Source organism: Eretmochelys imbricata, chromosome 5 (genome assembly GCF_965152235.1).
Source record: "Eretmochelys imbricata isolate rEreImb1 chromosome 5, rEreImb1.hap1, whole genome shotgun sequence".
Lineage (NCBI taxonomy): Eukaryota > Metazoa > Chordata > Testudines > Cheloniidae > Eretmochelys > Eretmochelys imbricata.
The window spans coordinates 122,485,260-122,629,438 of NC_135576.1; the positions used below are offsets into that span (position 1 = coordinate 122,485,260).

At 43.3% G+C, this 144,179-nt stretch overlaps 1 protein-coding gene across 1 annotated transcript; it reads right to left on the minus strand.

The window, feature by feature from the left end:
* Nucleotides 1–4,446: 4,446 nt before the first annotated feature.
* Nucleotides 4,447–97,024, minus strand: GRIN3A (glutamate ionotropic receptor NMDA type subunit 3A). The gene is made up of 10 exons (XM_077816495.1): nucleotides 96,762–97,024; nucleotides 96,260–96,671; nucleotides 66,340–66,941; nucleotides 58,712–59,759; nucleotides 33,673–33,818; nucleotides 31,880–31,995; nucleotides 25,243–25,394; nucleotides 11,105–11,269; nucleotides 9,046–9,119; nucleotides 4,447–4,783 (listed from the first exon to the last, which is right to left on the minus strand). Exons 1-10 carry the CDS (start codon nucleotides 97,022–97,024, stop codon nucleotides 4,447–4,449), a joined length of 3,315 nt encoding a protein of 1,104 aa, XP_077672621.1.
* Between the last annotated feature and the right edge of the window lie 47,155 nt (nucleotides 97,025–144,179).

Below are 144,179 nucleotides of genomic sequence, written 5' to 3' on the forward strand. Positions count from 1 at the left end.
TGTGTGTGTGTGTTTAAAGTGAATCACTTAGGTTGTAAAGACTTCCAGAGAAGTACCGTCCCCTGGGGAGGCTTGTATATACTAGTTCAAACTGGGTTTTCCAACAGACAAAAGAAAAGGCTTTTGGTATAAAAACGCTGGGTTTAAACTGAATCAGGGCATTTTTTGTGATCCAATGACATCCAGGACCTTCTGTCCAAGGGGTTGGGAGCCCAATCTTTTTAGAACGGTTGGAAAGACTTTGGCCTACTAAAACCCCGTAAGACGACTCCTGGTATCTTTTGTGTGTGTTTAAATCTGTTTTTTTGTTTGTTTGTTTTTTCCTGTAATGCTTTTGCCTTAAGAATAAACATGCTTGCTTAGAAAGAGCTGTGGTACCTTGTTACTGCTGGCAATACACTGTTCATAGGCTTCAGAGAGAAAACAAAGCACAGTGCTGGCCTTTTAGGCAGGTATGCTTCCTGGGGGTATCACAGTAGAAGACGGGGCTGTACAGCTTTTATACCCCAGTCAGGAGGGGGAGAGACAACAGCTGGGAGTCTGAAACCTAAAGTGGGTGCCCTCAAAGGAGCATGGAGGGGCAATCCAGGTTCAGTTAACCCAGAAGTTGAGACACCCTTTAATCAAAGCTTGAATTCCCTGACACTTCTACTCTACTCCCTTATTGCTCCGATGGGTTAGACTAAAATGGTTTCAGCATCTCATGTCTTTTCTCCCAAGTGCTCCTGTCTGCATTCGAAACACAGGTCTCAGCAAAGGGATTGTCATTCTGACCACGTCTTGCCTGTGCATTTAGCAAGGCTGAAATTTTCAAACCCTGGGAATGCTATGCCATATAGAGTTAGGGTGACCAGAGAGCAAGTGTGAAAAACTGGGACGGGATCATAGGAGCCTATGTAAGAAAAAGCCACAAATATTGGGACTGTCCCTATAAAATCGGGACTTCTGGTTACCCTATATAGAGTCCTGATCTGCCTTTGAACCCTAGCCATGTCTCAGGCAGCTGCGTCCATCACTGCAGAGGTGCGTGGAATAATTTTTTGGGGGAAAAAGTGCCCTGAGATGAAATCTTCAATCTTTACTGGGGAAAACACTCCTCTCCCACCTCAAGGACAACGGTCCAAGTAATCCAAGTGGGGGAGGAAGCAGTTTAATTAGACTCAGCTGCCACCATTCTTCTCCCCTTACGGTCCCCTTGTTCCAAACTCACTCTTAAAGGGATACTGGCAGTTTAGTGCTAATGTATATGTCTGCGACACAGCCTAATCTTATGAGTTACAGGTGGGATTTTTCAGATGTGCTCAGCATTGGCCTAACTGCTCTCATTCAGTTGGGGTGTTACTGTTGGCTTCAGCAGTCACAGGATCTGGGTCTTAATGATTTTGGGTAAACTGTGGCTTTGCCATAAGCCCTGAGTAAAGTGCAGTTGCACTGTCCCCGAGCAGTCCAGGAACCAGACTTCGGGCTAGAGCACCTATATGGCTCAGGTTCCTAAGTCCCACATTCAGAATTGACTTAGAAGTCTAATTCACACTGATTTTTTCATTGAGCAGTAGGTGCCTAAGTCTCTTTTGGAAATGGGACTTAGGCTCCTAAGTTACTTAGGCACTTCTGAAAATTTTGCCCTGTGACGGTACAAGTCGCTGTCTGGTCCCTGGTTCTCACCTTGCTCCGGTGGGGCAGTAACATGTGCCAGCTCTATACCTCCTGCAGAGTACTTCCTTCTGAATGCTGACACACGGGCTGGCATCTTGGAGGGGTGGGAAAAAGCCAAGGCTCCACCCACTCCCCACCCATCCCTGCGGCTGGGTAAGGAGGAGATTCACAGAAGCTGTTCCTTTCCTGCGCTTTCCCTTGCAATGTGAGCAGCTCTCATGGGAGTAAGAACTTGTGTGAGATTCTAGTCAGGATCACATGCTGGCTCTTAGCAATTTAAATAGCATTCAGGATGCAATTATTTCAAAAGCATTTCAGTTCGCCTTTGTTTTTTCCCTATTAATGTTTTTAAAAATGTCTAAATGTTTCTCTAATAGAACTGGTTGGAAAACGAGGGCCTTTTCCATAGAAAATTGTGCAAGTTTTTTTTGTTTTGTTTTTATTTTTGGTGGAAAGACTAACCCAAAAGCTTTATTTTGGAAATGCCATCATGGCCTCTCCTCTGAGGAGTTGTTTGGGGCCTCATGTTCCCATTCTCCTCTAGGGATGGGGTCCCTGGCCAGACTACATGTACCACAATGCACCATAGTGTTACCTGAGCCACTGCCGAGCATCATGGGAGATAGGATCTGTCAGGATGACCTGGCCCATAGAGGAGAATGGGCACTTGAAGCAGATGAAGTACAACTCCCAGGAGCATTTCCGAATAAAGTTTTTTCAGGTTTTGGCTGAAATTTCAGGGTGTGCATACATGTATAGGTATGTGGTGGTGTTTTCCACAAATGTGAAGTTTACAGCAGAAAGCAGACTCTCTCTTTTTTTCCCAAACAGATTTTGTTTAATTGAAAAATACAGTTTTCTGTCAAAACAGCCCTGATGGAATCTTTCAGCCAGCGCCAGCCTACGTTGCTGTAAACCCAAAGATTTTCAGCAGCATGCTAGTGTATAAGAACTAGAAAGACAAACTGACTGCTACTTGGAGCTGATGGATGTGCAAACACTAACCTACATAGTTTCAATGGTGAAAGGAAACAAGGCCCTGATCCTACACCCACTGACAGCTTCACTGTGCACCTTCAATCCAAATATTCCTAGTCACTAGCCCAGGTGGAACAAAATTCTCCTCATGTCACCGTGATGGCTTCTATCCTTCCTTTTCCAGTTGTCTCTTTTGCAAAATAAGAAAACAGTGTGGGTTGCTTAAAAGGTAAGACCATGTGACACTGAGCATGGTCATGCAGTGATGTGTGATAAATCACTTCAGTCGCTTCGCTTGCCTCCTTTCCCCTGTCCCTCATTTGTTTTTATTTATGTAAGGCCTGATTTTCAGAGACGCTGGTTACCTGTGTCTCCCACTTCCTACAATTGGAGTTATGGCTGCTAAGCAGTTCCAGAAATCACACCCTTTGAGAAGCCAGTTCTCCAGGACAGGGACTTGGTCTTCTATGGTGGGATTTTTCAAAAGCACTCAGAGTTAGCCTCACTCTGCTCACTCTGAAGTCAACGGTCAAACTCTCACTGATTTACCCCCATTGACTTGAGTGGAGACAGCTGAGCTGCCACTGAGTGCTTTTCAGAATCCCTTCTTGCACGTTTAAAGCATTCTGCCTGCACATGGAGCCCTGTGACGTTCTGGGCAGGTGAAGGGTCTTCCCATATAGAGATCATTGCAGGAGCAGGGCCAGTGGGCCTGATTCTCTGTGGCCGTGCACCCTGAGCAAAATGCATGTAAGCACTGCTACTCTGAAATAACGATGGCTGACTAAACAGCAGAAAATCAGGCCTAATATAAAGCTTAAATATAATATCAGCCCCTAGCTCGATTGACTGTAGGCACATCAACTTGAATTCAACCCACCAAAGCAGCATCTTAATCAAGGACCTCTCCACCCCCACCGCCTCCCAAAATATCGGTCATTAAAGAAGGGCTTTGAAAAAGCCTACTTAGATTAAGATCTATAATTACGGCTTACTTTGCAAAAAGATTGAAAGCTAGCCAGGTATGAGATGATTAGAATCCATCCACTTCTGGATGTGGTGTGCACTGGGAATAATCCATCGGTTCTTGGGCCTCCATGGCCTATACTAAATAAAAACATTGTCTACATCACACAGGCTGTTGTCCCAAGGGGTGTGTTGTCAAGCATTATTTAAAAGTTAATAGAAATCCTGTTTAGATAAAGATTATTTGACGGCACTATCACTTAGGCTGATGTACTATCTATTTAGCTGCTGAATGGCTTAAACTTCTTCTCCGCATCTTCAGAATCCAAGAGGCAAATCAGTTCAGAGAGATGCATTTATAATAAATTCCCTTGAAATGACAGGTCTGATTCTCTCTTTCGCTAAGGTCCCTTAACTTGTCACTTACTCTCTCTCTCTCTCTCTATATATATATATACACACACAAACACACACACCCCAACAAGGGACATGAACTGCTGACCACTCTAGAATTTTTTTTAATTAATGCACAGAAAGGGCTAAAAAGTGGAAACTTCTTGTTTTAGTGCTATGTGAAGGAAACAGGACTGGTGTGCTCTGGATGCTCGCAGCTCTGCTAGTGCGAGGCTACCCTTTAGATGGTCATGGAACGAACGAGAGATTCATTCTTATGAAAGACCCAGAACCCTTCTAGGAACCAGGAGTACGTTTCCTGCTGCTCTTGCAGCGTCCGCTTTGCGGGACAGAGCCTTTATGAAGAACATATTGCTCTTTTATTCCCAAGCCTCTTTTCTGGCTTTATAAAAGTGCATTGCAAATTATACAGGGGGCCTGAGGTGGGGTGGCCTAGGGCTCTGCAGTCCTGTTTGTCCTCTGATACTCTTCCAGCTCAGATTTTCTCTTCATGGCTAGCTGCAGCTCCTGCTTGATTGCTTGAATCTGCTCCTCTAATTCAGTGAGCTCTCGGATCACTGAGGTCCTAGCAATATTCAGGGGATCTGCTTTCCCATTCGTTGTCAAGGGTGCTGGAGCCTCTCCCCTGAGTTGGGATAGCGGTATGTTTTGGTGCTGTCTGAGGGCCACTTCGTTTTGCCCTTCCTCGCTGCATATGTATTTTCTCCGGTGACAGTTGCCTGGGTTGGCAGCGTTCCACACCACGTGCTGGCTGTTACCCACGTTGGACCTGCACAAAGAATGGCTCGTTAAAATGAAACCATAACAGTTGCAGAGAGGGCCTTTCCCTGAGTCCTGCCCAACACTCCCCGCCTGTGCAATAGCCACCATTAAACAGCTGAGCTGCATTTCAAACTCCAAAAAGCTCAGCCTACCTGCTTGAATTTTGATTAACCTTCTGGCCGGCACAAATCATTTTGGCCGAAGAGGAAAAATCAGAACATGCAGTAATTTATATAGCACTCTGCATCTTCAAAGAGCTTAAAAACAATGACTGATTCATCCTCCCCTGGCCGCAGTGAAGTAGGTAAATACCATCATGTCCCATTTACAGACACAATTTTACAGATGATGAACTGGTTCATTTGCCTAAGGCCATAGTGAATGTCAGAGCAATGACTAGATCTCAAGAAGTCCTGGTGCTTAGGCCCCTTCTCAGATTACTAAACTCTGTACCATGCCTCTTTGGTCAACTTGATTCCTAAGCTGCTAAGTAGACTGATAAGGAACTTCCATTATGTGGCTCCCACTGGCAGAGAAATTTGCAGTGACACTGCATCCTAAATGCACACAAATGGTGTCAAAAATGATCAGACAAAGCCAATCTGCCAGACTCTCTAACTGCCTGGAAACCTCTGTGGCTAAGCTACTAGAGAACTTCAGTGATTCAGTCTTGAATGTTTCCAAGCTACTAAAGATGCCTGCTTGTGAGAGAGACACTGACTTATTTAGCAAATGAAATTTACCTGAGCACCCAAATGACTTGCTATAACAGAAGTGGACGGGTGAATTATTCTTCTTAGGGACAGACCCAAACTGAAACCCAAGGTCCCCCAAATCCCCAAACACTGGGAGTTTCTTGATCCAAATCCAGTTCTGGATCTGACTTTTACAGCTGGCTCCTAATTCTGATAATGGACTGAACCAAACCCTTGCATCTGAACGCTCCTGGCCGTTGAGACATTAGAAATCTGGAGCCAGATTGCAATTTGGTGATTTGGGCTTATCTTCAATCTCAATAAAACCAGAGCCAGTGAAAATCAGGAACATGAAAAAGCGGAGTATGTCACACTGATTTCATATGGGATCAAAGCTGAGGAGGGCTGACGGGATTGTCTAGCTAGCCTGCTATTAAAAGGAAAACTGGCTATGGATCTGATACTTCATCTTGAGTGAAAAGTTAAAAGCATTTCCTAAGTTTGTTTCTTTCAGTTCATTAAAACATGCTCATCCTAATGCTCCTAGGTGTACATACAAACATTTTACCAACTGCAATGTGACAGAGTCTGCAAGCAAAAACCTTCGCAAATCCCCTTAAACTTAAACCCTTCTGCCACCGTCAGCCATCCCTCCCTCTGCCAGAAAAAGCCAAGAAGAACAGAGTGAGCTGCACGTGGTGTGACGGGAAGGTGACCAATCTCAGTCTGTGAGGAATAAATGGAAGATGGGCCTATTGTGGCGGACATCTCACTGATGCCATTCCTCCTCCAGGGCATTCACCATCCAATCAGGAACTGTTCTCTGGGAGCTTCACTTTCCCTCCACTGGCGCAGTATTGGATGGGGAAAGAAGTAGCCCCAATCCATTTCAGGCTTTAAACCACAGCATGACTCCATCACTTCAGATTACACCCAGAAATCAATGGGCAGCTGGTTGGCGCAGGCTATGGAGCGCTCCTCCTCAGGAACAGCCCAGAGGAAGCAGGTAGCCTTGTCCTGCATTCTGCGTGTGTTTAGGAAGAGCACTCATGAGTGACTGCCTCTGTCTTTCCCGCCTCTTACAACCCAACACAAGAAGAGCCTTCCCAGGGCTTGACTACTGCTGCTTGTGGCGGTGGGGAGTGTGAAGAGGGGATGGAGGCAGTCGCTTGTCATGGGCTCACCCATTCAGAGTTGGAGGTAAGCGGGTATTGTGCTCGAGGCCAGGGTAAATGGAACCCCTTACAGTTCAGAGAGTGAGAATGTGCAGGCCTGCGGGCAGTGTGTTAAAAGAGCCTTTCTGATAGTGATGACTGAAGAAGATATCAGGGGACCCGTCTCGAGGGAAATAACACAACACGAGTTAATTCCATCTCTTTTCCTTTTCTGACCATTTGAAAGAGGACAGCCACCTGGAGGAATAAGAGAGTGTTCTTGTCTAATTAATTGGGGAGCACAGCACTGTCCCTTCCAATATTAGGACTCATTACAGCTGCGTTCCAGGTTATTGGGAGCCTTGAATTTAATTCACCAGGGTCTCGTCCACAGTGCAGTTAAAGGCATGATAAGCACAAGTGTTTTTGAACAGGCTTGTTGCTAGCAGGGTTCTAATTAGAGATGGCGAAAGTGCCTTTATATAAAAAAGCAACTTTTGTGACTCCCCTCCACCCCCCCCACCTTAATCATTCTGTATGGGAGTCAGGGCCTTGGCAGTGTGAGAAGCACGGTGTTTATTTTGCACCATTCGGCTTCTGAAAGCAGATTTTGCCTCAGAATGTTGTGCTTTTGAATGTATGAAGCTGCCATGGAGTCAAACTGGGTTTGTTATGGGGAGAAGACAGAGGAAGGGTGTGGCCAGTAGAGAGAGATACTGGCTGGCTCTTCCAGGGGAGTCAGGCAACCTTGCCTGGGGTGGATCAGGTAGCCCTGCAGCTAATCCTGATCAGATGGCTGGAGTCAATTATCAGACACCCCCTAAGAAGGAGTTGGGTGATTTTCATATAGGACTGGGAGAGTTCTGCTGGGAAGGAAAGTACAGCAGGAGAGGAGGCAGCTCCTGTAGTAGACCCTGGAGAGAGTCAAACCCCAGGTAGAAAGTCTGGAGGTACACTGGGAATACGGATCCAGCCCGTGGAGTCCCAGAATGGGGGAAGGACTCCAGGGAGGAAGCCCTGAAGCCCAGCTGCTTGGGCAGGAGCTGGGCCTCCAAGGAGAAAGTCTGGAGGGTCATTGCTGTACGAGAGGCAAGGGGAGCCCAGGAGGAGCAAAGGACCTTTTTGTTCTGTGTTTCCTTGGGGATTATTGTCAGTTTCTTACTAGTGGCCTGCCCGCCTGGGGGTGCGGGGGAGGCCAGATGTGGGGCGTTGTAGAGGCTGACCCTCCGTCATCTGTCAATCAACTAATTATTTTTTCCTGGTGTCATTTCAGTGGCGCCAAACTTTAACAAAACCCATGCGTAAGTGCTTGGCTCATGACCACAGAGCGGATCTTTCCCCGGACACGACTCATGGGAGATTTTCACTGTAAGTGGCAAGGGTGCTGTCTTGGCCGCTCCCTGCAGCTGGACTCCTCTGTACGAAGCAGTGCTGCCATCTAGAGATCATTTCTTAGCAGTACCACTTCAAAAAGATGGTATTGTTATAACCAGGGTCACTAGGTGGTGCTGTTGCACTAAGGATATGTCTATAGCACAAATGAAGGTGTGAATGTAACAGGTAGCCATATCCTTGCTAGTTTTAACCTAGCTAGGGTGGGTTTAAAAAAAAAAACAGTAGCGAAGAAATCGTGGCATGGGATAGTCCTATCAGTATGAGCCCACTGAGGACTTTAGGCTGCTGCCCATGGCAGGGTATGTGTGCTAAATCTTCACTACTCTTGTTACCTGTGCTAGATTAAAGCCAGCACACGTATGCCTGCCCACACTACAATCACACCTTCATTTGTGGTGTAGATGTACCCTAGTCTTTCAAATTCTTTTTCTTAGTGTGTGAGCAAGTGTTTAGTCTTAGGAAGATGTGCTGTCATATTGTCTTTGGTTATGCAAGGTTCTGTGTAGACACAGCTTCTGGAGACATGCAGCTGTGCAAACAGGAGGGGAGTTTGCTCTCTGAGTTGGTCTCTAATTAGAGTCAATGCCCAAGGTAGAGTTGCTCTATGTGACCTGGGCTGAGCTGAGATTCCTGGGAGAAGGGATTGCCCTGCATGCTATTTGACCATGTTAGGGCTGGTGTATATCTGTGACTAGAACAAGTTACACTTAAGGTATACCTAGATTCACAACTGGTAATGAGCATGGGGGCTGGTACTAGGTTTTGATTTATGATTGCAGTGTGGCTAAAGAATATTAGGGAATCTATGTATCTCTGTATTAAACTAATATCCATTTTCTGCTTCTCTTCGGGGATCTAAAGAACTGCAGCCTGCAACAATATTATTAGCTAATAGTCAAAGTACCATTTTTCTCTCTTGATTTATCTTTATCTCTGGGAGATGTTTAAGTTCATGGTCATATATCCAGTTCCAACAGATCTAGTTCCAAAATAAGCCTTTTTTTAAAAAGGCACACACAACTTACCTCTTTTCTACTCGTTTTGTCTTGGGTTGGTGTTTGTCCTCAGTGAATGAACTGTTTAACGCGCGATGCAGTCTCTAGAAGAAGTGAAACAGGAGTAATTAAACACAAGAAAAAAGAGCCCCCACCTCTGAGGGTAGGCAGACAACTATCTTTGTGTGGGATCCACCTGAATGTAGCTTCTTATTTTGCACATTCAGGGATACAGACACGATGCCCAGCTCATATTCATTGTCTGAAAGGTCTCCTATTTCTGGAGCAAGAGTGGTTGATTTCCTAATGTACACTTCGTTAAAGACCTTGTATCAGAAAGTAATGTATCCATTAGATAAGAGACCCCAAGGCAGAAAGATAAATATATTTTCCCCACTTTATTACAAGCACAGTGCCAAAGGAGGTGAACCCACATTTTTATAGATGCATAGAAAGCTTGGGAACCAATGTACTGATAAACATGATATTACTTAGAATTCATGCTAGTTTGTAGCATATTAAAGTTCAAACTGTCCCAAAGCTCAAGGGGTTTTGGTTCAGGCTTTTTACACAAACTAGTTGTGTGTCTTTAAGAAAACAAACGCACTGAAGAACAACAACCCTCCCCCCTCTTTTTTCATATTCTAGTTTTTATAGATAAACGGTTGTCTTTGCTTAATTTGGACCTTCCAACAATGACTCAGTCCTCAGACAATCAAATGAGGTCTTCCTCAAAATGCTTTCACCTGACTAGTGATGTATAAGATACAGAGATCCACAGCCATTCTCCTTTATAACTTGCTCTGTGCTACTGACAAAATACAACTTGTTGCTGGAGTCGGTCGCTCACTGGACTTCTAGCAGTTCACTCTAGGCAAGATCTTCAGTTGGTGTAAGGTGACTTAGCTCAGTTAAGGTCAATGATACTGCATGGTGATACACCAGCTGAGGACCTGATAGAATTGAGAGAGGCAATCTCTATGTTCCAGCAAACGCTGCCTTCGCTCAATTGTATACAGAAATACAGCCCAGGAGTTTCCATGATGTCTCCGATGATCACCTCTAGAATGTGGTAGGGCTAGAGATGGGGGGGTGGGGGGGTAATACCACAGGACTGACACTGCTCAACTTGGGAAAGGCAGTCTCACAATGCAGCTAGCACAGAAAGCCAACTGCGCAGTGTTTGGGTTATAAAACAGCAGCGATTGAGAAGCAAAAAGAAGTGTGTGTTGGGGGGGGGAGGGTTCATTTTACGCTATGTACTTCATAATTGCAAATACTTCAAGTCCCCTCTGATGCTTCTCTTTTCAATGTTAAATAATCTTCATCTCAAACTCTCATATGTAGTCCCTAGCATCCTCCTAACTCTAACATCATTGACCTTCTCTGGACCTTTTCTGTAACTTCCTGACAGTGGCAGGACCAAATTAAACACGAACACCAGATAACATTGTAGCATTATTCAATATCTACTGGTAGTGTTATTGTATAATTTCCTACATTGTTTTCTTTCCCATTTTTAGTCCAACATGTTGGCCTAGATTCTTATATATACTAGGTCTCTTTACACTACTAAGGGGCCTTAATGTAAATGAAAATAAGGCCCCTCATTTTCAGTGCTGCTGTATATTGAGCAGCGTATGTGGAAGTCTGGACTTCTCTTGCTAATGTGCATCGCCATCATCACACCTCTGAGCCACCTAGCCCGCTTGGAGGCTACTTTGAAAACTTCACCTGCAGTGCCATGAGTAAATGTTCCCATCCCAGTGTCTACTTCCTCCCCCTCATCATTAAAGAGCGATTGACTGGTCTGAGAAATGACACTGATATATCTTTGATTGGTTACCTTTGATAATAACAGAAGGGGCGCTAGAGATAGTGTACCTGCTCCGACCAAAGTCATTGGTAAAATTTGCAACATCAACTGCAACAGGTTCTGTTAGAACAGCAAAGCTACTAATAATAGAGACAATGCCCATTGAAACCAATGGTAGTCTGTCCATTGACTTCAGTGGCTTTGGATCAGGCTTTTACTGAACAGCTCTGGAAACATTTGATGGAATTACCAGCGAACTTCTCGAATACGTACCTGGCTGGTATGGAGCCAGTATTTCAGCTTGGATTTCTTTTTGATTCGTGGTAGGACCAGTCTGTGTACTACATGTTCTCCAAAGGTGGTGAGAATGGACAAGACAAATCCAATGCATAACATCACAAAGAGTCCGGAGAAGTGCTTAATGCCCATTTGCAGTGTCTGTGCAAAATAAAATGCCCTCTTGGTGTATTTTAATATACATAGTATACATTGCATTTTCAAATGAGGAAATATCGTCTCAGTGAGCATGCATTAGCCAAATCATAACAGGTGCATAATGGACTGATTGTCATTCACAATCAGGCCCTTTTATACCACCCTGGCTGCCTTACGGTTCTTTGCACTGTCAGAGTGGTGAACAGGGACCTTGCTGTAAATATGAATCTGTGCCACTGCTTGGCAAAACATCATCACAGGATTGAGGACCAAGGCTTTAGTCAGCAGAGAGTCAAGAGTGAGTGTTAGTGGGATTTTTTTTAAGGCAATGGTAATGATTTCCTGTTCCTGGCTAAGTGCAAAAGAGGGAAGTAATCAAGGAGAAACTTGCATGTCACATTCATGGCAGCCTCAGCTCCTTTAATTAACTAAGCTGCGTATCGATCCTCATTTCATAGTCGTGAAAGTTGACTGCAGTTAAGGAAAAGGGGAAAGATTTTCTCCCCCACCCTGTAGTTTACAGGAATTGGGTAGAATCCCTTTCAATAGTTTGTGAGCCCTCTACTGGTGCTTACTGTGTTCTAAATTTTAGAAACCAAGCAGTGTGTGTGTGTGTGTGTGGGGAGGGGGCTAGGCCTTGCATGTTGGGTATATTCAATATTATATAGTCTTTGTGTATTACGGAACATTGGGTCTGTTGTTCTTTAATCATTGCCCCTCAACCAGCTGAGGAACATTGCCAAGAATAAAAATCAGTGCCCAGCCATTAAAAACAGATTCCCTGTGGCTATAAACAGAAGAGCGGACTATACAGGTTAGCTAACTCTGGATTTCTAACAAAGAGGTAGGACTGTGTGTCTTTAATTCACACTCTTTTGGGGATATTATATAACCCCAGCACGTTAGGCCCTGTCTATGCTGGGGTGTTTTGCATTGCTATAAGTACATCCAAGTGCAAATTTCCCTTGTCTGGACAAGTCCCTAGATTAATATTTGGATACCTTCTTGGGGTTTCTTTTAGGGTTACAATGACATTTCCAAAACAGTAGTGGATTAGTGCCAAATCCACTGACGCTTAGTGCTGGAGGGTCTCCCCGTGCATTTTGTTTCAGGAGATTTGTAGTGGAGTCTTTCCGTTTTCAGTGTTTTGAAGCACTGTGATACAAGGTCAGCAGCGGATCGGACTTTAACAACAGCTCCAGCCCATCTCAGTTAACCTCTTCTCTTTTCCCCATCTTTGATGCCAGCTAAGAGACCGTCACTCCAGCTCAAGGGAAACGGAACATGCCCCTTTTTGGTGGCCTTATGTGAAGTGGTGTAGGTGTCCATGGCCATATATAAGTGGTGCGGCATCCCGTAGGCAACAGAGATCCTTCAGTGGCCTGAAATGCTGCCTTTGTGGTTGCTATAGGCTGCCGAGCAACCATGTCACACCTGAAAATCTGGGCCAGGGCTTACAAAATAGAATAATAAAACTCTGGCAAACAAAGACCAAAGCCTGTGAATAAATCATATCCTAATATCAACCACTGCTAGACAACTGAAGGGTTGAGAATGTTCATCCTTGATCTTGTTCCATTTTGACATCCTTGAGACTGAGGTGCAGAAAAAATATTCAGGACCAGATTGACAGCTGGCATAAATCAATGTAGCTCCATTGTCTTCAATAGAGAGTGATTGGCACTACTGAGGGTCTGGCCCAATATTTTGTCAGCCCTACTGAACTCATTCGCAGCTTAGCTGGATATAGGCTAAAGAAATCTCAGCAAGGGTGTCTCTGATGCATTGTTATTTGTTGTTTATGGTTCTTTAAATTGCCCCAAACAAGACATCTTTCTCTATTAGTCCATGAAATGCCAAAGTAAGCATGAAAAATACTTCATCTGGCGATAAAAGGAAGATAAACACAATGAAGCAGCCACCCATCAAAGGCCACACTTTAGAGATACATTTCAGGAATAAGTTAAACAGGACAAGTAGGAGGGGGAGAAAATAATTACCACACCGTGTCTTGGAGAGTATGAAATGATTCAACACAATAAGAGGTGTATGAACCATTATAAATTGTGAATTTTTTTAGCTGTTTATACTGCACAACACATAAATCAAGAGAACAGAGATACAGTGCATCTTATTATACGTTGCTGTCTTGTTTTACATCACCACACTTCAGAACACATAGCAGAAGGGCAAGCTTTGCTACTCACTGTGTAGAATGCATACGTGTTCAGCTGTATTTTCAGACAGAACAGACAGAATTGAATAAACTGGTTTTTCTATATCACAGCTGTCTTCTGAGCAGGATTGAAATGTAAAACGGTGTGTCACAGGTCCTATACTGCCAGCAGAAATTCCCTTGTTTTTATTTGTATCATGTTTGTATTGCAGTAGCACCTAAAAGCCACAGATCTAGACCAGGACTCAGTGTGCTAGGTACTGTACATCCACAGAACAAAAAGACAATCTCTGCCTCAAAGAATTTACAACCCAAGTTCAAGGGGTTGTAGCTGTGTTTTGGGAGCAAGAGGTTCTGAAATCTATCCATGCTGTGGCTATGAAGTTCTGAGCAACCATAGTGGGCACTCAAGCAACAACTCTGGCCAAAAGATGGCCATGGAGTTATGATGCTATTCGTTACTCTCTCCAAACTGTTTGCTGCTAACTAATGGGAAAAACAGCAGCTAGAAAGGCATAGAAATGCAAGAATTAGGAAAGTCTATATCCACCTATTTATACATTCTGGGAGAGAGATACTTACTAATTCCTCCCCTGCAATTCCTTGCAAAATGATAACTTTTCTAGTTTTGTGTGTGCACATGTGAATTTTCCTTTAAAAGGTGATGGTTTGTGTTAAATGGTTCTGTGCAATAAATGCCACAAGTCACACGTAAGCAGAGAAAAATATCAAGGTAGGAAGAAGAGCTGAGAATCAGCAGCAGTCTAGTTATTTCTTTCAGCTTTGCCTGGAAAATCAACAAGTTCTTTTACCTTCCTGCTAAAGGAAATCATGTTTGTTTGGTGGCATGTCTGGCGGCACAACGAGCTGAGGCTGCGGAGGAGAGGTGACAACAGGGGAGGGGCCGGGGCTAGCCTCCCTGGCTGGGAGCTCAAGGGCTAGGCAGGTTGGTCCCGTGGGCTGGATGTGGCCCATGGGCCATAGTTTGCCCACCTCTGCTCTAAAGCCCATTACTATGCTCTTGCGACATCCACATGTCTTCTTCAATGGCACATGCAATAATTACTCCAAGTAAAAATACAGCCAGTGCAAACTTTGTCCAATAAACCAGACTGAGATTTTTGGATAATCAAACCGAGGTAAATTTAAGGGGGGAACTCAAGTCCAGCATTCAATTAAACAAAAAAGAGAGAACCTGCGAAGAAATTATTCAAATAGAAGGAAGACCTGCAACTAACAAGAGATTCATGCAGAGAAAACACTTGCTATCCAACCCCAAGTCCATCAAATATCCTAGTCCTCAAAGAAAAGAAAAGAGAGAGAACAAATCGAACTCTCAAGGGAGTATAAGCTAGCCCTTTGTCTGCAATAGGCTTCCATTGTTGGTCCCACTGCTGAATGGTATCAGTGGTTGCAATGGTGAGACATTTTAGAGCAAAAGTGTAGTGTAAACAACTTAGGGCAGTGAGTCTCGCTGCAATGGTTAGAGCCAGGAATAACGTGCAAATATTTTGCAGGGTCTGTCACATAGCTCTACAAATGCAGCTGAGCCCTGATCATTATGAATCCTGCCATCCTAGTCTTTGTTCTACCTTTGGCAGAGACTTGATTTTTTTCAGTATAGAAAAATTCATTCAAGGCTAGGACTCTCAGACTTAATTGAATTGCTGTCTATGCCAATTTGGACTTGAGACTACTCAGATACTAGGCTCCTTTGCTTTTCCCATGATTAGAGATAACAAAGAATACCCTACAAATAGCAACACTTACCGGGAAGTGTACGGGGCAATGTGAGTCGATGAACTCATTCACAGGCACCTCTACAAGGCAGGTCTTCCAAGAATGATTTTCTGGTGCTAGCCAGCATTGACCGACATGATAACATAACCCCTGTGAGCACTTCTACTGAAGGGGCTTCTAAAAGTCAAGGAAGGTAAAGAGGCTGCCAACCTCTGGGCCACCAAACTCTTTCCTGTGATTTCCCTCCTGCGTTTCGAGGCATTCCAACTTCCCCAGACTCAGTTTAGCTTGTGCCTTTCCAAGACGACTCTGTTTTCTAATGTCATTTTAAATGATCAAGGAGCTGCCAGATAAGGGGAGGTGGAAGGGGCAGTCAGCCACCTCTGCCACAGAAAAGAACAGGTCCCGAGGGTAAGATGAGAAAAGAATGATGAGTAGAAAGAAAAATCTTGAAATGAATCTAAAGAGAAATTAATCCTCCAAAGTACAGGAGTGCAGATGTATAAGGTTTGGTAATATCCTACAGGAGTGGTGACAAAATGGGAAGATGGATATTTCATCAGTTTAGGGGCCATATCGATCAATATTTCACTCATGTATATTCCGTTTTATGCTACTATTCTTAATTGACATGTGCAATGTGTAGCTGGCCAAATATTCATCCAAAAGCAATAAAAATATGAAGCCATTCACTGTGTAGGTCTCAGTGTGGACCATACATGATGATTAACATCCTATTAATTAAAGATCACCCTCTTTCAGCCAGGATAGGCTGCACAGGGGCTAGCTGAATTCACATGATGGGAATGGAGAATTATACTGAGCACTATCTGGTGGACCATGCAGAAGGGCACTGGTGTTACCAGTTCTCTGACTCCCTGAATGCTGCTGTTTCTCTGATCAGCTCTGCTGCTTGGGCCATTGTGCACTCTTAAGAGAAAGAGGAACAATTATGAATCTTCACATGTTCCTGTTCTTTATAAACCACTCCTGTTTTTGGTTTTCCTCACTTACCCAATACACAGGGAGGTGATAGTGAGAACCGCATGAAACCCATCAGTTTGTCTGGGTCACGCAAACAGGTTTTTTTAGGTTGATCCAAGTGAATTGTCCACCTCATGATAACCTGGGGAAACTGCAAACACAAGATTTGCATAGCTGTCATGCATTTGCATTTGCCGAGCCTTTCTTTGGACAACAAACAGAAGTTTCCAGACCACAGGTCCTGGTTCTCATAGGGGACTTCAATCACCCTGACATTGGCTGGGAGAGCAATACAGCAGTGCACAGACAATCCAGGAAGTTTTTGGAGAGTGTTGGGGACAACTTCCTGGTGCAAGTGCTGGAGGAACCAACCAGGGGCCATTCTCCTCTTGACCTGCTGCTCACAAAAAGGGAAGAATTGGTAGGGGACGTAGAAGTGGGTAGCTACCTGGGCGGCAGTGACCATGAGATAGTCGAGTTCAGGATCCTGATGAAAGGAAGGAAGGAGAGCAGCAGAATATGTTCCCTGAACTTCAGAAAAGCCCACTTTGACTCCCTCAGGGAGCTGATGGGCAGGATCCCCTGGGAGGCTAATATGAGTGGGAAAGGAGTCCAGGAGAGCTGGCTGTATTTTAAAGAAACCTTATTGAGGGCACAGGAACAAACCATCTCAATGTGCAGAAAGAATAGCAAATATGGCAGGCAACCAGCTTGACTTAACAGAGAAATCTTCGGTGAGCTTAAACACAAAAAGGAAGCTTACAAGAAGTGGAAACGTGGATAGATAACTAAGGAGGAGTATAAAAAATATTGCTCAAGCATGCAGGTGTGTAATCAGGAAGGCCAAAGCACAATTGGAGTTGCAGCTAGGAAGGGATGTGAAGGGAACAAGAAGGGTTTCTACAGGTATGTTAGCAACAAGAAGAAGGTCAGGGAAAGTGTGGAACCCTCACTGAATGGGGGGAGGCAACCTAGTGACAGATGATGTGGAAAAAGCTGAAGTACTCAATGCTTTTTTTGCCTTGGTCTTCACAGACAAGGTCAGCTCCCAGACTGCTGCACTGGGCAACATGGTATGGGGAGGAGGTGAGCAGCCCTCAGTGGTGAAAGAACAGATTAAGGACTATTTAGAAAAGCTGGACGTGCCAAAGTCCATGCCTCCGGATCTAATGCATCCGAGGGTGCTGAGGGAGTTGGCTGATGTGATTGCAGGTCCATTGGCCATTATCTTTGAAAACTCATGGCGATTGGGGGAGGTCCTGGACGATTAGGAAAAGGCAAATATAGTGCCCATCTTTAACAACTGGAAGAAGGAGAATCTGGGGAACGACAGACCGGTCAGCCTCAGTCCCTGGAAAAATCATGGAGCAGGTCCTCAAGGAATCCATTTTGAAGCACTTGGAAGGTGATCAGGAACAGTCAACAGGGATTCACCAAGGGCAAGTCATGCCTGACCAACCTGATTGCCTTCTATGACGAGATAACTGGCTCTGTGGGTATGGGGAAAGCAGTGGACGTGACATACCTTCACTTTAGCAAAGCTTTTGATACGGTCTCCCACAATATTCTTGCCAGCAAGTTAAAGAAGTGTGGATTGGATGAAGGGACTATAAGGTGGTGGAGTGAGGCGGTGTGGTGCCCCACCACCCCACCGAGGGAAGAACCTCCCCAGACACCAAAGTGGGTGGAGCCAGTGGATCCTGCGCCCGCCCCCCAGAGGTCAAGGTGCAGGACAGGAAGTAGAAAAGCCCAACCCTGGAGCTCAGCAGCCGGAGAGACCAGATGCCTGTGGCCTGGCTCCGACTTGGGAGACCCAGGCAAGCCGCGGCCAACCTGAGGACTGGCCGGACCGGCCAATGCCTGACGCCGATCGACGCCCAGAGGAGCTGCCAAGCCTACCTCTCGCCGGCAACCCAGAGGAGTGGCCAAGCCTACCCCTTGCCGGCGACCCAGAGGAGTGGCCAAGCCTACCCCTTGCCGGCGACCCAGAGGAGTGGCCAAGCCTACCCCTTGCCGGCGACCCAGAGGAGTGGCCAAGTCTATCCCTCGCTGGCGACCCAGAGGAGCCCAAGGTGCTGGAACCCTCCGAGGACACCACCCTGACCCAGGTACCCTACGAGGGGGAGTCTGGCAGTAGCCCGGGGGCAGCCGACCCCAGTCTGGCTGCAGCAATGCCAGAGCCCATGTCCGTGAGTTGCGGCCGGGATCCCCACTGACACAGCAGCGGGTCCTCGACCGCTGCTAGGGCCCCGGGCTGGGACGCAGTGGAGTGGGTGGGCCTGTGGCCCCCCTGCCACCCACCTTGCAGGTGGCCATCTCCCCCTCCCCCTGGTCACTCAAAGCCAGGAGCCCGGGCTTATATTGACTGTTTGCTCAGCCCCTGCCTGAGGGCCTGAGCCCCTGACTGTTTCTTTGCTGCCCCGCCCTGACCCAGGGCCTGGGTTTATATCAAACTGCTTGCGGCACCCAGCCTGAAGGCCTGGGCCGTAGACTGGGTATTCCCCAACCCAGCCGAGAGTGTAGTGAGGCGGTTTGGCGCCCCACCACCCCGCTGAGGGACGAGCCCCGGCTGAGTTCCCTTACAAGTGGATAGAAAGCTGGCTAGATCATCAGGCTTAATGGTAGTGATCAATGGCTCGATGTCTAGTTGGCAGACGGTATCGAGCAGAGTGCCCCAAGGGTTGGTCCTGGGGACGGTTTTGTTCAACATCTTCATTAATGATCCAGATGATGGGATGGATTGCACCCTCAGCAAGTTCGTGGATGACACTATGCTATGGGGAGAGGTAGATATGCTGGAGGGTAGGGATAGGGTCCAGAGTTACCTAGATCAGTGTTTCCCAAACTTGGGACACCGCTTGTTCAGGGAAAGCCCCTGGCGGGCGGGGCAGGTTTGTTTACCTGCCGTGTCCGCAGGTTTGGCCGATCGCGGCTCCCACTGGCTGCGGTTCGCCGCTGCAGGCCAATGGGGGCTGCAGGAAGCGGCGCAGGCCGAGAGACATACTGGCTGCTGCTTCCCACAGCCCCCATTGGCCTGGAGCGACGAACCGCGGCCAGTGGGAGCCGCGATCGGCCAAACCTGCGGACGCGGCAGGTAAACAAACCGGCCCCGCCCACCAGGGGCTTTCCCTGAACAAGCGGCGTCCCAAGTGTGGGAAACACTGACCTAGACAAATTGGAGGATTGGGCCAAAAGAAATCTGATGAGGTTCAGCAAGGACAAGTGCAGAGTCCTGCACTTAGGACGGAAGAATCCCATGCACTGCTACAGGCTGGGGACCGACTGGCTAAGCGGCAGTTCTGCAGAAAAGGACCTGGGGATTACAGTGGAATGAAAAGCTGGATATGAGTTAGCAGTGTGACCTTGTTGCCCAGAAGGCTAATGGCATATTGGGCTGCATTAGTAGGAGCATTGCCAGCAGATCGAGGGAAGTGATCATTCCCCTCTATTGGGCAATGGTGAGGCCCCATCTGGAGTATTGAGTCCAGTTTGGGCTCCCACTACAGAAAGGATGTGGCCAAATTTGGAGAGAGTCCAGCGGAGGGCAATGAAAATGGTGAGGGGGCTGGGGCACATGGCTTATGAGGAGAGGCTGGGGTTCCAAAGAGGATGGAGCTTGGCTGTTCTCAGTGCTGGCAGATTACAAAACAAGGAGCAATGGTCTCAAGTTGCAGTGGGGGATGTCTAGGTTGGATATTAGGAAACACTATTTCACTAGGAGGGTGGTGAAGCACTGGAATGGGTTAACTTGGGAGGTGGTGGAATCTCCATCCTTAGAAGTTTTTAAGGCCTGGCTTGACAAAGCCCTGGCTGGGATGATTTAGTTGGTGGTGGTCCTGCTTTGAGCAGGGGGTTGGAGAAGATGACCTCCTGAGGTTTCTTCCAACCCTAATCTTCTATGATTCTTCTATGTGAAACCATAAATCACCCTGGATCTGCTGGAGACTGGGCCCAGACTTGCTCAAACGTTTTGGCAACTCCGGCAAATTTCTCCAAGACTGTAGTCCAAGTTTTGAATTTGCATTACAACCACAAACCAGGCAGATGTCACAGGGTCTCAGCCTTAATTGCAAAGGTGTTTCACAGCTCTATTAATAAAGCATTGTGTTGGGAATAATATTTAAGAAAGCATGAATTTTACATGTATATTAATGTCATTGTAATAAAATAATATGTTCAAATTTTCATTCCGAGAAAATTCCAGCATTCAGGTTAAAAATATTACACACATGGAGAATGAGGGAGTTATCTGCATTTTTTTAATGAACATCTTATGCACCTGAGTTTATCTGTTATCTAGTATCCTGTCTCACTGCAAAGAGTTTACTCAAAGGATGCTGGTAGGGAGGAAAACAAACAGCAAATGCAACAATGGCAAAGATAAAATACAGTTGGAGAATAGGTAAGATCCTGGAGGAAACAATGGTCATGGTGCGATCGTTATTTTTATGTGTATTACCGTAGTACCTAGGAGTCCCAGTCATGGAGCAGGACCCCATTGTACTAGGTGCTGTACAAACAGAAGAAAGATACAGTCTCTGCCCCAGAGAACTTACAATTTAACTGGGGAATGCTCCTGCCTGGCTCCAGCAAGGCTAGCAAGGTCTAGTCTTCCCAGGCCCAAAAACAGGATCAAAGGGGATACTAAAACCATGAAGATCCTGGTCTAGGGAGGAAGTGGGTTGAGTGGGCAGTGGTGGCTGAAGAGGAGTCTCTGACACAGAGACAGAGAAAGCTGCAGGGGTCTGTCACTCCATGCCTCGAAGTAGGATGGTCTGGCCTCAGTGGAACTTATCCAACGCTGGCAAGGAGAGAATAAAGTGTAGGAAGGAGCCAGGCGGCCACTGAGAGTCCCAGAGTAGTTGGACTGCAAGGGGAAGTGAGAGCGGGGAAGCGTCATCTGAAGGGTGTACTCAAGAGGGACTAAAAGGGGTCTAAAGTGCAGCTCGCCCTAGAATTGTGACAATGCAAGTAAAGCTGACGTGTTTGAAGATTCACAGAAAGGAAACGCACGAAGGCTGCGAACACAGTCAAACTGAAATGCTCCTTTGAACTGGAGAGAATTTTTGCAGACTTTTCTCCCCACTCTTCCCTTATCTCTTCTCATATTCATATTCTTAGCAGGCCATTGGGATTCTTTGACTGCTTTAGTAATGCCACCATTTCCACCTACCTCGGACAGATATGGTCTGAATAGCTACCATAGGATCCAGTGATCCTGACCCAGGTCTCTTAGCATCACACAGGACTGGGCTAAAACTACATAAAGTGCTTGATTGCAGGCTCATGAATATCATTTCTTTCAGTGGGCTTTGGATCAGTCACAACGTTACTGCAGTGTTTACAGTAGATGGACGTGCAGGAGCACTTCTCATATTAGTTTTGTGTGCTTAAACGGGTTATACTTCGAAAAATGACAAGAATGACATTATGGTTTCAATATTTAGTCTCTCTCAATATCTGCGGATTTCAGGTTGGTATTTCATCCATTGCAGGTCAACACATTGTTTGCTTTCCTTCCTGATTCATCCCTCATTAACTGAGTAGAAGCAGCACCTAAAAAGCATGTAGGTAATGATTCTTTAACAAAGGTCTGTGGAACCTTTTTAATGTTATAGCACTAGATGTCTCTATTGAGGTAATTATGTGCTGAAGTTCTTAATGTCTTGATCTATCCATGCATGTTTACAGTGGGCAAGAGAAAAGACCAACATGACCCCTCTTAACTGACACCCTCCCACCCTTAAAAAACAAACAGACGTCTGAAAAAATGTCATCACTTAAATGAATCCAGAAAGTAGCAAAACTCAAGGAGCATCTTCTCTGCAGCTTGCCTGGGCAGGTCCTATCTATCTTTCCCTCTTCTAATCTATTCACTGTCAGTTTTATGGTGGCACAGCCAAGAGTCCTGAGATTTTAGAGACAATCGTGAGGGCCTGAGAAATGCCCCGCAAACAAGAGCTCCTTGTCAAAAGTATAAAGAAACTGCGGCCGTAATTGCAGAACTGACTAATGTTGGGGATGCTTAAAATCTGGATTTGAATTCTATGTCTAGCCAAAAGTCTGATTCTGGAATTCAGTTGGCTCAATGAGATACTGATGCTAACGGTAAGCATCCTTATATCCCCACTCTCTCTCCAGACCCTACACTTGCAAATAAAATGCTCTAGATCAGGTGTGGTGCAGATCTTACATCTTTGGGTCTCAGGTAGTTTCTGCTTTTGTCTGTACCTGTCTAATATATTCACCCAAAAATTGTCTGGATCACTAAAAACTGTGGGAGCTTTTTTCGTTTTGTTGTTGTTTTTGGATGAGTGTGAAATGCTGTGATGGGTTGACTTGCAGAGGAGAAAACATGTAGCAATATTTCCCGTTCCTGAGATCTATTCTGCCTGACACGAAAGAATAGGTTATCTGACTATACAGCTGTTGTTTCAAAAGTCAAAGTTAATATAGCCCTAGACTGGATTAATTTCTCCAGAGGCTCCTGACAACCAGGTGTGTCTCCAGACCTGTCTCTTGCCCACTAGAACCCCACTTCTCAGTGGGATGGTGGGTCCCTTGCCCACCTCCATCGTTGAAGCTTTCAAAATGAACAAGGGGGTTTAATGACTACAGTCTTCTAGACATCTGTCAGTCAGTCTGTGAGAGCTGCATTGCCATCAGAATACCAGCAGACTCTGATTCTATTCAGTTCACTTTCATGAAGAGAACTGGCCATGCCCTGTGGAGTGCAAGGTCTGAACAGCCCCCTGAGGCTGCATGTAAATACATCTGTGTGGGTGAAAATGGAAAGAAGGAGGAAAAATTCCATGTTCAGCAGTTCCAATGAGAGTTGGGATCTGTATGGCACATTGCCAGCTGGTGGACCCTATAGGTCTCTAATAGAAAGTAGGCAAGAGAGAGAGAGAGAGAGAGATGGAGACAGAGGTTAGGGGTTCAGACACCAAAGTGATTCAGTTCATCCATTTTGTTGTCAATGTAACTGGGGGCGAGGCAAAAGAGCATTTCACCGAAACCTGAGATTCCCTGCTCCTTGGGGAGTTCTGTACTCAGGCTTCTGGGTACTACATGAAGAAACCCCCATTGCTAACAACCAGAGAACTACAGTCTTGTGTGATTAAATCCCATGATCAGAAACTCTAAAATTCAGTTTAATGAAGCTCCCTTATTATGGTCCCATGCTCGATGCAGTTCTATACTGGGGTGGAAAACAAACATTGCCCCGCTTCCATGGCAAAATTTCCAAAGGACTCTTTAAAAAGAGACTTGTCAAATATATTTGAGACTTGACTGCCCTCTTTACAATGCAAAAGCTTAACAAGCCAATTTAACATTTCATATGGAAGCACTCAAAAGTCGAGTTTGTCCCTGGCAGAAAAGGGTTTAAAATTTTAAGCAACTTGTGCTAATTAACTGCCATTGCCTATTGGCAATCATGATCAGGTTTAATTCAAGAGACTTGTTTTCAAATGTAAAATAACAGGAGATCACAGAACTAACAGGCTGTCAAGAGTAGATATGCTGCATTAAAAATCTGGCCTTTCCCCAAGAACATTTCCATTTGGATATTAATATAGTCTCCAGATAAACTGGATCAGAAATTGCCTGGAATAAGCGTCTCCCCTCTCACCCTGAAATTTATTTTCCTGGAATTTGGCTGAACATTAGAGACACAAAAGTCTGATAAGTTTTTTATAGAGGGAATTAAAAAAAATAATTAGTTAATTAGGTTCATGTTGACATTAATGAAAATACTAAACGCTGATGCAAGCTGCAAAATTTAGATACAGGTTCAGATCTGCACTCCACAAAAGTTTGAGAATATTCGTTTCTGGGTTTTTGTTTCGGCCAGTCTCTAGAACATGCTATTTGCAATTAGTGATGGATAAACCTCCAATAGCTTTAGTGGTTTAGATAGACCAAGGAATTTAGATGCTCATCTGAATCTTTTGGTCCTGGACAGAACTGGAGAAACGGAAATCCCACAAAATCAGGCTCTTGTGTGGAATTTTCGGGTCACCTCTTCGATTCCCAGGTAACACTGAGGGCTGGCGTAGGGCTGGGCTGAATCAGCTGAGAAAGGAACAGTGGATCCATGACTGTGTACTTCATATGAGCAGGAATAGACCGCTTGTATCTGGGTACAACCCTTTGGAACAAAACGTACGTAACATCATAACTTCTAAGCTACAAGCTCTTTTTAGGTTCCTCAAGACTTTTTGATTTTTTTAATTCACTTTTTAATCTTTTAACCCTTCGATTCTCCCAAGAAGACTACCTCTCTTCTCGTTCATATTAGATGTCTTTTTATTCGACAATGGACCATATCCTCAGCTGCTGTAAATTGGCTTAGTTCCGTGGACTTCAGGGGAGTCACACCAGTTTACTCCAGCTGAAGATTGGCCTTTTTTATACGTCAGCTTTGCTAAGTTATTAAAGATGCATCTACTTTGTTCGTACAATGATAGCTTAAAGCCCCCTATTTTTAGGTTCTAAAGTTCCAGTCCACAAATAAGAAAGTGTAATTAGCTGAAATCTTTGTTATCCTTGTAGCAGAAGGTATCCTCTGAGTTATACAGTAGGCACAGTTATATTAATAGAATAGCTGAGAATTCCCCCAGTCTGTTCTTTTTCCTGTGATATTCCTGCTGTCAACTACTTGAGAGAGTGACCAATGTTAGACTTCAAGTAGCCACTGTACAACTACACTAAACTGACTGCACTTAACGCATGCCTGTAGCTACGAGATCTGCCGAAATCTGCTTTTCTAACCACGTGATGCAACATTACACCTTGTATTTTGCTCTAACACACAGACAGAACCTACGTGGTGCAAGCATCACCATCCAATGCAACCATGCAATCTTACTCCTGTTATCCCTGTGCTCTGTTCCCTACCACACTGGTGTATTAGTAATCATAGCTCATCGAGCAACCACTTCAAGTCTTAGATTGTAATCACTTCCAGCCGGAGACTCTTGTCTGTTGATGTGTCATGAACCTTCCCAATAATAAGCAGCCAGCGCAAACCCCAGACACGGTCATTTCTGTGACCACTAAATGGATTGCTTACCTCAGTGACAGCAAAACTTCTTTTCCCACATGGCACTACCTTGTACCACTTGTCATGCAGCACGTCCATGAAGCCATGGGACTTGTATTGGCTTATCAGCTCAGATAGATTTGAGGTCAGTGGAGAATTTGGGGGAAGGCCAATGCCATATCCTAGGAGAAAATACAAATACAAGTTTGGTTGGTGTTGGTTGTCTATGAATAGTTGGTAGCAACACATCCTTTTCAGGTATCTGTGTGGCACAGCGAGGTACTGTGCTTTGCTCTGGGGTCCAAAAACCAGGTCCAAGGCTGTGTATTGGCTCATCTCTAGTGTGAAGGGGTCCAAACCCAAATGAGATTTCACAGTGCAAAACAGGGTCATGCAAACAGCATTTGTGCACACAAAATTACTCATGCAAATGACTAGGCCTGCAAAAACAAATGTGCACAATTAGAAGCCAAAGAAGTTCAACACAGTGATACTGCAACATGCATGTGAGCATTTTCTGAATGCCTTCATTTCAGAAACACAGTCTCTTCTATGCATTTGCTATGGGCCTCAGTTTCATTTATACCCAGACCTCTTTACATCATTCTGGCAATGTAAAAGGGCCTTCAAGTGGGGATAAAGTCCAAGCTGGGCTGGCATGATATTTACCAAAGGTGGTTTTTTACCAGGTAAAATCATTGTTTTGACCATCCTGGGGAAAAAAATGTTAGTCCCATTTTAAGGCATTTTCTATTTTAAAAATTGCTTGGCTAATGCACACCACATTACACTTAGTTTTAGTTAAAAATTCAAATTGTGGTTAAATAAGGCAATATATTCATAGATTAATTTAGGGTTGTACAAATGAAAAATAAAACTGCAGTGGGCGTGATGCTAATATATATAATTATAACATTGAACGTCGGAACGTCCGTGTATGTTTTGGTTTGGTATTTTCTCAAGGAAGTTATACATGCCTTGACTCAAATGTCAGTTTCCACTATCATATAAACAAAAGTCAAAAAACCATTCGATTATATGAAAATGGCAGCAGTGCAGAGCTGTAGGCTTGAAGCATTAAGCAACCAGAAGCATGCGAGAGTTGCAGACCGGATCATTTCATCATAAAGCGTTCTGTAGCAGAAGACCGATTTTGATGTGGTGGCTAGACCGAGACTATTCCTCAGTTTTGAATGGATGTATCCGAAGTTTGAAAAGATTTGTTCTACGCTGGCTGAACTTGATGGACACTGATGCAATTATTTTTCCTGATTTAAGCCAGTATTTTCCACTGCCCCTTCCTAAACTAGTTTTTCCACAGGAAATTGCCATCCCTGACTCCAACGACTTTGAAGACACTTCACACTGCCAGAGCAGCACAAGGTGGCCTTAGTGTAAATTGGAATCTGGCCCTATATTTCTTGATTAGAAAGCATCTAGTACAGGTGCAGACAAGTATTTGGACTCTGCAATGGAGAATTGTGTAGTATTTACTGAATTATTTAAAAAATGTACTGAGATTTGTGCGATTTTATTGCAATAAGATTTTATTGCTATACCTCACAATAGCTCAATACCCCGTGGGTCTGATTCTCATTCCCACTGACTACGGCAATGTCTACACCCACAGCAGGGAGCTGTGATTCCCAGCTCAGATAGACATACAGATGCTAGCTCTGCTCAAGCTGATGAGTGTATATATCAACCCAAACCGGGAATTACAGCTCCCAGCTCCAGTGTAAACATAGCATAAAATTCTGCTCTGGCCATGGAAAGGGACTTTAAACAGGCACCCATGTATTTTTATATCCACTTGAAGGTCCTTTTACACTTCCAGAGGGCTGTAAAAAATCCTTGGTGCAAATGAGAAACAGACTCAATAATTCTATTTACTGAATGCCACACCTTAGAAAAAACAACCCTGGTTTTTTTATTTTTAAAATAGCCTAATTTGTACACATGAAGCATGCAGTTGTGCACATTACAAGGTGCGTATGCAGTTACTTGTTTAATTTGCCAGCAGGAAATTACCAATTGCTTGTACAGCTACTCTTTTGACATATGCGGCTCCATGGTTTTTGGGTTGCAGCTTGGATGCACACTTTTTAAAGTGTAGCCTCTTCTCACAAACGCTGTACCAAAAATGTTTTTTGGACAGAGATGGAGATGCAAACTGAACACTAGCAGGAAGACTGCAGCCCCAGTGGCTTGCTACACAATGAAGCGAGGTAGCATTGTGGTGGGTATATAGCTGTCAAATGATGGCACCTTTGTTATCTGTTTCAGAGTAGCAGCCGTGTTAGTCTGTATCCGTAAAAAGAAAAGGAGGACTTGTGGCACCTTAGAGACTAACCAATTTATTAGAGCAGAAGCTTTTGTGAGCTACAGCTCACTTTATTGGATGCATGCAGTGGAAAACAACTACAACTACAATACCCACCTGCTGAAGTGAAGAAACAGATTGACAGAGCCAGAGGAGTACCCAGAAGTCACCTACTACAGGACAGGCCCAACAAAGATAATAACAGAACATCACTAGCCGTCACCTTCAGCCCCCAACTAAAACCTCTCCAATGCATCATCAAGGATCTACAATCTATCCTGAAGGACGACCCACCTCTCTCACAGATCTTGGAAGACAGGCCAGTCCTTGCTTACAGACAGCCCCCCAACCTGAAGCAAATACTTACCAGCAACCACACACCACACAACAGAACCACTAACCCAGGAACCTATCCTTGCAACAAAGTCTGTTGCCAACTGTGTCCACATATCAATTCAGGGGACACCATCATAGGGCCTAATCACATCAGCCACACTACAAGACGCTCGTTCACCTGCACATCTACCAATGTGATATATGCCATCATGTGCCAGCAATGCCCCTCTGCCATGTACATTGGCCAAACCGGACAGTCTCTACGTAAAAGAATAAATGGACACAAATCAGATATCAAGAATTATAACATTCAAAAACCAGTCGGAGAACACTTCAATCTCTTTGGTCACTCGATTACAGACCTAAAAGTGGCAATCCTCCAACAAAAAAACTTCAAAAACAGACTCCAATGAGAGGCTGCTGAATTGGAATTAATTTGCAAACTGGATACAATTAACTTAGGCTTGAATAAAGACTGGGAGTGGATGGGTCATTACACAAAGTAAAAGGATTTCCCCTTGTTTATTTCCCCTCCTACTGTTCTTGTAAACTGCTGGAAATGGCCCACCTTGATTATCACTACAAAAGGTCCCCCCCGCCCCACTCTCCTGCTGGTAATAGTTCACCTTTCCTGATCACTCTTATTCATAGATTCATAGATATTTAGGTCAGAAGGGACCATTATGATCATCTAGTCTGACCTCCTGCACAATGCAGGCCACAGAATTTCACCCACCACTCCTGTCATAAACCTCTCACCTATGTCTGAGCTATTGAAGTCCTCAAATCGTGGTTTAAAGACTTCAAGGAGCAGAGAATCCTCCAGCAAGTGACCCGTGCCCCATGCTACAGAGGAAGGCGAAAAACCTCCAGGGCCTCTTCCAATCTGCCCTGGAGGAAAATTCCTTCCTGACCCCAAATATGGCGATCCGCTAAACCCTGAGCATATGGGCAAGATTCATCAGCCAGATACTACAGAAAATTCTTTCCTGGGTAACTCAGATCCCACCCCATCTAATATCCCACCACAGGCCATTGGGCCTATTTACCATGAATATTTAATTACCAAAACCATGTTATCCCATCATACCATCTCCTCCGTAAACTTACCGAGTTTAATCTTAAAGCCAGATAGATCTTTTGCCCCCACTGCTTCCCTTGGAAGTCTGTTCCAAATCTTCACTCCTCTGATGGTTAGAAACCTTCGTCTAATTTCTAGTCTAAATTTCCTGGTGGCCAGTTTATATCCATTTGTTCTCATGTCCACATTGGTACTGAGCTTAAATAATTCCTCTCCCTCTCCGGTATTTATCCCTATGATATATTTATAGAGAGCAATCATATCTCCCCTCAACCTTCTTTTAGTTAGGCTAAACAAGCCAAGCTCCTTCCATCATTCTTGTTACAGTCTGTATGGTAACACCCATTGTTTTATATTCTCTGTGTATACAAAATCTCCCCACTATATTTTCCACTGTATGCATCCGATGAAGTGAGCTGTAGCTCACAAAAGCTTATGCTCTAATAAATGTGCTAGTCTCTAAGGTGCCACAAGTCCTCCTTTTGTTATCTGTGTATTGCACCTTACATTTCTAAAAACTTTGGTGTCCACGTGATAGAGCACTGCATTGGGACTCAGAAGACTTGAGTTCTATTCCCTGGCTATGCCATTGGCCTGATAGGTGACCTTGTGCAAGTCCCTTTGCCTCTCTGTGCCTCAATTTTCCCATCTCTAAAACGGGAATAATGATACTGACTTCCAATTGTAAAATGCTTTGAGATCTACTGATGAAAAGCACTCTATAAGAGGTTGGTGTGTGTGTGTTTGTTTTCCTCCAAGTTCCTGCAGCCTGTATAACTAGCTGTACAGAAGAGACATACACACTGTTCCAAGGTGGAAAATTTACTGGTGTCCTTTTGTTTTCCTTAATCTTAAAGATAAGCAGTTCAGACTGGAAGTATATGGCTACTCTGTGTGTGGGGAAAAACACAAAGGACAGCACAAAATAACAAGTACAATATGCATCATAACTATGTGGCAGTTTGATGGTCGAAGATGTAGTGTCTGATTTTATTATTTATTATTTTTACTGTTCCTGACTTCAATGGATTCAAAGTTTTGTAATTTTGTAGGTATCGCCATAAAGCAAGTAATTTTCTCACATGCATGCTTAATTAAGTATAAACCTAACTGCTGATGGATAGACCGATTTATGACCATTATAACCCCTGGTGGGAAGTAAAAATGGATTGCTTTTTAATGTCCTAGTGTGCTATAAAATGGCAACAACTTAGTCTCACTGTTCAATTCCAGCAAAAGGGATTTGCTATATGGTTGGCATCTTTGGTGCCTCTAGATTGAATGATTAAACTAATCAGCTTCCATCAGTTTCATCTGTTTAGGTTCTGGGAGAGGTCTCCTTGCCTTGTGATGGTGCAACTGGATTGGTTGTTCTTGGAAGGAGGGGGAAAAAATCATTTCCATGGACCATCCATCACAAAAATGAAGCCTGAGGTCTAATAGCTGCTAATGTGCTTTGCAGGGCTGGAGCCTCTCATTGATAAGTTTTGCTTTCAGACTGCAATGCGAAGCTGTCTGTGTGTCACTGTTAATATACTGACATTTTCAGAGGTCAGGTAACTGGAGAGGGTGAATTAGTTATTTTAAATCAAGCTCCAGCCCCAGCTGAATAATCAAGCTGACTGTTTGAAAGGGGGATTATGGGAATCCATTCTGGGGGGGTGAGTGTGCCTACAGAGGGGGAATGGAGTTTTTGAATTTGTCAGTAACCATTATGGGTGAAAAGTCTTTCAGTATCATAGAATATCAGGGTTGGAAAGGACCTCAGGAGGTCATCTAGTCCAACCCCCTGCTCAAAGCAGGCCCAATCCCCGATTTTTGCCCTGATCCCTAAACGGCCTCCTCAAGGATTGAACTCACAACCCTGGGTTTAGCAGGCCAATGCTCAAACCACTGAGCTATCCCTCCCCCCAATATAATAGCTATGTTATTCCATCCTGAACTGTGAAAAAGAGTCTCTCCTGTCTGACAGTGGTGCAGGTATCATTTCTTTTTCAAGTATAGGGTCAATTTCTATTCCCTGAGGGAAGACTGTATACACAGACTTGGTGCAGGGTGATCCACTATGGATGTGGTAGAAATACTACCACCAAGCACTTATCACAACTTTTGGGCTGCAGTAGTTCTTCAATGCAAAGGGATATGGCCAGTGGATCTACCTAGCCATTGACCATCAAAGTATCTGCCTCTCCCTTGCAACAATGAAGAAATAATCCTTGGGGATCACAGCTCTATGGGCAAGACAACAACATCTGTTTGCACCAGTCCTCTGGCATCCTATGTCCAAGCACAGTCAACATAGATAGGTTCTGATGCCTTCAAGGCTTTCCATTCCCACACAGGAGCAAGCAGGATTAGCCCCATAGGCACAGATAAATCCCAGTGGGGAAGCTGTCCTTATAAAGAAATACCACCCCATTTTATAGCAATAGACTAAACCTCTTACCATAGAGTTACTTTAATGTTTGGGCAATTACTGAGCATGTCTAAGCATTTTGTTGTATAAGGGCCACTCCCCTAATGACAAAGCACCCTTTCAGCATGCTGTGTTCTCCTCTTTAGCCTACATAGGACTAGTCTGAGATTAAATATTTAGATGGCAAGCTCTTTGAGAGAGACTTTTGTTCTGTGTTTATACAGTGCTTAACATAATGGGGTTCCCTGAGTGGGGCTCGTAGGTGCTACCACAATAATAAATAACAGGGAGACAGAGAACGTACAGTAATGTAATAGGCAAGTGATTTGAAAGCTGAAATTAAAACATTGAAAGACAAATAAGGGGAAATACTGGCTTCACTGAAGTTGATGGGAGTTTTGCTATGACTTCAGTGGGGTCAGGATCTGGCCGATATTCTTTAATTCTGATGTCTGCATTCCATGTTGGCAGGCAGAATGTATCAGAAGGAGAAGGATACTGTCTGAAATACCTTCAATGGCAAATGGTTTCCCCACTGTCAAAAGTTTGCAGTCAGCATCTATTGATACTTCATAATCTAAGAGTGCTTTATCCATGATGAAGGCATCTAGTTTCTCTGGATCATGCCTGTATTCAAGATCAAAGTAAGAAAATAGAATCAATACGAGCAGCTGTACAGTTGTGTTCATTGATACAGAAGCTATTGTTTCAGGGGTGGAAACCAGGAATATATTTGATCTAGTTCTTAGGAAGCTTCCAATATAAACCCAACACGAAACCAAGCCAAAACCTACGTTATAAGCCCAATAAAGACGAGGATCAGGGGCTATTGATATAAACACAGAATTGAGTTAAATATCAAAGACTGAAAGGTTCATGTGCAGAGAGGTTGATCCGGCTCGCAGAATATCCTTATAAGGACCAGTTCTGTTCACTTGACATATCATTGACTTGGAAAAAGGAAAGTGCAACAGGGTGAGAATCAAATTGAGTTCCTTGCACAGTAGCACAAAGACCACAGGGGAGGAAACCAAGAATCTCTAAGGCTGTCACTCAGGCTCGGTTTCCTTATGCTGCTTCTAACATCTACCTACACTATCGTAAAAGTTAGAGCTGGGCAAGTCCTACGAAAGGTTTTCCATGAATACATGCTGCTATTTTAAAATGAATGTCCTTCATCCAGGCTTGCTTTTCTCTTGTATTTGTATTCCATGAATATTCAGATGACTGAGTTTCACTGGTATGAATGTTTTATGGAAAGCAAATTTGAAAGTACTGAAAGCATGTGTGGAAATGTGCACCATGTGTTCTCATCCAATCAAAGAAAAAAAAAAAACAAGTGCCCAAATCCCCAACTGGCAGATATCCACTGGCTTCTGTGGAACTATACTGAATTACATCAGCTGAGGATGTGGCAGAGTTTTAGGAGTTAATTATGCAAACCAATCAGAGCGTCAGAAAAATTATTAAAAAATATAATCACAGGCAATTTGTTATACAGATCACCATGGGATCTAAACTGTGGGTAATGATGCCCATGATTGCAGCCTCCTATCTGGTAATGTATGTAATCAATTGCAAAACATTGTGAGGGAAACGCATTTGAAAGCACACTCCTTTCTGGAAGCATGAGGACTGATGGTGGAAAATTATAAGGCTGATCTAATGTCACTAATGTTCTTATTTAAATGAATAGCTAATTCCTTTATAAGGAATCTCTGTTTGGGGCAATCCACCTATTGCTATTGTGTGGGAGACACTGAGATTTCTAATGTTTGTTTTTATCAGTACTTTGCACCTGGCTCGTGGATAGTGCCCACTGCCTAATGAATCTCTTCCAAGCACTGACACCTGCCAGGATTTATTTTGCCACCAGTTAGCAGCAGAAGGGTCATCTTGGCACTGTAGTTGCAGTGGAAAGGGCTGCTTTGCCTGAGGACAGCTATTCATGCTGTCATTGTTACTTTGGCACTTCTCCTTTCCAGTGGTGGAGAATGAGCTTGTGCCTTCTTCACCATCTCTACCATGCCAGCGCAATGCTGCTGATGCCTTTGAAAAAGGAAAATCGGATACGATCCAGGCAAGCAAAGTTTGTTACCCATTAAAAAAATATACAAAGCAAGATGAATCTAGAAAGCATGTACAGAGGACACTCAGAATAACTAAGACCCATTGAAGTAAATGGAAAGTTGTCCACTAGCTTCAAGGAGCTTTGGACTAGGGCCTTGGTGCAGCCAAGGACTGTGAAATTAATTGCTCTTTGATCAGCCTGTTATCACATGAAGCTAGCATGCAGAGACTCACTTCAGGTGCTCCACTCCATCAGGAGTTGCAGGTACATTGTACCGTCTCATGTACTCATGCATCTCTGGGAAGCTCTGCCTGACATAATCTTCAGCGCTGCTTTCTCGCACAGTTCCAAAGCGAAATCCCTGGGAAGGGTGGTGGAACTAAGAAATAGGAAAAGACAGAGCAGCCAGTAATTTGTCTCACTCACGTTGAGTAACCTCCATTCCAGGCCCACTCTTCTGTGCTCTAAAGACAGCTACACAGATTTTACAGATGTGTTTTAATGGGATCATAGACACCATCATAGAGACGCATACCATCTTCAGGACCAGTTAATGTCAGCTTACCAGTTACATACTCTTAGGATCTGCAGTAGGGTTGTGAAAAAAATTCCCCTTGAGCCAGAGACCACCCCATATCCAGGTGGCGTTCAGTTCTGTTCTCTACTTGAAGCCCAGCCTAGGTTTGAGGAAAGGGTCATGAGAGTAATTTAAAGAGAAGGTTGAGGGGTGACTTGATTATTGTGACTGCATGAAGTGGAAAGGGAAACAGAGCAGAGCTGTGTGAACCCTGTGGGAGTTGTGGGGTGGGGTGTTTGGAGGGGGAACATTCATAGAGATTCTTAGATTTCAAAACCAGAAGGGACCATTGTGATCATCTAGTCTGACCTTCTGTATAACACCAGGCCCTAGAACTTCCTCAGAATAATTCCTAGCTCGGATCTTTTGGAAACGCCTCCAATCTTGCTTTAAAAATTGCCAGTGCTGGACAATCCACTATGAAGCTTGGTAACTTGTTCTAGTGTTTAATTGGCCTCGCTGTTTACAAATTTAAGCCTGTATGTACCTAAGTGGGGAATACATATTTGCTAATGGGCCCTTCAATCTAGCAGAGAAAGGGGTAACATGATCTAATGTCTGGAAGTTGAAACTAGACAAATTCAGACCGGAAAGAAGGCTTAAATGAATCAAACTGTACTATAGAACCTCTGTGGATAGAAATTCCATGACTAATGAATAACGAGTATAGCAGTAGGAATATACGACCGACTACCTGACCAGGATGATGATGGTAACTGTGAAATGCTCAGCGAGATTACAGAGGTGACAAAAAACAGAAGACCCAGTAATAATGAGGGATTTCAGCTATCCACGTATTGACTGGGTACATGTCGCCTCAGGATGAGATGCAGAGATAAAATGTTCTAGTCACCATTAATGTCTGCTGCTTGGAGCAGCTAGTCCTGGAACCCACAAGGGGAGAGGCAATTCTTGATTTAGATCTAAGTGGAGCACAGGATCTGGTCCAGAGAGATGAATATAGCTGAATTGCTCGGTAATAATTAAACATTTAATACATTTAAACATCCTTGTAGGGGAGAAGTGCCACAGAAATCCACCGCGGTAGTATTTCACTTCAAAAAGGGGAGCTAAACAAAAATGAGGAAGCTAGTTAAACGGAAATTAAAAGGAACAGTCACAAGAGTAATATGCTGGCAAGCCGCATGGAAACTATTTAAAAACACCATAATGGAAGGTCAAACTAAATGTGTACCCCAAATAAAACACACACACACACAGAGTAAGAGGACCTAAAATATGTCACAATGGCTAAAGAGCATAGTAAATGAGGCAGTTAAAGGCAAATCCTACTGAGGAAAATAGAAAGGAACATAAACTCTGGAAAATCAAGTATAAAAGTATAATTAGGCAGGCCAAAAAAGAATTTGAAGAGCAATTAAAAAAAGACATGCAAACTAACACAGGACATTTCCCCCCACTCCCCATCTTCACATAACACAAGAACCAGGGGTCACCCAATGAAGTTAACAGGCAGCAAGTTTAAAAGAAACGTAAGGAAGTACTTCTTCACACAATGTACAGTCAGTCTGTGGAACTCATTGCCAGGGTATGTTTGAAGGCCAAAAGTATAACTAGGTTCTAAAAAGAATTAGATAAGTTCATGGAGGATAGATCCATCAATGGCTATTAGCCAAGATGGTCCAGGATGCAACCCCATGCTATGGGTCTCCATAAACCGCTGTCTGCCAGAAGCTGGGACTGGATGACAGGGGTCGGATCACTCAAAAATTGCCCTGTTCTGTCCTTTCACTCGAAAGCATCCATCTTTGATTACTGTCGCAAGACAAAATACTCAGCTAGATGGACCATTTTGGTCTGACCCAGAATGGCCCTTCTTATGTTCTTATGACTCAGTAGAAAGATGGACTGAATGATTATGGAAACTAAGCTAGGATTGAAACAAACTGGAAGGGCGCTATGGGGAAGGTTGCAGTTCTGGACATGTTCTGAGTATAACCAAGATTTCAGTCTCCAGGGCTGTCAGCCCAGTACCTTTCAGATACACTAAATTCACACACAAAAACAGTAATTTTTAAATTGTGTTGTGTGTGCTCTGATTATAACTGGATTCATTTTACTGTGTTACAGCCCTTGGTCGCTTCTTGAACTATTAGGCAGTTCAGGGAGTTGACCTTGGTAAATTTCCAGTGCACATCAATTGCTAAATACCTGGAGTGGAATCATGTGAAAACACCTAGCTGATTGTAGAATACAGTAAAGGCTCAATCCTGCAGAGTGCTGAGCACTCTTGTGGGGAGCTGAGTGGCCCCCAGCTCCCATGGAAGTCAGAAGGAGTCGAGTGTTCTCATCACCTTACAGCAGTGCACAGGGTCAAGCTTTTGCGCAAAGGAAATCGAATGATGTTAAGGTTCAGTGAATAGTTTTCCACTCACTTCCCCAGGAGTCTCAGCAAGAGCTTTGCAAACAACACTATGCAATAAAGAATATGTCAGTCTAAACAGTCCTGCTCATTGTGGAGAAGAGCACGCCAAAAAAGCAAACGTCAATCTGCCGTCTGCCTGTCACATATGTGTCTAGTGTTAGACGAGAGCAAGCTGGGATCCAGGGGAAAGGATGTTCTTGCTCTGGTGCAGGGGCTTAGATATTACCTATATAGACTAGAATATGGCATGGGCGATTAGTCCAGAAGTTCCTTTCCATCCCTCATTGATGATCCCCTGGCTAAAAATATTTCACTGTCCACTGAACATAAAAGCTAGCCCGCTGGACCAGGCCATTGGCCTTTTCTAGCTCAGTATCCTGACAGGCCGTGTCTACGCTGCTTCTGGGGGCGAGCCTTCCAACATGGGCCCACAGACTTGTGCTAATAGGGCTCATGCTCGCTCTAAAAAGAGCAGATTAGATGTTGCTTTGACATAGCGGGTCAGGCTGGAGATCGGGCTCTCCAGGGCCTTCCCTTCCCTTCCCCTCCCAGACATCACCCCCCGCCCCCAGCTCCCGCCCAGGTAGCCCAAGCCACAACATCTACACAGCTACTTTTAGAGCACTATCATAAACCCTGTTAGCATGAGTCTGTCTACACAGACTTGGAAGGTCACCCCCACATGCAGTGTAGATATGCCCAGCGGCCAGTACCAGCTGCGTTGGTCTGTATTCTGTTGCTGTGGGGGGCGGTCTCTGAACACCTCATGGTTTTGGTAATTTTATAAAGTGCCAAAAGGCACGAGTGGCAGGGATTGGTTGGGTTGGTGGTTTGGTAATACATTAGGGAGCCTAGTGTTGACAGTTCAACACCAGCTCAAGTCATGAGTCTCTGATGACTCTTTATGAAACGAGTTAGAGGGCTCAGTCCGTTTCCAAGCAGACAGGTGTTCACATTACATAAACCAGTCACCACCGGGAGCCCTGATTGGTGATCTCTTTCGGCATGGTTTAGGGGTCAAGGATGGGCATGAAGACCGGACTACTCTCCAATCCTTCAAGGAAGAGTGGAGGTATTTGGTAGGTTTTATGTGGAAGACTGTACTGCTGCAGCTCCTGCAGCATCTGCTCCGTGGAAGAACTCAGGGTATCTGTCGCCGGACCTCTCAGAGCGGAAATCGTTCACAGACACGCTGTCATCTGTATCTGGTTTTTTTTTAAATTCATATGTGAATTCAAAATAAAATGGGTGACATTCAGCCCCATGCAGAGAACCAGCCCAAGGCCCTATTTTGAGGATCAGTGGGACTTCACTGGTGCATAGGGCTTGTGCTGACTCTGTAGATGGGTGAATTTCACCCAGTGTGAATAAAGCTTTTCTATACCTCCTTTTCTTGGATTAATGCTTTTCATCTGCTAAGTGTTTGGCAACAATTAAGTTTCATAACACCTGTGAGAGAGGTAAGTCAGTCACCTCATTTTAAGGGTGGGGAAACTCAGACTGAGAGACTGAGCGTTTGATTTGCAGAGTACCTAGAACTTTCAGGGAAGTCAAGTGAAGTTGTGTGTATGGAGGGGGGGGCTATCTTCTCTGTTTCTTCAGGTACTGCCTGACTCCAGGAAGAGGGAGCTCCCCTATCCCCCTCACCCCAGGCTCTCTGCCTTCTTCAGAGTTTAAGGGAAGAGAATACTGCTAACTCCAAATTAAGAGTCAACAGCAGCTCTCTTGCAATTTTTAGTAAAGAACCTAAAGCCTGTGAGGCTTTGGGAAGAGTGTACCCATGAATTCCTCCTCCACACAAGGGAGGTTTCATAGTACTTATGCATGAGACATTAAGTGTAGTTGACTTCAGCAGAACCGGACTCTGCACAAAGTGCTGTCACATGCACAAAATTAACTTGGAAAAAAATATTGTTTTTCTCTAATCTCCTTCAGGCACAGGAATGTTAAGGGTTTTGTGTCTCAAAAGTAGGTACAAAACTGTTGGATGAAAATCTGAATTTTTTTCAAGTTGACAGTATACCTTTAATATTTTCTTTTAGTCTTCTCTTGAGAAAACTCTGCACCTTCAAAGTATCTTTACATTTGTTGCAAACTCTTGATATTTTATTATGGCTCTCACAAAATGTGGTGCGCTTTCTAAAGCCTCAGCTGCTGGAGTCATGTGATGAGAGAATCTCACCTTTCATTTTAAAAAAAGCTTTCAGCATTGATGGTTTCAGAGAGAGGCAAGAAAACATGACCTTTAGAGACTCAAAAAACAAATGGCAAATAAAATAGCCCAAAATGTAGTATTTTTTTTAAAAAAAACCTCATGATTTTTTGGGCCTGCTTCATTAATTTTGAATGCTTGGTGTTGGCAATAGCATGTAAGATAACTGGTGTATTTAAAGGAAATTGCTGTAGGGAACTTAAAGTTGCATGTATTGTTAGTGTAACCAAAGAATACACTTTATTCCATTTTATTTTTAATTTGAAGTCTAGCCAAACTTTGAAAGGTAAATAATTAGGATGCGGGGGACTGGTATCTCTCTAGATTTACCCTGTGCTGTACAGTCACAGTATCCTGGAGACTTGGCTAGGAAAGCTTTTACTGCAGACCTGCCTTCAGTGATTCAAGTCTGATTACATCTAAATGAACTAAAATGCTGCAGATTCAGCTCCGGGCTGCTAACATGAGCTTTCTGGCAAAAGCGGTTAGGGTTAATAAGCCTCTGTCATAAATATAAAGGGAAGGGTAACCACCTTTCTGTATACAATGCTGTACAATCCCTCCTGGCCAGAGGCAAAACCCTGTCACTTGTAAAGGGTTAAGAAGCTAAGGTAACCTCGCTGGCACCTGACCCAAAATGGCCAACAAGGGGACAAGATTCTTTCAAATCTGGAGGTGGGGGGGAACAAAGGGTTCTCACTGTCTGTGTGATGCTTTTGCCGGGAACAGATCAGGAATGCAGCCTGACAGTGCCTGTAAAGTTAATAAGTAATCTAGCTAGAAAAAGCTTTAGATTTTCTTTTGTTTAATGGCTTGTAAAATAAGCTGTGCTGGAGGGAATGTATATTCCTGTTTTTGTGTCTTTTTGTAATTTAAGGTTTTGTCTAGAGGGATTCTCTATGTTTTGAATCTGATTACCCTGTAAGGTATTTATCATCCTGATTTTACAGAGGTGATTCTTTTACTTTTTCTTTAATTAAAATTCTTCTTTTAAGAATCTGATTGATTTTTCATTGTTCTTAAGATCCAAGGGTTTGGGTCTGTGTTCTCCTGTACCAATTGGTGAGGATTATTTTCAAGCCTTCCGCAGGAAAGGGGGTGTAAGGCTAGGGGGGATATTTTGGGGGAAGACGTCTCCAAGTAGGCTCTTTCCCTGTTCTTTGTTTAACACGCTTGGTGGTGGCAGCATAGGGTTCAAGGACAAGGCAAAGTTTGTACCTTGGGGAAGTTTTTAACCTCAGCTGGTAAGAATAATCTTAGGGGGTCTTTCATGCAGGTCCTCACATCTGTATCCTAGAGTTCAGAGTGGGGAAGGAACCTTAACAGCTTCCTATCCAGTCAGATGTATTATTGCCTAGTGCTGTAAGAAATCAAAGGGAATGAAGCTTTGTACTAAGCTAGAGACAACCTTTGATGTACAAGCACTTCAGAATCCCTGAGCAGCAATTCTCTAAACAAGCTACACGGGTAGCTGCAGATGGGTATGATACAGATGGGTAGCTCCAGGTATGGGTATGACACAGCCCTGTTTGTTCATCTCAGAAGCTGCTAGTCCTCCCTTTGAAGGCCTGAGGGTAGAAGTCATTCATGAAGAGATACTCATTCCTCAGTGAAATACCAGTTCAGTTATTACACGGTCTCTCTTGATACTGTGTCCTCCACAACAGCTTCTTGCAGTGATATTGTAATCAGGCACATAGGGATGCTATGGGAGGGGGCTCAATAAGTATGGAGAATACTAATGAGAACTGTTTGAATGGCAGCCAGCCAAGGTAGACATTTTGAGTGTGCAGTTTCCACTTCAGCAATTTCCCCTGGCTGGAGCTCTGAAGTGGAGCATGCGTCTCGAAAGATGAAGAGGGGACATGCGGCACAAAGCTTACTAGTAGCTAATCACCAAAAAGGAATGAACAAACAGAAATGGTGGCTGAGTTCAGTCAGATAATTCCCTTGGGGAGTTGCACAGCTCTTTAAAAACAGGCCAGATTTTGAGCTCCCATGCCGTCTCTTAGAAAGAAAATAAAGACACTGGACAGATTTTATTTGCAAATTTTAAACTGATATTTAACATTCCTGATGTCTAAACATAGACTTTGCACTGCAAAATGCTGTGGTCTTGCCTGAAGCTTAAAAAGAACACCTGTGCTGGTGAAATACGGGTCAGGAGTGCGCAGTGCAGTGGTTGCTGTATGTAAGTACATGTACCCTGGATAGAAGGTCGGCCCTTCTCAAGCGTTTATGAAGCTATCACCCTCTAGCGTTCCCAAAGGAAGGATATAAGCTGTAGCACGCCAGAGATATGAAAAAATGCAGGAGAACACAAATCTGACATAACACTAACAATGGTAGGAACAAGTGTAACTGGGGCACACTGCTAGACGCTCCGAGTGCAAACCTGCCTGAACCCTCTGGGTACGTATTCAGGGCAGCTAGCCCATGCCACCGCTGCTGCCTCTGCTACCAAAACTACGCTACTATGTTTAGTGTGCTATCTCAGATGAATGCTAGCTCAAGTACGTCTAAGCGAGCTGGGAATTGCACCCCAGCTTGTCGTCTAGAGGTAGCCTAAATGTGACAGGGAACTAAATGGCCTAGCACATTCTAACATAGATCCTAAAATGAGAGGTTATTCTGGACTTACGCTGAGTATCTGCTGCGTCAAACGCCGTCAGTCTGGTTGAAGACGCGTAGGCCCAGGGTTTAACAGCCATACGCGTAGACGTGTGCGTGACCGACTTGTGCTCTCAGAACACGTGCTGTGCATGCATACGTCGGAATCTTGACTTGTGCCAGTGCCTCAGGTATTGCACGAGAGCAAATCTGGCATAAGCAAACTTTTGCATTCAGCTTGGCAGATTGGCCAAGTTCACATTCTGATTAGGAATTGGCGGCTTTCTGATGATCACATGCACTCTACGCCGATTATGCTAAATGAGAATTGAGGGGAGAAATATAACAAAGACATCCAGTGAGGTTTGGGGGCAGAGAGAGGACACTTTCTAGTAGAACCTCTGTGGTGAGAGGGCTCACTGGTTGCATGGGGGCACCAACCTAGTGCCCTCTGGTGGACCCTTCAGGTATCTAACAGGAAGTAGGTTAGGGAGGGATATGGAGTCTGAGATTTAGAGACTGTCTTGAGTGAGAAACTAAATCCAGTTTTATCCAGGATGTTCATGATGTAATAGTTTAATGAAAGCACTTCTCTGGAACCTGAGATTTCCTGCTTCCTCATGGGTACTGCAGGCATTCTGCATAAAGGACATGGCCAACCATGAGTGAGGCTGGTGGATCTTGTCCTTTGACCACAGCCATTTTAAACCCAGGGAAAAGTTTTATGTTAAGTGCTCAGGTAGGTTATAAATCAATTGCTTAAATGTAAATTACAGTTAATTACAAAGCAATGAGATGAATTTACTCTCTAGCTATTTTAAGTTTAGCAAATGCTTTAACAATATTTGATTAATGGGATGCAATAACTGCCTCACTGAGTCTGGGTAAGATGTTATGCATCTTATTATTTTTTCAGATCTACATTTTTAGCACCGTTTGGTTTTTAATCTGCTGCTGAAGTGACGTAAACGATTTCACGAGCCTTTTATTTCCAAAAAACTGCTTAAACATCTATCTGTGCCCCCTGTTATATAGTCACAGAAATGAGGTATACAAAAAAGGGGTTACCTGCCATATAGTAGAGCAGGGGGTCTCAACTTTCCTTTCTGAGGCCCGACCCACACCCCCCAACTTGCTATAAAAACTTCATGGCCCACCTGTGCCACAACAACTGTTTATTCTGCATCTCCAGTAGATTAAAAGTGAGGGCTGGCATTAGGGGGTAGCAAGCCAGGCAATTGCCCTGCAAAGTTAAGTTGCTCGGGCTTTGGCTTCAGCCCCACATGATGGGGCTCGGGCTTTGGCTTCCCCCATGTGGGGCTCAGGCTTTGGCTTCAGCCCTGCACGATGGAGCTTAGCCTCTAGCTTTCTTCCCTGGGCCCCAGCGACTCTAATGCCGGCCCTGCTCTGTAGTATATTTGGGCAGACCCCCCCCAAACCTGCTTGTGGCCCCCCCACGGGACCTCGGACCCCTGTGAGAACCACTGTAGTAGTGCACAGTGGTAATCATGACATCCTGCAGTGACAGCTGCAGAGATAGCTTCACCTTTTAGCAGATTATATAACACTACTTTCAGTTCAAGTTGGTTGAGGAAAAACAGGAAAAAACGGAGAAATGTCCCAATTTTCCCATCAAACTTGGAACTTTTGACAAAAGATATCATGGAAATTTTGAAATTTGAAAAATTTCCACCAGCCCTGCTTCCAGCTATGTCACTCTCTGCCTGGAATCTGGTGTCATGGCCACTTCATGCATAGGCAGAACTCTTGTAGATGCCTACAGGACATCTGCCGTGAGGAGGCTGCACGTCTTGGACAAACTTTCGTCAGTAGTTGTTAAATCTCAGCTGCTGCTCTGTGCTTCTAACCTGCCACAGCTATAGCGTGTGGCATACTGTGAGGCATGAACATTTTATTAGAACACTGGCATTTCAAAGTGGATACACTGTACCTGAAAACCAGGGCAGCGGTGGAGGTGAGTGGTTGGCCTCATACAAGAGACACATTAACAGGTTGAGCGCTGCCAAGACCAGGGCCAATCTTATTACCTATAAAAACCTCATAGAATGGGGCTTTGTATTCTCTGCTATCATAGCAAATGCTGTCTCTCTTCTGTGCGGGTACCAGCGCTGGGGAAGATGGTGGAGAAAAATATTGCGGAAATCTAGGCGGGTTTTTACTGACCAGTTTTTACCATCATTTTACATGTTTTGAGTTGTGTGATTGTGTGGGGGTGTGGGGAGGACAGCAGCTTATTCACAATGAAGCACTTGAATATCTTGGAAAGGTTCATGTGAAAATTCATGCTCATGAATTGTAGCGGGGGAGAACCATAAACAGTCACCATGTTTAGGACACAGTGTAGACGTGGCAACGGCTCAGAAAGTGTCTCATGGGTCCGGTACAGGGCTTGAATTAAAGAATCACCTTCATTCCCTTATCAAAACAGGTGCTGGTGGGGCTGAATTGCCGATGGAGGAGGCCGCCTGCCTCGGCAAGAGAGTTGTTAAACCTTAGTACATTTCACTTATTTTGGAATCTACCCGGGCCAGATCCTTGGCTGGTATAAATCTGCAGAGCAACACTGAGTTCAATGACAGGTTTCAGAGTAACAGCCGTGTTAGTCTGTATTCGCAAAAAGAAAAGGAGTACTTGTGGCACCTTAGAGACTAACCAATTTATTTGAGCATGAGCTTTCGTGAGCTACAGCTCACTTCATCAGATGCATACCGTGGAAACTGCAGCAGACTTTATATATACACAGAGAATATGAAACAATACCTCCTCCCACCCCACTGTCCTGCTGGTAATAGCTTATCTAAAGTAATCATTCAATGTGCAGTTATCCCCAGGGCTCGTCTGCATGGCCAGTTAGAACTTGGCAAGCTAGTGTGCTGTAGATTCACACCTCCGACAGGAGCATGCGTGTAAGGAGGGCAGACTTTGTGCTTATCATACAAAGACTACTGCTTTAATTATACGCTCCTCTCTACGTCGAGCGCTGCAGAGACAATGCCGCTAGGAGAGTGCAGGCTGAGGAATCAGTTCCTGACCTGACCCATCAGGGGAAAAGAGCGCAGTGCGATACAGCAGTGGGACACTAGCAGCAAGCAGTCGATGTTAACATTGCAGCTCAGTGATTATGGACACATAATATCAGCATGATGAGCTTGGTCTTTTTCTGCTGCTTTGCAAGGCTGGAAATGGCAAGCTATTAAATGCAAGCACTTAGAAAAAAGAATAAAGAGGAAATATTTTGTTACTTCCAATGGACCATATTCCTGGCTCCAACAACACCTCAGTAGCATAAAGCACCATGGTCAAGCTGCCTTAAAGAGGCATTAGACTGGGACCCTGTACCTCATCTCCCCATTGGTGAAATGGGGATGATATGCTTTTCTTTCTCCCACCCTTCATCTGTCATACACAGTGAACTCTTCAGGCAATGATGGTTTCTTACGCTGTTTGTACAGTGTCCAGCACAACGGGGCCCCAATCTCAGCTGGAGTGTCTGGCTTTCTGTCCCACAGATCATAATAACAGTAAGGTGCCTTATCAAACCTGTAAGTGGTTAGACCTTAGTGCAGAATAACATACCATGGAAGTCAGTCAAATGTTATAAAATCCTGATGCTGGGACACATGTGCCTTGCAGTGTCAATGAAGGGAATAACTAGTGCTTCACTTTGCTGCTAGACCAATGACCACTTGGCTGAAAATAAAGCCATCGGCTTCTAGCCATCAGTGACCTGAGATTTCCCCATTGCTAACAACAGAACATGGCATCCTTGACAAATTAGTGCTGCAATGGAAGAATTTGCAATTAGTTTTTGACCGAAAGTTGGTTACACTGATTGTATATCATAAAAGGTTTGCCTTATTGATGCTTTGCTGCTGATACAGTGGAGGGTTCAATCCTGGAACTGAACGTTCACTCTTTCCTAAGGCCTAGTTTCAAACTAGGCCTTATCTAAATTAGGTTCCCAAATCCCACACGTAGGCACCAAATAAGAATGTAGGCACCAAAATGAAAAAAGTAAGGCCCAGATTTTCAAAGGTGTTCAGCGCTCAGCCGCTCTCATTATTCTCAATGGGCGGTGCTGGGCTCTTTTGAAAATCTGGCCCTAACGGACTGAATTTCCCATCTTCTCAAACCACATCAAGCCTCCGGTCTTGGCTTGGCTCCCAGCAATCCTCAGGTTGGCAATATCTGGTAGGCTGGCTGAGATATTATTCCCCGCTGTTTAAGGGAGACCAAGCCATGCAAAGAGGGTGCAGATCACTGCTGTACACTGGCTCCAATGTACTGTCGGCTCTGCAGTAGTGAACGCATTCAAGACCTCCTCCTTGTGTTTCATTCGGTTGTTTCTTGAAAGGTTCAGCATTCCCTGTACAATGCAACTGATATTTACAATAACAGGTTCATCATCCTAAAGTAATATATAGATGAAATATACTGCAATCCCGGTGAAAGAAAATAACAAACGGTGTAATTTACAGATGTGGAAACAGCCGGGGAAGGACGAAAACACACGGACTGCTGCTGCTGTGGAAACAGCAATGACTAACCAGCCACTATGGTCTAAACCAAAGCTCAGTGAAGACAATGGGAGGCTTTCCAATGACTTCAGTGTGCTTTGCATCAAAGCACCTGCAAGGCAGAGAACTGGCTGCCAGTGTGGTAGGTGACCATAAAAGCCAAATTGCAGATGAAGCATTAGAGCGATAGGGAAAGGCGTTACAAGGCACAAAAAGAAGAGCCGAGGGAAAGGAAAAGAGAAGGAGGACGGCTGGGGGACAGGACCAGCTGTGACAGTAGCAAGGACGCAGCCGGGAGGGAAGGAGTAGGCTTTGTGCAGTGCATGGATCAGGGACTTGGATGCAAGAATTCTACAAAACCTAAATCAGGCAAATTTTAAACTACGGGGCTTCATCTTCATCAGGGGTTTCCAGTGATTTCATAAGCCTGTCTAATCGTTCACAACATCCCCAGTACCCCGCGATGGAAGAGCGGCTCTACTTCACAGTTGCTTTTTATTTTTTTCCCTGCATGAGAGACCAAGTGAAATGTGTTCTGTGTTCAGTGGCTTCAGTTTGGCACTTAGTACTTTAACTTTCCAATATTATGTCCCAGCTGCAAGACACTGAAGTCCTTTTGGGTTCAGATTCTTCAGTAAATCACTAGAACTCAGCTGTGCACTGAACGCTAACGAAACACACGAATTATCACCTTGCGGCTTCTGACAAATTCCTGCACAGAAAAAAGTGTGTCCTTGAGGAATCCTTGTGCAGCTGTGAAAATGGAAAACCTCTGTCCTCTTAGTCAGTGATCCAAAGCCTCGTGACCCTTTCATGGGCTTTGGGTCAGGCTCTCACGTGCCCCGGCTCATAACAAAGCATCTATTACATGCTTGTCATAGCAGCAGTGCAGAGGCCTTTTTATTGGATCAACAATACTCAGGACGTGAAAGGTCCATGGTTCCACATTTCTAAATTTAGCTCCGTGCTTTCAATACCTAAGTGCTTTTCAAAGACTAATAAATTTGCCAGTACTCTTGTATCATAAGGAAGAAAATATGTCCGTAAACTTCACTGGTGTTTATGGACCTGATCCAAAGCTCTCTGAACTCAATGTAAAGAGGCCCTTTAACTTCAACGGTCTTGACTCTGGCCCTGCATTGTCTGATGTTTTCCTTTCCTTTAGGAAAAGAGAAAGTTAAAAGGCAGTGCAACTGCAAGGAAGTTTGCCCTCAAAAGTCCTTGTAGTACAGTCAATTTTCAATAGGGCTTTTTTCTCCCCTTGACACTGATATGCTCATGGTTGAGTCCCTCAAAGCTATATTGTACATGACTTTGAAGAAGAAGATATCTAATTTCCAGTCATAAACATGGTTTGGTTTTGTCTGTCTTTTAAGATGGTATACCTGTCACAAAGCTTGGTGGAAATCTACAGATGGGCGGAAGCCAAGGAAAGGCTAGAGTCCATGAAAACACTTCCCCTGCATCAAGTGACATGGTTCAGGGCATTGCTAAGGAGCTGGTGGCATCTCTGAGCCCATAGCAGTCATTGGAGGTACTGCAGAAGTGAATTGACAGCCTGTCCTGCTCCTGCAGTATAGGGAGGTGACTGACATTCAGGTCAGGCAGTCTTCTAGTGCCCTGCTTAATTAATAAGAAATTCTTCATTCCTTCCTCACTAGTCTTTCCCCCATGCTTCCAGGACTGGATTTCAATGGTAGCAGGTGATTCTCTTCACATGCCGTAAAGAAGGCTAATGGGCTGGGGGCAGTGGCTAATCATGATCTTCTGAAATGATATATGGAAGACAAGGGCTATAAAAGTGAGGTTGGGGGTGCAGGCTTCTGGAGATGCCCAAGAAGGCACCAAAAGGAAGGGGTTTCCTAGGCCTGGTAGAGGAAGAGGAAGTTCATATTACACCTTTCACCCACTTCTGGGAGTGACTGACAATGATATCAAACTTTCATCCAGAAGAATCCCAAAGCTGTTGACATGCTAGGCCCCAATTCACAAAGATACCTAAGCATGCTTAAGTTTAAGCATGTGAGTTGCCCCACTGAAGTTTAAAGTTAGGGATGTACTTAAGTAACTTGCTAATTGGGGCCTCAGTGAAAAGGTATTGGTCAAATTCTGGATGCTTGCAGCACTTCCATTAAAGATGCTGCACAAAAGTATCAGAGGATAGAATTTGGCCCCAAAGGTATAGGAAGTGGTGATGGCATACTCTCAGGGCCATGAATTCCCTTACTACATAGTATGGCATCACTGATGTTAACCTGTAGTCTTCTTTAACTCAGTGATTTTTTAATACTGTATTTAATAATCAGAAGAGGTACATTATAACTATCTAGACCTAGATATAGTTCCAAGACCTGGTTTGAGATTTTCAGGCTAATTGTGAGACTGCATAACTCTGAAGGGAAGGTTCAAGTTTTAACATTGCTGAGTCTAGCCTAGCGGGATGATCTGCAAGCTTAGAAACTAAATTCTGGGGTTGCAAAATGAATCTACAAAGGAGCAAAGCATGAGCAAGAAGCAAACCACAAAAGGCTTGGAGGGTTGATTCCGATGAGTAAATCTGAAGTATCGAAATTTATTGAGTTTGCAAATTTGGGCTAGATATCTCATCAGAGCAGGCTTCCCTGGTACATATCTGGCAGGTCCTGTTTCAGTCAGGGTGGAAGGGAAGTAACCTGAGTAGAACTTTTCCTTAATCAAGAATTACTGTAAATATTTCAAATAACTTTCCAAACTCATTTAAGTCTGTTACAGGAGATTTGCAATGAGGAATCAGAAACTTAATTCTCCAAAATCCTGATCCAAAGCTCACTGAAGTAGATTGAAAGATGACCATTGACTTCAATGGGTTTTGGATTATATTGCAGTTCCCTTGTCTTTTGATTAAAAGCATCTCAATGTTTCTGGCCAATGAGTACGTCTCTTCTTGTGAAAAATACACTTTAGGAGACAGCTGCGGCATTCCTGAGGTGTGCTTTGATTTCTTTCTTGGCTGCTAAGAAGGAATATTTGAATGCATCCCAAGATAAATTAATTAGAAGGGCTACTAACTGGATTCTAGTGATGGCAAAGGGAAACTGATGACTGTCAAATCAACATTATAATCGGCTTTTCACGTCTTATGTTACTTTCTTATTGAAACACCATTTATATGAATGGGGGAAAGAAAGGCCAGGTGTCTACCTGCCTGATGGGAAGACTATTCAGAGTTTATACTTTGTCTGCTGTACCAGTCACTAAGGGAGCATACTTGAAACACCCCTTTCAATCCTCTGGGTTTCTGTGAATGTTATGTTACTTCAAAGTAGTTTGTATTGTGGTAGATCTGCTTATTATAATTATTTTATATAACTCCTAAAACTGCAGCACGCTTTTTAATGACAAGTATAAAGACAAGGTTTCTGCTTCAAGGAACGTTCAATCTAAAGCCCTGATCCATTGGGAGACAGTAATTTGACTTCAATTGGATTACTCCTGTGCTAAAAGTTAAGCACATGCTTACTGTAAGTGCTTTGCTGATCAGGGTCTAAAATTGCAATCTCTTCAGGGCAAGGATGAGAAAAACACTGAAACACATCCTTAACTTTGAGCATGTGACTAATCAATGGGACTACTCATGCACTTAAAGTTAATCTCATGCTTAAGAGCTTTGCTGGATCGGGACCTAAATCACTGCTGTTGCACAGACACATTGTGTCAACTTCTGTAAAACTACACTGGCAACTAAACAAGGAAGGAAACATTTTGAGATTTTTGTGCTCAAAACAGAAATACTACTAAGTATAGAAGCTTATTACTTTTCTTGTAACAGCACTGTCATGCTAGCTCCATGGAACTTAACTTGGCAAAGTATGCTCCTGTTTCATCTTCTAACTCCAGGAACTTCTACTCCTCCATTCTTCTGTTGTTCTTGTTGGTTCCTTTATTCATCTAGTTTTCCCTTTGTAAAAACATCTGTCATCCATGGCAGAGAGCTCAAGTTTTGGAGAGTGGTTTATTTAATTCTTGACTGAGCAGAGTGTTACTGCAAAGGCACTGAGGTTTTTTTCCCCCGCTGTGGCAGCGAGCGACCCGATCTGGGTCAACAGACTTGGGCTTGTGCTACCATGTGCTAAAACCAGCTGTGTAGATGTTGCGGTTTGGGCAGGAGCCTGGGCTCTGAAGCCTAGGGTAAGGCGAGGGCTTCAGAGTGTGAGCCGTAGCTGAAGCCACAACTTCAAAGCGTTGTCTACACAGCTGTGCTGAGCACAGTAGCCCAAGCCTTCATCTATTGACCTGGGCTGGGAGGTTTGATGCCAATGGCTATGTAGACCTATCCTATGAAGCTTAAGAGTACTCAAACGTCCCAGTTAGAGAACATTTTTAATATAACATAATTTCTTACTTAGGAGTGCAGCTCTTCTTCTCCCAATTTAAAAACAACAGCAGAGAAACAGTGTGATTCTGAGTGATTACATGGGAAAACAAGAAGAGTGAGGACTGGGTGTAGTTAAAGCCATAAAACGAAAGACAAAGTTTGTGGAATATACTGTCCTGTTTTCTCCTATACATTCAGGGCCAGACTTTTTAAAAAGAGCCCAGCATGCAACAGCTGCCATTTAGACATGCAAATAGGGGCCTAAATTTTCAGTGTAGGAACCTCAATGCATCCTAATTACTAGAGCTGTGCATGAAACTAGAGCTTCTGTTTCATGAAGGATTTTGATTTTGAAATTTGTCTTGATTCCGAACTGGAACAAAACCTCCAAATTTTGAAGTCCTCCAAGGAAAATTTTGTTTGGGGTTGACTTCCACTTTTTGTTAAAATAGTCAATAGAAGAGGTAATTTCAAAACAAAAAATCAAACTCTTTTATTTTGAAAAAATGTCAAAATCAGATGTTTCAATGTCATGGGCAACGTTTTCCTGGTTCTCTTCCAAAACCATATTCCAGAAAAATCATCTCAGTTTCACAAAGCATTTCAGTTTTGACGGAATCGCATATTTCAAAAGAATATAGTTTAATTTAAATTTCTCTGGCCAGCTGTACTGTGGTTAGCCTCTGATTTAGATCTATTCTATTCTGTTCAGGTTCTTATCCCATTATATCACTAGTTTTGTTGCAGCAACACACTATCCAGGGTGAAGACTCTGTGTTGTGTGTGTGTGTTTTCATTTTTGGGTCGAAGCATAACTAACACAGTCAGCACATCTCCTCTAACAAAAAAGGACCACCAGAGACATTAACTGGTGCCCACAAGCTTCTGGGATTCAGATGAGCAGTGCGGGGGATTTAGTATGATCCAAGTGAACGACGAAACATTTTCCTCACAATTTTCTCACACCTGTAAACAAGCACCGTTGCTGTGAAGTGTAGAGCAGTCTCCTGGTCTGACTGAGGAAATTACTTGATCTCTGTAAATCTCTTGTCAGTATTTCATGCAAATTGCATATTGATTTTATGCGGATCCTTTAAGTAGCATTAAGGTTTGCAGCCTACCTTATCATGATCAAACAACAGTCTGAATGCCCTCAAAGAGATGATCCCCCTCTGCCCCCCAGCAGACAGTGATAACAGTCTACACTGGACAAGGATTATGGATTCACAGATGCAAGAACATACGGGAATAACAAAGATAGGAGTTATGGGCTATATTTGCTTGTAGCCGAGTATAATTATTGTAAATGACTGTGCCTTTCTTTAATGTTGATGGGACTTCTCACCAGCCAAGAGTGTTCCTCTAGCACTGTATGCTTGTAATATTTGCTATTTCACTATACTACTTAGATGAGAAAACAACCTATTTTTCATTTCATTTTAAAAGTTGCCAGAAAGAAAAGCGATTTAAAAATGGAAATAGAGTGCATTTGACTCCTTTGTCAGATCCTTAGGTGATGCTATTCTGCAGTTCCTAGTATGGTTTTTAAGTCTGTGATTAGATTCCTCTGTATCAGCTTTCAGCACAATGTGGGTGACCAAAAGCAGCGAGTGCCACTCGTTTTAAGGAGGTGTCGAACTTGCTCCTTTCTTGTGTTGTCATCTGTCTGATGCAGAAGGCCTTATATTTTTCAAATGGGGAACCCCAAAATGGAGGCTGGTGGAATTAATAGACACTCGAAAATTTTGGGTTAAGTGACTATCCAAGGTCAAAACACTGGCTAAGATCCTGATCCTGCAAACAATGAATACTCCCATTTATTCACTATAGTTATTTGTTTTTGCTGCACTGGGGCTTAGGTCAGGAAAAGAAGCCCGGTCTTCCTATTCCTTGACCGTAAACTCTAATCACTAGTTCACTCTGCCTTATTTGCTAACCTTAATCTCATCAACACCCCGATATAGCCCCTTACTTCTACTCCCACTGTTGTTAAGACATTTCAAGTGATAATTAAGGCAGACTTCTAATTATTTGTTGCACTTCATTTCATTATGAGCAATCATACCCTAGAGCTGAGTAATTGATTTATTTGGTTCATTTGGGGTCGAACAAAACATTTAGTTTGACCTAAAACTAAATATTTGGTGTTGTTTTCAGGTGGTTATTCCCCCCCCCCTTTATTTTTTTTAATTACATCTAGCTAAAATTTCACAATGAAATAATATTTCAATATGAAAAGTTGAAACACTTCATTCTGAAAAAGTCAAAATGTTTCCTTTTGACTCCTTTTTTTGTGTGCATTTTTTCCCTCGCTTTTTTTCGGGCTGAAACTATTTGACCAAAAGCTTGCAAATAGTTTTTGTTGACCTAAAACTGCATTTGTCAACAAATGGACTAACAAGTATTAAACAATTCATCCCCAAAATGTCACCCAACACTAGTGGTACCAATGTTCGTTTCCTTGTGCAGCTTCGCAGATGTTTGCACAAAGTGCAGCATGACTGGAATTCCCGCCCAGCTTAACAAGACGGCTCCACGCATCCCCTCTAGAACCTTACCGCATAAAACGACATGCATCTCGATCTGTTAAACATCACTATGACAACATATATCTTTATGGAAAGGCAGTTACATTATTTATTTATGTTTACAACAGAGGCATGGATGTTCTTTGGCAGCACTGACTTTGGATGTTAACGTTTTTTAATGTCCTTCACGGAGCAGACAGTCACTTTAATTTTTCAGTATTTGCTGTCTACTTGCTTGATAGCTCAGAGGGGATTTAGTTTGTGAGGCAGACCTGCCAGCCTGCAGCACAGAAATGATAGTAGTCATCCACCACCTTGAAAAGGTTGGTTTTCTTTAAACATTTCAAAAACACAGTTCTCCGGGGGCACTGTCAATTGAGGAGGAGAAGAAAGTGTTTGTGAATCCAGAAATAAATATTAACTCATTCATCACCCGTTTGAAATGATTATTTCAACCACAACAAGGAAAAGGCTTGTATTCTAAGAGCAGGGTAACCAGACAGGAAATGTGAAAAATCAGGACAGGGTGGGGATAATAAGAGCCTATATAAGAAAAAGACCCAAATATTGGGACTGTCCCTATAAAATTGGGACATCTGGTCACGCTATCTAAGAGGCGTTTTTACTAGGTACTTTTATGATTTGAAGAAGCTATTTTGTTACCCTGCAAGAGTGGAATTGGGCCAGGTGGGCCAAATCTACTAATTAGGTTGCAAACATTGGAGCTTTAGGGTGGAGGCAGCTAATTAGAGAGAGGCTCACCTGTACAGGAATAGGCAGGGTCTATAAAGTCAGGTAGCAGGCTACAGACAGGGCTGCTGGGAAAGGCTGCAGGAAGGCAGTCAGTAGTCACTCCCTGGGAAGAGAGTGCCTGGAGGTGGTATCCCCAGAGAGAGAAGGGGAACCAGTCAGAAGTAGGAAGCAGTCCAGGGAAGAAGTAGAGAGAGGAGCCCAGAACTGCTAAGTGAGGGTCCCTGGACTGGAATCCGGAGAAGAGGGTGGGTCTGGGTTCCCTTACCAGCCATTGAGGAAGTGGCACTGGGCAGTGAGAGGGGAAACTGCCTAGTACTGCGAGAGAGAAGGGACTTTGCTACTCCGAAAGGGGGACTGCTGAGTGACCTAGCTCAAGGGCTAAGTCCTGAAGAGGATGCTGTGGTTCTTGGGTCTGAGAGAGGGGCTGAAGACCAGAGGGAGAGACAGTGTGCAAAACTGTGGATGGGGGCATCAGCCTCGAGAGTCAATCCCCAGAGTGACCAGGAGGAGGTGCCAGACCAGCAGTGAGTGGTGCACCCTGTGACTAACACCCATAAACGAAAAAACGAGGGAGTGCAGGCTTAGATGGTTTTGGTCATATACAGTGCAGACCTGACAGCTTCATGGGTGAGAGGGTCTAACAGATCGAGACTGAAGGAAAAAGACAAAGAGGCCAGCCCAAGAAGAAGTGATGGGCTGTCATTAAGGAAGTCCTGTTAGCATGTGGTATGATGGAGGATATGGCATTGACTAGAGCACTCTGGAGGGAGAGAACTTGTAGAGCAGATCCAATCTGATTGGATTAACACCAGGAAGAAGAGTAATTCCGAGGTAAATGCAGGGACAGATACCCAGGAAGCTGTCTGGTTGGCTTTTACAGAACAGTAGGGAGTAAACCTTCTTCCATAAGGATATTCTTGCAGTGAGTGTCAAGATGGCAGTGCCTATAGGCTTCATCCTGCAAACGCTATTGAGAATACTGCTCACTACTCAGAATAACCCTGTTGATTTCAGTTGGACCATTCGGGGTAGTAAGCCCTAAACTCAGGTCAGCATTCAGCCTGTGCAGGATAGGGACTTCTGTTTGCAACACCTCACTGTTTTCTTCCTTCAGCATTCTGTGCCAAGTTTTGCATCTTGGCAGAGACAGTACCTAGCAGCTGTAATTTACCTGGCACTATAGAAAATCCTAAGCCACTCTCCACATTAAGGAAATTCACGCTGCTCTAACTACACGGAGGGGACTACAGGGGGGCGGGCAGCTTAGCTTTGGTCTAGCAAGAGATGCCCAGGGCTGGAAAAGCCAGGTCCAAGGGGCAGTGGTGGAGCTGAACTGGGAAACTTGCAGGATGCTCGTTTGCATCGGAGATGTATGTGGATCTTGGGAAGTTCAGGCTGAAGCTGTTGTGGATTCAGTGAAATGCTCGTTTTACAGCTTCACAATAGATCCCGACCAATTTAAGATTTCTAAAAAACTGATTTTTAGAATATACTTTATTTCAGGCAGTCTTGGAATTTATGCTGCCCACTGATTTCCCAGTGAATAATAAACTGCAGATCATCGATTCGCTGAAGAGAACTCATTAGTAAAGCAGCACATATCAGCATACTGCTAATGACTTACCTTTTGACTAAGGCACATACCAAGATTAATGTGGCTTATTACAATGATTCTCCAAGACCCTTTGCTAAAAAGATTTCTAATGATAAAAACACTGAGCTATTTAGGATGGTTAGCCAGTAATTATCTGCACACAGTTGTCATTGATAGCTAGTCTTTAATAACCCTCAGATATGTTTTGGTCAGTTTTATATTTTTTCATGTTAGTTAAGACAAATTGGTCTTAATGTAGAAATAGGTCTGAGCCAAAACTGAATCACCTAACATACAGTGTCTGAACTTCTGGCAAAGTTAAAATTCAAATCTAGCACCTTTACAGATGGTGGTCTATGGTGCAACAGCAGAGGGTTTTAGTGGATATGGGAAGACGGTGAAAATACTAGTGAGAGATCTAAGTAGGTGAGTGGGCAGGGACATTGGAGAAGTCAACTGCAGATGTCAGGAAAAGGCAAGTATTGGGAAGAAGCCCCATTCTATTAAAAATGAGGATTTAGGCTTCAATCCTGCAAACATTTACACACATGCTTTACTTTACTGCCATGAGTAACTCCCATTGGGACTACTCATGGCAATAAAGTTAATCCCCTATGTGTTTGCAAGATCAGGGCCTTAATTATTTAGCTCTAAGCCAGAGACACAACCTTAGATCCAAATGTGCTTTTTTTCCCAAGAGATAAACCAAAAATCCAGGATTCGAACATTCTTGAACATTGTGGTGTTTGAAACTTAGATCAGAATTTTGATGTTTGAGCCATTCTCGAATATACTTCCTTAAAGGCCTAAGCTTCTTAGGTCTACTACAGACATTTCAGTGGTATTCAGATACACCAGCAACACCAACAGAGTGAACAGCATCTGGTAACCCCAAAACATAAGTAGGAATGGGCTAGATCAAAGCAGCCAAACCACATCTTGGATTTTCTCCCTGGAAAAGCAAAGCCACCAATTTGGAGTTGTTACAAAGGGGCAAGAATTTAATGCCAACTGCATTGGAAATTAAAAAAATAAGATATATACAGTACGAGGAACCAAAATGTTGGGCTAGCCTGATGCTCTAGTTGCTGTCGTCTCTGCAGTGAGACAAGAAACCCATGTATGATGTATTGGTTCTGATTCTCCGGATCATTAGTAGTTGGTGGATGAATTATGGAGATACCACACCTTTCCAAACACACATGCACTTTTAGAAAATAAAGTGGAAGGTTCTATTTCTAAAGTTTTCCTCATCCTCCCAAAGAGGATTTGTAAATTGGGGGTAGCCGTGGTTTTGATTGATTTCTATGCATGCTTTGCCTTAATTCCTATCAATGAAAGTGTCCCTACTCACTAGAGTTAGAGTGGACGCTGCAAAGAGAAGATAGAATGGATTTGCCATAACCAGCTAATGCAGAGGGTGGTGGTAACACAAAGCCTCTCCAGCTAATGAAACAAGCCCAAAAAACCTATTAATCCAACAGGCAGTTATCTTGCTTTCCATCTAAATAGCTGCCTCACCACCAATACAATAATATCAGGAGCACAAAATAAAATTATTCAATGTTAAGCCGTGTTCCAGTCTTCATGGTGGTCCTGTCTACTGAGCAGGCAATAGAGCAAAGGAACAATATGCAAATTCACCTTTCGATGTCCCCAAACAAAACCCTCAGATCTGAACATCCCAAACTTTGGCAGTGGTTCGAAATCCAAACCTGGATCCAGATCTGAATTCCTTGGCTAGCCCATATTAAAGCCCCAAATCCAAAGTCTCTGAGCGTTAGGTGAGAGAGGGTGTTCAATATCTGGATCTGAATTCTGTGGTTTCAGCCCAAGCTGTAGGTTAAACACAGTCTCAGTTGATCCGACTTCTAACATACTTTAGCCAGCAAATGCGGAAGGGAGGACACGATGTCGGCCTGTTCTGGAATACGATCTTTAGCGTGCTGCTAACGTAGTTTGGCTGTGCTAGGCAACAACATGGTCTGTCAACATGGTTCTAACTAGAGCTGTGCAAATAATTCATTGAATGAAGTTAGCTTCTTTTTCTGTTCGCAAATTGTCCATAAGCACTTCACAATTTTCTTAAATGTACTTGTTATTTTAAACTATTCACCTAGTAATTTCTATGACTCTTTCTTGGTCTGTAGATTACTCACAAGTATATCTGGTCAGGAATTTTTCAACTAAGTGTTTTTTTCATCAGAAAATGAATGATTTGTTGAAACACAGGGTCCATTTTAATGAGTTTCTCAACTGAAAAATAATGTTGAGACATTTCGAAATGTCCCATTTTGACACTTTCGAAATGAAAAATTCTAGTTCAAAATGAGTTGACATTTTGAAAATGTTAAGGCAATTATGATCAAAACAATAAAAATATTGAAATCAAAATGATATGTTTCAAAATTATCAGGATACATTTTTTGATTGACTGAAACCAAAAGTTTTCAGATTTTTGGTCCACATACATTTTTGTGATTTTTGACTTTTCATCCCAATTCAGGATGGGAAAACTTTTCAGTATCTTACGGGGAGGGTTCTATTGACAAGGACTTTGTTGTGAGTATTCAACAGGTTTAAAATAAACAAAAGAAAGTACTGCTTCACACAATGCACAGTCAACTTGTGGAACTCTTTGCCAGGAGAAGTTGTGAAGGCCAAGACTATAACTGGGTTCAAAAAAGACTTAGATAGTTCATGGATGATAGGTTCATCAATTGTGATTAGCCAAGATGGTCAGGGGTGCAACTCCATGCCCTGGGTGTTTCTAAGCCTCTGACTACCAGATGGTAAGATTGGATGACAGGGGATGGCTTACTTGATAATTGCCCTGTTATTTCATTCCCTCTGAAGTATCTGGCATTGGCCACTGTTGGAACACAGGATACAGGGTTAGATGGACCATTGATCTGATCAAGCATGGCTGTTCTTATGTTCAGTATCTCAAGTGAGCGTTGTGGTGGGTAGTTTGGGTAGGGCACAGGTCACATGATTATTTCTCTTAGATTCCTAGTGCAAATGCTCAAAATTATTAATCTGAAATTCACTATGTTCTATAACGTTTGCTGTCTCTGCTATCAGGAAATTCACTTGCTGGAATACTCACAAGGAGTGAACACAAAAGGAGGGTGAATACAGGTGGAAACAACTTCAATTGCTATGAAAAGTGTGTGTTCCCAAAGGGTGGGATTTTCCAAAATGCCCACCTTAGCCCCACTCTGCTCCCATGGAAGACAGTGGGAGTTTTACCATTGGCTTCCATAGGAGCAGAATTAGGCTAAAGCTGAGTGAGTGCTTCTGAAAATCCCACCCAGAATGTCTCTAACTCAGCACTCAATCTAAGGTGGTGTGACCCTATTCAGAGTGGCTCAGTTTATGGCTAGCTTAGCGGAGATGGAACCGAACCAAAACCCAGATCAATCCAAACATCCCCAAATTTACGGGTGTTAGAAATTCAAATCTGAATATTGCAAACTGCTTCTACCTTTATAATAGCCTAAATCAAAATCCTGGTCCAAAGAACCCCAAACAGCGACCAGTTTGCAATCTGGCTTTGAATCTAGCAGTTTAAACTTCTCTCTCTTCAGCTTTTCTCCTGGATCTGAGTCAGGAGATAATTGACTGTAATGTGACTGTTTAGACTCCATAAATTATGTAATATTTAATGTAAACTGGGAAGAAGCAAAGACTGAGTTAACAAAAGTTGCCATTCTTTACCTTGGGGTCATGTATTCCAGAAAGCTCCTCATAGATTTTCTCTCCTACCATGACAGCAGCCAGGTTCGCTGTGTATGTCGACAGACAAAACAAACAAAAAATGGCCCAGAGATTCATTAAAAACCTTCCAGTCCAGCATTTGGGGGGTTTGATGGCAGCTGTTCTGCCAAACAAGATTGCGTAACAGACATTCAGGGCAGAGGAGAAGGAGAAAACTTTATTCCTGTTTCTTCCCTTGGGGGTCATCCCAAAGGGGCTTTTCCACTCATACAGTGTGAGAAATACTGCTGTGATATGGAGGGCAACAAATATTCCCAGCCACATGGTCCAGTGGAGTGGCCACATAAAGGCTCCAATAGGAGCTGCTGTATCTCTGGTCCTCACTAAGATGCCCAAGCTTGTTGAAAAGAAAGGGCTGGTGAAATCAATCACTTGGCTACGGGCTGTATTGATGCTGAATGATGTCACTGCCATGTGGGCTGTCCCAGCCAGAAGGTCACCCACAAGACCTGTCCAATGTCCATTTTTCCAAGCTCCGTACTTTCCATCGCCAACAATGTACAAGTCAAAATCAAAGTTCATATCCTCAGCCAACTTCTCCAGCAGGTCGATGCAGTAGCCATAGCAGCACTTTTTGAACTCAATGGGCACGGTGTCATTGCCCCCATGAAGGGTTTCAAAGAGGCTATCCAACATGGCTGAATCGTTGGTCAGAGGATCCAAGCACAGTTGTCCTGCTGGGCACAGCCCTTCATCATCCACGTTTCTCGTGAAGACAAAAGGGTGTTCTATCAGTGTTACCACTCTCAGGTGCAGCCGGGGAGGGTGCAGGATGTGGTTTTTGTGCCTCTGGGCCTGCTCTGGCCATATCCCATGATCCATGATGATCTTTCCTTCTTGCCAACTCCCCAATCGAGTCCACATTGGGTTCCCAACAGGATCATGCTGCAGATTCCAAATGAAGAAGCTGTTTTCTGAGCTGATGATGGAAGAGCCTTTCACTTTAATGTGGCCACTGAGACCGTTAAAGGTCGTGTTGGCTAAAAACCTGTTGGGAGAAGAAATGTAAGAAAACAGAGCCAGACATCCAGATGGCTGAAGCCTTACACTGCTTTAGAGGAACAATGGGCTTGTATTGAAAGCGTTGTACTGGGACTCAGGAGAGCTGTCTGTTTCCTGTTTCTGGCTGTATGACCTTGGGCAAATCATGTAATCCCCTAGTGCCTCACTTCCACCATCTGTAAAATGGGGATAATTATGCTTCCTTTCTCCCACCCTTTGTCTATTTAGATTTTAAGTTCTTCAGGAAGGGACTGTCTCTTACTAGCTGGGCAGTTATGAATCCTTCTGATTGAGAGAGTGCTATCTGAGAACTTCACCGCCTACTCTGCTTAGCCTTATTAGAAATTTAATATCCATATAATGCAAAATAATAATCATGCTAGTGCCATATTAAGTTTGAGAAATCAAAGAAGCAAAATCCAGAAAAAAAAAATCCTCAGCTTGCGCAAATCAACATAGCTCAGGGATCGGGCCAAGAATTTCTACCGCAACACAATTGAGGCATAGTGTACACCCTACTTATTTTAGGGTATAGCTTAACTAACATAAAACAATAGCACATTAAGCTTTATATTCAATATGAAGAACGAGAATAAAAAGTATTACAGGCCAAATGCACTCGTTGGGTTTTCTGGTTTACGCTGGCAGAATCTAGATTGAGTCATCGGTTGTGTAAGCAGCACACCTCCCCACCCACAGGAGTGAATCAGCCCAACATCTCTGAGGTGGCTAAATTGTTTTATAAACTTTCAGTTCCCTGCTACTGCAGGGGCCTAGGGCATTGGTGCACGTTAGTCCCTCCTGTTCTCCGCCCGTAGCACAATAGCATAGTCTCTGGAGGGCTGTAATTCTTTGGCCTAATTCTGATTGCTGGGTTTAGTGTGCAGATGGTGGCCTCTGATATTCAGGAAGTCTGTTGGCCCCTTCTGGCCTTAAACTCTCTGACTTCATGATTTGAGAGATTTCATGACATTTAAAGGGTTGATTTCGCAACGTTATCAAGTTAATGCATTTTTTTGCCTCTGATGTCCATGGTAGATACTTTTGTCGGTGGTGGTGGTACTTTAATCCAAACATCCAAAGGGAGCCGGGCATAAATCACATTTTAACAATTTATGCTCTTATACGGTGACTTCTATGGCCATTAATCACTGCATATGCTACATGCAGCATTAATGAAGTTCAAAGTCAAGGGCCTTCATGGACATGGAAAAACTGCCTTAGTCAGAAACCTTAAGGAGAACCTAGAGCAGTTCAGCTGGTATCGGGCTCAATCTAGCAAGGCCTCCTGGGAGGTACAGAGCAAAGTCTGTAGGAGTTAAGTGTTCAGCATCTTGCAAGCATCTGGCTTATAAAAAGCGGTTCTATTTACATGGGTCCCTATCAATAACATTTCTGTACAGGCTGCTGGCAGGCATGTACAGAGAGTGGGTAGTTTACCCAGGCTTGTGGACATGAAGGGTCAGATCCTCAGATGGGGTAAATCAACACAGCTTCAATTTACACTAGCTGAGGATCTGGCCCTAAGATGAGGCTGTGTGAACTGTATGAAGGTTTGGTTAGTGTCTGTAATGCCGGCAGACAAAATGCCAGCTCATGCCCAGGCCCTTAGGCGTCAGCTGACCACTGACCAAGACATACCTGACTTAGTCTGGCTCCCTTGTGTATTATTATTATTAGCATAGACGTTAAGATTAAAAGACTGTATTTAGCGTTTATGGAATACTTATAGGATGCTGCATGTAAAATTTCACTTATCTGTACCCCATGTTATATGGTGATATGAAGCGTTTGCATTGCAATCCTCTGTAACTGTGTAAAGTTACTAAAGAGGAAAGATGAGTTAATATACATAAAAATCCTGGCTTCTGACAGAAGGTGTTAGGTCCGGCTCACCAAGAAGGCCCATTGAAACCAAACGGGCCACTGTGGAACATCAAAGAATGAAGACTTTGCTAATTGCGCTCTCCCGCCACCCTCCGCCACATGAAGAAGAGACGTGTGTGTGAACTCATCCCAACAGTTTGAACTTATGGATTTTTATTCTCTTCTTCCTAAACAAGAAACTGCATCTTTATGCTGCTTGGACTCTGAGGGGCAAGGATCACTAAGCATAAGCAAAAGATCCCTAGCGCTTGGCCTGAGTTAGTCCTAAGGAAAATACAGAGCTCTTTCTAGTTAATAAACCCTGACACAGTTTGTTATAGGATTGGCTACAAGTGTTATCTTCAGTGTGAGATCTAAAGTGCAATTGATGTGGGGTAAGTGGGGTAAGTCTTCTGGGACTGAGAGTAACCTGAATGTTGTGCTTTTTCGGCATAAGGGACCATCTGTCTCCAAGGCAGGCTTCCCTGGGTATCAAGATAGATCGGACTGCCCAAGGGGACTGTTCGTGACTCCGTGTTAAGGCTGTTATAGTACCTGAGGAGTTTATACTTGGTTGGTGAAATCAAAGTACAGATCTCGCAGCTAGTTTGTGTTCTGTTTCTTAACAGTCTGCTCTGAAGCTGCTACTCGTGCTCTTGACCCACTGCCAGACAGCTAGACACAGTCATTCCATTGTCATTCTAAATTTAACAATGGAAATGAGTTCAAAGGGTGATGAATCATAGAATCATAGAATATCAGGGTTGGAAGGGACCCCTGAAGGTCATCTAGTCCAACCCCCTGCTCGAAGCAGGACCAATTCCCAGTTAAATCAGCAAGATGCTTGATGATAAATCAGCAAGATGCTTGCTCTTTCCTGTTGCATTCTGTTTTTCATGTTCATTCTTCGGCAGAGGCACTAAAGCTCTCATAACATACCCTAGAAGACCTATGTTTGTAGTATTTGGATAACAATTTAATTAAAATAGTCTCATCTATTTTCTTTAACTTGATTACATTCTTGCAAAGTTTAGTAAGGGCCAAGAACCAGAGCAGGGAGCAAATCAAAACACAGGCTGCTGAAATTGCCCAAGAAGCACAGTTAAAGCTTTAATTCACAGGCTAGATGAGGCTTTAAAATCCTAATGCCTTATTCCTATAACAAGGGTGCTCACAAGAGGAAAAATTCACTCAGCAGGAATTCACTCTCATCATAAGGAAATTGCAAAAGCCTAGCCCCAAAGCCTAGGGGGAAGTTCTGCACGTTATCTGAGGGCCAGATCCTTCTTTCATTAAAAAGCGAAAATATTGTAGGCCACATGTTAAAACTTGGATGCCTACAGTGGAGGCCCAAATTCTGCATTTGGGTGCTACAATGGGCATTTAAATGTCCAACTATCCACTGACTGTGTTCAGTAATGATCTGAGAGCCCAGGCTTTACGAGCTTGTCTTTGCTGAGCTCTGTAGAACTATACCTAATGGTTAGAGATATAGACCCTTATCCTACAATGAGCATCTGTACGGGTGTAGGGTTCTATCCTCATAGAGCTCATTGCAGGTTTGGGGCCATACATGGAGACAGACAAGGGAAAAGCAGAAAGTTGCCAGTAGTTGCTGTATGTTGAAATACCAAAGCAGGTGGTCCGGTCCTGTAATGTGATCCGCACGGGAAGTCTGCTTCACCCATGTGGAACCCCATTAACTTTATTGGGGCTTCATGCAAACAGCAATTTGTCAATGCAGATCACAATGCGGGATCGGGACCTAAGAATATCTTGTCCCGTTGATTAATGCATTCTTATGACAGCAGCTGTATGTGCAAATGCCTGCCATCAAATAGCTATTTGGAATGCATCTGCTCTCCGTTTCATGTGCTGTGAAATTGGGTTTGCTTTCCCAAGATGCGCAGTTAAGAGCACAACTGCAACTGTTGTCATAAGACTATTTAGATTTCCAAAGAGGGAAAAGAAAGGACATTAATAAACGTGCAGTAATGTAGCATAAAGCTTGTGCGTTTCTTACAGGCCTGGCTTTCTTCATTTAGTCATCAACTTGATCCTCTGCATGTCTCCTTCAACAGTTAAATTAGTCAGCCATTTGGTACCTTGACATGTCCTCCTGCTGTGGTGGTATTTCTCAAAGAGTTAAAAGATTCAGTGAATTATTTTGGAACTATTTCCATGGGTGCTTTTTGAATGGAATGAAATTAATCTCACAACCCAATGGATCACCACAGTGTCGTTCTGAAGCCCAAATCAACATCTGTTCTCATGACTAAGGTATGTCTATACAGCAAAAGCTTACATGAGCCACCTACTCAAACTACAGTAGTTTGAATCCAGCTAGCATGGGTTCCCATAGCAGCGAAGACAGAACAGTGTGGGCAGTCTTCGCTGCTATTGTTACTCATGCTAGCAGGATTCTAGCTAGTTTGGGTGATTTGTTCATGCACTGTTATTGCTGTGGAGACATACCCTTATTTTACTTAGCTGAAACAACTTTCTTGTGAGCCTTAAATTAATGATGGAGGTTGTCATAAATATAAAGGGAAGGGTAAACACCTTTAAATCCCTCCTGGCCAGAGGAAAAACCCTTTCACAGGTTTGAAAAACCCTTTCACCTGTAAAGGGTTAAGAAGTTAAAGGTAACCTTGCTGGCACCTGACCAAAATGGCCAATGAGGAGACAAGATACTTTCAAAGCTGGAGTGGGGAGAAACAAAGGTTCTCTCTGTCTGTGTGATGTTTTTGCCGGGACCAGAGCAGGAATGCAGGTCAGAACTCCTGTAAAGAGTCAGTAAGCAATCTAGTTAGATATGCATTAGATTCTGTTTTGTTTAAATGGCTGATAAAATAAGTTGTGCTGAATGGAATGTATATTCCTGTTTTTGTATTTTTTTGTAACTTAAGGTTTTGCCTAGAGGGATTCTCTATGTTTTGAATCTGATTACCCTGTAAGGTATTTACCACCCTGATTTTACAGAGGTGATTCTTTTACTTTTTCTTTAATTAAAATTCTTCTTTTAAGAATCTGATTGCTTTTTTCATTGTTCTTAAGATCCAAGGGTTTGGGTCTGTGTTCACCTGTGCAAACTGGTTAGGATTTTTATCAAGCCTTCCCCAGGAAAGGGGGTGTAGTGCTTGGGGGGATATTTTTTGGGGGGAGACATTTCCAAGTGGGCACTTCCCCTGTTCTTTGTGTAACACTTTGGTGGTCGCAGCTTTTAACCTAAGCTGGCAAGAATAAGCTTAAGGGGTCTTTCATGCAGGTCCCCACATCTGTACCCTAGAGTTCAGAGTGGGGAAGGAACCTTGACAGGGGTTGATGAAGGAAACATTTTTTGTCCTAACTGGGTGAGAGATTCATCACATCATTATTGTGAAGAGAGGATAGATACCGTCCAAAAGGAACTGTGAACATTCACACCAAAAACACAATGGATTTGCACCTGAATCCTGAAAAAAAGTCTACTGTGTAGAAGGCAGGTGAAGTGCAGTTAAAAAAAAAAAACGATTAACAACCACAAGAAGAAGGGAGAGAAAAAAAAAAAAGCCCATCCATGCATGTATGTGATTCTATCTCACAATAATGGGATGCTATCGGCAGAGAAATCTACAGCAAATATTACCCAGGCAGATAGACAGACCACGTCCTCTTTTGGTGACCCCTCTTTTCCTTCCACTGTCCACTCACTCACCAAACAACTAGAGATGAATTTCCAGGGTAGAATTTTTGCAGTGATTGCGCAGTGTGCAGCATTTTACAAGGCTAGCCTTAAGCACCAGCAAGATGACAGATTGCTTGGCAGGAGGGTGAGGGCTCTGCATTTTTGGAAATTCTACACAGTTTCATTAACTCTCAGCCAAATCTCCCTCTAGCCTGCACCAGAGAAAGGGGTGGCACTCAAGATGCATTTCTCTGTCTGTCTGACCTGCTCCTCCCACTCACATACTCACCCCAGCAGGGGAACTGAAAGGAAAGACCTGTTTTCCACCCTGAGACCCATTCTGGCTTTGGGAATATTATCATAGAATCATAGAATATCAGGGTTGGAAGGGACCTCAGGAGGTCATCTAGTCCAACCCCCTGCTCAAAGTAGGACCAATCTCCAACTAAATCATCCCAGCCAGGGCTTTGTCAAGCCTGACCTTAAAAATATCTAAGGAAGGAGATTCCACCCCCTCCCTAGGTAATGCATTCCAGTGTTTCACCACCCTCCTAGTGAAAAAGTTTTTCCTAATATCCAACCTAAATCTCCCCCACTGCAACTTGAGACCAATATTCTTGGCCTGTTTTTTTTTGTTTGTTTTTTGCCCCCCTCTGGCATCCTGGATCCCCTGAAAATATGAGGCTGGTTCTGACTTTTTTTCCATCATACACGATTGTAAATTTGCATTCCTATTACAACTTGACCTGAAAACTGGCTTGTGTATAAGACTCTGATATCTTTACTCACACTGTGGTCCCAACCACTTCAATGGGACTATTCATGAGGCGAGTGGCTACTCATCCTGAGTAATGGAATCACAATCTAGCAAGTGATTAAGCACAGTGAAATACCAACTGCCGAATATAAACGTAAGACCAAGCAGTGAATAGTGTTGAGTTAACTAAATGGTTCAAAGATGGAAAAAAATGGAGATTTCATTTTATACTCACAAAATAGACTTTAGGGGAAAAAATAAAAAGGAAGAACTTACTTTGATAAATATTGTCCTGAAGTGAGATTTGTTTCCTCTATGTCCATGCAATTTGTCGTACTTGGAATAAGTGCTAGCTCTGGTTGGATCAATGTAGCTGTTGCCACAGCTCTTGCTACTAGCTCCATCGCGTCCTGGACGTAATGCTCAAAAATGGACTGTGTCGTTTTGCCATGAGCTATGAGACCCAACGGTAAACCCTCTGTTCTCAGTTCTTCCACATTTTGTGAATCCCCAAGAATCCAGTGAAGTTCAGGAGGCATCACGCCAAACTGGGTGGTTATTTCAAAAATCCTCCTTGTCTTTTCCATGTCACAGCCAAACATGACCATGGTTGATATTGTGTCTTTAATGCTCTCTAGGTGAACTTGTAAGTAGTTCAGAAGGTCACTAGTTGAAGTGAGATTTGTGGTAATATTTATAATGGATGCCATGTGGAACTTGGAACTCTGTTGTGTGAGGAAGAGAAAATCTGATATATTCCACTCTTGGCATAACATCAAGCTGAAATTGTACCAGTTGTTCATTTTCAGGATTGAGAAAGTGACGTCCGCATCAGAGCTTAATGGATTTTCTAAACTCAGTTGTAGGTGAAGGGGATTCTGTATTTAAAGATATGAAAGATATTGATTAGAAAAGGTGGATCAGAAACGTATGATGTTTCTTCCTCTCTCAAGTATGATTTGGCCTACAGTATGTCTGTATGTGTGTAAATATGTGTGTGTGTGAATTAAGTGCACTGGAATCAATTCTGACTTCCCATTCAGTTTTGAACAGCTTTATTGGGGGAACTACTGGGTCTAAATCAGTGTAGCATCTGGAGTATATCTTTGATCCAAAAATACACACAATAAAAAATAAACTAGTGAGAGTTTATGGAACACTGTCACTTTATTTAATTTGATCCTAATGTCATATGTTGAAGAATAAATGAAAGACCCCAAGTTATTGCTCCCCATCTCTATCCTATGATGCAGGCCAGATCCCCAGCTGCTCTAAACTGGTGTAGTCCCAGCTGAGGATCTGGTATAAATCAGTTAAGCTTCACTGAAGTTAATGCAAACTCATGAGTTAGGTTAGAAGAATACCACAATTAAAAATGTTTTCAGCTCTTTTTGTTATCTCTTGGTTTTGGTATGCAGGGCCTCTTTTACGTAGACACATGAATAAACCAAATAAATAGATCATGGCACACAATCGATACTCATCTTATACTAGCAATAAGACATTATACGACTGACTGATAAAGGAGAAACTACCAAATTAACAAGAATATGACATTAATGAATCCCACACCACAGAGCTATTGTCTATTGATCATAAGGCTTTTGATTAACATGGAAAACAAAAAATCCTGTGTAATCATTTGGGATAGGTGAACTGCTTCAAATAAAGTACTGTCCTTAAACTTAAGCTCAAACTGAATGCAAGCTAAACCTTTTCTGAGGCTCTGAAATGACTGGATAAGTGTTTTTTCGTCTTCAGTTTCTGCCTGCCTTTGCAAATGGAAGGGCCAGTATCCCATGAGAACAGCTGTTCTCAGATTATTTCTATCCAGGATCAGAAGTGGAGGTGCCAGAAATTTCACAAGACAGACTGTTCTCATGAGCTTTTCAGCTAGATTTTGCAGACTATAAATTTTAGAGATGCACGGATAGTTATCTGAGACATATGCATATTGAGAATTTTTCAAGAAATTCACCAATTTAAATGAAAAATGAAAATTCCACATTTATAAATAACACAACAGTGCATGAATTGTACTGGAATATAGCATGCCTAGGGACAGTTGGTAGCATAAAGCTGAAACCCAAGTGTTGTAATTATTACAGTATAATACACTGACTGAAACATGGTGTTGCTTATATAAAATGAAGTTATCAGACCTGTAATAAATTAAGTGCTAAATATAGATAAACCCGCCAAAGTTGCAGTTTGATCCTGTTCCTCCCATTGAAGGGTTTATATGATGGGATTACCTGCAGGAGCAGGGACTGGATTCAATGACCCAGGAGGTCCCTTCTCATCCTTTGGCCATTAAATTCAGAGGGAGAATGATTGAGCGCTTATTATGACCATCTCTTGCCTTTTGAGTAGCCTATGGGGAATGAGATTGATGGGCTCAGTCCAATCCTTACACAAGTTAGCCACACAAGTTAGCCTCCTTAGTTACCCATCCACTCCCAGTCTTAAAAAAACAGTTACCCATCCACTCCCAGTCTTAAAAAAACAGTTGGAGAACACTTCAATCTCTCTGGTCACTTGATTACAGACCTAAAAGTGGTAATTCTTCAAGAAAAAAAACTTCAAAACAGACTCCAACGAGACACTGCTGAATTGCAATTAATTTGCAAACTGGATACAATTAATTTAGGCTTGAATAGAGACTGGGAGTGGATGGGTCATTACACAAAGTAAAACTATTTCCCCATGTTTTTCTCCCCTCCCCCGCTGTTCTTCAGATGTTCTTGTCAACTGCTGGAAATGGCCCACCTTGATTATCACTGCAAAAGGTACCCCCCACCCCACTCTCCTGCTGGTAATAGCTCGCCTTAAGTAATCACTCTCGTTACAGTGTGTATGGTCACACCCATTGTTTCATGTTCTCTGTGTATATAAATCTCCCCACTGTATTTTCCACTGAATGCATCCGATGAAGTGAGCTGTAGCTCACGAAAGCTTATGCTCAAATAAATTTGTTAGTCTGTATTCACAAAAAGAAAAGGAGTACTTGTGGCACCTTAGAGACTAACACGGCTGCTACTCTGAAATCTTTCTCCACTGACTTCAGCGGTGCTGAAACCTTGATCCATTACATTTTTATAAAAAACAGTCATCATCTACACACGGACAGCAGTCACTTTCAGGTACTAATTTCTTGTCATAATTAAATGGTTTTAAATAGTGAAAGTTGGAGAGGGAGTCCCTTCCAAATCCGGGGTTTTAAAATGCAGCAGGTTTTTGTGCCAGAAAGATTCAAGAGAAAATCAGAAATCACAGAAGCTATTCTGATATGGAACTAAATCAGCTTGTCTGATTTTTCTATCAAAACCTTTTTCAAAAAAATGTTCCCAGCCCTGAGATCAACCCTTAGTTCAATTTACTATTTGCAGTGTAAAGTTTCTCATTTCCTTTTCACTTGAAAGCACTTGAGTCTGACCTCAGGCACATACAATGGTAAATCTATATTTCCAAAATGTGGGCTGGAACATGCATTTGAATATTTAACTGTGAAAGTGTTGTTTAACTGACAGATCCTCTTAACGGTCCCGATTCAATAGAGGACTTTAGCACTTGCTTAGTAGCCTTAATGCGGGTGTAAATCACACTGACTTCGATGGAACTGACACCTGGGTTTAAAGTAAAGCATGTGCTGAGGTGCTTTGCTGAATCAGGGCCAAAAATCACATTAGGATAGGTATAACAATCTAACATGTCTGTGCATGAAGTTGCAGACAATGTTTAATGAGTTGGCCCTAAGTGGGACAGGAGGTCATCTAGTCCAACCCCCTGCTCAAAGCAGGACCAATCCCAAATTTTTGCCCCAGACTCCTAAATGACCTGCTCAGGGATTGAACTCACAACCCTGGGTTTAGCAGGCCAATGCTCAAACCACTGAGCTATCCCTCCCACAAGAGTATCAGGTCTAAGTACTGGTTATTGTTTACTACTCTCTTTAATAAGGAACAAAAATAATTTTGAGGGGTACTTATTGCAACCCTTATTCCAGAATTTTACCGGAACAATGATGGCACATGAAATTCCGCAATGGAGAGCTCTCTGCCCAAATGTGGTTTTACACCTCTTTTGGCTAAGTCTGAGGCCTGCACGTGAATACCATCATGGACTTTGGGCAGTTACATAGGGCTTTGTCTTACCACCAACCTGCAATGGCCCTAGGGTGGGAAACTTTTCTTCTAGTTGAGATAACTGATGGCCAGCTCTGTTTTGGTGTTGTCACTCATCTGAAAAGAACCCTGCCTCTCCTCCTGGCATTGCCTCCCCTTAGGACACTCCTACATACCATCACTACTCCAGAAGGGGAGCAGAGTCTCTGGGAATGGGGTGGGACTGCATTGTAGATGTTTGAAGGCTGCTTCCAAGTTTCCCCACAAGACTTAATTTTTCTTCCACAACTGGAGGCCCAGCTGGGCCATAGGGGTCCTGAAGGGTTAGTTCTATATTGGAGGCGTGGCCAGGATTTGGGATATTGGCGTAATGTAGCATGTTTTTAAATTCAGTGGTTTTGTAGAATGCTCACTCTTTGAAATGATGAATCAACAAATTATTGCCTGGAAATGAAGAACTGTTGAGAAAGAATCACTTATGTAGTGATTGACATTGAGGCTGGATAATTTCATGACCAAGCCTTTTACCAAATGAAATAATATTTCAGACACACACATATATAAAATTGTATCCGTGAGTAGCAGATTTATTAAATTACTGGAGTGTATTGAACGATGTTCAAGCCATCATTATAAAAGTTCTGAGGAAAAACGCTTCCCTATTTATCTCAAATTGGAAATTATTAAAAATGTGATTGTTCCAATTAAGCTGCCTAATCTATAAATTAAAATGCAGATGGCCACTCAATTAGTCTGTTCCAGTTTGGCTTGAAACTATAATTAAAGATCATATAACTCACACTGCAACTTGTTTTATTGCACCAAAAAGAATTAAACCTCATCTATGTATATCCTAAGTATTTGGTCTCTCTTTTTAATAACGTACTTGCATTATCGTACAGCCTGATGATTAGCAATTTTTTTAAAAAAAATTTTATTAGCACTTGATTTTCATCAAACTCCATTAGCCTTTGTTTTTGTTGAACATGGAAAGTCAGATCCTCAGCAGGTGTAAACAAGCATAAATCCAATGATTTCATTGTATACCAGCTGAGGATCTGACCCGGAATTTTAAGTTTCTTTCTAAATGGATCCTGGTCCATAGGACATTAGAGTCCATGGGAGTCTTTCCACTGACTTCAGTGGACTGTGGAACAGGCCATTGAGTCTGATGAAATATTAATATTAACTTTTGTATGATCTGTGGTGTCTTTCAGTTTCCTAGATCAGAGGACACATTTGGCAAGTCCCTTTTTATCACTTAGCTTCTCACAACAAGTACAGTTTTATTGGCTTGTATTCATTGCCCTACTACTTGAGATAAGAACTGCTGGTTCATTTAACAAATGAAACCTTATTTGCATTTCATTAAAATCAGACTTGGTAACATTTGCTGAGTCTCCATTTCAGTTTTCTTCTAGACCAGATCCTCAGCTGATGTAAATCTTTCCAGCTCCAATGAATTCCATGGAGCAAGGCTGATTTCCATTACCTGAGGATCTGGTCCTTTATCTGTTCCACAAAGTCTGCAACACTGATTAGGCATTGTTGCAGAGGCATTTTATGTTACATTATTACAGTTTCATTAGTATAATTAAAAGTACATATGCTAACACTCTTTTGCTAAGTAGGTGTAAAAGTAAGTGATGCATGGCAGCTATTGTTCTCTAGTGATTCTCTGGGGCTGAGGTAGTGCTCAAATATGCATTTGCTCAGGGGAACATAGTTATAAATTGACTTCAATGGGAATCCCACACATGAGGAAAAATGTACCTCACAGAGTTCAAAGCACCCCTGGGGTCTCGCACCTCAGGAGTGACTCCGAAATGGCCATTGTGAGCAAGGAAAGGCAGTTGTTTCCACAACCTGAGAAGCGTTGTATTCTATAGTTGAATTTACAAAGTTGAAGCCACGTTACCTGAAAGTTAATGACCCACACATTACATGATTGCACAGTGCCACATGGCCAAGAGTCATTATTTTCATTAGTGGGACCTGTTTTGAAATGTCCCTTTAATTAACGTAGGAAGTAGAGCTGCTCAGACAAATTCTGGAGAAACATTTGTTCACTGGAAGGTACCAGTTTGTTGGAAGTAAAACATTTCACAGAGATGGTTTGATTTTGGCAAAGTTCAGACGGAACCCAGGCAGGGTTTTCATTGGGAACCTGCCTGCTTTCCTGCCAGCTCACCCACACGGTGGCCCATGTGGTGGGATGCTGAGGAGCTGGGCTTCTAGGCTTGTGGCTTCTCAGTAGTCTGGGCTTCTTGGGCTTCCAGGACCGATGGTCCCAGGGCAGTCCACCAGGTGAACTGGCCCAGAACCAGGGCTCTATTCCCCTTCTCTCCGAATTAGAACTTTTTAAATATCAAAATCCTCCACAAAATGGAATGACCTTTCTCTGCCCAACTCTAGCAGTAAGATTTTGGTGTCAAAGCAAATGTATGTGTAAAATGGTTGCATCCTGTGGAAAGTTTTATGAATCTGGAATCTTTGCAAGGTTCATCCTCCAGTTTCCTTCAGTTTCCTGAGAGGAGGGATTTGGAGGCAGGTGTGCAAAAGAGGAAGGGAACATACCATCTCCCATGAGCCCTGGAATGGCATGCTGGGTAGGATCCTCAGTGTTATACTTTGTACATCCTTCCACCTTCCAGCAAGGCTTCTGCAGGAGCTGTGCTGCAGGTCGTCAAGCACCCGCACAAACTCTCCTCTCTGGTGGGCAGGTGGGGCTGGGGTCTGAGCTAATCTTGCTTTAGGGCCCAATCCAATTTACAGGGCCATGGAAAGACTCCCTTTGACTTTGGGGCCTTGTCCAACTCCCATTGAAGTAGCCTTTAGGCCCTACTCCAGCAAACCACTTAAGTCCTGTTTAACTTCAGTATCTATACTTTTAATTACACTATAGCCTGTAGCCTGTAGCCTGTACACTGTAGCCTGATGTTCTTTTGCTAACTAGGTGTAAACGATGCACAGCAAATATTATTCTCTTTCAATTCTCTGGGGCTCGGAAGAGGGATCCCTGGGCCTACTCATATGCTTAAAGTTAAGCCCTTTGCATGATCAGGATGTAACTTAGGCAAGACTGTGCGCTGGATACCCACCACCGAAGAAGCGGGGAGAGCAGCCACTCCCTGTCTGTCCTGGTGATATACACTTGTGAGACTAAGAGCATAAATTAGCCCAGTGTGTGGAGCAATCAAGATCTCAAAAATAATGGCTGAAAATATTTGTTAAAGGCATTTTTAAAGCTTCTGAGAGAAGGTAATTTAGACTAGTTAAAGTTCCTGTGATCCTTGCATCAAAAGGAGTTTGTCAATTGGCCAAGCAGCACATGTAAACAGATCTTAACAGGATATTTACTGTTTATTTAAAAAAGATAACACAACAACCTCATATCTTGGACTAATTAGGGCTAGTCTGAATTCATCTCGAAAATGATTTCTCCTTGCACCAAACTGTTATCTTGCCTAAGGGCTGCTCAGGAGTGCTAGACTACACACAAATGCACCAAACTAATCTGAATATGTAAAGCTCCACACAAGGTCAAACAACCTGCCAAAAATATGAACAATCAGCCATTTTTGGAAAGTTAGATCCATTATTTATCCACATTGCCACTTCCAAAACTTCAAGGTGTTCTTTGTTCAGGAAAGACTTTTAAACGTTATTGACAGAGGGAAATTTCATAAAGATACCATGAGACATATCTATTCTTCCCCAATATAGGCCATGACAATTAACAAACAGTAGATTTATTGTTTAAGTGTATTTTAAATCTCCCTTGCACAAAGTGATTCTCATGTGTGGAAAGTGAGTGCCAAGTGCTACAATATTAGAACATTACAATCTTGCACAGCAAGTGAAAGGCTGAGGAGAATTAGGCTGTTTGTATTTATGTTTCAATCAATTATTTATCTGGAGAGGGGGTGCGGAGAGCCATTAAACCAAACTGTAAACCTTGTATATGATGGAAACCACTTCAAGCCAGGGTGTTCAAGCACCTATGGGGAACAGGAGTCTTACAGGGGCAGCAGTGTGACAGAAGGGAACAATTTGGGTCTTAGTCTAAGACCTTCCCCAGACCACTAAGCCAGCAAGACATTTGCTCCCTGTGCGCAATATGCTGCTGCAATCACAGCAGTGCTTTTGGGACACTCGGGGAGCCTGTGATACAGGCAGTAATTGCATCCGCCAGGCTGAGAGATGTCAGAGCCTGACTGCCGGAGACAGCGCGAATGATGGGGAGATAATTTCCAACGTCGATTAACAAACTGTTGGGCAAGTCCTATCCGGCCCTTCCAGCGTGTGGAATGCCCATGGAAGTTGGTGGGAGTTTAATGGGTGCCGGGATGGCAGGACTGACTTAAGTTGTTGTAAAGAAACGATGACGGCTCTTTAGAAGGGCCAAAGAGGCAGCCTTTGTGCTGAGTCCTGCAGGTGTAGGTGGGGAAGGAATCGACCTCCCCACGGTGGGGAGTGTCAGTAAAAGCTATTCAGCAGCCATGATTGATTGCCGTCTTTGCAGCTGCTCTAATCCTCGACCCCAAATCTCTTCTGCTGGGAGGCCAAGATGAATGATCACAGGATTTGCTTCCTTACAGATCTGCTGCCTGCTCCCTGCCCCCAAATTCCTCTCCTGGGGCACAGGATGCTCCTGGGGAGAATTGTTCTACAGCATGCCACTTGGCAACATCCCCTCTTGCTGAGTTTCTCAGCCTGAAGTGCTGTAACAGTTTCATTAAAATGGACTTCCAAACCCTGCCCTGTGGCACAGCAGAACTGCATGTGCACATGGGCCTTCTGCTGGGATGCGTACGGGGTAGGGAGGAGGCAAAGGGGAGGCGATTTCCTTGCAGAATGTTACTGTTTCACAAATGCAACTAGGCCTGGGTAACCCTGCCATCTGGGTTAGCGGTTTAACCCTAGTGAGAGAAGTATTCTGGGTAAACACAAACAGCAGAAAACAAGAAACAGAAATCAGGCTGATTTCCAAGCCATTTTTGGTTATATGTGGAAAAAAGAACTCGAGAGCTTTCTCTGCCACACCCTATCCTGAGCGCTGTTGGGCTGAGATATGGCTTCACAACCAAAGGGCTTTATCTCGCTATTTCAGCATAAAGAAAAGGAGGACTTGTGGCACCTTAGAGACTAACCAATTGATTTGAGCATAAGCTTTCGTGAGCTACAGCAAAGTGAGCTGTAGTGGTTAGTCTCTAAGGTGCCACAAGTCCTCCTTTTCCTTTTGCGAATACAGACTACGACGGCTGTTACTCTGAAACTTACCTCACTATATTGACCATTGCCTTGGAGCCGTTCCGCCTTGTGCTGTGAATTCAGTAGAATCAAGCCAGGTCACTGGAGTCAGGGCTACTTAGGTGCTACCAGGGCTGGTGGCACCTGTGTTGCTCGTTCAGTGCTGAATCAACGTTTTAAAATGATGTTTGGGGTGACAGTACAGGAGGGCCCTGCCACAGGCATCCCCTTTCACCTGAGATGTAAAAACACGGTCCTAACCACTGGTGCTCGTCGGAAATCCCACGGCAATTTCTACAAGAGTTTGAGGTGCTGCTGACCTCAATGTCTCGGCCAAATTGCAGCTGGGACGCCGCCTACCGAAATCCAACTGGATGTTACATGGATATGACACTTCACTTCTAGTCCTAAAGCAGTGCACAATATTGCTGCGTGCAGTGAAACACAGTGTGCACACACTGTATGCAGCGAAAGAAATGGAAGAAATGAGTCCCACCCTAGACGGCTTGTGTCCACACTGTCTCTTTTCGAAGCCCAGTGTTCTAATGGCATTATACGGGCATTCTATACTGGATGAATTTTGCCTTCAGGTGGATTTCATTTTACATGAATATCACATACAGAAAGAAACTAAATTAAAAAAAAATATTAAGCTTGCAAAGTCTGATCTGTTAGCTCTCCAGTGAGTGCAGGGCAGTTGAAGCTAGCAGTTCATCTTTTTGAGGATACACGTTTAAATCATGACAATAAGGTGTGATACAGCAGGGCCAGGGAGCCATGGGAGAGTGGTCCTATTGAAATTCCAGGGGAAGTGGGAGGGCATAAGCCCACCCATGGCTAAAGGATCCTCCTGCAGCCTTTGGGGAGGATCCACTGAGCCCAGGAACTCAACTGATTACAGGGGACAACAAAAAAGAAAACAAGGGCAGGTGTAAAGGTCAAAGATCCAAAACTAGGGAACCGGAAGGGGACACCGAGCAGAGGACCCCGGACAGCACCCACTGCTCCTTAAAGAGTGGTTGAGGGGAGGTATATAAACCCTAGGCTGATCAAGGCCTGGTTCCCTGCAGACTAGAGAGAGGTTACTACAGGTCAAATGGAGTACCTGCAGCCAATTAAGGCCCAGTCAGAGACCTAATAAAAAACCCCTGCTTCTGTCAGATAGTGGGGGGGAGAGATGACTAGAGTTTGGAGGGGTATTGCTGTGAACTGGCAGACCAGAGGACTAGAGAAAAGGAGACCCTTGCCAAGTAAAGCAGCATCGAGGACTGAGGATAACCCTACCCAAGAGGGAAGAGGGTAAGAAGCCTGTGGAGAGGAAGAGGCTGTGACTCAGGGTAGGGAGCGGACCCTGACCCCTTCCCTGCTTTCCTCCTCTTCCTCTGTCCTGGGACACTAGCGGAGCCCTCGGTGCCCAAGAACAGGGACATGGCGTGGTGCCCCGACTCACCACACCAAGAAAAAGCGCAGGACCCACCACAGTAGTGTCAGCCATTTGCCACAGAGGTTAACACTATGTTAGTATAGTTGGCATAAAATCAGGAACAATGGTTAAAATCACAGCTAGAAGTTTTTATTTAAGACGCTAAGGATTTAATTAGATGGCTGGGAAATTAGAAACAAGAGTTACAGTTGGCTGGGGGAGGAAAGTCCAAATGCTTGAAACATCAACTTTAAAAACCAAGTGACACGGATTTTAAAAATGAATGGCTCAAGGACTGTCCCTAGGAAAATCCCAGTAGTTAATCTAGCCTCATCTCCTTCATAAACTGCTTTTGCATCATTTATAGCTAAAAAGTGTGCGTCCCATTTTGAGTCTTTCACAAGGGCAAAATAAGCACCAGGCTGGAAAACTCAGGGATCTCGCCTGTGCCCTGGCTGAGTAACTGGGCTGTGCAATGAGGAAAAAGGAATTATCTGCCCACGGGAAGAGAGTGACTCTAGAGCTGATCCATGGCTGCCACTGCCACCCACTTATAAGGGCAGAATTTCACCCCTTCTTTCACTGTAACCCTCAGGGACTGTTGTGACATTCAGCAAAGAACCAGAACATTGTTAGCTTCCATCCTTAAAACCAGAGCAACACGGATCTTGCCAGAAATGACGTGACAAATATGACCCTTCCTTTCACAAACACATGTTCTACGACCCCCCCAAGAACATCGAGCAGTGCAGGGACTCGAACATTACTAAATAAAGTCAAACAATTCATACGCTGAGCTACTAGCACTGACATTTCGTTCCGAAGGGCCATTAGATGGCACTCTGTGCCTGCTTCAAAGAGCCACCAGAGCGATATCAACTGTCCAGCCTCTCTCCTCTTCTAATTTCCAGTGCACTCCTTGCGATACATGTATGTGCCGTTCCTGGAAGTCTCTTTATTGTTCTATTTTACAGTATTCAAATTCTTCCATTTCAGCTAACCCCAAACTTATTTTGGCAACAGGATTTATTAAAACCGAATCCTATTTCTTACTCCATCTTCAGAGTCCCACTCCTACAACTTTTACTCAGCTGAGCATTTCTTGTTGATATAAATAACCCCATCAGCTTCAATTAGGCTACTTTCTTGAGGGTGAGATTGCTCGTATGAGGAAAGGTTGCAGGATCTGTTCCTCTGAATACAATTAATTACTTAGGGATAGAAAATAATTGCCTTCAGTCTCTCACCTTATTCCTCAAAGAGCTCGATCTGGCTATATGGATCACAGAATCATAGAATATTAGGGTTGGAAGAGACCTCAGGAGGTCATGTAGTCCAACCCCCTGCTCAAAGCAGGACCGACCCCAACTAAATCATCCCAGCCAGGGCTTTGTCAAGCCGGGCCGTAAAAACCTCTAAGCATGGAGATTCCACCACCTCCCTAGGGAACTCATTCCAGTGCTTCACCAGCCTCCTAGTGAAACAGTTTTTCCTAATATCCAACCTAAACTTCCCTACTGCAACTTGAGACCAGTGCTCCTTGTTCTATATGTTGTATTCATCAGCTACGTGGCCTAGGACTTATAACCTATAAATAAGATAATCAAACCTTTAAATATTTCAGTGCAGGCTGGTAATTTATATTCACCTTTTAATTTTTAATCACCATTCACAAGTTTTTCTGACGTAGGCCCAAATTAATTCACTATTATAGAAACACGAGGCAACACAATATCAGCACATTTGAATATTTGTGAGTTAGATGATTTTTAGTAATGTTTGGAACTTGCTTTGGGATAGGGCTGGAATGTCAGACACACAATCAGGGCATGACTCTGTCAAAGAGAGTTTTGCCTCTGTCAAGACAAGAGGACTAGAGCCCTGAGCATGTTACAAGGGCACAGTCTTCAATAAGAACATATCAAAAACCGAGAGGCTGTGCTCAGCAGCATTGTAATGATGATGTTCTAGGACTGTACTCATATACAGGAGAGAGGAAGATTCAAATTTCTGCTGTGCCACAGGCTTCCTGTGGAAGTAGGTCACTTAGCCTCTCTGTGCCTCAGTTCCCCATCTGTAAAATGGGGATAATAGCACTGCCTGATCTCACAGGATAAACACATTACAGAGTGTGAGGTGTTAAATAAGCACCTCAGATCATGCCTTTCATTCCAAGAATGCACACCCCTTAGTTAACAAAGTGGGGTAAATATTGTCTTCCTTTTGCAGTTGGGAGAATCAGAGGCAAGGTCAAGTGGCATGTCCTGGATCACACAACAAGTCTCTGGCAGAATGAGAAACCAACCCAGGTCTCTTAATTCCCAGTTTCCTGTTCAAACCACTAGACACACTGGCTCATTGCATAAAAAATTGCCTGAAATAAGTAGTGAGTATTTTATGGATTATTTTCAGACTAATGTAAAGGAACCGTTTGTCTAGGAAAGCGTAGCAGCAATGTTCTTTCAGCTGACATTTGTTTCAGCAGACGCTAGCGTTTTCAGTCATTTGAACGTTGTGATTTGTGAAATCAGTCTTCCTGACTAAAATATTCAGCAATGAGATTAAACAGGATTGTGTGGGGGATATCAATCAAAGATTAGCCCAAGGCTTGTGGTATATACAACTAAAAGGCTACTTCTAATGCTGTTCTAATATGCAAGAGGAAAATGTGAATTTTTAAAATTTTGTTTGGGTTAGGATCAGAACATTTCTGTTCCCATCTTAAAGGATTCTTTAAAAAGGAAAGTTATAGGACAAATGATCCACACCTACAAAAAGCCCTAGCTGGTGTAAATGGGTATCTACTTCCTGTAAGGGCCACGCATGCACCTTGTGTAGTCATTAATATCAATGCAAAGTGAGTGCAAGTTGGAGTATGAAACACAACCCTGTACGAATGGCAATGATTTATTCCCACTTGGCACTGGTGTAAATGACCGCATAAAGTGCACGGCAATGTAGAATCTGGGCCCCAGTCCTTGAAGTCAATGCAGCAGTGCTCATTCACATCTAGCCCCATGTATGTGTACGTATGTTTTACGTGACACCTGTTTTTGACCAAAGGTAAACACACCATAGTGCACTCTGGGAAGGCAAGCCCACATGGGTAGGCCCATGTATCCTCCCATCTTACATCGGTGATGATGTCTGACATGACCACTTGCAGGATGCTAGCAGCAGGAGAATGCTGGTGCTGGCCCAACAACGTTACCGCTCTATTCCTGCAGCTGCCCCTGGAGGAAGTGGAAATGGCCCCAGTATTTCTCCATAGGGAGAAGAAGCCCAGACTTTTTCCTACCAGGAGCTGTCTCCCCACCAAGACAGAACCAAGCTGAAATCTCTATAGTGAAAAATTGCCAGTGATGGACAAGGCAGCTTCCCCACACAGACTGCTTTGTGGTATGGCTGCGGCCTACTCCCTCCTCAAATACGTCCCCTCAATGCCGTTCTGCAGGTGGGAAGGGAGGACTTCCATGTGAAGCTTTTCCTCCTCAAAAATAAGCTCCTACTCAGATTAAAGAGTCTTTTAGCTTTCCCTTCCCAGGTAAAGTGAGGGGAGGGAGGAGGGACAAAGTGCAGGAGACTCGTTCATATTTAGTCAAACAAATATCGCTGTTTCAGAGGCCAGTAGCAGTAAACAAAATGGCCTGTGGGTAAAAGTAGTTCTGACCGTTGTGCATTTTGGCAAAAACCTTTGGCGCTGGGCACTATATCAAAATCTCATTAACTATTTTTGCCCTTGCTCAGTATTTTACTGATATTGCCCCCCAGCCAGCAAATAGCAGTAACCATATAAATGATGGCTTCACAATGAAAAATCGAGTTGATCTGGAAATACGGGCCTTTGCGCTGCATGTCCTTCCATGCAAAAATCTGCATTTGCTATTGCGTTATGGCTCTCTGGAAAGGAACGACTATGACAGGTTAAAAGGGACAGTCTTTATTTGTCAGTAGTTAATAAGTTAAAAGATTTAATCTTAATTTTGTGGGTACGATGTTAAAGATAGGTGGCATGCTTTAACGAAGTGAGCGTGGGAATGAGTGGTAGGGACTCTTCAATACTAGTTCCACTGCTGACCCGAACTCACTGTGTGACCTTCAGAAAGTCCCTTAACGGCTCAGTGCCTCAGTTTACCTGTATGTAAAACAATACTATATACCTTCTTCACAGGGATGCTGTGATAATTAGTTAATGATTGCAAAGCTCTTTGTAAATGCGAAGCACTATAAATGCTAAAAATGATTATGCCAAGAATACATGTCGTATTACTATTTATGTTGTGTTAAGAAAGCTGTATGAGATATTTGGTTTAGTTATAAAACCTTTCAGAGAATGGTGCTTCAAAGTCTGATTCGGCTAAACTCTGGCTACAATGAATTAAAATACTTTCAAACCACTGGGCCAAATGAATCAATGCAGGTACACCAGGGATGAGTTTGGCCACTGACTCTCCAGACTTCCTTCCTTTCTTCTAGCTAACCTAGTCTAATTCCATCCAGTACAGATAAGTACTTACATCATGCTCATCAATACAATTAGAGTTGGTGAAACTCTTCGGACTGGTTCCTTGGCATTGACTTTAATGGATCGATGATGATTTACACCAACTGAGGATCTGGCCCTTGGTTTCCAAAAATATCCATTACAAGCTTAGCACCACCTGCTGGCAATCAGCCAATACTTAAGGGCTAGGCTTAGGCACAGTTAGTGCAAGTCAATATTATTTATGTAATTATCAAGCTGAAAAATATAAAAATAGCAAATGTACACACAGCATTTGACTGGGAGGAGAGGGAGACAACACTTTGCACGTTGCTTTTCTTCTCAGATTATAAACGCTTCCAAGCAGGGGCACCATCTCTAACTCTGTACACAGCACCTTGCCCAGCTGACCTAGGATCCTGACTGGGGTCTCTGAACGCTACTGTAGTAAATGAAATAATAGCGATAGCAATAATTTTCACCTACTTTGGGTAACTAGATCACGTAGTCCTGTATCTTGTGTCGTCATTAATATCAAGGCAAGCGGGGTGTGAAACATGATCCAATATGGAAGGCACCGATTTATTCCCACTTTGCGCTGGTGTAAATGACTGCATGAGATGCACAGCAATGCAGAATCTGGGCCCCAACTCTTGAGGACAATGGAGCAGTGCTAATTTACACCCGCTGATTTACACTCCGCTGATTTATACAAATGCATTCATTTTTGATCATTATTCACTAAGCACTTCTGACAAATAATTGCCAGCTGCTAGATTGTTTGCAAACAGTTTTTATTACCTGCTCAGTATTTATTGTTCTCTATGTTGTGCAACTGGTCATGTAAGTCACATGCTATTGGGCTTTTTTCTCCTTGACTGTGACTTTTTTTTTTTTTAAGTGAGAATAACAAAAAATGAAAACAAATTCTGGGATGCATTTTTTAATGGGTCTGTAACAAAATCTCTGAAAATGTCAGGCCTCACAAACATTTTCATTAAGACTCAAGGCTGTTTAAGTTCTCACGAATGATGGATAATAACAATGACTCCGAGGATCACAGGGAACCCAGCTTAGGAACCTGTATGTGCAAAAATATCCTACAGTTTTTTAACTCTTTGGCTGGCTGTAAGTGGCGTGTAGAAGCACCTTCTGCTCCCTGACAACCTGAAAGAAAGGGATGATAGAGCAACAATATCCATGAATTTGACAGGAACCTATGAGCCAAGCAACTGTTTGCCTCTATTGGATAAATTACTGCTTCCCGAGTTGGAGAAACTGCAATACAGAAGACAAAGAAAAATATATTTCCCAATCTCAGTTTTGATCCTCCACATACTCATGCCTCTGTTTCACTGAATAAGACCTTCTGCATCAGTTTTCCAGGAAAGGAAGTTAGATCTGGCAGCGCCCCCAACCCCTCACACCATCCTGGATGTTGAAAAAAGAATAAGTATGCAGCACCAGCATGCAGCAACCAATTCTAGATAGCATTTTACCAGCTGGCTTGGTGGGAGAATTTAAGTATTCTATAAAATGCCCTGCTTAATGCACTTAAAACCATTACTACCAATAAACAGAATGGTTTGATCTGCTGCCACCAACTGTGGACAACAGTGGGGCATTTAGTCAGCAGCTTGAGAAGGCAGAGGTACAAGCTCATGCCAGGGTTGCCCCTGGTGCTGAGAGGACTTTAGCTTAAACCAACTTGATATAAACCAGGTGTAAATCAGTGGGAGAGCGCTGACCCCACAATGGTTTGCTTTGGTTGAAGGAAGTCAATTTCAAATGCACCCTTTGGTTAAGCCAATGCAAAAACGTGCGGAGAGAAGACTCTGGTCCGCTCTCTAGCTGCTGCTGTGGCCACAGGGTGCACAGTGTTGACCGTGCACATACCTATTCCCGTTATGAGGGAATAGCTGGTATAGTTAGGGATCTGCCATCCCTGCCCTACCTCCAGCTTGACTCATTTTCCACTCCATAGCAGCACAAAAAATTCTCCCACAGAACTAGGTATTGTAATAGGACCTGCCTGTGGGCTTCCAGCATTCTTTCCTGCCACCCTAGGCAGCAGAGCTGGATGGGTGCTGGTGAAACTAGCATCCTCCAGTCACTGAAGAGAAGACAGGGAGTTAGACCAAGCGTCAGGGATTCATAAAAATGTATGGCTAGAACGGACCTCTAGAAGTCATCTAGCCCAGCCCCCGCACTGAGGCAGGGCCAAGTAAACCTAGATCACCCCTGGTAGGTGTTTGTCCAGCTTGTTCTTGACAACCTCCAATGATGGGGATTCCACAATCTCCCTCGGAAGCCTGCTCATATTTCACCTTGTATGCACAGAATCCCTGTTTACATTAATTGGGGCCCTGCCTGGAGAACAAAGATAGAATTATAGCCGCAGGAAGGATTTTTACTCTCTGCTGCTTCTTCCGCCACATAAAATATTTAGTAATAACTCCCTTCCTTGTAGTGGTTTTGTCAGGATAAATACATTAAAGATTGTGAAGCACTTTGAGATCTTCGGAGGAAAAGCACTAGATAATAAATAGATAGTAGTAATAATAAATAATACAAATTATTATTGGAGTAGTATGCAGAGGACCCAGTCAGGATCAAGGCAACGTTGTGCTAGGTGGTGGACACACAGATACAAAGACACGGGCGTACATTTTCAAACATGATGAGTGAATTTAGGCCCGTGGTTACTGGGAGCTCAACTTGAGACAACCTAAAAGGACGTGATTTTTAGAAACTGCTGAGCAACTGGTCTCTGAAAATCGGGGGCTTTTCAGGAGTCTCAAGTTGGATCCCCCAAAATGAGGCACCCAAAACTCCTAGTCACTTGTGCAAATTTAGGCGATGATTCCTGCCCCAACAGATTAATCTTCTGTTTCTGCAGCAGATTTTCAAAAATGAAATGGCTGCCTTTAAATTGATAATCTCCCTGTCTTCAGTACTTATACGGTTGCAGTACTATAGTCTCTGAGCCTCTCACAATAATGTATTTTTTCCTCTAGGCACCCCTGGGAAGTAGGGTAGTATCATCTGCATTTTACACCCGAGGAACTGAGGCACAGAGAGATTAAGATACTTGTCCAAAGTCATAGAGGAAATCTGTGGCAGAGCAGGTGTGTCAACAGTTAGGCTGGCACGCTAATCGCTGGATTATCCTTTGTCTCCATCGTTGGCCCACTAATCCCTCAATTCTTTTAGATCTATGGTATTTGTTTGTACAAAGTTTCTGCTTCAAGTCCTCAAAAGTATCCATTACCACCTCAAATTCTCATTTCTACTCCCCCTAGCATCCCTAATCAAGTTCCCAGTTATCTAAATAGCTAAATATTAAATATTTAATCTGGGATTATAACTGATATTGGTGCAATCTGCAAAAAGATATTGATAACAATTCGAATGACCCTGGATTTAATTAAGTGAATAAAAGGATTAGAATCAAGACGTATGGGATGGACAAAGGGTTAGTGTTTATTTTTTTAAAGAGTAATTGTATTAAAATTCTTGTAGCTTTAAAGTAGAGAAAATGGTAGATAGCAAAATTCAAAGCTAAGGTTGAATAATATATTAAACCTTTGCTATTATTATTTATTTGTATTGAAGTAATACCTCCAGACCACACTGTGCTAACAACTGTAAGCACATGAAAAGATAGTCTCTGCCCGAAAGGGTTTACAGTTTCAGCATATATTGATTTATTCTGGTAAACACATCAAAAATCAAACAGCAAATATTCATTTCAATGATTAAATGAATTCACTTCAGCCATGCTTGTACCTGTTTGCTTGCTTTCCATAAACATTTGGGCAATCAAGTATTACAAGGACAGATGTTCACAGAAAGTGAACTTCAAAGTAGAGTGTGCATGTATTCACAAAACCAAATTTTAGATGAGCTGTCATGGGTGTGAAGGGAAGGGTAGACACCTTTGGGGTCCCTCTTGGCTGGAGGAAAAACCCTTTCACCTGTAAAGGGTTAAGAAGCTAGGATAACCTCGCTGGCACCTAACCAAAATGACCAATGAGGAGACAAGATACTTTCAAAAGCTGGGGGGAGAGAGAAACAAAGCCTTTCTCTCGGTCTGTGTGATGCTTTTGCCGGAGATAGAACAGGAATGGAGTCTTAGAACTTAGTAAGTAATCTAGCTAGATATGTGTTAGATTCTGTTTTCTTTAAATCGCTGAGAAAATAAGCTGTGCTGAATGGAATGGATATTCCTGTTTTTGTGTCTTTTTGTAACTTAAGGTTTTGCCTAGAGGGATTCTCTATGTTTCGAATCTAATTACCCTGTAAGGTATTTACCATCCTGATTTTACAGAGGGGATTCTTTTTACTTTTTCTTCTATTAAAATTCTTCTTTTAAGAACCTGATGGCTTTTTCATTGTTCTTAAGATCCAAGGGTTTGGGTCTGTGGTCACCTATGCAAATTGGTGAGGATTTTTATCAAACTTTCCCCAGGAAAGAGGGGGGTAAGATTTGGGAGGATTGTGGGGGGAAAGACGTTTCCAAACGAACTCTTACCCAGTCACAAGTGTTAGACGTTTGGTGGTGGCAGCAAAAGTCCAAGGGCAAAAGGTAAAATAGTTTGTACCTTGGGGAAGTTTTAACCTAAGCTGGTAAGAATAAACTTAGGAGGTTTTCATGCAGGTCCCCACATCTGTACCCTAGAGTTCAGAGTGGGGAAGGAACCTTGACATGAGTGTATTTCCAAAGTCCTTGCACTCATCCAATCAGAGAACAGAAACTATATCAGGTGACTTATCTGACCAACCAAATAACCAACACATCTAGGGCCCAATCTAAAACCCAGTGAAGTAAATGGAAAGACTCCTGTTGTCTTCAATGGGCTATGGATTAGGGCTGTCGTGTATTCTTGCAGAGAACTGTTTGCGATCATTCCATAAAGTTAAATAGTTCCGATATTCTGCAAGTTATTCCATGTGAATTCTTTGCTTACTCTTCTTTTAACACGTGCTGCTGGAAATGATCACAAGAGTAATATCATTTGGGCAACTCTGTCCAATTCTTGAACAATCCACATATCTATTTCATGATAGGCACCCACTTTGCATTGGTTGCACCATGGATATAAATTTGCAGTTTACACTTGTGGTAAGAAATATTGCACAGGTTCCAAATACCCAAAGATGACACCTCACTTGCAAATAACTACACATCCATTATATATGCATTGTTGATACGTTGGAGGAAGACATGACATTCTGTCTCACTGGTACTAAAATTTGGCTTATTTTAGTGCCTAAGTGCTTTTTTGAAAATCTGACCTCAGTTGTGGGTGCTGAGCACTTTTGAAAATCAGGTCTTGTTAATTATTGTTGTAATATAGTAGTTCCTAGAGGCCTTTATGAGGACTGTGATCCATTGTACCAGACACTGTATAAACACAAAGATAAAGACCGTCCCTACCCTGGAGACTTTACAGTCTAATTTATGACAAGATGGAATAAGTGAGTGTAACAAACAAAAGAAGGGAAGAGAAGAATAACAAAATAAAATCACAAGGATACAAAGGGTAGTGATTGTGCAACTTCTTGGCTCCTAATGATCCCCAGGCTTGCTTTTAATGCCATATAAATATGTATTTAGGGAGTGAATCCTTTCCCATTAGCAGTTCATAACTGAACGATTCAATATTTGCATGATGAAAGATAACACGGAATAAAATGCAGCATAGCAAGAATGTAATAAATATTGTGTGAAGGATTACATTCACTAAAGAGATCTTATGGGCATAATTGGATGAAAGCACAAAACTAATTACTTTAGCAGGCATGTAAGTACCCAGTACCAAGCAAATAATTCATACAGATAAAAAGTGGTCCCAGAGATGATTGAATAAATGACAGTTTTGGCTTCTCCATGGTTGTTGCCGCTGCACTGTCTTTAATCAAAGGATGCCAGAGAGCACTGTAAAGTGTGACAGGCTATTTGTGGGACTAGTGTATAGTTACATTTCATATCAGAGCACTTAATGAACTGATTATTTAAAAGAGGAGTTTTTTCTCCCGTAAATCTCTGAGGTGCAAACATAAATGCTACATTTTGATTTTTAAGTTTCACTTTGAAAAAATGTAAATCGCTTAAGTTTCAAGAACTAAGGAGACTGCTGAAATGATCTTATTTAAATGCTGACCTTTTCTCCGCTAATAGATTTGGAAGCCAACAGTGATTATGTGGCATGTATTACTCAGCCAATTTTGGCCTGGGCCTTGCATCTGTTATTCAGATAAAACATAGGAACTGACACCCTACCAGACCAGGGGCCTGCCTAGCTCACTATCCTGTGTCCCTCAAGGACTACTAGCACAAGAATCTTTAAAGAAGGAAAGTGCTAGAAAGCTGCAGTTGGCAATTTCGTTATGTCAATGGGAGTTTTGTGTGAGCAAGCACTGCATGATCTGTTCCTCCATATGGCTGGGAAATAACCCAGGATTGCAACAGATCATTTATCTGCACAAGATACTGCATCATTAGTTTCACAAAATAGAGGGAAACAAATCTTGGGACGATAGTCTTACCATCATTTATGGCACCAGAGTCCCACTGACATTAGCGGGAATTCCACACATGGGCTGAGGGCAAGATAATCACTGATGGATGATGCAGTTCATGTGTGAGTTGTCAAATGGCTGGGAAAACAGAGCGTAGGTTAAAAACTTTCCCTGAGCAAAGCAAATTCTCCCTCCCTCGCCCCCCCCCCCAAACCCCAGGGAATAACAATAAATTACTGGGTATACTTGCTTGTCAAGTATGCCATTGTGCAATGGCACGCTCAGTTTTAAGATTCTGGCATTAAAAATACATGTGGTTTCGTTTAGTATTAATTAATTATTTCGGCTGCCCTTAAAACAGTTAATGGTGTCTATTAGTTCATTTGTAAGATGTTCTTTTTAATGTCATCCTCATCACTGTAAGCCATTTGAAATGAGGACATTGAAACAAAAAGGTTTGTTTCACTTTATTTCCCTTTCAATAGTGTAGTAAAAACGAACTTCCTAGTATTAATGGAAAAGAAAAGATAAATTATACCTAAGATAACTGCGATATCATTTCTAAAGAGGGTGACAGCAACACGTCCAGGTTTATATTTATCTTTCCTATGTAATGACACTTACATACTCATTACAGTAAAGAGCCTGATAAACATCTGGTTTCCTATGGTGAGCTTTTCAACTCATAAATATTAGTGAAATTCAGAAGCTCAGAAGAAATAATAAATAGTTTATGCTTTCATGTAAAATCCCCACTGCGAAATCAGCAAACTTTGAATTGAGCCAAAATAATACTGAGTTTTGCAAAGCAGGTGAAAAATCTCTTTGAGCAAATAGGCTGTTTAAAATGGGGGGATGCAACTCTTTTAAACAGCATGACTGAAAGAGTCTGCCTGCAAAAGATAGCTGGTCCCTCTGGCTATTAACTGCTGCATCCTATAGTGTGATCTTCATATTACAAACGAGATTCCACTTTTAAATCAAAACACTTGTTTACTCTTGAAAATCTGTCTTGTTTTTGAGTCCGTATTAAGATACAAAGCTGTGGGCAGTGACGGCTCTCTCTTCCTTAAATGAGTCAAGAGCCGGCCTTTAGGGAAATGTGAAATGTTTAAAATGTGCTTGTGCAGCGTATTCAGACCCTGTACAATGCATCCTAAATATTTTTCAAGTTGTACAAGCAGCTTTGGAAGCGATCATCACAGATGAAAGCTGGTAAGAAACAGCAATAAAAATACATGGGTGAGAAAAGGGAAGTAATGCCCACTTCTGAATGTCCTGACATTTGATTTATCCTGCATCATAATGATCAGACGCTCATGGTAATTTCCCTGCTTACTACTCACTAGCAGTGGCTGATGGTGCACCTGTGAATTCGCCCCCCGCCCCCCCCGACTCCCCATCTGCTGACTGCAGCTATTCAGATTCAGGTGACTGAAACCTTTTAGATAAAAGTTAATTAGCCAGCATGCTGCAGATCAAATCTTTCCAGCGCAATGCCAAATGGAAACCTTCCAGGCGGCTGCTGGAAGCGTTCTTCGCTGAGCATCCCCCTCAACATCTCAAAACTGGTAATTCATTTCAAGTGAGAGTCAATGAAGCAAATATAGGGGAACAAATCAAAAAGTTCAGCATCATCTTTCAACCTCGTGGAACGTGCACTTTCACATTTTGCACAGATGTGTATTTACCAATATACTGTGCACATATATAATTCGATTAATAGATTCCAAGGCCAATGGGATCATTTAATCTGACCTCCTGTAAAATATAGGCCATAGAAATTCACCAAAATAACTCTAGAGCAGATCTTTTAGAAAAACATCCAATCTTGATTTAAAAATGGTTAGTGATGGAGAATCCACCATGACCTTGGTAAGTTGTTCCAATGGTTAATTATCCTCTCTGTTAAAATTTGTGTTTTATTTCCTGTCTGAATTTGTCTCGCTTCAACTTCCAGCCATTGGATGGTGCTGCACCTTTCTCTGCTAGATTGAAGAGCCCACTATCAAAAATGTGTTCCCTATGTTGCTACTGAAACTGTGATCAAGTCACCACTGAACCTTCTCTTTGTTAAACTAAATAGATAGACTCATATAAGGCTTATAGTGATTGAGCTCCTTGAGTTTTCTAATCTGTTAATCATCGTTGTGGCTCTTCTTTGCAAGCACTTAAGTTTATCAACATCCTTCTTGAACTATGTACACCAGAACTGGAAAGAGTATTCGAGCAGCAGTCAAGTCACTGCCATATTACGAGGTAAAACAACAAGAGTCCCCTGTTCATGCATCCAAGGATCACATTAACCCTTTTGGCCAAAGTGTCATACTGGAGGCTCTTGTTCAGCTGACTGTCACCATGAACCCCAAATCTTTTTCAATCACTGCTCCCCAGAATAGAGTCCACCATTGTGTAAGTATGGCCTATGTTCTTTGTTCCTAGATGTATACATTTACATGTAGCCACGTTAAAACGCATATTGTTTATTTACCAAGAGATCCAGATCAATCTGTATCAGCGACCTGTCCTCTTCATTATTTACCACTCCCCCAATTTCTGTGTCATCTGCAAACTTTATCAGTGATAATTTTGTGTTTTCTTCAAGGTCATTGATAAAAATGTTAAATAGCATAGGGACCCCACTAAAAACACCTGCTTGAGGATTGTTCCTTGTTTACAGTTATGTTTTGAGACCTCTCAATTAGCCAGCTTTTTATCCACTTAATATGTGCCATGATAATTTTATGTATGCAGTGTTTTTGTAGCCATGTTGGTTCCAGGATATTAGAGAGACTTTTGTTGGTGAGAGACAAACTTTTCAGGTTACACAAAAAGCTCTGTGTAAACTTTAAAGCTTGTCTCTCTCACCAACAGAAGTTAGTCCAAGAAAACGTTAATTTTATGTCATTCTAGGCTTATAATCACAGTGTTGAGCGTAAAGTCAAATGCCTTACAGAAATCTACCTGTATTACATCAAAACTATTATCTTTGTCAATCAACCCTGTAGTCTCAGGAAAAGAAAAAAAAAAGGATATCAAGTTAGATTGACAGGCTCTATTTTCCATAAACCCATGTTTTTGGACATTAATTATATCATCCTCCTTTAATTATTTATTAATCAAGTCCCATATCCACCTGTCACAGGGGAGCTGGTCTCTGTGGTTAGGCTGAGCCCAGCTCCCCGGGACTGGAGAAGGTGAGCGCAATACAGCCAATTAAAAGAAGGCTGAGATATGCCTGGACCTATAAAGGGCTGCTCATAGGCAACTGGAAGGAAAGGACTGAGGCAAGTGGAGCCCTGGGAGGAAGGATTGAGACCGGCTTAGCCCTGGTCAGCAGAGGCCACACTGGAGTAGGGCTAACGACTGTGGTGGGTCCCTGGAGCAAGTGCTGCGACTTCAAGAGGGGAACAGAGTTGGAGGAGGCAAGGAAGCTGCCAGGAGCTGGAAAGCCAGAGATCCGCGGGAGGGGTGGCCCTGAAGCCTGGGGGCCAGGTATTGACTTAACTCTGCATTCTGTTTGCTTGTTAAACTTTGCTATCAATGAATAAACCTTCTTGACTGGGCATAGCAGTGCATGCTTGCAGGAGGGGGATGCAGTGGTGACCCCCGCCCCCATTATTTTGCCCAGGATTCATGTCAGACTGACAGGCCTATAATTACCCGAGTCATCCTATTTACCCTTTTAAAATATTGGTACAACATTAACTGTCTTCTAGCTTTTTGGAACTTCCCCAATGTTCCAAGACTTCTTAAAAATCAAAATTAACAGTCCAGCGAACTCATCAACCAGCTCTTTAAAAACTCTTGGATGTAAATTATCTGGACCTGTTGGTTTAACATGTTTGACTTTAGTAGCTGCCATTTAACATTGTCCCATGATACTAGTGGAATGGAAAGAATGTTCTCATCATTGTATGATATGAGTGCATTATCTGTTTTTATTCCCCAAATTCAAAACAGAAATATTTACTGAACTTCTGCCTTTTCTGCATTATTATTGATAATTCTATCTTTTCCATTCAGCAATTAGTAATATGCTATTCAAATATACCTACAGAGAGAGACAGATATGAGCATGAGTTGGCCCTTTTGAACAACTAAGCTGTATATATTCAATGGCAAAAGCCACTTGTACTTGGAGATGGGCATGTCTTTTTTAGCAAATAGTTTGACAAAAGAATGAATTTTTTTTGATTGAATGAAACTATTTGTGAATCTGAGTCGAACTGAGTGAATAATTTCAGCAAAATAAAATATGGGAGGAAAAACATTTAAAAAGCCAGTTTGTTTTGACATTTTTGAAATGAAACATTTTGACTTTTCATTTTGACATATTTATTTAGAAATTTAGCTACAGCACTTGTTGATTCTGAAAAAAGGATTCTCTTCAGTCTGGAGTAACTGAAGTCATAGACCACACACAGGAAATAATGCAATATTTTCCATCCATCATCCAAATCTTCTACTAGGACAAAGCCTATTGACACAGGGAATATGGTGAGTCAAAACACCCCATGTCACAAACCAGGCTGAAATGTCAAATAAATTATTTAAATAGGCTCTTGAATCTGCTAAGCTGTAGGTCGCACTGTGAGGAGGAGGATTTCCAGATAGATGAGATGTGTAATAATATATAAAATTACACTTGGAATCAATGCATTAAACAAGGAAACCAAAGAGCTAAAACTCTAGAAGGAACAAATATTACCTCCCAAACTGATGCCAATATTGGTTTCCCAGTCTCTAAACAAGGGCTGTCCAATCACCCACTGAAAAAACACTATACAAACAAGGACACCTTTCCATTGGGTGTCCCCTTCTTTATGGACTCAAAGGTAGTAGACAGATGAACTGCAGTTGTAAATACAGTGGACTGTGGAAATTCTACCAGTCCTATAGCGGGCATTGCACACATCCCTATACAAAACGTGCACATTGTAAAAACAAGAATCAGACTGTTTCTGGAGAACACATACATAATGTTGAAGGAAAATGATAGGGATCTAACCCTGAGCTTGTGAGGAGGCTTTGGTTCTGAAACGGTAAACACAGGACAGCAAATACACATATTACCGCTTTTAATGGTAGACAATTGCACAACCAAGAGCTTCCACCTAACACAGGAAAGATACAAAACAACATTTTTATGACCAAAATGCCTGTTGTGTCTTCAAAATTCACATTCAGAAGGATTAAAAATTCTCAGGTTGCTGTCCAGACAGGGCCTGATTCTTGGTTACTTTGGCCTTCAACACTACTCTGGAAGCAGAAAGAGACCTTAGCTTAAATGAGAATCAAGCCCCTTAGCCCTAATAGTGTACGTGTAAGAAATATTCCTGAACCAGAATAATTCAGCAGGAATTGGAAGAAAGCAAGACTCAAAAGCCACCCTTTAAAGAGGCTCCTTCATATCTCTCACAGTCTACAACAGACATGTTTCATATTGTTTTAATACTAAAATGTGTGGAATGGGAGAAAATGAGCATTAAAGCACATGAAATAGTGTCAGCTTTGTATGGTATTGAGAGATCCTTTATAAACCTAAGTATTTGGATTCAGACAAATTTAGGATGATTATGTAGCTTTAAAACTATCAAATATTGTAACTAGGCAGTACTGCTTTGCCAAAAATGACTTCTGTTTTGGAAACATCGCCTTGATTTTTATATTTGACAGAAGGCTGTCTTCTCCTTATGCCCACTTCCCAAAAATGCCTTCCCCTGCACAAGTGCTCAGACTTACTTGGGACTAGTGGGTCAATATCACTTCTGGAGGTACCACATACCCAATAAGGTCATACCATTTGGCACTCAGTATCCTTTGACACTACAAAACCTTTTCTAATGGTAATTTTACAATTGAACTGCAAATTAAATGTCAAAATTCCATTTGCTGCAGGAGCATCTGCTGTATGCCCAGATTTGCCATTTTAGCAGGGATTCACCACTTAATCTAAAAATGTATCTTTATTTTCCTTTTTGATGCTCCAAAGCCACAATCAGCTGGTTCCCACTGCCCAGTGGTGCCCAGAATATCCCATGCCTTGATATCAGATACTAGAGAAACCTGCTGGAACACAGAACCAGTATATATGTGAATAACCAGCAAGGCATAACGTCTCCTTGTCCCGCCCCTCCTGCTATATCCATCGCTGAGTGTCATCTCCACACTGAACTAACTGTGAAGATCATTAGCTGTTTATTATTTTATTGCACTGCATGGTTTGTGAAGTTTCTTTTTAATAATAAATCTTGGTAAAACGGAACAGCTAATGCTTCATTTGTAGTTCACCCTTAAAACGTACTTTTCAGTATGAAAATTCGGAAAAGACTGCTACAAAAATACTCAACCACCTCACATACTTCCAACAACTCTGCCTATATCTATACTCTCCCCATACCACTGGCTCAGTCTGGTAGGGCGATTTCATTTTCAACCATTTGCCTGTGAGTCATCTCCCTGGGAAAGTTGGTGAGTGGCAATCAGAAATCTTGGGATTGGAAGGGAAACTATCTTGTCTGTGTACATAATCATTCCATGTAATATTGCATAGACGAATGCTAAGCAAGACTCAATTTCTCGGTGTCTTTGGTCAAGAACTTCTGCCTCCAAATTAATGAATGGCCTGTCAAAACTTCAGTGTGATTTGCACTGGTATTAAAATGAAGGAAATCCTGATCTGTTTGGCCCAATGATAGCTGTAAACTGCTACATTTTGCTGATATTATGATTACTATTTAGGGAGAACTTCATGAAGTAAACTGTGTTCCTTGGTAATAACTAGGTTTAGATTTATTGTCAGTATACACTAGTCATTAGATATTGCATAGAGAATGGAAAGTTGGACAAGAATGGCATGTTTTACTCTATATAGCATTGTATGTGGCAGGAGATAATTCTAAGATTTCAATCTAAATGACTTCTTCTGATGCTATGAATAGGGTACCACTTTCTGTTGTTGTGATATTAGCTTCAGGAATGTAGAATTTGACAAAAGGCCAGATTTTTTCAGCTATTTAGGCATTCAAATATGAGGCACGTGATGAGATTTTTGAAAGCACCGAGGTGCCTAACAACTGTTGGATGAATTCCATGGCATCACAGAGTGCTCTGGGCATGGGCATACTATACATGGTCTCTCCCTTTATCATTCTAATACCAATATTTGTGATTAACCAGTTCAATTTTGGAGATGCTTCTCCCTTTTCACTCTGATGTATTTGATTTTTTAACCCTGTACTCTCCGGCATTGGCTCTTGATGGGAGAAGATTCACTGGAAGATTTACCACACTCCACTTTCCTTTCAGTTAGAGTCTGCTTCCCTACACTCTGTTTGTTAAATGGGCATCCTAGGACAATACAAAGGTCTGCCTTGAGGTGGAAAATAAGGTGTTTTAGAATCTGTGTTCTGCATTTGTCAGTACGTTTTATGGCTACCAACCCACTCCAGGTACATTTGGAATCCGAATATTGAAGCCAGGCAGCCTGAACTAGATACCTAATAAATCTGAGGGCTTTTACTGCATATTTTAGATTGGTACTTTTTTTTTCTCTGATGGAACAGAACACTAGGAAATGTTCTTCAGGAACAAAGTGAAGAGAAAGAGTATTCTGCCCTCCTGCCCGAAGGAAGTCTAGAGTGCGATAAAAATGTTATCCAATCTTAAATTAGGGGTGGCTGCTGCTTCCCCTACAACACGTAGGGCTGTGTGTGGGTGTGGGTGTGTAGAGGAAACAGCCTACTGATGCAGGTTTTGAAATTGTCAGCTATGCATAGTCCCTTCGTGGCAAAAACCCACAGTGCTGGGAAACGGTCTTTGAAGAAGTTCTCCCTCTGGCTCAGGGGAGCTGCGGAGTGTGTATGGTCTGACCCACAGCAGGGTGTTTATAGAGCAGGTTGCAGCAGCCGTTCGGCCAGCCTCCTCCTCTCTGGCTTGAGCCATCAGGTTAGGGGCTGAATGGCCAAGCGATTGAGCCAGCTCTGGCTAGACACCTGTCCTGATGCGCACTGGGGGGGGGGGGCTCCCCCTGGAGACATGCAGGCACCCACTCCGCGGCTCTTTGGGAGTTCAGGCGTTAGATGTGTTTAGTTTGTATGGGGCAGGGCGATCTGCCCTATAAGCCTGGGGGGAGGGATAGCTCAGTGGTTTGAGCATTGGCCTGCTAAACCCAGCGTTGTGAGTTCAACCCTCCAGGGGGCCATTTAGGGATGGGGCAAAAATTGGGGATTGGTCCTGCTTTGAGGTTGGACTAGATGACCTGCTGGGGTCCCTTCCAACCCTGATATTCTATTCACAGTGGGACACCCCTCACTGCCTCTTGCCACTCCCCCCACCCCTAATACACCCCCCTCTGTCTCTCTTTCCCTCCCCTGGGGACCTTACCTGGCTCTTCCGCGGGAATTCCCGGAGCACGATGCTGATGACCGGGATGCGCAGAGCCGAGGAGACGAACTCCAGCTCCAGCATCTCCCCGGCGCTCTGCGGGAAGGCGAGGAGGGCGGAGACCCCCCGCACCACCACGGTGTGGCAGAGGCTCTCCAGGAAGGAGAGCGGGTCGCTGCTCCAGGAGGAGCTGGGGGAAGAGAAAGGCAAGAGAGGTAGATCGCCCAGCCCGGCCTCGATGGCCATCACCACCTCCAGGGACAGGTTGTAGGGCAGCAGCCCGCTCACCCGGTTGAGGTTCTCCACCCCCAGGAGCAGCGCGTCCTTGGGCAGCAGCAGCAGCTCCTGGTCTCCGCTCTCGGTGCCAGTCAGGTTCCCGGTGCCCAGCTGCGCCCTGTTCCCGATCCACCGCCTCCGGATCCCGGCGCCCTTCCCGCCGGTAGTCCTGGGAGTTTGGGCTGCCTTGTGCGCACTTTGCCCCCCGTTGCTCCCTTCCTCCTGCGCTCCGGGAGCGGGGTCCGGCGCTGCTCCGAGCGGGGCGTCATTGCGCGCCCCCCAGCTCCAGCCGCGGCTGGTCCGGGAGGTAGCTGCCCAGGGCTGCAGGTGAGCCGCCCCGATCCTCACGGTGTGCCCGATCCGCTTGAGGATCTGGCAGGGCTGCGGGTGGGAGGAGGAGCCGGGCACCCGGGCCAGCACCAGGGCGCAGGGCGGCAGCGGCAGCAGACAGACCCTGCTCAGGAGCCACCACAGACCCAGTCTCCACATCGCGGAAAGCCAGCGGCCGGGGAGCCGGGAGGAGCGGCCGGCCCCTTCCCCCCTCCCAGCTCAGCCGCCGCCTCCTGCGAGCCCTCGCACCGCCCAGCAGCCAAAGCCGGGAGCAGCTTCCCAGCCACGGGGGTGGCGGCCGGCTCCAGTCACTCCAGGCGCCTGGGGGCCCCGGCGCCAGCCATTGGCCCCAGCGGGGGGCAGCCGGGGGGGACCCTCCTTCCCCAGCAGCATCGATCGCTTACCCCCGCCCCGAAGCGCCCGGACAGCCCCGTCCGCTCGGCAAAGAGTCAGCGCAGTGAAAGGCGGCCCCCGCCAGGCGCCCTGATCATCGCCCCGCGGTGGCCAGGAGATCCCGCCGGTGGGGGGGCCCCCAGGGAGCCCAGCCCCACATCCCCGCTCGGGGAGGGGCCCAGCCTCAGCCCTTCCTCCAGCTCTTCTGTGCTCGCTTCTCCACCCCCCCCCCCACCCGCCTCCCCCAGCCGCGGGGGGGCTTGCTCCGAGGCGACAAAGTTGCCGAGCTGCTGGATGACTCCGGTCCGTCGCTTGGCTGCGCTAAACTCCCACCGACAGGCGCTCTCCCAAAGCCGGCGGGCCGCCCCAGCGCCGGGCACAGTCCCCTCCGGCGGCGCTGGGGTCCGGAGCGCTCCGCTGGCTGCCCGCAGTCCCTGTGCCCCAGCGCTCCCGGGCAGAGCCCAGAGCCCGGGCGGACAGCTCCCCCTCCAGCGCCCTGGGTCCTTATCTCAGCTAGCACGAGGCATAAAACAAGCGTGAAGGGTCCGATTGGCGGACAAGGGCTATTTATAGCTGCAATCTAGACAGCTCTAACCCCGTGCTGGGTTTGTAATAGGGGCGCTTTTGCACGTGGCCATGTAGACAGCCAGGTTTCCCCCTCTTAGACTCCGGAGAGCCTGCTTGATACAGCCTTTGCTGACACGCGCCGCAGCTCCCTGCATGGATCTTGACAACAGGCCCCAGAGGCAGCGTCTACACACGCGCCAGGATTGGCACACGTCATCCTCTGCAGCTGCACATGAGAGCAATTTCTTACACGCGGGCCACCTGGTATTTTGGGTGCAAGTGGCCAGTTTTGGGGGAGGGATAGCTTGGGGGGAGGGATAGCTCAGTGGTTTGAGCGTTGGCCTGCTAAACCCAGGGGTTTGAGTTCAATCCTTGAAGGGACAATTTGGGATGGGGCAAAAACTGGGGGGATTGGTCCTGCTTTGAGCAGAGGGTTGGACTAGATGACCTCCTGAGGTCCCTTCCAACCCTGGTATTCTATGACTATAGCCCTAATGTTTCTGAGCTGTAAATAGCAGCTAGAGAGATGGAAATCGTTCCCTTCTCAGACTTTTCCTAACTTCTCCAAGACGATTTAGTTGTCAAACAGAAAGAATGACACTCCAACTTTTATCATTGGCCTATAGTATGACCTGCAGCTTTATCTTACTAAAGGCAACAGCATTGTTCCCAGAGGGTAAGGGCAGCAGGACTAGACCCTGAATTTGTACCTTACCAGATTTCTCACCTTTGCACCGCTCACTTCTGGGAATCCAATATTGCTCTAGATGCCGTTTCCATTCAGCTACTGCTTCAGATTTAAAAAGGCTTCAACCTGTGGGACCTGCAATCATTGGTTACCAAGCCATCACCCTTGGTTAGAATGACTTGTAGAAGACAACTGTTTTGTACAGAGAAAAAATTCAAAGGGAGCGAGAAAGAAATGGGGGGATGGGGTGGGGGAGAGAGAAAGAAGGGGTGTGTGTGCGTGAGTGTGGTTGTCTCCATTCCTAATGTACAATGGCATATCATAAATTCAAAAGTAGTAAAAGTACCCCAGCATTGGGGGCGAGGATGTTGTAGGTCATGACTGAGGTGCATTAGCAAAGATAGAAGGAGAAAATGTTCCAGCACCTAGTTGTATTATATCTACCTCCTACAAATGCACTCAATTCACTCTTCCGTTTCTTCTTTTTCCTCCATTCTTCTCATGCTTTTAAAATTCATTTCCATTTACTTCCCACTCTTATCCTCTTCCCCATCCTATTTATCCCTGGTTTCCCCCCCCCTTCTCCATTTTTTTCCTTTGAAGAAGGCACCCCTTTAGATTACAAGGTGCATCTTTGCAGGTTCCTGGCTTCTTTGATTGGGAGAGATGTTTTGAACATAGAAAAGAACCAATCCAGCCTATAGAAAAATGGACCTTTCCAGAAACACACACACACACACACCAATTAGAGTTGGGTGAAGCAGCTGTGATAAAATAAGAATGACTCAAACCTTGGCTCACAATGTCACTTAGCGGGACCCACATCCTTTCCTGAGGTTTGGGAAAGCTTGCTAATTCCTTTTGAAATTAATGTCTTTAAGGTGCCACCAGACTCCACTTTTTCCTTGTGTGTACCTCAGCAATTCCTGGTTTTCAGCTGGGACTGCAAGGAGAAATCTTGCTCTTCGTGAGCAGCATACCTATGTGGCATTTCTCACCCACTTGAAACTAGGATATACTAGAAATCTCATAAGAAAACTAACATTCATATGATTTCCAGTCCAGTTTCCAGACTAAGATGCTTTATAAAGTTATAAGCTTTTACACAGGCATCCAGGCTTCTAAACCAAGCGGTTTGACGTTTGTTCATTATTAGTTAGAATCCCAGGTGCAGTGAAACTTGTATAAGAAACTACTCTAGTTATACAAACTTGTGGTTTAAGAGTCAACTGCAAATTATCATGCAAGGTGTACCACTTTGCTCCAGGTTTATTAGAACCTGTTGTAAGCAATGGGCTTCCACCTGTTCTTTGTGTGCAGATTTCATTATAGTAAAAACCAGAAGAGTTTCAGGAAAATTAAGTAAGATTATTACTGTAAAAGTTACAGTAAGTATCATAATATGTTTCAGAGTGGTAGCCGTGTCAGTCTATATCAGCAAAAACAACTAGCAGTCCTGGTGGCACCTTAGAGTCTAACAAATTTATTTGGGCATAAGCATAAGCCCAAATAAATTTGTTAGTCTCTAAGGTGCCACAAGGACTCCTCGTTGTTTTAGCATAATATAAGAACTGGATGAAAAAATTATGGTAAACCGTTTATTCTGCTTGTGAATTGTTGATGAGCAAATCACAATTTTCATTTTTGTTCCTTATTCAAAACAATTCAAAACAATAATTTCTGCAAATAATTCTTGGTCCGGAGCTCATTCATGATTGCAAATAGTCAATATGAAACATTTGAGCTGTTTTGATTGCGCACATGGTTCAGATGATATGTTTCTGTGCCCTGACGGGAGAAGTGGAACTTTTAAAGCCAGCATTCCAATTTGAATATTCCTTATTATGAAATCTAGATTTGCTTTCTGCAATATATGTTTATAATTTGCTCTTTCTGCAAATATTCTGCAATATACGTTTATAATTTGCTCTTTCTGCAAATATTCTTGCCAGCAAAGTTCTTTGTAACGGTCTGGATTGAGCAAAGCACTTAAACATGTGCTTAATTTTAAGTGCAAGAGTAATCCCATAGACTTCAATGGGACAACTGCTGTGCTTAAAATTAAGCATATGCGTTTCCTGGATCAAAGGCGGAATATCTGTGTGAAGTGATCCTAAAATGGACCCAGAAACTAAGTGACTTTGTTTAAACAATTTGAATGGTCATGGATATTTTTTTTCTGTAGTTGCAAATATTAATGTGGAAAAGATACAGTTTGTTATGGTAGCTAAGGGAAATGCTGTCTTTAAAAGTGCGTCAACAATGAACTAGTTTTCTTACAATGTCACATTCTCATTCCTAAGGTTGACAGTAGGATAAGTTACCAGTCTTGACAAATGCTCGACCTTTTCAACTTTTAACTTAATGACTGGCTGTGTTCCCCCACACATTGGAAGCTACCCGAGGAGTTCATTCACCGAGCACACACATGACACGGGCACTGTGAAAAACGCCACTCTTGCCATTGCAGTTCTAAGGCATCATATCTGGAATCATGCATTAGACTAAGACCTGGCAGAACCCTGCAAATGGAGAAAAAACAAACAAATCAAGGATCGCATTAAATAGCTATGAATACAGTTCTGCTGCTGTACTTGAGGGATATTAAGGAATGATGATTGGAGTAAGTATTCAACATTGGTAATTGGTTGAGGCCTGAAACCTCAAAGGGATTAAGGCATCTAATTCCCAGTGATTGATTAATGGGATTAGGTGCCTAAATCCCTTTAAAGATCTGGACCAGATTATCCCCTTGAGTGGGAAAAACCTATGGGAGAGGAATATTTACTAAGGAAAGATAATGAGATTCCTCACCCAGATTGTTCTAACCGTCATTCCCTTTGAGGAGAGGGAGCAGAGGTAGGCGGTTGTTCCTGTCCCTCGATCAGCATATTTTAGGGCATCCATGTGGAAGTCTTGCCCCATTGTGCAGTTGGAGAGACATCATGCTGCCATTGTCTTCCCATTCATGCCTGTGTTGCTCTATTCTCCTCACTCTAAAGGAAAAACCCTATGGGATTACCAGGTAGCAATACCGGTCAGAATGGCTCTTTTCCAGTTCTTCCTTTAGCCTCTCCTAAATTCTGAAACCCCACAAGGCACCAACTGAGCAATAGTTGTACAATGTAAAGTCTGTGGGTTCAAAGGAAGATGGGGGCAATGCTACACCATGTTTGCTCCTGTCTGTTCTAACATAGGTAGTGTCCTATGGATCTATGCAGTCCATAGACTCTTGGGTCATGCTCCTATCTTTTCCTCAACCAACCCAAACAAACCCTTCCCATACAGTCAGGGAGTGGGTTTCTCCAGAATTTGGCTCTAGGGTGCTGTGGTAGAGTGTATACCCTACACTGGCAGTGACAGGGTTAAGGGAGCTGGTGATACCAATTAGCCCATTCCCTGGCACCTGGTGGGGAGACAGGTAATAAAGGATTAAACCCAACTGGGCAGTTTCTGTAAAGGAAGGCATGCGGGGCAAGTGGCAGAGGAGACTTAAGAGAGAAATAGAGGGTTTTTTCCGCTCTTTAGGAAAGGAATGAAAGAGGGACTTGTGGGAAGGAACTTATACCTAGTACTGTTCCTGAAGGGAGAGGGCAGCTGGGGAGAAGCAGAGTCCTAAAGTAGGCCAGGAAAAGAGAAGCTACAGGGATGAAGACTTGAGAGTCGTTGTTTTAGGAGGAGCTGGGCCTTCATGGAGAAAACCCTCAGAAGCAGCCCTCTGTAACAAGGCGGGGAAGAGCAAGGAACCTGTGGAGGACTGAGCCTGGGCAGGGTGGAAGAGTTTTTATTCTGCCGCGTTTGGACATCGTTACTGTGGAAGAAGTGGAACCCTTCATATGACCTGGCTGGAGGACCATGTTACTGCATCTACCACTGATGTCCGGAGGAGGAAGGTGAGGCAGAGGGGCTGCAACAGTAGGCCTTGCCATAAATATGTGCTCAGAGATGGTGAGTCTACGATAGGTGCATAGAAAGCCATGGAATCTGAGTAAGTGGGTCTTTGGTCTCCCAGAGCCCTGCTCCCAGAGAGCAGAATGAGAAGTTTGACTGCATTCTGCTCCGTGCAAGTACCTGACTCAAGCAAAGTGTGAGCAGCATCTGGCCTGACCCTATATAGATCTTACTTCCATCAGGGTCATGTTAATTATAATGAAACAGATGAGTAGATCTGCTAATGCAACTATAGAGACTATTTTTTAACAATCCCCAGTAGAAATTTCAGATGACATTACATCAACTTTCCATTGCTGTCATGGACCTCAGTAAGGGTGTCCTTATATATCCAGAATGGCATCTCTTTTACTTATATAGGGCTATACTATACAACTCTTACTCACTTTGGTGAGCACATACATAAGTGCTATCTCTGAAGTCACGTGCTCACCAAAGTGTGTAAGAGTGGTCTTCGACTATAAATTGCACTCAGTTGCAAGAATCTCAGGATGTGAATCCACAACTTAATGGAACAGGCTTTTAAAGCAAAGTTAAAAAGCAAGACTGCTCCCACACTTTCAGTCAGATGTGTCCCTACATTTGCAGGCAGGAGGAAGGAGAGGGGACAGGACAAGAGAGGTTGCATGGGGAAGAGGGAAGCTCAGCTGCTGTGGGCAGTTCTTCAGACTCCAAATTATAATCACAAGAGGGAGGAAACAGATGCAAAGTCTGAGGAGCAGAAATATCCAAAATATAGAAAGGTTACAACGGTACACTGTGAAAGAATAATTCACTGCATACGTCAAGCTTAACAATCCTGTCAACATTTTAACAAAGAACAGAAAATGGCAAATATCCATGACAATGAGACAGGCATGTGGATAGCATGGAATTAACCCTCTGTATTCAGTTTAAAGGGCTGATTCTGTGAACCCCTACTCAGCTAGTCAGTCTGACTGACCTCAGTGGGATTACAGGCTTCTGATGTGAGCAAGGATTTGTGGAAGGAGGCCCCAGAACAGTCACCTAGCCAGCTTTGGTGGTTATAACTAGATCTGTAGAATACATTTACAGATTAGATTGTGCTCTAGGCATACACTATGATTGTGCTCTAAAGCTGCCCAGCAACATCTGCAACACCCCAGAAGTAGCCCCAAGGGACACTGCCTTAGAGGTCTCTCTCTGAAGCACAATTCCTCCCTTGATTTCTTCAGAGGGAAAAGATTACTGAGGGGAGTAAGGGTTTGCAGAACTGAGCTCCAAAACAGTCTTCTAGCCCTAGGTGTGGTCACTAACCACAGCTGTGGGTCTATCCCAGATGACTATTGGCATTTAATGACACATCTCAGATTTCCTCAATCTGCCTTCTTGTCCTGTGTTAGCTCATCAGCATCTCTTCTGGTGAATGTTATCTTAATGGGCTGCTCTTCTGGCTGTTTTACTGAGGCGTCTGTCCCTGCATGGCATAGCTAGAAAAACCAGTGAGCTAGATTGTACTTATTGACTCGGCCCTGAGCCAGTGGTTCCAGTCAGCACTGTGCCTAAGCCACTGTTTCTCAGACGTGGCCATGGCAGTTTCCTGTGCAGCATCAGTCCCTCCCCTTCCTCGCTGTTGCTCCTGCATGCGCGGCCTCTCCAGAGACACAGGTGTGGGACACAACGCTTAAGGAGCCAGGTGAGGCTGCGAGGAGGGGGTGAGGAGGCAAGTGACGGGGGGGCCCTGGCGGAGGAGTAAGGAGGCGAGCGGTGAGCCAGCAGCAGGGTGAGGAGGTGGGCAGGGGGGTCTGGCTGCGAGCGGGGGAGTGAGGAGGTGAGGGGTGAGCCACCAGCCAGCGGGAGCTCTCGCAGCGGGCAGTGGGGTGTCTGTGGCAGGGGAGTGAGGAGGCGAGTGGCAGGCTCATGGGCAGTGGGTGGAGCCCCCCCCCGGGGAGGCTAGCCCCCGACTGCACCCCTGCTGCCTGCGCTCCTGGCCCTGGCAGCTGATGCCCCGAGACCCCCTGTGCCCGGAGCCACAAGCCCCCAGCCCAGAGAAGCCCTGAGCACCCGCCACTCCCCCCCGCACCTGCCCAGAGGAGCCCTGGGTTGGCTGAAGCCTGGAGCCCCCACACCTGCCTGGAGGTGCCACCGACCAGCTGCAGTCATGCCTCCTTCTCCCGCCCTTCCCCAGACCCAAGCCACCTAGAGATGTTTTCCATTATTATTTGGACTTCTATTGTGTAAAAGCATTTTTAAATTTACTTCAGAATTGTTATACAGACAGCCACTTTTACCAAAAAAGCAAAAGAAACAATAATAATAAATAATAAAATAATAAAGGTGCAAAGCATCTTATTTGTGTTTCTATTCTGTTAGGTCCAGTAAAGACTAGAGAGCAAGAACTGTGTATGGTTTTTGTTATTGAGTCTGCAAAAAAACAAAACAAAAAAAACCCACCCCAAACCTAACATAAATAAATTACAATGATGTATATATGTGCATATTACTTTATTAACTTTAGGAAAAATAAATAATTTCAGGAAAAAGTGTAAGTGCAATAGTTGGTAGACGCACTCTGAGGCCACCAGAAATGTTGTTGTGAGAACCCTGGGCCTAAGAAACCTTTTGGAGTCGTAATTCCATGCCTGCTTCCCCCTTGCTCCAGGATGGGAGTAGGCACTGGGTGCTGGCTACTCTATGCACCCTCTATGCTGACTGAAATGCCCTGCCCAGTGAGTGAGCGGGGAAGATGGCAGGACCCCACCTGTTCTTTCCTGGTGGCTGGCCCTTTTAAGGGGAGTCAGGGCCCAGTGTGCCTATGGTGGGCTATAAGGAGAATGAGTCCATCTCAGCCCACCTGAAAGTAATTAATTGCCTAGCTGGCAGCTAATTAGTTCCTGGGTTTGACAAAAGGCTACGTTCCTCCACCAGACCTCTGATGCTCCTGGAGAGAAGGTGCTCCCGAGGAGCACCAGACCTTCCAAATGGCCACAAGCTGCCCAGTCGGTGAGGTACTGCATGCTGTCAGGTTGCTGGTGGGGGCTGTGCATCAGCCACAAACTGTAGGAAGTGGTACAAGGAGCTGGACCCTCCAGGGAGAGAGCACTGAAGGAGTTGCTCCACCAAACTGTGGAGCCCATCCAGTGAACGGGTAGTGATCAATGGCTCCATGTCTAGTTGGCAGCCGGTGTCAAGTGGAGTGCCCCAGGGGTCGGTCCTGGGGCTGGTTTTGTTCAATATCTTCATAAATGATCTGGAGGATGGTGTGGATTGCACTCTGAGCAAATTTGTGGATGATACTAAACGGGGAGGAGTGGTAGATAAGCTGGAGGGCAGGGATAGGATACAGAGGGACCTAGACAAATTGGAGGATTGGGCCAAAAGAAATCTGATGAGGTTCAATAAGGATAAGTGCAGGGTCCTGCACTTAGGACGGAAGAACGCACAGCTACAGACTAGGGACCGAATGGCTAGGCAGCAGTTCTGCGGAAAAGGACCTAGGGGTGACAGTGGACGAGAAGCTGGATATGAGTCAGCAGTGTGCCCTTGTTGCCAAGAAGGCCAATGGCATTTTGGGATGTATAAGTAGGGGTATAGCGAGCAGATCGAGGGACATGATCGTCCCCCTCTATTCGACATTGGTGAGGCCTCATCTGGAGTACTGTGTCCAGTTTTGGGCCCCACACTACAAGAAGGATGTGGATAAATTGGAAAGAGTCCAGCGAAGGGCAACAAAAATGATTAGGGGTCTGGAACACATGACTTATGAGGAGAGGCTGAGGGAACTTGGATTGTTTAGTCTGCAGAAGAGAAGAATGAGGGGGGATTTGATAGCTGCTTTCAACTACCTGAGAGGTGGTTCCAGAGAGGATGGTTCTAGACTATTCTCAGTGGTAGAAGAGGACAGGACAAGGAGTAATGGTCTCAAGTTGCAGTGGGGGAGGTTTAGATTGGATATTAGGAAAAACTTTTTCACTAGGAGGGTGGTGAAACACTGGAATGCGTTGCCTAGGGAGGTGGTAGAATCTCCTTCCTTAGAAGTTTTTTAGGTCAGGCTTGACAAAGCCCTGGCTGGGATGATTTAATTGGGGATTGGTCCTGCTTTGAGCAGGGGGTTGGACTAGATGACCTCCTGAGGTCCCTTCCAACCCTGATATTCTATGATTCTATGATTCTACTGTTTGTGACCTTGAGGCTGGTGAAAGGAGGAAGTGGCCCAAGGAAACATTAGTGAGTTTGAGGAAGGAGACCTTAGAGGCTTAACATAGGGTCTCTGAGCTGGAACCCAGCGAAGGAGGGGGGCCTGGGTTCCCCTACCAGTCCCTGAGGAAGAGGATGTAAAAGCCCCCCCCTTATGCAGGGAGGGGGCCAAGGACTATTGAGCCTGAAGTAGGATTTAAGGCCATGGATAAGATCATTTGACTTCTGTTTTATTGGACTCTGTTACCTGGAAGGGCTGGGATTATAAGCAATCTGGCTGGAAGGCTGAGTCATGAGAAGGGGTGAACCACTGCAGGCTCAAGGCAATCAATTGGGGGCAAAGTAAGAGGCTGCTGCACTGTTCCTGGCCATGAGCACACCAACTGGTGAGTGACCCCCTTTGTACTGCCCCTCCCTGCTCACCTGCTCCGGGGCGGGGGGGGCACCAGTTTATTCCTCAACATCTGGACCCAAGACCAGGTTGCCCAAGAAGGGGTGTAAGGGAGGTTCTGTGTGGGTGTGTTGCCCAAGTCAAATCCACTCCTATTTAAAAGATACTGGGCAAAATTTTCAAAACACCCCAGTGAGGTGGGAACCCAAGTTCCACTGAAAGTCAGTGGGGTTTAGGCTTAGCCCTTGTCTGTCGGTTTGGCTCCCAGATACAATCTGCTCCCTAAAAAGCAGGGGGGGGAGGAAGTACTTTTTGAAAAAAGCAAACCTCGTCAGGGAAAAAAAAGGTCATGATTTTCAAACAGTAACTTGTGGTGGTGGTTTTTGTTTAACTTTACAGCGCAGGACTGGTGAGCAGAATAGCAGGCCGGGGAGGGCATTTTCAAAGGGGCTGTAGTATGAGGAGGGGATCTGGAGACAGGGGGATCAGATTTCAGGAGGGGCCTAGTTTGGTGGGACAGAGGGCTCAGGAGTGCAAGCTGGGCCATACATCTACGAAACACTGCCTTCTGGGCACGCTTAATAAAAATCTTTCCTACAATTCAGCCTCTTTGCTGCATCTATTGCAAATTTGAAATGGGGTTAAGGGAGTTAGGTTCCCAGCTTTGCAGTTGCATGTCTAAATCCATTAAGTCTCTGAAAATCCCAGCTTTTTTTTTTTTTTTTTTTTTAAAGCCTAATCATTGGGTGTATGCAACACCGTCAGTGAAACAAGTGGGCTCAGTCCTGCTTTTGCACTTCCATGGGTTCAGGATCAGACCTCTTCAAATTTGTTTTGCCTGGCAAGTATCAGAGGGGTAGCAGTGTTAGTCTGTTGTCCACAAAAACAAGAAGAACTGAAGAAGTGAGTTTTTTACCCATGAAAGCTTATGCCCAAATAAATCTGTTAGTCTTTAAGGTGCCACCGGATTCCTCATCGTTTGTCTGGCAAGTTTCCCTGTAGTCTTAACCAAGAAGAAGCTGGGGGATACCTTGGGGGACACCCTGTTCCTATGGGGCAGCAGACCAAAACACTGACACATGGGAGGAAGTATGGTTGAGACTGGTGTTAACACAAGGTTATATATTTTTTTGTAGGCAACGGAGCAGAATGTGACATTTATTCATGAGAACCTTTAAATAACACTGTGCTGGAGGCACTGGTGAGATGGTGGACTATAGGAAACAATGCTTGAAATTGACAGGTGTGTGATAAATGGACTTCACTTTTTAGGTTGGTTCTGGTGTACACGGAAGAATTTAAACATCTGTTCAGGGAAAACAACTCCAGGGGCATGAAGCCTGTTTTAAAGACCAGCTGCCTAAAACAACCTCTTTAAGGAATCACCAAGCATTAAATTACCTGTGTTAAGCAAACACTCAATGCGGGAAGAGGAAGCGTGGATAAGATGCTAGCTTGGGATGTCAGAGTCCTTGCTTCAATTCCCAGTTCTGCCACAGCTTCCCTTTGTCACTTTGCTCTCTGTGTCTCTCAGTTCCCCCTCTGTAAAATGGGGATACAGCACCCCTATGAGTAGAGATACACTAAAGATTGTGAGAAACTGAGATACTACAGTAAGGGGGCCATATAAGTACTCTGAGATCAAACCTCACTTTCAACACTGCCAGAGAGTCCTAGCCCCATTCTCTACTATATACACGTGTATACAGAGGAAGGGTCCAGTCCTGCAGTGGGCCTACTCACCTTAGTTAAGTTAGTCACGTGCTTTGGGTCTGTGCACACTTTGTATAGCTCTGCGTATTGCTCTAAGGCCAGGTCCACACCTAAAAGTTAGGTCGACCCAGCTACATTGCCATGTATTTACGCCAATGCAGCATCTGTGTAGACCCTGCGTTGACTCCTGCTGGCTTCCAGTAGCCGTCCCACAATGCCCTGCACTGACAGTTCAATCAGCACAAAGGCTCCTGGGGAGGACATGCACTGTCAACACGAAGAGCAAACTGTAGACATGCACAAGCACTGTAAATGTAGGTCAGTGTAAGTTAGGCCAACTTAATTTTGTCACATAGACAGGCCCTCAGTAACAAACAGTTAGACTAGACCCGTGCTACTCGAAGTGGTGGTCTGTGGACCGGTGCCGGTCTGTAAGCCATCGGCTGCCGGTCTGCGCGCACGTTGGAAAAAAGATTGCCGGTCCCCCACATCCGATAGCTTGAGAAGCACTGGGCTAGACTGTTTAAAATGTGTTATTTGACACAATTAAGAAAAAAAAAAAAAAGGGCTGAGCTGAAACCAGATGAGGAGGGCAGACTTTCAGGGAAAATCAGACCAGTCTAACTCATTAACTGCTGGAATCTGGCTCCATTGATTTCAATCGACTGTGAGTGACCTCTCACTTCGGAGCTAGGAGGGGGATGGTGGTTAAGACAGGATTGCCACTTATTTCTTCCCCTCCTCCTCCCCCAGAAGGAAACACATTAAATAAGCCCAGCAGGGTATGTGACGTCCACTGAGGGGGAACCAAGCCCACTGTGTCAATGATTGTATTTGAAGCCCATCTTGCAGAAGCCACAGTCAGTGGAGTCTAGCAGAGCGCACAGGCTCAAACTGTGAACATCTATGCAAGCTGGACTGGTTGGAGCTTGTTTTGGAGGTGTAGTGCGCACACACACACATATATATATATATTTTACACATGACTCATGCTGAGGGCAGTGTGACCACGCCTCTGCGTTTGCAGGGCTGGAGCCAAACAGAGAGTGTCTAGTTCACAGAGCCAGGGGAATTCTTCAGTATTTTCCCCATAATTATTCACTCAAGCTGTCATAAATATAAAGGGAAGGGTAAACCCCTTTAAAATCCCCCCTGGCCAGAGCAAAAATCCTCTCACCTGTAAAGGGTTAAGAAGCTAAAGGTAACCTCGCTGGCACCTGACCAAAATGACCAATGAGGAGACAAGATACTTTCAAAAGCTGGGAGGAGGGAGAGAAACAAAGGGTCTGTGTCTGTCTGTGTGATGCTTTTGCCGGGGATAGACCAGGAATGGAGTCTTAGAACTTTTAGTAAGTAATCTAGCTAGGTATGTGTTAGATTATGATTTCTTTAAATGGCTGAGAAAGGAACTGTGCTGAATAGAATGACTATTCCTGTCTGTGTGTCTTTTTTGTAACTTAAGGTTTTGCGTAGAGGGATTCTCTATGTTTTGAATCTAATTACCCTGTAAGGTATCTACCATCCTGATTTTACAGAGGGGATTTCTTTATTTCTATTAAAAGTCTTCTTGTAAGAAAACTGAATGCTTTTTCATTGTTCTCAGATCCAAGGGTTTGGGTCTGTGGTCACCTATGCAAATTGGTGAGGATTTTTACCAAACCTTTCCCAGGAAGTGGGGTGCAAGGGTTGGGAGGATTTTGGGGGGAAAGATGTGTCCAAACTACGTTTCCCAGTAAACCCAGTTAGAGTTTGGTGGTGGCAGTGGAGATCCAGGGACAAAGGATAAAATTAATTTGTATCTTGGGGAAGTTTTAACTTAAGCTGGTGAAAGTAAGCTTTGGAGGTTTTCATGCAGGTCCCCACATCTGTACCCTAGAGTTCAGAGTGGGGGAGGAACCTTGACACAAGCAAAAACTGAAATCTTTTGGGCTCTATTTAAGCCTTATTTGTATTTGTTTTTGTGAATATTCTAACACAGGCTTTTCTGGGAGGAAGGTGCACATAGTATGCAAATAGCAGAGTGTATTAATGAAAAGTGATTTTTCAGGCGTGTCCCTATGAAAACAGGAACAATGCCAGCAGACGAAGGTGTCCAGTGAAAACTACTCAACACGGCTCTACGTTTGACTTTTGGATGCTGTGTGCTCACAACAAACTGCCTCTGAGCAAGCTACAGACCAAGAGTTATTTACAGAATTTATCTGACTCCTAATTTTGAGGCCACCCAATGCAATTTTTTTTCTGGTGTGAACCGACTGCAGAACAGAAAAAGAAACTAAATTTCTGAATTTTGCTAGATTCTTCCTGAATTCTAATCCCCCCCCCGCCACCCTGGTATTAGATTGTGCAACCCTATTCATCTTGGCAAGCACTTATTCATGTGGGTCAGTGGGACTAGTCATGTGAATCAGACCTTGTCCAGATGAAAAAGTTGCACCTCTTAATGTAAATCAGTTTTTGAAACTAATTTAGCTAAGCCAATGCAAACCCCTGTGGGAACAACCGTTTTTTTACGGTGGCTTATTTGGTTTTGTGTGAACCAATACCAAACTGACTTATAATTCAGATTTATTTCAGTTTTGTGAGCATGCATGCAGATGTGTGCATCAGTTTAACTAAACAGCTGTGAAATCACACCTTTAATTACACTGGAGCAGCTTTCTTGAGTGGACCGGCTCTAGGTGCTCATCAACGGGAGAGATGGCTGCACACTATGTATTCTAGAGCCAATTAAATATGTAATAGGGCTTGTATAGGGCAGATATTGATACTACGAGTTGGGATCATCGAAGGGGCCTTGGGAGTTAGGTTTCCAAATCCTGTTGGTTTTCACAGGGAGTTGGGCCCTTTCAATATCTACCCATAAGTCAGAGGTGATGTGTGTGTGTGGGGGTGTCATATACCGCTCCCTGATTTCTTCCTTCCATTTAGCACAGAGGTTTTCAAACTGTGGGGTGCACCTCCTAGACTCGTCACTTCCTGCCAGGACCCACCAGAGTGGAAGCTTGTGGGAGCATCTCGGGCCCCTGGCTGTCCATGCTGTGGGAACTGGGGTACTGGCTGGCTGCCCGGCAGCCCTTCCTGTGCAACTCCCCTAACTGAACCACCTCTGCTTGGCCAGAAGCTCCTAGGAAGGGTGGGAAGTACCACTCCGAGCTGCACCCTGACATGCTCTTGCCTTTACCCTGAAGGAGCGTGGCCCTCCTGGAGCTGGCCCCTGCCTGTGGAGCCTGGCTGCCAGGAGATGAACCCCGAGGTGCTCGCTCGCTGCTACCCTGGTGCTCCTGGCTGTGTTGCTGCTCTTCAGGCCAGAGGCGATGCGTTAGATGGTCACGTGCCCCCATCCGAACCTTTAAATGGTGCACCTCCCCACTATCAAGAGTTGCACGTCATCTCTGCCGTAACTTATTGCTTCGTGTGAGGAATAAGTCCCAGTTCTTAAGCGCAGTGGAAGCGGGGGCAGGGGGGGGGTCGCTTTCAATAGGCTTATACAGTGACAGTAAACACAGGGGAGTAGTCAGGCAGATCCTCAGCTGCTGTCAGTTGTCATAGCTCCACTGACTTCAAAGGAGCTGTGACAATCGATGGCAGCTGAGGATCTGCCCCATGTAATTGAAATTGGAGAAGCACTAAATTGAGTGTCATGCTGTGAGTTACATAATTAGATGTGTAGACAGGGAGATCTGTTGGTACCGTTGACGAGGAAGCAAAATACAGCTAAGAATCCTGCAGAGTAATGATAGAAAATGAACTACCATTTGTAACAAAAAGTTGACAAATACACTCCTGTAGACACAGAGCCATGGTGAATAATAAAACATACAGGTGAAAAATGTGTACAATTAGTGAGCAAACTGGAGTCTGAATGCGTTAACGGTGCTTTAAATACCAATTTTTTGTGTGTGGTGAAGGGTAGCGGTATAATTAATCATTGCTTGTACGTGAATTGGGTGTTCATATCATCTCACAGTCAATCTCAGGAATTCCTACAGAGAATGAGATCCTTTCTAGAGCGGTTTGAACCATCCTGTTAGAGTTCAGTAGTGAACTGTATCCTTACTATAGGCTTTCATAAGAGTGAATACAATAAAATTATACAAAGTAATGAATGGTATACTTGGAGTAGATTGGGCACCTTCTCATGAAACATGACCAAGGGACCATTCAGTGAATTGAAAGGCAGCAAATACTTTTTTCATTAGCCTGTAGAACTCATTGCCACAAGATATCACTGAGAACACGATCTTAACAAGACTTTAGAAAGGAACTGGATATTTACATGGATAATGGGTGAAATCCTGGCCTTACTGTAGTGAATGGCAAAACTTCCAGTGACTTTATTTGGGGCCATCATGAATAGCCTGAGTTATAATTGTAAAGAGTTAAAAATACCAAGAGTTGTGGCAGGGATATAAGCCTTCCTACTGCAGGGCGAAGACAACCTCTAACGGTGGGGGTTAAAAGGAATCTTTGCTTGCCAACAGGTTATTCGGTAATGCTTCCTGCTTCCTTATACCTTCCTTTGAAGCAGCTGATGCAGGCCACTGTCAGAGATGGGGTATTGGACTAGATGGATCATTGGTCTGACCCAGTCTGACAATTCCTAATGCTCAGACAACCTAAAGAAGAATGTGTTACAATTCTGTAAGTTCTTAGAGTAATTTTTATAGAACTTTGTTACATTTCTAACCCTTTTGGCTTCATCCTTATTAAATTTAGTGTCATTTTTCCATACGGGAAGATACCAATGAGAAAACATGACTAGTCACACTGACACATACATTTCCATGTGCTTCAGACAGAAGCAGCAGATTATCATTTTATCCTGTACCGCTGAGGTCTCCTTTTAGATTCACATGATTTCTTCTTTGATCTAGATCAAAGGCTTTGGACTTCAATGATGAAAGTAAGGTCAGTGTTAAAGTAAAAAGTTTGAAAAGTTTAGTAAGTTTATAGGGTCAGGGAACATATCAGTCTAGGTCCATTGAGATTCTGACACATTCAGGAGAATCTTGTTGGATAAGAACAAGTTTCTTTGGCACTCAGATACTTTTATCTATGAAAGATTAGTCTTCACATTGTTTTCCAAATACTTCATCAACTTGCTTCAACTGAGCACATGAGCCCCTTGTCCCCACCGACTCTGTTCCTTGCTCTTCTTGTGCTGGCTTCTTCAGTGTGCATATCTTCACTGCTTGTGCGAAGATCTCCCACAGCTTCTGCTATTTCGAATAGCTTTCCTGTATCCCACTGCCTCATTAAATCCCCGTCCATAGTTACAACTCAGCTGGAAATTCAGGTTTTCTCTTTTGCCTGCAACCCTTAACTTCTCTTTCCTCCTTCAGCTACTTATTATTTAAGATCTTGATCCTGAAAACACTTATGCACATGCTTACTTTTAAGCATGTGAGTAGTCCCATTGAAGCCAATGGAGTGGCTTGTCTGAGTAAAGTTAAGCAAATGCCTAAGCATTAGAAGCAGCCTAGCTTTGCAACTACAGTATATGATCTAACTAATGTTTCTGGGTATTTTTTTTTTATGAAGGATCCCATACAAAATAAAGTTGTTTTGTATTAATATGTGGTGTTTAAAAATGCAAGACACATGAATGTGATTATTCCTAAGCCTGTCAACTTTCAAAATTGCACAGGATCTGGTTTATCACTTATTTATGAACCTTAATATTTCAAAGCAGTTATATGCTTGCCTAAGCATTTCGCCCCTTTGGAAGATGGTGTCTGAGTCTGCCTTAAAAATCCTCCCATTCTTCCTTTTCCCCCACGTGACTCTCTGCTGCTCCTCTCTTGCTTAATAGTCCCCAAATCATTGCAAGCTTTCCTCCAACAGAAGAGGGTTGCCTTTGGCTCCCCCTGGAGCACATGAATGCTACTCCATGGATTCACCAGAGGGGCCATTAGAATGCTCTCAGGTGTTCCTTCTTTAAAGGGGCTGAGGGTAGTCCTTACATAGTGAATTTCAGCCCTTGTCAGATCAGACATAAGGAACTGAATTGAGTCTCTGCATAACAGTTCTGATACCATCTCCAGCACGGTTCTTTCCTAGCTGCCTATTTTTACAAATACTTTAATGCGTCAGTGCAAGGATACTGTATACCACGAGAGAGAGAGATGTATGCGGACTGTTAGTGTTGTCAAGCACATTTATCACCCCGATCAGACCCGCACTATCTCTTGTAGGAAGTTTGGTTTATGTGCACAATGTTTTAGTGACAATAAAATCACTAAAAATTGCATCGATCTACATACAGCACTTATTCCACACCCCCAGGGTTTGTCATAAAAGCTATGAAGTTCCAATTTAGAGATTGCAATCAACATTACTAATCCTGGATAACTGAACATAAGGTACTTAAATCCATTTTCTATATGAAAGTGTTGATTCTTACATCTGCTGAGCACTCATAACCTCCACTGAAATTAATGGAACTTCCCTAAAAATGATTTCTTTTCTATTTAGGAGTCGAAACAGGGGCTTAGGAACCCAACTTCAGAGGATTTGAACACTTTGGCCCAAAATTCTGCGGTTTCATAATGGCTTCAAATTCTCAAACATCACATGCTTCTAAGATTTGTTGATGCAAGAATGGTGCAATATTTTCCAGTTCACATTGTCTACTTTCCAGTTTTATTTCTTCCACTTTATAAGAGGAGCTTCCATTCATGGAAGGATTGTTAGTGGTTCTATTACAAACTTTTTTTATGTATGCAACTTTTTATGTTACAAGCCTTCAACTTTTGTCTTTTCAAGGTGACCTGCAAGTCTTTTTATTGAAGTCTTTCAGCCGTAGCAATAGTGGTTGACTGCTCTCAGTAGCTAAGCTACCCGCGATATTCTACACAGCATTTTGTAGCAATGCTCAAGCTGGGGTGGTGACAGAAATAGCTGATCATATAATAACTTATCGTTGAAAGAAAAGAGGTGGGGACAAGAATGAGGGAAAAGTTGGTACATATCATGAGATCTTGGGCAACACAGAATCATCATCTTTCCCCTCCCGCCCCCTACCTCCTCCCTTTGAGATCTGCTTTAAAACGGAGTTAATTTAGCTGAGCAGAGCTGTAATACTTCTGAAAGTGTGGGACAATGATTCTAAGTTTCCTTCGGTAGACCGTCTTTCTGAGACGTGTGTTTGACAGAGGATGTCTTGATTTTATCCCTAACTCTATGGATGCAAATAGTCTGAGTGCTCGACTCATTTCTAACCACAAATAGAGCTGGTTCCAAATAGCCCTGGTTGCAAATAGCCTAACTGAGAAACCTTGGAACTGGATCCAGAACTGCATACCCCAGGCCCAATTCTGAAAATAAACTCTACCCCACCTCTGTATGGTGTGAGCAATATTCTCATTTTTATCGATGCAGCTGTCAAACTGTGGATGAAGAGTTTCTCAAATGAAAGTGGCAGATATTATTAGTAATCTGTGAAGAAGATGCTTTTATTGAGGTCCTGTCAAAGGATTACTGTTACTGGGGAAGTGCTTCTTTGACAACTCCCACCTCAGCTAGGCTTGAAACTAGAAAGACTTAAGCTACTTTCCCAGACTGGAAACTTAGATAAGTTTGCCTTTATTTGTGTGGTGGGATTTTATCTGTTATTCATATACAGTAGGCTTTTTGTTTAAACATTTGTATAGTGCCTAACACAATGGGGCCCTGGCTTCTAGGCATCACTGTGAGAAGAGCAAAAGTCCCATGAGAAACAATTTACCTGGTTATCCCCTGAAACCCTGATTCAGCAAGCTCCTTAACCATGCACATGGGTAGGTCCACTGACTTCAATACAATTGCTCACATGCTTAAAGTTATGCATGTATTTCAGTACCTGGTTGAACTGGGGCCCGAGAGAGGAATGACCCAGTGGCCTGAGCACATGGGTTTGAGAATTAGGGAATCTGGGTTTCTAATCCAAGTTCTGTCATTGTGTAACCTCGGAGAAGGCACTTTAACCTCTGAGTGCCTTAATTGTCCCCATCTGTGAAGTGGAGGTAATACCGTCTTCACGGAAGAGTTGTGAAAATTAATGTTTGTGAAGTTCTTCAACAAATGGAGTTGTGTGCCTGCATGTGAGCGTGCAAAATCACTGCAGGTGCATGGGTGAGGTATTGCATGGGAAACAAGCATGGACTCTGAGTAAAATCACAGTAAGGGCCTGCCCAAATGTAGGTGTGTAATTCTGCACATACAGGTGGACCTCCCTCTAATATTTCATCCTGTACGTCCCAAGAATATTATCGTTGTTACATAATGGCTGTTAAGCTTTTAGGGATGACATCTAATGCCCCCATTCATGTACAAATTAATCAATGGTGTGAGGCTGAAGTGAGACCGAGGTGGCTGTGATTGAATCAGGTCAGAGCAGAAATTCTTCTTCAGCAGCAGCAGTAATTTGTGTCTCTTACAGCAGGGATTTCTTGAAGCATCCAGGATTTTCCATTGACTTGGAGCAAAATTTGGAGATGACAAATTACAGCTCATATAAATCAGTGTATGGAAGCATAAACTGGTGTAATTTTTGCATGAACGACAGGGGCAGACTAATTGGGTCACTGCCCAGAATGTTCTGCTAGAAACAGGCCACAGCAGACGTACCTCCTAGCTAGCTCAGGCGTACATCCTCCCTCTTCCCATCAGCACCCCTAGTACAAGGCAGGCAAATACTGATCCTGCACACAGGCTGGTGATAGTGCTGGGATCTGGGTGCAAATGGGTGGTGCTTGGATCTTGGGAACAAAACACGGTATCTTTCTGATCATTCATGCAGAACCAGAGCTTAGAGGAGTCTACTGGGCCTAGCAGCATTTTAGACCCATAGTAAGAAAATTCCCAGGGGGACAAAAATGGTTCACATGTAGGTAAAGTTAGATAGCTGTTGATTTCATGGGATGGTGAGTCCCATTGTAACTGAGAGCAGAATTTTGTCTCTTTGCTCTGTCTGACTGTTGTTGGTTTATCGATCATTCCTGGTATTAGCTTGGCCATGAGACTTGATAGTTACAATTCCCTTTCCGCAGAGCATCCAGAAGCACTTCTCCATCCCCTATAGCTTGTTCAGAATGCACACTGACTAACTCGCAAGAACAATAGTAAACCTGTTATGCCTACACTGGGGTGGGGGGTGGGGGGAGGCTCCCTGTGAAAGCAAAACTTCCATTGACTTAAATGGGAGCAGAGTGAGGCCAACCCTGAGCACTTTGGAAAATACATACATACCATTCAGTGACTCTAGAATCTACAGCTGTTTCAGGTCTATATTCACGACCTATGTGAGAAGTGTTTGTCCTTCCCATCTTTCAGGATTCTCATCATCATGCCTTAGTTGACTGTGTCTGTGCTATGCTGGGGTCATAAAATGTTGAACTCATTCTCCATCTACTCACTTGTGTTACAATTCTACTTGTAAGGCTTTTCTTTTTCTAGGATGCTGTTCTGAATGTCCACTCTTGGGTTCATGTTTATATTGATTTTCATTTCCCTTGTGTTTTCAGGTTAGGACCTCTCTAATTTCCTGTTTTAATTAATACCGGTAATGAAGGTGAGCGTAGCATTGTGTTTTAATTGCACTAGGACTTTGATTAGCCAGATCTCACTTACCTTATCTGGCCAGAAGGTTGTGTTCTCCTGGGGGTTTCAGATAAGTGAGATTTGGACTCCCATTTCACCTCCTTCAGCAGGGAAGAGTGTCTTGTTTTATGCTGTTTCATTCTGACAAAAAAACATGGAAGATAGGGTAGGTTGCTAGCTGGTTTCTCTGAGTCTTCATATGAAAACCAAGAAGTCTTTATGAGACAATACAGCATAAATGATTTTGAACAGAATTTTCTTCAGTAAATAAAGACCTCCTCATAGGTAAGCCTTTATATACTTGAGTCTCTTTGGTGCATGAAGGCTTCTCTTTGGTCTGCTGTGCCAGCTAGTTCTTATGGGGTAACTGAACTCATTTTAAAAGTGAATCATAATCAGGGAGTAGCTAAGTGTAGTTTGCAGTGATTACTGCTGTGATTACATGAATTTTAAGTGCCTGCTTTCAAGTGTCCCCCACCAAGGTCTTCTCATTTAGGTTCTACTGTACATAGTAAATATTTTTACACTTTCAGTATTTTAATTATACTGTACCTCAAGCAGAGGGGTCCTTTCAAAATAAAATAATTATTATTAAATCCTCAATAAGGAGATTTAAAATAAAATACAAAAAATCTTGATGCCAATTATGAGTGATAGGTTCCTCTGAAGAGACTGATATTGTATTTTAATAATAGATTTTGTCGTGTAAAATTAATCTTGGCCTACCTGCTTTTAAATTGCAAACATATGCTTTTTGGGAGCCTACCTTTCCTACTGTTCATTCTTGAGGGAATGTAAGCAACTACAAATTCAGAGTTTTCCATCCTTCCTGGTAGGCTCTCCCTTCAAGTTCTGACTCAAGCAAAACTCTTTTTGTCTTCACTTGAGTCAGGATTGAAGCATCAGGGCCCAGGAATGGAAATGCTCAGATCTAAAATGCTCTGGGGATACTTTTGTAAGAGACCAGTCTACACTCATTTTATTTATGGGATGCATGTAAAATAGACCCTTTTTTAAAATTCCTATCTATCCTAAATTGAACGGAAATGCATTGGATTTCTCAATGGCCACTCTCATCTACAATCCAGCCCCTTTCATTAAACTGACGAAGAATAATCTAGATTACCTTGAATGTACATAGCCGCATCTGTTTCTCTGAATGCTCATAACTCACCAGTTTGCTCCTCATTTTTAACCTTGTCTTGTAGTTTGAAAGCCCTTTTAAATAATTGCTAGGCAATGATTATGGGCTTGTGTACACAAATATTTAGTGCACGGCAAGCTGGGGTGCAACTAACCACCATGCTGCACTCCAAGTGTTCATATGGACCCTGCTGATGCTCACTCACAGTTCCCCTTGCTTTGAAATAGAAGTCATGGGTTTTTTCCTCAGCTTATGATGGGTGTAAGAAGGTGTAAGAAAGAGGTGGAGGTATAAGAAAGAGTCCTTAATTTCAGCCAGTCATTTCAAGTCAGTGTGGGAAGTGCCTGGCTCAGAGGTTATTATTGCTTTGTTTGTTTTCATATTTATTTTTGATTAATAAAATAGGGCCCCATCCTTCTGAATGAAGGGATTTGGACACAATTTAATAGAGAAAACATAAGACTCAATTTTTCAAAGGATTCACTAGTGCTTCCATTTGTGGGCACCCAACTTCAGATGCCGAAAAGGGGGCTGATTGTCAGAGGGCAGGTATGAGCACTGCCTGAAAGCCAGGTCCCTTTAAGGTGGTTCGTGTTGGGAACCCTGAAAATGAGGCATCCCAAGTCACTAGTCACTGTGGAAAAATTGGGCCATCCTGTACAAATTTTGGATCTATCCATAACAATAGCTAGAAGAAGATTTCCTGAAGTAACCCATCCTCTGTTCCCCCACCAACCCTCTTGAGGTCACCTGTGAAAAGCTACTGGCCTTACTCTGGACCCCGAAGGCGAGCAAACATGGTCTCTGTGGAGAAAATTCCATAGCTGGCAGCCCTTCAGTGGGAACACCCTGCGAGCAGCTCCCAGGCAAGAAAAATAATGACCCCAGTGAAGTGCTGAAAGCTTGTCAGTTGTATTAAATGTTGCCATGGCTAGGGTATTCATTTCCAGCACTGGTCTTTCGCTAGCAGTTAAACCAGACTAGAGGATAGATTCACCTGGAATCTAGAATAATTCCATTGACTTCAATGGAAGCAGCCCTGGACCCTCAGCCTCTGCATGGCAATGCTGCAGAACCCTAGTAGATGGTAGCATTACAGAGATGCCTCAGCAAGCGTTTTCTCCGGTGCCAAGTGAGTGCAAAACACTACCATCCTGGTTTTGCATCTGTCAATGTGCTGCATTATTCCTCGGAGTATAAACATCCTAAAAGGGGAACTTCACCTTTCAAAACAAGCTCAAGTCCCCCATAAGAACAGGCTGACTCAGCGGACCAATGGTAGGTTTTCATAGAATCATAGGATATTAGGGTTGGAAGAGATCTCAGGAGGTCATCTAGTCCAACCCCCTGTTCAAAGCAGGACCAATACCAACTAAATCATCCCGGCAGGGGCTTTGTCAAGACAGGCCTTAAAAACCTCTAAGGATGGAGATTCTACCACCTCCCCAAGTAACCCATTCCAGTGCTTCACCACCCTCCTAGTGAAAGAGTTTTTCCTAATATCCAACCTAGACCTCCCCCACTGTAAAATGAGACCATTGCTCTTTGTCCTGTCATCTGCCACCACTGAAATCATCTTAGCTTCATCCTCTTTGGAACCCCCCTTCAGGTAGTTGAAGGCTGCTATCAAATCCCCCCTCATTCTTCTCTTCTACAGACTAAATAAGCCGAGTTCCCTCAGCCTCTCCTCATAAGTCATGTGCCCCAGCCCCCTAATAATTTTTGTTGCCCTCCGCTGGACTCTTTCCAATTTGTCCACATCCTTTCTATAGCAGGGGGCCCAAAACTGGACACAATACTCCAGATGTGGCCTCACCAGTGCTAAATAGAGGAGAATAATCACTTCCCTTGATCTGCTGGCAATGCTCCTACTATTGCAGCTCAGTATGCCATTAGCCTTCTTGGCAACAAGGGCACACTGCTGACTCATATCCAGCTTGTCATCCACTGTAATCCCCAGGTCCTTTTCTGCAGAACTGCTGCCGAGCCAGTTGGTCCCCAGCCTGTAGCGGTGCACGGGAGTCCTCCATCCTAAGTGCAGCACTCTGCACTTGTCCTTGTTGAACCTCATCAGATTAATTTTGGCCCGATCCTCCAATTTGTCTAAGTGACTCTGGACCCTATCCCTACCCTCCAGCATATCTATCTCTCCCCCAGCTTAGTGTCATCTGCAAACTTGCTGAGGGTGCAATCCACACCATCCTCCAGATCATTAATAAAGATGTTGAACAAAACTGGCCCCAGGACTGACCCTTGGGGCACTCCGCTTGATACCGGCTGCCAACTAGACATCGAGCCTCTGATCACTACCCGTTGAGCCCGATAATCTAGTCAGCTTTCTATCCACCTTATAGTCCATTCATCAAATTCATACTTTTTTAACTTGCTGGCAAGAATATGGATACCCTGAAGAGACTTGAGTATATAAAGGGTTATCTAGGGGGTCCCCTGCTACCAGAGTAGTAGTTTGGGTGAGAAGGGAGTGAAAGAGGGAAGGAGGAAGAGTGGCACTCATGTAAATGGTAACAAACTTGTTCACCAAGTATTTCATTGTCCCCTTCACCAAACTTCAGTCAGGCTCCTACTGCATAGAGGTTGGTGGTCTCTTAGGGCCCAGTTCTCTGTTGCCCTGCTCTTTGTGTAGCTGTTAACAAGACTGCAACATGCTACTAAATCAGGATAGCAGTGGTTTGCTTTCACTTTGCTCTGGTGCAAATGTGCAAGATGCAGGGCGATGGGAAATCTGCCCCTCAGATTTTGTGCCTGCGGAGTTTCTTTGCATTCTTCCCTTGGGAGGGGCCGGGCTTGATGCTTTCCAGCCTCCTCAGCACGAGCAGGGCTTTGGCTCCCCACACCAGCAGGTTCCTGGGGATTTGTGGGGAAAGGCTCAGTCTCTACAGTGGCTCCCAGCCCCCTCTAGCCTGTTATCAGCTCTCTTGACTGCTGCTACCTGTCTCAGGGTTCTCTGGCCGGGGGCATTCCACATTGTTGCGAAGGAAAACGGGTGGTTAGCACTGACTCATCTGCCAAAGTCCCACAAGGTTGGAGGGTGCCGTGTTATCGCTTAGCCCATTTCCTTCCTTCTCCTTTTAGCCCAGGCAGTGGAGAGGCTTCTGCGGGGCGAGGGAATCGGGAGCACTGTGTAGCAGAGGTGACCCTCCCCTCCCCCGCATCTGCACAGTCATCCTCCTCTTCAGAGGCAATATTTGCAGTCTCCGTACTATCATGCGGAAGACCATATTATTGACCCGTGCCTTTTTGGTAGGCGTGCCTCTTGTGCAATGGAAAGAAAAGCCACTTACATTTTATTAGATGTGGAAAGTTAGCCTAATGAATCCTGTTTCTAAAAAGGACTCATTGGCTCAGTACTCAGAGATTTTGAATATTGTTATTTACACACACGTAATGAGTGGGCCAGGCACACTGCAATGCTCCAGCAGCTTCGCATCACTCAGGCAACACAAGCCAGCCGTAGAACGAGCGGAAGTGGCGGATTATAGTGGATTTGTGGTTCATTTGTACCACTGGAGTGGGATAAAGCAGCTGCAGTGAATGTGGGCCACAAAATTTTCTTGGTCTGATCCTGCATCGCTTACGGACTGTGAAGCTCGCCCGCCCTCCCAAAGCTTCAGAGTCTACACGGCTGTTTTTATCACTGTCGCGTGAGTCCCAGTCTGTAGACCTGGGCTCTGAGACTTGCTGCTGTGAACTGTCATTTGCAGTGTAGATGTACCCTAAGTTAGCAGCCAGGAGGAACAAGAGTCCAGTCTTGGAAAAGCTGCAGACTGAGCCTCTAAATCCGGCGTGGGACTCTACAAGAGGATGGGCTCTCCGGCAGCAAAGAAAGGTGAGCACAGTGGCGAAGAAACAAACCTCTTCACAGCCCTCAAGTGGTTGAGTTGCAAGGAGAGAATCTGTGTCTGGTCGGTCCCCTTATATCAAGCAGCTGGTACCTTACAAAGGAAAAAGTGGGTGAAAGGCGCCAGTCTATGGATACTTTTGTCCACTTGCAGCATGCTGAGCTACAGAGTGAAGGAGAAAGGGATTCTGAGGTGAAAAGATAAAACCAGGTGCAAATGCTAGTCTTGGTCAGCATCATGGCCTCACAGCCTGCTGAGTATAGAGATAGGCCAGAGGCACAAGGGAGCGGAGCTGGAGAAAATTCATCTGTGAAATTGTTAATTGTAGAAGTTTGACAATGACATAGCACTTAATAGAATTGAGTGCTAGGGTCTCTGCCATCCGAATGGTGCCCATTTTGGGGGCTTCAGTTAGCAATATTGACAAAGATCCAATATTAAAAGAATTCTTTACCTGGGTTACTAACAGAAGCCGCTGAATAGCAGAAAAAGTGATTAATGAGCAATCATTAATGCACAGTGAATATTAGTCAGAGCAAATGATGTGAACAACTTCAGTTACTAAGTAGATCTTACTTTTGATTTTGATACTGTATGTTGAATGTCTCATCATTTTTTTTTTGGCATTGGTGCCATTTGTTTAGTGTTTGTATATCATTCTGCTTGGATAGTAAAACTAAACCAGCCAGTTTCACTTTCTCCATGGCTCAGATTTCTTATGAATTCTTATGTAACAGTTCAACACAGTTGTGTTTGGGTTTTCAACATTGGAGGGGAGAATTGAGATAAATGAACTCTTAAATGATTTTTTTTAAAAACATACTTCTTTCTTTTCATATTGGGCCAATTTAAACCTTGGTGTAGCTCTGCTGACCTTAATGGAGTAACGTTTTGGTTTTGTGAAACCTAAGTTGAGGCATAAAGTACTTTCCCATGTATTTATCTGTGCCCAATGAGTGAGCATCTCCCAGTCGTTAATGGATTTAGTCTCCCAACTAGAGCTGGGAGGGAAATGTCTTTCCTAGCCTGTGAATATTTTTGAGAGTTTGAAAATGTTTCCTGTTCTTCACTGGGACAAAATGGAGCTCTTTCAAAACCTTGGAAGGAAAGCAGAAAGTGAGAGCTCCAGATTGGTCGATAGTATGGTGGTTAGAGTGCTCACCTGGGATGTGAAAGACCAGAGTGCAAGTCTCTGCTTCAAATCAGGGAGAGCAAGAACTTAGCCTAAGTATCCCACATCCTTACCACCACACTATTGACTATTCTGGGGTAGGAAGATCTCCCTTTCTCCGTCTCTAGTTTTAACCAGAAATTCCATTCTGGACCTGAGAAATCTTTGCTGATTTAGAGTTTCATTGAATCACGAGCAGTTTTGGTTTGGATGAATCAGCAATTTCTGATGATTAAAAACTGCTTGACACAACATTGAAGCATTATTCTTATTATCCCTGTTTACAGATGGGAAAATGGGGCACAGAAAAAAGTAAGTGATTTGCCTAAGTTTACACTGTGAGTCTGTGTCATGGCCACAACTTGAATCCCAGTGCCAAAATGCCTTAACCACACAAGACTATCATTACTCTTGACTGTGTCCATTTGGCTTGGAGTTTGCCAAAAGCTTTTGTTTCATTCCTGAAAAAAGAAGGAGTTGTGGCCATTTGTGACATGTGCAGGGTGTAGGGTGAAGGTGTCATGTTCATGGAGAAGTCAATGGAGTCACCCGGATAACACCGAGGGGAGAATCTGATGCTGGTGTGTTGAGACAAAAAAATGAACAATTACAGCATAAGTAAGTGAAGGCAACAGCTACTACTGAGAAAAAAGTGGATTCTGTTCTTTTTAGGAAAGCCCATGAGAAATGATTGATGAGGGCAAATGGTTGGATTAAATTCATTAACTCCTCGGCATCAATGCTAATATGCATTAGAGATGAGCTATGGCAAAGCTAATGCTAGTGATAGAAGAACTTCACAAAGTTTTGCTCATCTGATCTACCAAAAGCTCTTGAGTTTGCAAATTTGGGTTGAGAATCACAGAACAGACTTTCATGAAAGATTACAGTACTTCATAGAATCATAGGACAGGAAGGGACCTCGAGAGGTCATCTAGTCCAGTCCCCTGCACTCATGGTAGGACTAAGTATTATCTAGACCATCCCTGACAGATGTTTGTCTAACGTGCTCTTAAAAACCTCTAATGATGGAGATTCCACAACCTCCCTAGGCAATTTATTCCAGTGCTTAACGACCCTGATAGTTGGGAAGTTTTTCCTAATGTCCAACCTAAACTTCCCTTGCTGCAATGTAAGCCCATTCCTTCCTGTCCTATCCTCATGTTAAGAAGAACAATTTTTCTCCCTCCTCCTTCTAACAACCTTTTATGTACTTGAACACTGTTATCGTGTCCCCTCTCAGTCTTCTCTTTTGCAGACTAAACAAACCCAGTTTTTTCAATCTTCTCTCATAAGTCATGTTTTATAGACCCTTAATTATTTTTGTTGCTCTTCTCTGGACTTTCTCCAATTTGTCCACATCTTTCCTGAAACGTGGCACCCAGAACTGGACACAGTACTCCAGTTGAGGCCTAATCAGCGCGGAGTAGAGCGGAAGAATTACTTCTCATGTCTTGCTTACAACACTCCTGCTAATACATCACAAAATGATGTCTGCTTTTTTTGCAACAGTGTTACACTGTTGAATCATACTTAGAATGTGGTCCACTATGACCACAGTGATCCACAGATCCCTTTCCACAGTACTTCTTCCTAGACAGTCATTTCCCATTTTGTATGTGTGCAACTGATTGTTCCTTCCTAAGTGCAGGTTAAAAACTGACTTTCATGCAATAGTTCAGCCCTTGTCCTTTTGGTTCTGTCCAAAACCAGGCAGTGCAGAGTAGACACAAGAATCAAAACCATTTAATGTGGCTTTGTTAGTTTTGGATCAGCTTGTGTGTTGGGTGAAATTTTGGGTCAGTAGTTACTTTATCCCATATGGTTTCCCTTATCCCTATGGTAGTAGAGGCAAATTGGGACATACTTTTTTCTCACTTACAGTGGTATAAGTCCAGAGTAAGTCTGTTTTCTTCAGGAGACGTACTCAGGATTTAACAGAGCAGAATGTAGCCCATTGAGACACATTCCTCCTTGTTGTAACTCCCCTGATCTTCATGGAGCTACATCAGTAATCAATTTGGCCTATTGCATGGATTATGACATTTTTAAGAAAAGGAGACAAACAAAGCTTTATTTTTAAAGATACTCAAGGAATGGAAATAAATGCGTTCAAATGGCTGATATGTGAAGAGGAGAGCTGGTCAGAAGAAGTGAGCAGTGATGCATGGATGTGCACTGATATTTTATAATGTCAACTGATTTTTTTTTAAGGAATATACATGCTAAAAATCAACTGGCTTAAGGAAAACCGGTGTGAAACAAACACCTGAAGTAACCAGTGGCATTGGCTAAAACCAGCATTACATATTCTCTAAAGCTATGCCAGAGATTAAAAAAAAAAAAAGAAAGTACAGAAGAACCTCAGAGCTATGAACACCTTGGGAATGGAACTTGTTTGTAATTGTGAAATGTTCCGAACTCTGAACAGAACGTTATGGTGGTTGTTTCAAAAGTTTAAAACTAAACATTGACTGAATACAGCTTTAAAACTTTACGATGCAGAAGAAAAATGCTGCTTTTTACCATCTTAATTTAAATTAAACAAGTATGGAAACTGTTTCCTTACCTTGTCTAATCTTTTTTTAAAACTTTCCCTTTATTTTTTAGTAGTTTACATTTAACACAGTACTGTGCTATACAGTATTTCCCTTTTTAAATCTCTGCTGCCTGATTGCGTACATCTGGTTCCAAATGAGGTGTGTGGTTGACTTGTCAGTGCGTAACTCTGGTGTTGGTCACTCTGAGGTTCTACGGTATATGTGCCATTCATTTCTGAGCAAAAACACTTGTCCTGGGACAATTATTCCTATCTTATTTCTGATTTCAATCCAGTAAATACTTACACCTGTTGAAATAATAAAGGCAAGTCCCTTCATTTCTTTGTGCTGCAGTTTGTAGATCTGCAAATTGGGTCTAACTTTAGTTTTCTATCGAGCTACTAGGATGTTGGGGTGTTTCATTAACTGACAATTTAAAATACTTTGAGGTCTTTGGATGGAAGGACACCATCACAGGGCCTAATAACATCAGCCACACTATCAGAGGCTCGTTCACCTGCACATCCACCAATGTGATATATGCCATCATGTGCCAGCAATGCCCCTCTGCCATGTACATTGGTCAAACTGGACAGTCTCTACGTAAAAGAATAAATGGACACAAATCAGATGTCAAGAATTATAACATTCATAAACCAGTCGGAGAACACTTCAATCTCTCTGGTCACGCAATCACAGACATGAAGGTCGCTATCTTAAAACAAAAAAACTTCAAATCCAGACTCCAGCGAGAAACTGCTGAATTGGAATTCATTTGCAAATTGGATACTATTAATTTAGGCTTAAATAGAGACTGGGAGTGGCTAAGTCATTATGCAAGGTAGCCTATTTCCTCTTGTTTTTTCCTACCCCCCCCCCCCAGATGTTCTGGTTTAACTTGGATTTAAACTTGGAGAGTGGTCAGTTTGGATGAGCTATTACCAGCAGGAGAGTGAGTTTGTGTGTGTATGGGGGTGGGTTTTTGGAGGGGGGTGAGGGAGTGAGAGAACCTGGATTTGTGCAGGAAATGGCCTAACTTGATTATCATGCACATTGTGTAAAGAGTTGTCACTTTGGATGGGCTATCACCAGCAGGAGAGTGAATTTGTGTGGGGGGGTGGAGGGTGAGAAAACCTGGATTTGTGCTGGAAATGGCCTAACCTGATGATCACTTTAGATAAGCTATTACCAGCAGGACAGTGGGGTGGGAGGAGGTATTGTTTCATATTCTCTGTGTATATATAAAGTCTGCTGCAGTTTCCACGGTATGCATCTGATGAAGTGAGCTGTAGCTCACGAAAGCTCATGCTCAAATAAATTGGTTAGTCTCTAAGGTGCCACAAGTACTCCTTTTCTTTTTGCGAATACAGACTAACACGGCTGTTACTCTGAAACCTGTCACAATAGTATAATAATAATAATAATAATTAATAATTAATAATAAAAATAGCCAAGGATCACACAACTACTGCAAGAAAACAGGCATCCTGACTTCCAGGCCTACTCCTCTAAGCACTAGACTATACTGTTTTGAAGGCTTTTAAATCAGAAATGCTGATTTGGTAACACCTGATAAATGCCAGTTTCTGACATGACTCCTGGTGGTGATCGAATTCTTGAGCAGGTCACATATTAGGTTTGGCTGGGGTAAGCACCCTGAAGTTCGGTAGGCAGATTTTCAAAAGGGCTCTGCTCCCATTTAGGCTCTTAAATGAAGTAGCCACTCCCAAAGAAGAACCGTAGGAGCTGCTGGGTCTTGGCACATCGGAAAATCTGTCCATTTAGATGCCTAAATGAAATCTTAGCGCTTCTGAAAACTTGGTGTTCAACTGCATCTCTTCAGCTTGTAAAGCTGGGCTAAAACTAAAGAGCTCTATTTACTCAAATACCTTAAAAGTATTTGTTTTGCACCCAGGTTGGTTGGGGAAGGGTTATTTCATTTTATCCAGACCAGTTCACGTAGGATCTGATTTCCAGAAATACTGGGAACCAAACAGCTCCAACTGAAGTAAGAGAAAGCTGTGGATGCTCAACAATGAAAGGCTATTTAAAGTTGGGCACTCATATTTGGAGGCCAGTTTGAACATTAATTCACCTTCCTTCCTTAGTTTCCAAATCTGTAATACAGGGATAATAATATCTACTTACCCATTGCTCAAAGGTGTTGCAATGATTAATTGGTTAGTGTTTTTAAAATGCCTGTATTCATTACAATGCACAGAAAACCCCGCAGTGACCTAGCAACTGACTGATCCTCATCTTATTTGATAGACTCAGAAATGTAGGGCGGGAAGGGACCACATGAGATCATCTAGCCCATCTGCCTGTGCTGGGGTTTCTCCAACCTGTTCTTTAAAATCTCCAGTGACAGGGATTCCACAACCTCTGTAGGAAACTGGTTCCAGTGCTTAACTATCCTTATAATTAAAAATTGTGTCCTAATATCTAACCTCGATTTCCCTTGCTACAGACTGATCACTTCTTGTCCGACTCCTGGTGGACATGGAGAATAATTGATCACCATCCTCGTTATAACAGCACTTAACAGAGTGGAAGACTGTTATCATGCCCTGCCTCATTCTTCTCTTCTCTAGACTAAGCAGGCCCAATTCTTTCAAATTTTCCTCATAGGTCATGTTTTCTAAACCTCTTATAATTTTTGCTGCTTTTCTCTGGACTCTCTCCAACTTGTCCACATCTTTCTTAAAGTGCCCCATACTGGACACTGTAGTACATCTGGAAGCCTCACCCATGCCAGTTAGAGTAGACTAATTAGCTCCTGTGCCTTACCTGTGACACTTCTGTGAATACATCTTAAAATGACATTTGTCTTTTTTTCACAGCAGCATCACATTGTTAGCTTATGTTCAATTTGTTGATACCCTATAATCCCCAGATCTTTTTCTACAGTACTACCACCTAGCCAGTTATTCCCCATTTCATTTGATTTTTCCTTCCTAAATGTAGAACTTTGCACTTGTCTTTATTGATCTTCATGTGGTTGTCTTCATCTTATGTGATTTTTCCAAATTAATTTTAAGTAGGGGGCAAACTTTCAGAGTCATAGATTCATAGATATTTAGGTCAGAAGGGACCGTTATGATCATCATCATCACAAGGCAGGCCACAGAATTTCACCCACCACTCCTGCAAAAAACCTCTCACCTATGTCTGAGCTATTGAAGTCCTCAATAGTTGTCCCAGCATCCATCAGAAAGCAGCCATGCCTTCTAGCTATCTTGAGTCCAAAAATATAAGAGTTTGTTTTTATAAAAAAGAAAGTCTTGAGTTCTTATGGTTGTGAAGAGAACCTTCAAACTGTTAGGCAACTGGTGTGCTGAGACCACTGCCTATCATGCTGATCAATATTGTCGCCTTTTTTCCTTTTACTCCTCCATCTTTCTGTTGTCTCTTGTCTGATACTTAGATTAAAATCTTGTTGGGGGAGGGGCCAACTTTTTGTTTGGTGTTTTTACAGTGTCTAGCACAAAGGAGTCCTGTTCCATGACTGGGCCCCCTAGGCACTACTGTAATACAACAATAATAACTGATACACTGATGTCTGCCTGAATCTGCAAACAGCCCAAACTTAACAGCTTCGAGGGGCATGCTCAGCTGGGTGATTCTGAAGCACAATGATAACGTAAATATCTGCATTGTTGGCTGTTGATGGAAGTATGCAGAAAAGAAGAGGGGCAATTGTATTATGCAGAACCACACAATGTGCTCTGAAGTTTGACCTCATTTCTTCCTCCAGAGTGGATGGCGCTTTGGCTGTGAGCGGAGTTCAAGATAATCCCACCACTTACATTTTTCCCCATTCCCACCCCCGATTTCACCTTTGGGTTATACCTAGACCTGAATAGTCACTGTAATGTGAACCAGCAAGCCAATTAAGGCAATGTTTTGAAAAGCTTTTAGAAAGATTTGTAGCCTAAAATTCTTGATTATGTCGTCATGTGTGTTTTTTTATAAGGAACGGAGCAGACAGCGTTTGAATGACTTGTACAGACATTACATGATTTTAAAATTCTCTAAGAATATCTATCTGCATATTTTACTCACACAATATGACCTTAAAGGCTGGTCAAATGTTTAATGTGGTCACAGATGAAAAGAAGGCAGAAAGCACAAAGCCTGTTAACATATCTGCATTGTGGACCGTGTCTGCCATTTATCTGACATTTTCAGCACACTGGATGCATTTAAAGCAATTTCATGGCCATTAGGGAACTTACTTTAGATAAAGCTACTGCCAGTTTTCTTTCAGATAGCTGAATTAGTTGTTTGGTCCTAGCATAGATCATCATAAACATAATCCTAATAAAGTCTGTGTGAGCAAACATGATATAGTGCACACCAGGTTGCAAAGAATTTTTTTTTTTGCCCCAGATGACAGAATCAGGGAGTCAATGCTACGTTTTTATTTCTTAAATAAACTGGAATTTAATCCAATTAAAACAATGTGAGCCATGGAGAATCAGAATGATAATACTTCCATGTGTCAACTGCATCTATTTACTGGCAGACTGTTGTATTACAATGGATGAAATCAAGCACAGCCAGAAGTATGGAGAATTTTCTTTCTCCCAGTTGAAGTTTTCTTGTGGGGCCCTGAATTGCACTTGACTATTTTTGTCAACATGGGAATATAGGAATATCCACACTGGAACAGATCACTGGACCACCCAGCTCTTACATATTACTTTTCATCTGCAGATCTCCATGCACTTTACAAAGGAGGCCAGTATAATTATTAACATTTCACAAATGGGGAAACTGAGGCACAGGAAGGGGCTATGACCTGTCCAAGGTCACTCCGCAGGCCACTGGCAGAGCGAGGAAATGAACGCATGTGTTCTGAGTCCCAGTTTAGTTATCTGTTCTTTGTTTTTAATTTTTAGTGTCCCCTTATTCTTTTGGTGTTGGACAGGGTAAATAAGGTCAACTGTAGGTGGTCTTGGTGTCACAGCATGAACGGGATATACAGGAATTTAAACAAGCATTCACTTCTGCATTCCATTCCTACGATTTGGGGTCAAAACTGGGTTCATTCTTAAAAAGACAGGGATTCTTAGCAAATGAACAAGTTAAATGTATTTTGCCATCTTTGTTCCAGATGAAACACTAAAGCTTGGATTGTGATCTGAATAGGAGAAAATTTTACAAGGAGTACCCCTCACACTTGTGCTCAGCAGATATGTTGAAGTTTTGTTGTTAATTTGTTTCTCAGTTGGACTGGATGGTTTGAGATCTTTGGCTATTTTCCCCCTCTCATCCTTAATTTTATTCTTTTTATGGTTATGTATTTTTTTTTAAAAAAGACAAATATAGTGGGAAGGATTTATACCTTCTTGGTGCATGTGGAAAGTGAGAGAGCTGGATGGGAAATGGAGTTCAGAACTTATTCCAAGTGCAGAGATTTTGTGGCAATAGCAATAAAATGTCAAAAAAGAAGAAGGATGGATGGATGTCCCACAAGCAATAGTCTTCTCAGCAGTGTGACTTTGTCTGGAATCTTGTATGAAAGAAAAATGTAGCAGATTCATCCAAACAACTGAAACGATTGTTCAGACAGGAATAAAAATGTAAGGGAAACAAACTGCTAATACATAAACTACCAAAATACAAATTAACACCATCACCACCTACTTCTAATACAGCACTTTTCATCAGTAGATCTCAAAGCCATTTCCAAGTGAGTTCAGTATCATCTCCATTTTACAAATGGGGAAACTAAGGCACAGGGCAGTGAAATGACTTGTCCACATCACATAACAGATCAGTGGCAGAGCTAGGACTTAGGGTTGTCAATTAATCGCAGTTAACTCATGCGATTAACTCAAAAAAATTAATCACGATTAATCGCAGTTTTAATCGCATTGTTAAACAATAGAATACCAATTGAAATTTATTAAATATTTTGGATGTTTTTCTACATTTTCAAATATTTTATTTCAATTTACAACACAGAATACAAAGTGTATAGTGCTCATTTTATATTATTTTTATTACAAATATTTGCACTGTAAAAATGATAAACAAAAGAAATAATATTTTTCAATTAACCTCATACAAGTATTGTAGAGTAATCTCTTTGTCATGAAAGTGCAACTTACAAATGTAGATTTTTTGTTACATAACTGCACTCAAAAACAAAATGTAAAACTTCAGGGCCTAGAAGTCCACTCAGTCCTACTTCTTGTTCAGCCAATCATGAAGACAAACAAGTTTGTTTACATTTGCAGGAGATAATGCTGCCCGCTTCTTATTTACAATATCACCTGAAAATGAAACAGGTGTTTGCATGGCACCACAGTGTTGCTAGGTATCTATGTGCCAAGTGTGCTAAACATTCGTACACCCCTTCATGCTTTGGCCACCATTCCAGAGGACATGCTTCCGTGCCAATGATGCCCGTTAAAAAAAAGAATGTATTAACTGAATTTGTGACTGAACTCCTTAGGGGAGAATTGTATGTCTCCAGCTCTGTTTTACCTGCATTCTGCCATATATTTGAAGTTATGGCAATCTCGGATGACAACCCAGTACATATTGTTCATTCTAAGAACACTTTCTCTGCAGATTTGACAAAACGCAAAGAAGGTACCAATGTGAGATTTCAAGGAGTAGCTACAGCACTTGACCCAAGGTTTAAGAATCTGAAGTCCTTTCCAAAATCTGAGAGGGACAAGGTGTAGAGCATGTTTTCAGAAGTCTTAAAAGAACAGTGTGATGTGGAAACTACAGAACCTGAACCACCAAAAAAGAAAATCAACCTTCTTGGTGGCATCTGACTCAGAAGATGAAAATGAACGTGGGTCAGTCCGCACTGCTTTGGATCATTATCGAGCAGAACCCGTCATCAGCATGGAAGCATGTCCTCTGGAATGGCGAGCGAAGCATGAAGGGACATATGAATCTTTAGCACATCTGGCATATAAATATCTTGCAACGCCAGCTACAAAAGTGCCATGCCAAATGCCTGTTCTCATTTTCAGGTGACATTGTAAACAAGAAGCGGGCAGCATTATCTCCTGCAAATGTGAACAAACTTGTTTGTCTGAGCGACTGGCTGAACAACAAGTAGGATTGAGTGAACTTTGTTTTATTTTTGAGTGCAGTTAGTTTTTGTACATAACTCAACATTAGTAAGTTCAATTTTCATGATAAACAGATTGCACTACAGTACTTGTATTAGGTGAATTGAAAAATACTGTTTCTTTTGTTTCTTTTTTACAATGCAAATATTTGTAATGAAAAATAAGTATAAAGTGAGCACTGTACACTTCTGTGTTGTAATTGAAATAAAATATTTGAAAATGTAGAAAATATCCAAAATATTTAAATAAATGGTATTCTATTGTTTAACAGAGCAATTAATCATGATCAATTTCTTCAATCGCGCGATTAATCGTGATTAAAGTTTTTAATCGCTTGACAGCCTTACTAGGAATAGAACCCAGGTTTGAGTCAGCGTATGATGATCTAGTCATTAGGCATCACGGCCTCCCCTTTGTATCTTTGGACTACAAAGTAGTCACCTTAGTGTTGATTTAGAAACTAAAATGGACACAGGAGCAGCAGTAGCCCATTGACCAGCGGGTGGCCAGAATTCAGTGGACACAGCAGCAGGTGCACATGGTAGTGGCTAGAATATGGGCGGAAGCATCAAAATGGTAGGCAGGAAGGAAAGAACAACACAAAGGCAAGATAGGACCAGTTCGTCAGATAGTGTAAAACACAGATCGAGCTGAGGATTTGGCCCATAATTTTGATGGTGTATTTTGAACATGTGTATTTTTTGGGGTATGGAAATGTGGCAAGCAGACAGAAAGTTGTTCTTGTTTTTCCTTCTGAAACTAAGAGTAGGAAACTGCATCGGGCCAAAAGCATACAGGGGGGAGTGCTGCCGAAGGGAATTTTACATGGGGAGTATAATATTCCTAGGCAAAGTTACTGGAGAGCAAGAAATACTTAGGAATAGTTTACTTTGTGAGAGCGTGCACGAGCACAGGGAAGTGAAATATCTTTGTGCATTAATTCACCTCCCCTCTGTAATATATTCATGTTTACATTGAGGGTGGTAACGGGGGGCTTTTAAACAGTGTTTTGTGCCTGTGAAAGTAGGTACTGAAAGAGAGGTTTCTAACTGTTTTTGTATTCTACTTTTTCCAGCAAAGGACAGACAAGGGAATGTGTGTTTCTTTTGGAGCCTTAGTGATTTTTCACCATAGCTGGAGTTCCTTGTAAAGACAAAACAGTGCTTTTTCACCAGTATACAGTAGTTTACAAGACACTGATTCATAGCTCACAGTTAGGATGTGGACTCATTCTGTTAGCCCAAGATAGTTGGAACTAGACTTTACTGTACAGAAGATGGGCTATCTACAGTGTTCTACCCCCTCTGCATCTATCATTGGTAATTGTGTAGTCAAGACAAAGGCAGACTGAGGTTGCAAACAGTCAGGTAGTATTTATTAAGAGTAACAAAAACAGGCTAGGACCCCCTGGAAACTAAGATAACACTATAACAGCTCAGTGGTTAACACCAATGATGTAAATGGGGGTGAACCGCAGAGCCCCAAACCCTACTCACAATGGGGCACACAGGACTAAACAAGAAGGACTATACCATATCTTGTAGATACTGGACCGCAGAACAGGAACACAGATGGGAACCAGGATCTCAGAGACAGGTCTCAGGAACAGGAACACAAGAGGAACCGGACCTCAGGAACTTCAGTGACAGGTAAGTAGATCTTCAGTATGTTGTCTTTTGTCTTCTATTCTTGATCTCGTCATCCTGCATGCTGAATTCGAACGCTACCTCACATGATGATGGAACCGGTGAGTGGAGGTAAGTTAAGGGAACCTTGGTAGATGTTACTGGTTCACCTTAAGTCCTAATCCCTCAGGGCTCTAGCTAATAGCAAGGCTGGTATTCTGTGGGAGGGCTTCTATGCCTCACTGCGTTGACCGGCTTTCACAGCATCCAGAGACACAGAGCGTCCCTCAGAGGGTGACACTGCCTGATATGCGTTCTCTGTTGCTAGGCAGAGTCTACTGCCACGAGAAACTATCTTTCCTGCCTTTTCCTTGTTTTGGCACCAAAAGTCGAAGGAGAAGGGATGCCAAGATGGAGGACAGGTTGTCCTTTTACCAATCCAAAATGGTGACTATGTACACTTAATAAATTGAACCTTTCCTACCCAACAATTCCAGGGTTGTTATCAGCTCCTGGCTCCATTCCAAAGAACGGTCTCTAACGCAAATCTTCTGTTGTGTGTGTTTAAAGATACATAGGGCCATTCTTGGATTATTTACAACACAGTGGCATGTATATTTATTTATACAATTTGGGGGTGAGGGAAAATACATTTTTCTTTTCAGTCAGGAATCCCTTTTTAAAAATCATAATGCATATTTTCCAGACAGGAATAAAAGTTGTGATAGAAACAGTTTTTTATAATGTTTCCCCATAATCTATCATGGGCAGGAGGGAGAACAGAGTCAGTAAAAATAATTGTAACACCTTAGGTTAGCTATAAACAATATAAGCTACCAATAAGCCTTTCAGTTTTCTTTTTTTTCTTCTAAGTATAGAACTCAAGATTCAGTACAGTTTTATGACATAATAAAACATCTTGATTAACATATTTTTATTTGTATTGCATCAGAGGTTTCATGAGCTTCAGCGTGCTGGGCACTGCACATAGACCTATTACAAGGCAGTCCTTGACCCAAGGATGAGTTTACATCATAAATAGACAAAACAGAGAGTGGGAGACAGGAAAGTTTATCCCTGTTTTACAGATGGGAAACTGAGGCAGAGAAGATTAAGTGACTTTCCCAAGGTAAAACAAGAAATCTGTGGTAGAGCCAGGATTGAACTCAGATCCAGAGTCTTAACTACAGGTTTCAGAGTAACAGCCGTGTTAGTCTGTATTCGCAAAAAGAAAAGGAGTACTTGTGGCACGAAAGCTCATGCTCAAATAAATTGGTTAGTCTCTAAGGTGCCACAAGTACTCCTTTTCTTTTAGTCTTAACTACAAGACCATCCTTCAAATTAATGAGTGTAAATTAAGTACAATGCACTTTAACAGAAAATGTAAACAACCTGGATATTGTTCTTTTTTCTTAGGCCACGTATACACTATGGGCACGGTAGCAGCATAGCTCTGGTGCCGTAGCTTTGCTTTGTAAGTGTGTAATATAGACGCAGACTGCAACAATAAAAGGAGTTTTGTCATTTGCTGCAGGAAGTCCAACTCCCCAAGCAACGATAGTTAGGTCAACAGAAGCATTCTTCCATTGACCTAGCTACATCCACACTGGGGCTTACGTCAGCATTGTTACAACACTTGAGTGTGGATTTTTCGCACCCCTGAGCATTGTAGATATGTTGACCTAACTTTTAAATATAGATTAGGCCTCAGACTTTTATTTTAGTGGAAAGGGGGTATTTGGTAAACTCATAGCCAAATAGACTATGGCTCTCTTTAAATTTGGAGAGATCTTACCACATGAAAACTTTATGTTGCTGCCTTCTAATGAATTTACCTTGCAATGACAATGAAAACATCTGGTTATAAAGACAACATTTTCTGATTTGCTTTCTTTAGACCAGTTTCAGAGTAACAGCCATGTTAGTCTGTATTCGCAAAAAGAAAAGGAGGACTTGTGGCGCCTTAGAGACTAACCAATTTATCTGAGCATAAGCTTTCGTGAGCTACAGCTCACTTCATCGGATGCATACTGTGGAAAGTGTAGAAGATCTTTTATACACACAAAGCATGAAAAAATACCTCCCCCCACCCCATTCTCCTGCTGGCAATAGCTTATCTAAAGTGACCACTCTCCTTACAATGTGTATGATAATCAAGGTGGGCCATTTCCAGCACAAATCCACGGTTTAACAAGAATGTCGGGGGGGGGCGGTTAGGAAAAAACAAGGGGATATAGGTTACCTTACATAATGACTTAGCCACTCCCAGTCTCTATTCAAGCCTAAGTTAATTGTATCCAATTTGCAAATGAATTCCAATTCAACAGTTTCTCGCTGGAGTCTGGATTTGAAGTTCTTTTGTTGAAGAATTGCAACTTTCATGTCTGTAATCGCGTGACCAGAGAGATTGAAGTGTTCTCCATTTGGTTTATGAATGTTATAATTCTTGACATCTGATTTGTGTCCATTTATTCTTTTACGTAGAGACTGTCCAGTTTGACCAATGTACATGGCAGGTGAACGAGCCTCTGATAGCGTGGCTGATGTTATTAGGCCCTGTGATGGTGTCCCCTGAATAGATATGTGGGCACAGTTGGCAACGGGCTTTGTTGCAAGGATAGGTTCCTGGGTTAGTGGTTCTGTTGTGTGGTATGTGGTTGCTGGTGAGTATTTGCTTCAGGTTGGGGGGCTGTCTGTAGGCAAGGACTGGCCTGTCTCCCAAGATTTGTGAGAGTGTTGGGTCATCCTTCAGGATAGGTTGTAGATCCTTAATAATGCGTTGGAGAGGTTTTAGTTGGGGGCTGAAGGTGACGGCTAGTGGCATTCTGTTATTTTCTTTGTTAGGCCTGTCCTGTAGTAGGTGACTTCTGGGAACTCTTCTGGCTCTATCAATCTGTTTCTTCAGTTCCGCAGGTGGGTATTGTAGTTGTAAGAAAGCTTGACAGAGATCTTGTAGGTGTTTGTTTCTGTCTGAGGGGTTGGAGCAAATGCGGTTGTATCGCAGAGCCTTGGCTGTAGACGATGGATCGTGTGGTGTGGTCAGGGTGAAAGCTGGAGGCATGTAGGTAGGAATAGCGGTCAGTAGGTTTCCAGTATAGGGTGGTGTTTATGTGACCATCGTTTATTAGCACTGTAGTGTTCAGGAAGTGGATCTCTTGTGTGGACTGGACCAGGCTGAGGTTGATGGTGGGATGGAAATTGTTGAAATCATGGTGGAATTCCTCAAGGGCTTCTTTTCCAGGGGTCCAGATGATGTAGATGTCATCAATATAGCGCAAGTAGAGTAGGGGCGTTAGGGGACGAGAGCTGAGGAAGCGTTGTTCTAAGTCAGCCATAAAAATGTTGGCATACTGTGGGGCCATGCGGGTACCCATAGCAGTGCCGCTGATCTGAAGGTATACATTGTCCCCAAATGTGAAATAGTTATGGGTAAGGACAAAGTCACAAAGTTCCGCCACCGGGTTAGCCGTGACATTACCAGCAGGAGAGTGGGTTTGTGTGTGTGTGGGGAGGGGGGTGAGAAAACCTGGATTTGTGCTGGAAATGGTCCAACTTGATTATCATACACATTGTAAGGAGAGTGATCACTTTAGATAAGCTATTGCCAGCAGGAGAGTGGGGTGGAGGTATTTTTTCATGCTTTGTGTGTATAAAAGATCTTCTACACTTTCCACAGTATGCATCCGATGAAGTGAGCTGTAGCTCACGAAAGCTCATGCTCAAATAAATTGGTTAGTCTCTAAGGTGCCACAAGTACTCCTTTTCTTTTTCTTTAGACCAACTCTCCTGGACAAAGTTTCCAGGCCAAATTCTTGACTTTGTTAGAATTACTCTGGATTTAGGACAGTGTCAAAGAGAAAAAAAAAGATTTAGCTGGCTTAATCCCCTCCTAAAAATAGATGTTAAAGACCTTTGCTTTGGTGGTCTAAAAGGAAAGAAAAAGAGGAATTTTCTCTCTTGGAAACCTCATAAAAATCAGTGCCTTTTTTCCTTTTGATGAGTTTACTTTAGCTTCAGGCTTACCAATAATTAAGAGACTCCCCCCTCTTTAAAAATGGATACAGCTCAGTTCACTTAAGAAACGGGTGTAGCTCCACATCATACTGCATGTCGACAAACAGTGATCAGCACACGTGATCTAATCACCCTGAGTGAACCTGGGTTGGTAGAAGACTGGAGGAAAATATGCCTGGAGAGAGCCATGATATGCCCAGTCTTTGTTTCCTCCCCCAGCTGAGGTCCCATCCATGCATGGATCATGGGCAAAAGGGGGATAAATCAAACAATGACTGTTAATAACATTCCTAGTTTTGCATGTTAAGAGTATAATCAAATCTCATCCTTCAGGGCATTAAATGATTGCAGCAGGTGTTAGGAAAAAATGTTTCCCTCACATAGAGCATTGTGCAATTAGCTAGATGCATGAGGATTAGTTTTCAAAAACCTGGCATGGATCCTGGGAATGTACTCAGCTCGCTAGCCCAGGCTACAGTCCACACTGTGCTGTCTTCACTGCTGTGATTACCCGTGCTAGCTGGAGTAACTCAGCTCAAGTTGGCTAGACTACACACAGCTAAAAGGCAGGATGGATCAATGATCGGATGTAGTTTGGCCAAACACCTGTTGCTATGATTGAAATTGCAGTTCTGAAGCACTTAGAGGAGAGGAAAGTGATCAGGAACAGTCAGCATGGATTCACCAAGGACAAGTCATGCCTGACTAATCTAATTGCCTTCTATGACAAGATAACTGGCTCTGTGGATAAGGGGAAAGCAGTGGACGTGTTATTCCTTGACTTTTGACATAGTCTCCCACAGTAGTCTTGCCAGCAAGTTAAAGAAGTATAGGCTGGATGAATGGACTATAAGGTGGATAGAAAGCTGGCTAGATTGTCGGGCTCAACGGGTAGTGATCAATGGCTCCATGTCTAATTGGCAGCCAGTATCAAGCGGAGTGCCCCAAGGGTTGGTCCTGGGGCTGGTTTTGTTCAATATCTTCATTAATGATCTGGAGGATGGTGTGGATTGCACCCTCAGCAAGTTTGCAGATGACACTAAACTGGGAGGAGAAGTAGATACGCTGGAGGGTAGGGATAGGATACAGAGGGACCTAGACAAATTGGAGGATTGGGCCAAAAGAAATCTGATGAGGTTCAACAAGGACAAGTGCAGAGCCCTGCACTTAGGATGGAAGAATACCATGCACCGCTACAGACTAGGGACCGAATGGCTAGGCAGCAGTTCTGCAGAAAAGGACCAAGGGGTTACAGTGGACGAGAAGCTGGATATGAGTCAACAGTGTGCCCTTGTTGCCAAGAAGGCCAATGGCATTTTGGGCTGTATACGTAGGGGATGTGCCAGCAGATCGAGGGACGTGATCGTTCCCCTCTAGTTGACATTAGTGAGGCCTCATCTGGAGTACTGTGTCCAGTTTTGGGCCCCACACTACAAGAAGAATGTGAAAAAATTGGAAAGAGTCCAGCAGAGGGCAACAAAAATGATTAGGGGACTGGAACACATGACTTATGAGGAGAGGCTGAGGGAACTGGGATTGTTTAGTCTGTGGAAGAGAAGAATGAGGGGGGATTTGATAGCTGCTTTCTACTACCTGAAAGGGGGTTCCAAAGAGGATGGATCTAGACTGTTCTCAGTGGTAGCAGATGACAGAACGAGGAGTAATGGTCTCAAGTTGCAGTGGAGGAGGTTTAGGTTGGATATTAGGAAAAACTTTTTCACTAGGAGGGTGGTGAAGCACTGGAACGCGTTAGCTAGGGAGGTGGTGGAATCTCCTTACTTAGAAGTTTTTAAGATCAGGCTTGACAAAGCCCTGGCTGGGATGATTTAGTTGGGGATTGGTCCTGCTTTGAGCAGCGGGTTGGACTAGATGACCTCCTGAGGTCCCTTCCAACCCTGATATTCTATGATTCTATGAAATTGGTAAAGTCGAAAACCGAGCAGGCCAGCAGCAAAAAAATAAAAGCTATGAAATGATTTTGCAGACAAGCACAACCAAAGCAATGCCAAGTTCCAGCAAAAGGAAACGGTATTGTTCAGTGGTTATAACACTGAATGGGATCATAGGAAACCTAATTTCTACTCCCTGCCCTGTCATTAGTTCACCTCTATAAACTATTGGGAGATTGATAGATGAAAAGCATTATTAGAACTGCTAAGAAGATACCACAACTTCATTGACTAGAGCAGAATAGTATCTAGTTACATCAGCTCTAAATTTAGCCTTACAATTTAGCCTCACCAATTTTATAAAGGTGAACTGAGTCTCCCAACTATTTTAAAGGAATTATTTTATAACCCAAACCCTGATCATAAATCATTCTTCCTCAGGACTCTAATGAATGGAAACTGAAACACTGATTGTATACAGATGTCAAAAGAGCCAGGATTGCAAACAGCTGGAACAAACAGGTAAAAATAACATTTCGTAGTCTATTTACATATTGAATTGAATATATGATCAAAAATAGAGTGAATTCTTGAAAAGATGGTCTTAATGGGACCACCACTAGGAAAAACCACCACCACCTTATGCACATTTGATTTTTTTTTAACCTATGTTAAGAAACAATGAGACCAGGTGAATAACAATTGTCAATTGTAAACAAAGAAAAATGAACTGTGAAGAGTTACAAAGGGATCTTGCAAAATTGGGTAACAAAATGGCAGATGAAATTCAGTGTTGATAAATGCAAAGTAATGCATATTGGAAAACATAATCCCAGGTATGCATACAAAATGATGGGGTCTAAATTAGCCGTTACCACTTGAAAGAGATTGTGGAGTCATTGTGGATAGTTCTCTGAAATCATCCACTCAATGTGCAGCAGCCGTCACAAAAGCTAACAAGGTTAGGAACTAATAGGAAAGGTATAGATAGAAAGTCAGTAAATATCATAATGCCACTATATAAATCCACACCTTGAATACTGCGTGCAGTTCTGGTCACCCCATCTCAAAAAAGATAGATTAGAAATGGAAAAGGTGCAGGGAAGGGTGGCAAAAATGATTAAGGGTCTGGAACAGCTTCTGTCTGAGGAGAGATTAGAGACTGGGACTATTCAGCTTGGGAAAGAGAGGACTGAGCAGGGCTATGACCGAGGTCTATAAAATCATGACTGGTGTGAAGTGAATAAGGACGTCTCAGTTACCCCTTCACATCACACAAGAGCCAGAAGTCACCTAATGAAATTAATAGGCAGCAGGTTTAAAACAAACGAAGAAGTATTTCACACAGTCACCCGAGCAACTCATTTCCAGGGTATGCATGAGAGCCAAAAGTAGAACTGGGTTCAAAAAAGAATTAGCTAAGTTCACGGAGGATAGGTCCATCAATGGCTATTAGCCAAGATGGTCAGGGATGCAACCCCATGCTCTGGGTGTCCCTAAACCTCTAACTGCCAGAAGCTGGGACTGTATTAGAGGATGGATCACTCAATAATTGCCCTGTTCTTTATATTCTTTGAAGCATGTGGCGTTGGCCACTGTCAGAAGACAGGATAATGGGCTAGATGGACCGTTGGTCTGACCCAATATGGCCATTCTGGATATTCTTATCCTGGCCTTATTTAATGTTTGCTTTGATTACATCAGAAAAAAACCCAGCCATAAATGGATTTATTGAAGACACTGAACTCTCTTTAAAATTTATCCTTGACTTGCATTTCAGGATAACATTACACCCATTAATCTTATAACATCAAAGTGGTGAGATAACAGATGTGCTGGGTTTAGTCTAATCTGCCTTCAAAGGAATAAAGTATAATGGCATTGACAGGGAAATTCTCTGGAAAACTTGCACAGCAGTCTCATCTATGAACTGGCCAAAACACTGATGCTCAAGACTGAATCAGTTATTGATTACAAACTGCCTTGTACACAGTGGGCCCGATTCTGCTCTGGTTGAAGTTGATGGGAGTTTTGCCACTGACTCCATTGTGAGCAGGATTGGGCAAAAAAGTACTAGAGTAATTTGCTGCGAATTCTGCACTGTCAAAACATTGAGGAAATGCAGTTAGTCCGTGCCCATCATGAATGAATCCCTCTTTATGATGAGAGTGAACCAGTGTTTGGAGCTCAGCAGTTGTTGGACAGGACTGGTGCCCATCAGCCTCATATCTGACCTTCTTCTTTACCAGGAGATTCCACAGTACTGAGATCTGCCTCATGCTAGCAACTTCTACCTGTTCTGTTCGTTAAAACCAGGTCTTCATGGCTCTGATTTAAGGCAAGTGGGGCTCCAGTGAGAGACGTTACCTAAGAGGTATGGAGGTTGTGAATAAGGTTTAATAGAACTGATCTGGAGGCTCTTGGAGAGTAATTTGGAAGTAACAAGTAAAAGGGCAGGGCTTTGATGAATAAAAGACAAAATTGATAATAGATCTGTATCAAAATACAATATGTCAGAGTACAGA

What these genes read in the sequence shown, in the direction of transcription:
- GRIN3A (XM_077816495.1), bottom strand. Translation starts at nt 97,024, where the DNA reads ATGTGGAGACTGGGTCTGTGGTGGCTCCTGAGCAGGGTCTGTCTGCTG. An exon ending in CTGGAATACATGACCCCAAG is followed by an intron (nt 33,819 to 58,711) that starts GTAAAGAATGGC and finishes CCTATTTCTTAG; the next exon opens with TTCCACCACCCTTCCCAGGG. An exon ending in ACTGGCTCCATACCAGCCAG is followed by an intron (nt 9,120 to 11,104) that starts GTACGTATTCGA and finishes CACTTCTTCTAG; the next exon opens with AGACTGCATCGCGCGTTAAA.